Source organism: Ammospiza nelsoni, chromosome 3, assembly GCF_027579445.1.
Source record: "Ammospiza nelsoni isolate bAmmNel1 chromosome 3, bAmmNel1.pri, whole genome shotgun sequence".
Lineage (NCBI taxonomy): Eukaryota > Metazoa > Chordata > Aves > Passeriformes > Passerellidae > Ammospiza > Ammospiza nelsoni.
This window is the reverse complement of record NC_080635.1, coordinates 19,488,037-19,631,747: the sequence shown is the minus strand read 5'-3', so window position 1 is coordinate 19,631,747 and position 143,711 is coordinate 19,488,037. Positions and strand designations below refer to the sequence as shown.

At 41.0% G+C, this 143,711-nt stretch overlaps 3 protein-coding genes across 8 annotated transcripts; all 3 read left to right on the top strand.

The window, feature by feature from the left end:
- Positions 1–36,449: 36,449 nt before the first annotated feature.
- Positions 36,450–93,934, top strand: MARK1 (microtubule affinity regulating kinase 1). Of its 4 annotated transcripts, none has more exons than XM_059467736.1 (18): positions 36,451–36,707; positions 59,106–59,309; positions 59,877–59,930; positions 66,197–66,245; positions 67,357–67,422; positions 68,385–68,455; positions 69,433–69,489; positions 73,184–73,420; positions 73,510–73,629; positions 77,658–77,757; positions 78,377–78,489; positions 79,734–79,887; positions 80,937–81,130; positions 83,745–83,845; positions 85,974–86,132; positions 86,953–87,207; positions 89,714–89,758; positions 91,835–93,934. In XM_059467736.1, the coding sequence occupies exons 1-18, from the start codon at positions 36,657–36,659 to the stop codon at positions 92,187–92,189; spliced, it is 2,385 nt and encodes a 794-aa protein (XP_059323719.1). In that variant the 5' UTR covers positions 36,451–36,656; the 3' UTR covers positions 92,190–93,934. The 4 variants fall into 4 exon arrangements, with proteins under 4 accessions (XP_059323722.1, XP_059323719.1, XP_059323723.1 ...); XM_059467738.1 differs by having other exon boundaries at positions 36,453–36,707; positions 86,956–87,207; XM_059467739.1 differs by lacking the exon at positions 89,714–89,758 and having other exon boundaries at positions 36,450–36,707.
- A 2,338-nt stretch (positions 93,935–96,272) lies between these two features.
- C3H1orf115 (chromosome 3 C1orf115 homolog) lies at positions 96,273–100,083 on the top strand. Its single transcript, XM_059469509.1, has 2 exons — positions 96,273–97,044; positions 99,312–100,083. The coding sequence occupies exons 1-2, from the start codon at positions 96,745–96,747 to the stop codon at positions 99,429–99,431; spliced, it is 420 nt and encodes a 139-aa protein (XP_059325492.1). The 5' UTR covers positions 96,273–96,744; the 3' UTR covers positions 99,432–100,083.
- Positions 100,084–109,715: 9,632 nt separating this feature from the next.
- Positions 109,716–140,262, top strand: LOC132071654 (mitochondrial amidoxime reducing component 2-like). Of its 3 annotated transcripts, XR_009418164.1 has the most exons (9): positions 109,716–110,040; positions 110,171–110,344; positions 111,081–111,243; positions 112,712–112,852; positions 113,516–113,577; positions 113,666–113,737; positions 121,373–121,451; positions 122,168–122,280; positions 138,860–140,262. XR_009418164.1 is itself a non-coding variant. In XM_059469329.1 (8 exons), exons 1-8 carry the CDS (start codon positions 109,793–109,795, stop codon positions 122,216–122,218), a joined length of 990 nt encoding a protein of 329 aa, XP_059325312.1. In that variant the 5' UTR covers positions 109,717–109,792; the 3' UTR covers positions 122,219–122,309. The 3 variants fall into 3 exon arrangements, 2 of the variants coding, with proteins under 2 accessions (XP_059325312.1, XP_059325311.1); XM_059469329.1 differs by lacking the exon at positions 138,860–140,262 and having other exon boundaries at positions 109,717–110,040; positions 122,168–122,309; XM_059469328.1 differs by lacking the exons at positions 121,373–121,451; positions 122,168–122,280; positions 138,860–140,262 and adding an exon at positions 114,249–116,792 and having other exon boundaries at positions 109,778–110,040.
- Positions 140,263–143,711: the final 3,449 nt, after the last annotated feature.

The following is a 143,711-nucleotide window of genomic DNA, read 5'->3' as shown; positions in this document are numbered from 1 at the left end:
CAACTTACACATTAAGTCAATTTATTGATGTGCATCAAGTTTGACATATTACCTATGATTCACTAAGCCACAGTTAGAAGGACAAATCTGCTATTTATTCTGTAATCCCTTCAGCTGGAGATCAGACATCTGTTTGTTAAGCAATTTTTTACAGAAGCATGGAGAAGCCTTCCTGGCACCCATGTGGTTAAAATATATTCCCAACTAAATTTCCATTTTTATGGTAAAGTAATTTATCAACTTTCTCTGTGACTTCAAATACCTTTCAGTAGTCACTGACTACAAATATGCATCACACATGTCTTATTTCAGAGCTCTGTTTTGCCTGATTTATTGTGAAAGGCAAGGAAGGAATTACTGTAGCTACAGGCTTGAATAAAGTACAGCTTTGTTTCACTTAAATAGCTAGTAAAATGAGAGCTAAACTAAATATCAACTATATCTGAGATTCAATAGCTATTAACTTTGTTTTGTAAAAAAAAAGAAAAAGGCTGAGTACATTTACCTTTGGTCAATAGTTGGGTTTATCTCAATTTTTAATTTTATTTTTTTTTTAAGACAAGTGCCAACATTGCTGAGGTGAAGCTTGAGAACCTGTGTTTGGTCCCTGCTTGAAAGGCTGTTACAATAAACCATTAGCCTAGACTTAAATCTTAAATGATCAAACCTTCAGATGGCTTTTTAGGTATCTAACCAGTATCTACCAGTGCCACGATGGGAACAGAAGTCACAGTGAGTTCTCAAGCAGGCTCCCTGATCTCCTTGTCCCCAGGCTCTGGGGACAGCATCCTCTGCCCCTCTGGATGTGGTCAGAGAGGGGAGAAGGGCACTGCCAGCAGTAGCTGACTATAAGCTGTTTTAATTCCCTTGGAAACTGCATCCCTGGTGTTTGGAGGAAGAGCACTCCAAGGAGTGCAGCAACTGACTGTGGGGTCATGACCAACTGCAGGGACAGTCCCTGAGGTCAGGGGTTAATGTGAGCAGGGAGCTATTATAAAAAAAAACTGATCTCCACCATTTCAATTCAAGGCATGATCACGACATTCTGATTAACTAGTAATTACAGAACTGATGAAAGTACTATATCCTTTTGCCTTAGTGGTTTATGGGCTTTGGGAATTTTTTTAATTGGTTGTTTTCTTGTTGGTTTGGGTTTTTTCAGTTGTTTGGGGGTTTTTGTTGGTTCTTAGGTTTTGGGGTTTTTTTCCACTTAAGGTTTCATATAAATGATTTGCATGAGCTTTAAAATTCAAAGCTTAAGCTTTAAAAAGTATGTGGGTACTTATAAAAAAGGCCTTATGCATTAGCATATTTGCAGCAGAGCTATGACCACGACTAAAAAAATTCTGGCCAGATCCTCAAGAGGTTTTATGTCTGTGGAGCTACACCCATGTACATTGCTTTTGAGTAGAGACCAAAGAATTCAATGACTTCTGAAATTAATCTGGTAATGATACTGCAACCATATGAAATATAAACAAACAGCTCCCCTGCCAGGTGCTGTTTAATGTTGGAATGTTGTATCAGTCTCAGCAGAGGCCAAAGAATGAGTGAACTAAAACCTTATTCCTAAGTACCGGCTTGTAAATTCCAGGCTAAGAAGCACTAGAAGAGACAGAGAAACTTCAGCTTGAAAGAAATTATAACATGAGCTTTCAGAGTTCCCTCTCAGTTGGATGAAATCTTATCTGTGAACCAAGCACCTCACAGTGGAATTTAATTCACACACAGATGTGGAGAACACCAGGCAAGTCAGCTGGGTTGTTTTGTTTTTTGAGCCAAGACAAAGAAGCACCAATCCAGAAAACTGAAGACTTCCTGGAAATGGCTCTTTCCATTTTTTTGGCCCAATTTAACTCAGGGATGAAGCTGTGAAGTGTTTTATAAACTTATCTGAGAGCATGATGCAGGTTTCTACACACAATAATGCAGAACATCTTGTATAGTGCTCTACAAACAGTGACTTAGATCCTGGTCATGCACCAGCTATGTAAGCAAATGTGGCAGCAGCTCTATTTCAGCAATAGCTGGCACCAAGTTCATCTCAGCTTACAAAGAAAGGAATGTTGGCCAAGCCATCAGAAACAGAATTATTCCCCAGCCTATTTCAAGTCACAGCATCACGGAGTAGTTTGGATTAGATGGGACCTTTAAAAGTCATCCTGAAATGAGCAGGCACAGGCTCAAATAGAATAGGTTGCCCAGAGCCCTGTCGAGCCCAACCCTGAATGTGTCCAGGGCATCTACCACCTCTCTGGGCAACTTGTTCCAATGTTTTAGCACTCTCATTACAAAAAAATAAAAATTCCTCCTCATCGGGAATCTTGATCTCCCCCCCGCCCCAATTTAAAATTCTTACCTCCTGGGCTATGACAACAGGCCCCACTAAAAGGAGGTAAGAATTTTAAATTGGGGCGGGGGGGAGATCAAGATTCCCGATGAGGAGGAATTTTTATTTTTTTGTAATGAGAGTGCTAAAACATTGGAACAAGTTGCCCAGAGAGGTGGTAGATGCCCTGGACACATTCAGGGTTGGGCTCGACAGGGCTCTGGGCAACCTATTCTGAAAAACCACTCTGTATTTTATAATGGAAATCATCCAAATTTGGAGTCTTGAAGTCCAGAGTATTTATGTTCCTATCTGAGCTTGAGGAGCACAGCCTATCATTAATCTGTCATGCTTCTGTGCTCCACAAAATTTGCAAAGTCTCCTTTCCCACAGACAATACCTCCTACAGGCCCTATTTCCAGCTGCTCTCCTGATTTTATGACCAATTGACCCAGGACAACACAGCAGACATAGATTTTTAGTAACCAGCATCCCTCCTTCCATTTTTTTTCTTTAATGGTGGAGATGAGTGGTTTCAGAGGGAAATAGAATAAGTGGTCCAGTTCCACTTTCACCTCCACTTTGGAATATGGCACTCATCTCTTCCCCTGCTTCAGTTTTACACCTCTTCACTGTCATAGGGCCTTTTCCCCAAACTCCATGTCATCCACTAAGGTGTATGAGGAAGGCAGAAAGGGTGTGACCTTCTGTTTATAGTCAGCAGTGCTCCCAGGACAGTGCTATTGATGTTACAGAGGGAAGATTAAAACCCAGTGGTTAGTATTCAATGCAAATATTGACTGTATTTTCCATATGTGAAGTTACAATGGTTTGTATTTATGAATAAAACTGTATATGAGAACCTCAGAATGTTTTATTAAGATAAGAACACATTATTTTCTCAAACTGAAAGACAGAAAAGTGAGGACAGAAAATTCAAGAAAATCATAAAAAATTGAATTGTGTCCACTGTCACACCTAAATTCTTGGTTTCTGATTGTCTGTCCATTCCTTTCACAATTTGCATACATTGCATAGTATCAAATGAGAATTACTTAGTGATTAATATTCCATTTTAAACAACCCAGTCAACAGAAAACTCAGAAGCTCCCAAACTAGTAATTCCAGATCTATTTTCAAATACAACCATTGAAATATTTTGCCATAGCTACTTATTACTGATTTATGACTATTTGGTAATTTTTCACTAATTAATGCAACATTTTTTTGTTTTAAAAGATCTATTATGTAAATGCAGTATCAGTTAGACTTACTGCAACCAGAAATACTGGTAAGAATACAAATGTTCCTAAAATGGCATTATAAATACATAGTTTCTTTTCCCAGGCATTCTGCAGTGCATGTGTTGCAGGGTGTGAGGTTGGTGTTCCTCCCTTTACCCCTCGGTGGGGATGGCAGAATGACTTACTTGCTTTCTTATTGTTATTCTAAAAGACAATGGAAACATGGTAGATTGCTACATAAATAAAACTAAATTTCTAATCTTAAGAATTAGATATTTTCTTAAGTACAGTCAAGTTTGGAACATTACTTGGATTACTTGGAGCAGATTCTTAATGGGAGTGAGAAGCTTGGTGTTTGCATAATGTCCTCTGTACCAACTGTCTGGCTTCTTGAAAATGTGGTGGAATATTCATACTCCCCACCCTCTGGGAGTGATAGAGTTATTGTAGCCTTCTGACTAGTGTAAATTACAGCATCAGATCTGCATTCAAAGCCATTCACAGTGTTCTCACACTGTCTGTCACTGCTGGAATATCTGCTCGGTTCAGGATTCCCTGGCTCTACAGGAGCCTAAGGTGGACTCAGTGAAAATTTAACTCTCAGTGTGATGCTTTGATCATCTCACCAGTCTCTCCACTTCGTCATCCTTCCAATTACCTAACCAAAGCCAATGGGAGGGAGAAAATCTAGGATTTAGCATGCTAAGGAATTTATCATGACACTTGTTACAAAGCTATTGTTATGATACTTCCTAAATAGACAAAATAGTCTGGAACTAATGCTGAGACACTTCCTGCCTCATCCTTGGGATGTTTAGAAATAAGGGGAAGCCACGTCTCCTTGTCATTTCCATGGGAATGACCAAGCCAGCCACCATCCTGCCTGCCCAGGTCTGTGGCACCAGGCAAGGGAGTGCTGCGAGATGCAGAAGAGACTTTATGCTTTTGGCTGGATTTTCTGTTGCACTCAAACATGCAAATTGCTTATACCTAAGCAAAACAGGTAAAACCCCTGTACTTACGACTCATTGCCTGGCTTGATGCTTCCTTGGCTGCTTGTCCTCGTGCAATTGTTTGTGTCCCTGTGAGTTTGCTCATGGACCATTATGTACCACAATGTACCATTCTCAGGGAGCATGCTCTGTGAAAAAGCATGCTGAGAATGAGATTTGGGTTTGAAAGGGAACATTCACAGAACTTTGGGGATGGCTTATTAGACCCAGTTCCTAACTATGTGCAACCACCACCGAGGTTGTATAAATTCTGGAGTGTGTGCTCTAAAGGAATAATGCTGGGTATTGTAACACCAGATAATGTGCACCATCACAACACTGACTTAAAACTTGTCTTAGCACAGTGTAATATATGACTTGGAGCAGTCATTGAAAACTCTTTGTGAATTCTGTGGCAAAGGCTAATGTAAATAAAGGAAGATCAAAGTAAACTTTGAAGCAGGCATGGAACCTGACATAGCTTAGCAAGACCTACTGTACTTAGGCATAACCCATCAAACTGGAAATATTTCATTTTCAATTTCCTGTCCAAGATAGAAGCCTTTATGGGTTTTTTTAAATTATTATTTTTATTGTCCATTTTGGTTTTCACTGCCATTAAGTACAAGCTGTGCTGGCAACTTCTTTACAAGTTTTCCATAAACATATAGACTATATTTTCTTTTTATAAACACTGTTGAGAGTGCCTTATCATACAGCAGAACAGTGCAGTTTACCAGCTTCTCTACAGAATGCTGTCATTCCTGCCACCAAACCATGGTGCAGCAAAGAGCTGACTGAAGGCCCAAGAGAAGGTGGTGGGATGTAAATGAGTCAGCACACTCATCCCCTTTCATCCCTCCCTATTTCCATCTTTGTGTAGCACCTCTCTTGCAAGCTACAGTACTGCAAGCAGCTCTGCCAAGTCCCATTCTCCAGACCTGTCAGATATTCTCAGAAGGGGCTTATCTCGTGTTTCCAACCATATATGTCAACTCAGGCTCTTGAGGGAAGTAACACCTTTGAGTCTGACCCACACAGGTCTTCATAATTCTCAGTGTCCAGTGCTGGAGGCTCCACAGGACAATCTTACTGCCACTATGGCTATTCAATTTGGCTTGGGCTTTTTTCCTGCCTTTCAATCCATAGGGGAAGGTGAATGAGCATCCAGTGCAAGTGCCTACCATCCTTACACACAGTCCCACACCCGAAGGCACATTCCAGCCAGAGGGAATTCTCACCAACCCGTGCAGTGCAGCCGCTCCACCACTGGGCTATAGCAATGAGCTGGAGCGAAGGCAGTCAGCGCGGGGAGCTGCTGGAGGCGATTCTGAGCAGGCAACTCCAAACACTAACCCGGGTTTCTCCAGGGCCCTCCTGTATCGCATCCGACAGCGTAATGGGCACCTTTCATTGCTGCATGATAGACAAAATACAAGTGACTTTGATTTATTACTTATCAGGCTGTTAAAAATTACTTCTGATAATTTTCTCCTTTGCGCAGAGTTCTGGCTCCACTCTCCACCTCCTCTGACAGTGTGGAAGTGGCAGAGATGTCCTGCTCTGTCCAGTCCTGCAGTCCTTGAAGGACGTGGTGCTGGGGGAGTGGGCACGCCTGCCCTGGACTGAGCAAGATGATAAAAAGCAGTCTGGCAGCCACTTGCCTCCAGCTCTCCTGTCTGTGCTCCCAGCTGAAAGCAGAAGCCACAAGGTAACAGAAAACTCTTTTATGTTTCCAACACCTCACTCAGCTACAGCCAGCAACACACCTGGAAACGAAGACCCCAATTTGAATAGTTCCTGAGCATAACATGAGCACAACCACCACAAATAAAATGCTCTGGGTCTAAGTGATTCCCAGTAGATCAGCCATGGCCTACACACTGACATTTCCAAACAGACCTAGTCCCTTGGGGAGATTAAAGTAAATCCCACAGTATTTCATTCTAGCTATAATCCTAAATAACAACAAATCTGGATCTGCTGTATAATATTAAATAACTCCCCCTTACTTTTTGTCTTCCCTGTGTCAAAGAACATCATAAGCTTTGACAGTCAAGTGCTCAGAAATAAGGAAATACTAGAATGTCAGCTGTTCTGTTCCTACAGAAGAGTGGCCAGCCCCTAACATACTGTACCACTAGCTGGATTAATTGCATTACATGCTCTCTTCTAGAGAAAAAATACACCCAGCTGAGCAATCTCAGGGCTTGCACTCAAAATGCTGATTGCTGGGTCAGTGCTTTCATTATTAGGAGTTCATGGTGGGAACACAAACCACGAGAGCAGAGAGCTCTCGTGGTTTGTACAGCTCAGCAGAACACACAAACTGTTCAGTTGGAATGTATTTTATTAACATTGAGCATCCACTTCATGCACAGATAGTTCTGACATTGTAGGCACTTAAGTAACAATAAAGCCCCTGTTATCTAGTGTGGGGATTTTTTTTGGTATTAAAATGTTTTTCAAAGGCATCTCCCTTTGCAATGTGAGGTGTTTCTGTATCATCTCTCTGCCTTAAGGGATGTGGTCTGATTGGAATATCACTGCTCGTAGGAAACCAGGCTCTGGGGATGCAGCTGTGTTGCCAGAAAGTCTGCACACTATAGACAGAGCTTTCGTGCATTGCCAGTAAGCTGTGGCTGTGACTTTGTCCCCAGGGGGTCCCAGGAGGTTTTGAACTGTAGGTATATCTCTGTGCTGCCTAAAGAATGTGGTTGTGAATGTCCTTTTCTATAGGGATGAAAAGTTGTGGGTTGCTGATATATCAGTATGTGCTATAATAAAGCCTCTGCACAGAAGGTGTATACCTGTTTTCTGCTAGAGGTCTTCAGGCAATTCCAGAGCTGTTTGTCTCCGCAGAATTTGGGACATTCGCTGCTCTATTTGCCCTGGCATATCCACATGGTAATAGAGTTGTAGGTGTGATAAAGCATTTGTGCCAAATTACTCACTGTATCAGCATATGCACCATCTCTCTGAGGAGCTCAAGATGATTTGAAATTCCTAATTAAGCTTCCCACACTGGAGACAATGAAGGATTACTGTGCTCATTTTACAGACGTTGTTGCCATGTTCACTGGAAGGCCTGTGCGCTGCCTGCCAGGGGTGCACGTAAAATCCACTGCGCCCACGCTGGGTACCCAATTTGTCCTTTACCGTGACACTGAAATTGACAGCTGTCAAAACTAGCACAAGGAACACACCTTGGAGCTCAGGGCAAAGGGAGCTTAGCTGGCCTGTATACAGCAAACAGAGAAAATACTTAGTGCATTCATTTTCTTGCCTTCAGGAAGAGCAACTTTTGCCTCAAGGACAAACCCCAAGAGACTGCCCAGACTCTCACAGAGCCTGGGCAGTCTCAACACGCCTAAATATCAACTTCAGCTTGACTTTGTAGCACAATATAGCAGTCTGTACTTAGGCATGTCCCCAAAGGAAAGAATTATCCAGCAGGATACAGGGTTCAAACATATAGCAATTTTCCCATCTGAATCTTTATATCCGTGCCTGCTGTGTGTTTCCCCTTGAACAGTTAATCATCAATAGGGATGAGTCTACACAACACTTTCTTTCCCAACTAAAAATAAACAAAAGATTCTGAATCGAGACAGACGTATAACAGACTAAAATTTTCAGAAGATTGCAAGGATTCCACTTAAATTGTTCAGTCACTACAGTTCTACCTTATTTTATCCTCAGCATGAGAAGAAATACTGATTGTCACATTCAGTAGTAACACAAAGCTGGCTATATTTTTCTCTGAATACTCAAACAATAGATATATATAAATGTGTTCACTCAGGAAAGGCATCTGATCATATATCCAGATGAAAAAACAGGCCCCATATACTCATCTGGATTCAGGAATAAACTCAGCACCTCAAGCTCATCGCTAATGGAAAGAATGACACACACAGACATGACTTCATGGTCTTAAGGCCTTGAAAATGTACATCCAAAATGTATATTGTAGCAATATACATTTTATCACTTTTGGAAGCTGCTAAAAATGAAAGAGCCAAATGATTGAAGCAGTGTAGACTATCTTCAGGGAAAAGGTGTTTTGTGCCAGTAAGTAAAAGACATTACCTTTGGCTCATGAATCTGCATTTTCTTTTGGCCATACATTCAAATTTGACTCATGCAGACCCTACAAAAACACAAGAGAAGCAGAGGATGTCACTTGCTTCCTTAGATTCAAACCCCACATTTTATAAACTATATTAAAGCTTATAGAAAACAGGGGTTTCTACCTGGCTTTGTTCCCTTGTAATAGAGAAAAATGGCCCTGGAATTGTGTGAATATGGCAAGAAGTTTTTGCAAAAATATTTTGCAATTTGAATGTTTAACTGAACATGCTCCAGACACAGCTACTGAGCCTGTACCTGTGCTGAACTTGACAAGCTGGAGAAGCCCAGGAGGCAAGCTGTGAAGGAAAAGTGAGCAATGGCTTTTGCACCACTCGAAGCTGAGCAGGGCCTCTCCTCGGTTTCCACCACCAAAGGTCGAGATTACCCTGTGTCCCACTGATTTGCTTTTCTTTGAATGTGTTTCTGCCCATTTTGTATTTCCACTTTGTAATGACTCCAGTAAAATAATTGCCTGGTCATGGTGTGTGGTAATAATAGTGTTGTAAGGATTTGTCAAAGGTTTGGTTTTTGAAACTGCTCCCCTGACAATTTACATTGCAAAGGTATTTCCAAGAGCTGCCTTCCTCCTGTCAGAGAGCAGAGCAGCACCTCGTGAGCTGTGTGTGAAGGCAGCTTGAGATGGCAGGTGCAAACATCCCAGTGAGCTGTGCACACTCCTGATCGAGCACAGACACTGGTTCAGCCCAGTGCAGGGGACCTCCAGCTACTTCAACAAGCTTGGCTATTTCCACCTCCCTGGCCCTAGCTGGGAAAGCTGGCACTGGTCCCAAGGCTATCCCAGCTCTCTCCTGAGGCTGCTGTGGGTGACCTGCTGCTTGGGCTGACAGCCAGGATAACTGGTGAGGGCCAGATTGCAATGCTTTTCCCTCAGGCAACAACCAGTCAACCCAGAGTAAAACAGGTGAGAAGCTTGGGGCTGGGCTGGGGATGATTGGGGTATTGGGTTGTTTTTTGTTTTTGTTTTTTTTTTGACTCATAGAATAGGCTAGAATCTCTAAAAAGGGACAAGGACATGTTATGAAGCAGGAGAGACTGCAGCGCTTGTAGGGTATGCCCAGAAAAACCCTATTCCAGGTCACCCAAGGGATGTGGTAAGGAATAATGTGGGAGAGGATGGGGGAGGAAATATCTTGGAGGATCCTGTGTGTCTTTGAGATAGAGAATGCCACCATGTGATGGCCAGAGAAGCTTGGTCTTGCTCCTGCTTCCCAGACCTGCTGCCCCATCTGCTCCAGCAGTTTCCAAGCACTGCCAGTGCCACATTGGTTTTCACAGCTGCCTTGGTGGTAGGTGAATCCCTCTCTTAGGAATATTTGCTATCAGCTACAATGTGATGTGCTGCCAATGCCTTTCCTTTCAGCAATTCCTCCAGGAGTCAGCAAATGGCAAATTTTCAATAATTTCTATTATAGCAACACCTGAAGAGAAATTCACAGAAGAAAAATGAGGTATTTTCTGTGCTGATCACTTGCTTCCTGCCAGAGTTCAAAGCTGCCAGATTTTTATTCTCAGCATGAAAACAATTACCGAAAGAATGAGGGTGACACAATTAACAAACATGAAACAATTAATAAACATTAAACAATTAATGAAGCTGTTAGAACTTCTCAAAAGAGGTGGCAGGAATCTTTCACTATGTGAAGTGCCAGTGAAAGGCATCACAGTGCATTGTCTAGCTCTATAAACTGGCAGGTGTATTCAGCCCTGGATTACACAGACTTACAGAAGGTGATAAAGGAAATTCAACCCTAGATAAACAAAATAAAGATGCAAATCTCTCAAAACCAAACTCGCTTTTGTGAGAAAAACCACCTATCACAACAGTAATCTCAGTCTTCCTCTCCTCCCCCTGTCCCAGGGAGGTGTCTGTGGCAAGACCTGGGGAGCTGCTCTGTTTCTGTGACACCCTCTTGCCTACAGATAAAGCTCACAGCTGACAACGCATCAGAATTTTATTTGCAATTTTCCATTGCATCACACCAGGCAACTACAAACACAATACCCAATGTTAGCTGAGCTGGTGTGACATGGGTTTTGTTCTAACTCAAAAGTGTGTCTAAACCTGTTCCATCAACACTTTTTGTCGGGTATGAGACATGCAATGATTAATGGAGAGAGACTTCACCGAGCAAAGCAGGGCCATTCCACGCCCTCATCCACGTATTACCAATTCCCACCTATAGAAAACATGTCTGGGCAAGACTCCACTGTATTTGCTAGGTGAGATGTTTTCTCAGGAAAATAATGAGATTATTCATCCAGAGATTAGGGAGCTTGATTTAACTTTCCCTTTGAAGGAGCAGACTCCTTAATGACACAGCGCTCTCCTGGCAATACCACACAGCTGTATTTCCCATGCTGGACTTAGACCAGACTTGGGCATACGGTTTATGCTAACTGTGTCATAACTCCTAAGAACTGTGTAAATTGGAGTCCTGGGCTTCTTTTATTTTTTTTTTCCTTAAATTGAATAATTAGGCATAATCACTGCTGCAGATGCTTCTTACCAGGGAATAAGCCATATGCTGTGGAAATGCTTCAGTATTACAGTTGTTTTTTATTGGTCTATTTGTTTCACTTTTTCAGTTTTACTGAAGTAGTTCAAGCATTTTCATATGGACAAAAGTTTTAGGATTTGATGGCTAGTTCACTGAAGCTACTATTTCACATTTATAAATTCTGGTTTAGACATTTGTAAACATTTATTTCCTGGATGCCATCAGTTATCTCAGCCCAAACTCTAGCAGGGAGATATTTTTATAGTGAGAATGTAGCTTTTTTCACTATATGTTTTTATTATGACAATTCTCTGTGTGTCCTTGCCCAACTCCTCACTTGGGGGCATTTCTGTGTAAGTGGTTGAAGTCCAAGCACAAAAAGCAGGGCAGTATGCTTTTAGTTGGAATTTTACAGAAACAAGCACATATTTGTTAGGTATTTTCCTCCCCTTAATTTTCTATAATTTGTGATTTTGTTTAGCTTTGTGTTTTTTTGAGAATTGTTACTAGAGAACAGCAAATTAATAAAATGCACTGTGGTTTGAAGCAGATTGACTGCCAACTAGATTTTTAAAAAAGGCTGTAATAAATCAGTGAGTCATCTGACATTCACAGGAAAAATGTGGGATGTGCAATAGGAAGGGAAAGTATAGAATGGAAAGGGTTGCTGCCCTGTTCTCCTGCTGTGCCTGTGTTACTGACTGCTGGACATTGGATCCTAACCAGCACGGCCATATCAGAAAGAACCTGCCTCACAAGCACTTCGCAGGAACAAGGGCAAGAGTTGAGCTCATGCCTTGCATCGAGGGAATCGCCAGAAAGAAAAGGTCAAGAAAGAAAAAAAAATACAAATTATCTCTGGATATTTTTAAGCACGGGATAGGTTGATAGAGGGCAGAAAACCTTTCAGAAAGCCAAATGAAAGTCATTAGTGTCTGGGACTGTGGGGAGATTGTAGGGCAGGAAGAAAAAATGTATTTTGTATTAATTACACTGCAGACTTTTTCCCTTGGGTTCTCTCCCAGTTGGAGTATTAATGCTTTGTAGTTAATTAGCTCTTCCTTCCTTCAAAACGATTTTGTGATATTAATTAGTATAGTATTGTGAACCAATTAATCCTGCCAATTGGCTTGAGGTATTGCACAAATGGTTAAAAACAAACGGCAACTAAAACCCACACATTATTAATCAAAGTTTTTTTTAACTTGAATTGAACTGCTCAGCCCTATAACACAGAGATTCCAGGATCTCTGCATGTAGGAAATTTTAGGCAGACACACTAAAGGCCCTATAGAAATGCAGGTTCCAAGTCTGAGATGCTATCCCAGGTAAAACCGTAAGTCCTAACCCAAGAGGACTTTTCAATTCATACTTAGCTGTGAAGGTGTGAACAGTCTAACAGAAATTTAAAAATTTTTAAAGAATTTGAAAGAACTAAGTGGTGCATTAAAACCCCAGTGGAGCTGGTCCCCATTGTCAGGATTCATTTCAGGGAGAGTTTCAGAGGTGGGGAGCTGCAGCATGAAGACCAGTTACAGCAGCAATTGCCAAAATACTTTGACATTTTTGAAGCCAAGCTGCAGAGGACATTGTAAATCTCTTTAGAGAAGATGTGAGAGACAGTCAAGGAGGAGGAAGGGTTGCTTTTGAGACGAGCAGTAATTTAATGTCTTGTAAAGGGTCATCAGTGAAATACAGTGAGTACTGAGACTGAGTTTAGACAGCACTTGTTCTGAGCTATACTCATGGTATAACACATTGGCACCTCTCATGAGCTGCTATTTTATTCCCCAGAATTCCACATTTCTTTAAAAGAAATAGAGAAAGGTTGGAAAAAAAGTGGATACAAATAAAAATGCATACAGGCAGGGTGGAGATCAGAGCGAAGCTTGGAACTCAGCCACAGGGAGGTCAGAGGAGTTAAATCATCATGAATATCAACATTTTAACTGCTGGTTTGCTTGTGTAGGGGCTGGATGCATGGACTGGGCACACCCTGCAATCACACCCCCAGCTGATGAGGAACAAAAGATCTCCAGCAGCTTTTGACCAGGCGCACACAGTGGCAAAGCTCTGCTTTTTATAACAAAATCCAGGAGAGAGGGGTAGCTGGAGCCATGGCATCAGCACATTTTCATCACACAAAAGAGGTGGGACAGGGTCACAAATCTACCCTCTCACTGCAATTTGTCATCTCATAGAAATGTGCTTTGGGGTTTTTTTTTCCTTACTGTAAAAATGAGACCATTCCTTCAAGACCTACCAAAGTTCCCAGATCAGATGTATTCGATATATGATGCAGAAGCATAATTCTCCCTTCCTAAGTCTTCCTTCCTCCCAGATGAGCATAAGCCAGGAAAAAATTGTGGGAATTACTTGGATGGGTCAGTTCCAAGTGGAATTTTATTTGGAAGAAAAGCACGACTCTCACAGAATACCAGCAGCATTATTTCTTTATTATTAGACAATAAATGATAATGCATTGCATCCCAGCTTTAACAGAGAAGCTTCACAGTCATATCATAAACAGGAACATTAGGAGTTTTATCATCTTGTTCCAGGTAATCATCTTGTTCCATATAATTATTTAGCTTTTGCTTCTTGGATGAAGTAATCTTTGAAAATCTGCTCATATTTAATTAGGCACATTCCCTACTGACTGCCACAGGCATCTCCTGTGCAGGTGTAGTCTTGAAGCCGTAAATTCATTTTCAGGAGTGATTCCAGGAAGGAGCTGCTCAGGGTGGAATCTGCAGCAGAAACCTTCTTGTGCATTCGAACTTACCATGTAAGAGAAGAAGACAACCTGCTCTGAGGCTCACTTCTGAGCAAGGAACAAACTGAGCAATCAGATTCGGTCAGGGGTAGGTTTTCTTATTATTGTTTTGTGCTCAGTGCTTGGAAACCTTGCTCTTAGCTTCCTTGAAGTTACCTGGAGTTTGGATGTACTCAGAATCATGCAAAAGTAGGTTCTAATTAACTGATCCAAAGGCAGGACATCGAATGGCTGGGATGGGCTTTGTGTTCCCACTGACTGAGGGATAAATATTGTGATTGCGCATGCACATTCCTACCCTGTCCTCAGCCTGTGATCCCAAGCTCCACGTGATCCCAAGCTTTAATGCCAATGAAAAGCACTAAAGCTGACAGCAGCGTATGGCCACTCCCAGCACTTCAGTCTGCTTCATGACTGGCTGGGGATTTCTCTTTAGGCAAAAAAAATAATGGCAGCTCTGATTGTTGTGGAAAGAAGAAGCTGGGAAAATAAATGAAAGGGGAGAAAAAAATGGGGCTTCAGTATATTCCACAGTAAACCAATCAGTGTCTGAGCACCTCTGTTACACTACAGGGCACAATCAAAACAGGTTGATGGTGCCATAACCTCGTGACTAGCAACAGCAAATAATGAAAGTTTCTATCCTTCTTTCCTTTGCAAACCACAACTGTGTCGACCTGTCTGGGACACAACAATTGTACAAGCTTAGAACATCTCCACTAGAAAGCAAAAAAAGATATGTGCTGAGATCTACTAGCTCTGAGGATCCAGCAGCCTCCTGCATTCAGTGAAATGAGGGACTGGAGAGAAAAAAGTAATAAAGATACTCTCTTGAGGCTGGACCCCTTGAAGAAGTCCTGATGGCAATGGAAGTGTCCCCACATGGGACACCATCTTGAGGAATTTCCAATTTGTTGCCCCAATACAACTGCACATAGTCTGGAGCACCCATACCTACATTTTAGGAAAAGTTCAGTGTTTAACTCTCCTGCCTGATCTTGACACGATGTCTGACTCAGAGAAAGTAATAACCATCTGCTGAGAAATTGAAATAATTTTTTAAAAGGAAAGCTGGGACTTTCAAAAGAGCGGATGGGGTGTTTGCATCAGACCAGAAACTTCAGAGAAACAAAACAAACAAAAAAATACACTTTTTTACTGCTCAGTGTATCTGTTAAGTTTTTTAAAATAGATCTCTCTAGTCTGATCTCAGAGTTTCACATGATGTTTAGGAAATCAGTTTCTGCCTTTCTCTCCTGGTGCAGCTTCTATAGGAGCACAAATTTCCCCTGACATTGGCCCATCCATTTCCCTTTCCAGTGTTACACAATGTGCTTTGGGTAGTGGCAAATTCAGCTCTAATCTTTTCATCTCCAGAAGCTGATTTTCTTTAGGTGCTGTAAGAAGAGACTTTGGGGATCCTCTGGAAGGGACAGACTGGTAAGTCCAATCCTGCACTGTGTTCACAGTTAGAACAAATAGCCTGAGGTAAAGGGAATCCTCCTCTGCTTCAGAAGGTTTATTCCCCTGGCCCCAGGCCATAGTAATAAAGAAGTCCTTTGAAATTATTCCCCAGTCCATGATAACCTTTGTAAATCCCACATCAGGAGAGGATTTGGCAGAGTTATAGCTGCTGATGTTGCCATTATTTTTTCTTTGTCCATCATCCAAAGCATATATGCGTTGCAGAAGACACTGAGTTTTTTCTTGAGTGCCTGTGCCTGGACAGGGAAAAGCTAAGGGTCTCTGTCTCCTCTATGCTCTCTTTTCTCCATGCTGCTGTGCTGGGCTCTGGTAAGGTAAAAGCCAGCCTTGATGTGATAGTGTCATAATCATTATTAGTCTTGGATGATATCCCGATGTGACATCAAACTCACTAGAAACATACAATAAGTCATTATGAGGATTAAAATGAACTTAAGCTTTTGCTTGCTGTCAATATGTATTGCCTACCTAATAGCACCTGAAACTGAGGAGTCTCTGTCAGTCAGAGCCCATTTTTCATTTTCATGGAAGGAATTTCACAGAGGCAAGTCCATCAGTTTTAGAATAGGTGCTCTTGGTTTGACGAGTACAAAAAAAGAATGAGAATCAATCTCCTACTCTTAGTATTTTAACCTTCTGCTTGGCTACCCACCATCATTCCATATCCCTGCTGTAAAGACATGGATGCTGGTGTGATTTCTGGATATTTTTAAACAGGACCCTACAGAAGAGATTTTTTTGGGGGGAATCGATAGCTCTGTGCCTGCAGTCAGCGCTACTGAGGGTTCATCATGCCCTACTCTGCTTTTTCCATGTGTTGTCTTTGATGGGCATCTGAGAGTCTTCAAGCACTTCCAAAGCCTCAAAGTGGCCTGGTGTGATGGGCCAGCATCCCAGTTCACAGGGGATTACATATTCACTCTGCCAATGTTTAAGCTTCTGGCTTGGCACATAGGAGCCTTAGGCTCCTTATAGAGTCAGTTAAATCCCCTGCCACCTAAATTAGGTATTCTGAATTATCACAAGAGATTAAAAACCTGACTTTCAAGCATGGCTTCTAATTTGGGAATATGCCATTCCTGGTTGCTCTGGGAGCACCTTGACCTTGATTAACACATGGCAAAAACTGCAGGTCCCACTGACTTCTCATTGAGCTAGAGGCATTAAAGGCCAGACCTCCAACCGGACAAGCAAAACCAAAGACAACAAAAATCAAAAGCCAGTTTGGAAAGCAAGCTTTATAGCTCTGTGCCAAAGGAGGACTGGAATAACTTTCAGGGGATTGCTTCCCTACATTTTGAGTCCAAACGCAATACCTTAACCACAGTCTATCCTTTACTCTTAATTATAGAAGTTACAGAAAAGTCTAGAAGCTACAGGTCAAGCCAAAGGGTTTCTTTTGGGTTTTTAAAGGAAAATAATTTATGAGAAGGTACTGGCTCTTTAAAGATGGGAAAAATAATTTACTGGGAAGTGGAGGCTATGTTTTACTCATGATCTGCTTTGTTTACTCAGAACACAAGGAAAACAGGGCTCAGAGAATAAAATGCCACATAACTGCAGTCATCAATAGTACTGGACCCATAGGCCATGGGTCTGAGCCCATAGGCTCAGAAATGAGCCCTAACTAAAATGCAGATGAAGCACCATAAAAAGTGAGAAACAAAAGGCTGTTATATGCTCAGACAAAGTTAAGAGAAATGGTCCTTCTTTGTTGTTGTTCTGCTCTGTCTGTGTTACTTTATTCCCAGACTATGCTACGTAAAACAAAAACAAAACCAGTGGGGAAATCTGAAGCTGCAGCCAGAATTACTCGATAGTGTAGAAACAAAAGTATTTTCAAAAGACTTCTACAAATCCTCAGTAAGTCCCTATATCTTAGGCAATCTGCAGCTGACTGACTGAATGATAAAAATGCAAACTTTCATATTTGGGGTCAAAGGTAAAGATGTCTCCAAATGAGCCTCAAGTTTGCTTGTGAGTCAGGTCCAATTTTCTTAATCTGTGCTTCCTGACCAAGCAGGAAATTACAGAGGTTTCATACAAATCTATGAACAGAAGATTTCACAAGCCCCAAATCAGCAGGTTTCTTCTTTCTATTTTTAAGGGTATCTGTTCGAAAGAAATACTTTTAGACGGAGTTGTTCTTTCCCTCTCTCTCTTGCCCTCTCTATGATGTTGAAAGTCATCCTAAGCAGACTAAACCTCTAAAAAATATTGCCTTTGCTTTCCTTTCACCTCCTGTCATCTGGATTGTCAGTTCTAAGTCTTCACTATTTTTGCATGAGCATCTGCTGGCATCCTGTAAGATGTGTGTCACTAAGTCTCAGGAGCTGGTTGAAATCACCAGGAGGTGGTGAAGTGAAGGGAAAGACACTTAGTGCTGGATAGCTTTGGAACAGAGATTTCCTTCTTCCAGCACATTAATCAATTTAAAATGCAAACATCCAAGTGCTTTCTAGGAGAATATATGGATGGAAACACAGAGCTATCATTTCCTGACTCCTTGTAAGCCACCACTGGTGAGTGAATGATGTCATGTCATCAAAGGATGCAGGGTAAACCCAGACACCTTCTTTATGCTGCGGCTACATCTGGGCCTGGATTGGGGCAAAATGTTAGAAAGCACATTTTGGGCATACACAAATCAAAAACTATCTTTTAAAGTTTGGTTTTTGTTTCTATGTGGCAGGTCATTTTCAGCTGTTATTCTGTGAGCAGCACAGTAACCTGTCCTGCATACTCACCTTTAGGCAAATTTGGACTTTCTGAAGAAAGCTGTGCTGCTTGTGTCTGTCAACACTTGTTGGTGCAACTTTTTAATTAAAAACTGACAAGACCAAGAAGACTGACTGTGCAGTTGTCAGTGATTGATTTACAAGAAGTTTCTTGAAAGATCCCTTTATGAGCAGAGGTTCTTTGTTATTCAAACCAAAGAGGAGCATGCAGGCCATGGACATGTTCTTGGAATCTGAGAAGGCTTTTGTCATGACTGAGTGAGAGTATTCATTTGAAGTTCTTAGGAAATTTGGCACGAGAGGTCCCATTTAAAATCAATCCATTTTCTCAGCCTTGGGGGCACAAAGTGAGACATAGAGGAGAAATCTGACATCATCCAGTTATCTGACAAATCAGATGACTGGTAGAGTTGTTGTTCTAACAAAACATTGGGATGGGCAAATGATTCACCACACTATCCAGGGAATGATCTGTGTGGACTCTCTGGAATGTGAAGTCAGCCAGTGTCATATTTGAAAGACTAATATGTTGCTCACCTCTATCAGTAACTGCTTATATTTGTCTTAATTTCTTAGGTTGCATCCTGCAATGGTGCAAAGGAGCAAAGCTTAATTGTGTAATGATGTCTGAAATCAATTTTTAGACATAAAATGAAAATCAGTAGAATAGCAAGCAGACGTAGCATGCAAGGTTTCTAAGGTTACTGTCAGGAGCAACTTAGCAAAAGAAAGGCACTTAAAACCACATTCTCCATATCTCTGCTTCCTACAGCTTACTGCAGCTTGAGGGCTCAAACACAGGCCATGGTCCCTGCCATGTCATGCCATGCAGTTCTGTGCTGTGTGTTGGCAAGCTGAGCTTAGTGCTGGGACTTGCCAAGGTTCCCAGGCTAGGCTTAGATTAGGAGCCAGAAGGTTCGGGGTCAGCACGTCATATGAGGCTAGTTTTGGGGTCTATGAAGACCCCAGGCTGGTACATTATGCGTGAACTTGCTACCACTCAAAATTTTAGAGAGGAGTAGATACCTGCACTGTGTGCTTTTTCTGAGAGAGGAAGTTTCACTGGCGCTCATACAGACCTTTGCAGTCTCCCCCAGAAGAAGCCCCAGAATGCAGACACCTTTAGAGAACACTTTCAAGACAAATATGGAATAAGAAACACACCACACTGGCTCCCCTACCAAAGCAAAGCTGTAGAGTTCCAGGTGAATTAATTAGCAAAGGACTAACTGGACCACCTTATTGCAGGTATTGCAGGCAGAGGCTCTGAATGTTCCACGGTGGTTGTGTATTTGCAAAGTGCCCAAGGCTGCAGCACAGGCACTGAAGACAACCAAACAAACAGCATAAACCCCTCTGCAAGCTCCTTTGATCCTGTGTATGAATTAGGATTCAGTCAGGAGATTTATGAAAGCAGCCAGTGCTGCACAAACCAGCAGGGCTGAAAATTGCACAAGAACCCAGCACGGAGAGGAATACTGAAGAACCCACTGGGCCACTGTTGTGACAAAGTCCTTTCTCTTGCACAGGACTCTGACAAAGCTCTTTCTGATGCCTGAGGCTGTAATACCCTCCTGTGCAAACAGAACTGGATACAGTGGGACTGCCAACCTCCCAGCTGATGTGCTCTATTTATATGTGACACCACAGCCCCCCACCACCCCCCAGCTAATTTCCTCCTGTCTTGCCATGCTTCAGAGCATCTCATGATTGCTACATGAAGACTGACAGCAAGCAGAAGCAATTTGGATTACACTCTGCTGCCTCACCTAGACTCCAGAGCATGAACTGGAATGGGGCAGTGTTGAGGGAGCAGTTTTGCTTCATTTAGCATGGGGACTGATTTTAAGAAAGTTTAACTTGAAACACTTTCCTCTTTTCTAAAATCTGTTTTAGTCTTTCTGATTCCACAACTCCCCTGAAGCAGTAAGTAGTGCACACAGACAGAATGACCAGCATGTACTTCAAAAAGAAAAAGGAGCAAGAGAGGGATCTGTTCCAGCAACTTCTGGACCTAATCCAAGAGAAGGCCCTAAAGCATTTCCTGAAGAATCCTCAGAGGACTGAAATGGAGCTCATTGCCCTGGAAAGAGCCCTGACACAGGCATTGCAGGGAGGAATGTCATGAACTTCCTTTGTGATTGGCTCTAATAACTGCACCCTGGAGAAGTGCACTCTGGAGAAGATACACATTCGGGGGTGATTTGGAGGGGCATCCCACAGCACGCAGTGTGCAACCCCACCACCAGAAGATGGGTGAGAACAAAGGCATTGCTTTCACTGATCATTCTCAAGTTGTGGTGTGTGCTTTGCAGATCCCTAGCACTTTTCCAGTGGAGGTCCTGATTTGTATCCAGTTACCTTCCAGTCTCCTTGCTCTGTTGCTTACCTGCCTCATTACCGAAAGGTCAGTTCACGAGGGGCTTGCTCTTCAGGAAACAATGTGATCCCTCTGGTTTTGCATTTATTTTCTGTTATTGCTTATCACAAAATAAACTTATTCTGATGCCACATAGCTGCCAATTTCATTGGAGTACCATCTGTTGAAAGCACAATATCCTTCCATGCTGTTAACTCCAAGTGTGAGTAAATGCAAAGATATATTCTTGGTTACAGGACATTCCCCCAACTATTTTCTGGTCTCCAAATGGGAGCATAATGCCTCCCTGATCCTGTGTCCCTGACCACATAAGGCAGCCTGCCAGTGCATCCTCTTTGGCTTACACATGTCCAGAGGATCTCTTGACCTCCTGATCCCCACAGGCCTCCAGCATCTTTCTCATACACTCACAAATGTGCAAAAGCCATCAGACACTTAGCATGAAAAACTGACAATGCTAAGAACCATCAGCTTTTACACAGGGCATTGCTACGGAGTTCAGCTATTCTGGAGAATATTCTAAGCACTCTGCATACCCATAGTTCAGAATTAGACAACTGTTTTCTTCTGTACAATTAACATGATGAAAGGTTTTGGAAAGCAGAGAAGCATCAGGCAAGGTGTTTTTTCCTATTATGGTATGAAGCTCTGAACTGACATATGTCAAAATCCACTCAGAGTAACCATTCTCACTGGTGATGTCCTTGCATGAAGGGCATGAAAGGAATTTCAGTTTGCATAAATTACCTCTACACCAAAGCAGGAACCTGTGACTCAGGCCATGTGATTTAATTTTGTGTGGTCATCATATTTTTTATGCTATTGTAAGTAAGCAAAGCATTAATGTGTCAGCTGGTGCAGATACCTGAGAAAGCCCATTTGTCAGAAGGGACCTTTTCTAAATTGTTTGAAATGCAGTGCAACTAATAAACCCCTTTGCATTGCTGTGTCCTATTAAGTGATACAGCAGCATGACAAAAATCACAAATGCCTGAGGCACAGCAACCTCCGCAGATGAACAGTCATTGCAAAACTGGATCTGGAGAGAAGCTCTATGTGTGAACCTGATGCTGATGCAGACAGGAGTGGAACCTCTGGCAACAGAGGCTGGTGGTCCCAGGATGGCATCTGCTCCCTGATGCACCCACCACTGCACCCAAAGTGCTGCTGCACTGATTAGACCTGTCTCAGATTAATGCTCTGCTGAAGTACTCATCCAGTTTCCTCATCATCATCAATACCCAAGAAGAAGCAGGGATGTTGATTTCCAAGTGCTCTGTACTTTGTGGTGGCCATCCCAAGGTGTACTGCCAGAGAAACCACCAGGTGCAAAATGAAGGGGCAGAGCATCACAAGAGGGGCTGTCTTCCCAAAATACCACACGACCCTATCAGACAAGGTCATAGCTACATCAACACAGCAGTCAACAAGGAGGGTACCACAAACCAGCATGGCTTGGTGTATTTAATGCCACACAGTTTGATGATGTTCTGGCAAACAAAGCAACAAAGGACAATATCTATGTGTGAACTCACTGCTGTCATAGAAAATAATACAATGTTAGTTCTGCAGAGGGGATCTCTCTGCTTTATGTGCCTCCAGAGGGGATTCTGAGCCAGCCAGCAGCTCTCCTGCAAATCCTCCTCCCATCAGAAAGAGCTGTGTGAATGCACAGGCAACATGCATTAGAACACAGCCCATGGAAACAGCTCAGAAGCCATTTGGCTGAGGTCCATCCTCGAGTCAGCTGAACATCTGCAGGGATGCTGGGCTCCTCACTGCAGGCATTGTCTCTGGGCTGACAGCAGCACAGCTGTGAGAAAGCACGCTGAGGAGCCTTGGCAGAACCCTTCACTCAGTGCAAAATATTGGTGTAACATGCTATGTTTTGAGTAACTATAGGAGCTATGATTAAAACCCTATAAATGTGATGATGTTCTCCCGGTGCCGGAGGCTCACAGAGCCATCAGCTTATCAGATATGAATGCAAGAGACCAGATCATACTCAAGAAATTTTTCATGTTTTCTCAGTATAAGCTGCCTTAAAAAAAAAAAAAAAAGAAAAGAAAAAAAAAAAAGAAAAACAGTGAGAGAAAGAAAATGAAAAGGAAATTCCTGAATGAAGGCAAGAAATTCATACCATAGATGGCTAGGAATATTTGAGGAAGATGTCCTGATTATAGAGAAAAAAAAAAGTAGAATATTATAGCTAAACAGATGATTATTGCTAATTTGTTCTGACAAACACTTTTAGCATGTCTTGTCTGATGGTGTCCAGTACTTCTCAGGCACTAAAAAGAACTGATGTAGAGACAATTAAAATAAATGGAATCTGTTTTGTGACTCCATTGGGAACTGGAATTTAAGTGCCAGATAGCTATCAGCATTTTATGCTTATTTACTTCCTAGGGGTCTTTCTGCCTCTTAGATTTGAAGATCATACCCCTTGGCTGGATCACAGAACTGCAGACAGGCAGGCAGGGAAACATTTATAAATATGTAGCGAGGGAAATTGATAGATCCAGTAAACTAAAAGCACGACAAGCATGCACATGAATAAATATGATAAAATTACTGTATGATCAGAACCAGAGGTGTTGTTAGATGTTTTTTTTCTGTAGTTGACCTCTAAAATACAAGGGATGAAAATCTTGCCCCACTAAAACCAGTGAGATTTGTGCCATTGACTTCAAGACAGCTAGGATTTTACCCCATTTAATGAGCTATGGAAACCAAGCCAAAAGAATCCCAAGTGTTCCTTGAACTCTGATGAACTGGAAATCCAGTTTCAAACTGCACAGCCCATGTTCAGCTCTGTATGTAACAGATGCAAAGCAGAGGCTGTCATCTTCAGAATTACATCTGCAGTGGAGCTAGTCCCACAGACAATTTTGTGAAAAAAGAAAACCAAACCCCCCAAAAATCTGTTTTTCATGTTGGTCTATCTACTGCAGCTGTGTTCCAGTCAATGTGCCTCTCCAGTCCAGGATTTTTCCTCCTTTCTCTTGAAGTAAAGCATTTGGTGCATGAAAAGCTATTGATAAAATTTTGCCTGTTAATGTCCCAAACTAAACAGGTGGATTATTACTAACAAAATGGAAAATATTCTTTATGACTCTATTTAGAAGATAACCAGGTTCATTATCACTTTATGGCATATGGTAATTATTTATGGCATATGGGAGTTCCCCACAGAAAATTTTCCCATATCCAAGTCCCTGTTCAACAGAAGAAAGATTCCTCTGTTGGTGATTTGGTAACACAGAACAACTTGGGTTTAAAGATCACATTTACAATAGGCCATGTGTGGCTTTATCTGCCAGGGTAGTAGCTCATTGTACATGAAGAAAAGGGTGCATTGCCTCATTGGCAATATACAATAAATTATTGACAGAAAGAGTATGTGCCCAGTGGCTGCAAATTCCTTTCTAGAGGGATCCTGGAAGGACCTTAGTTTCTAGAGGCAAATCCCCAAGTGCAATAGTGAATAGGCTGTTTCCACTGTCCTCTCCCTGTCCTATCATGAATGTGTCCTCTCATGGCCACATTTGTTGGATATTGATCTCAGTGGACTTAGAACTCAAAGAGCTGAGAGTGGCACGGTGACAGTGTCATGAGGAAAGGAGAAAAATATGCTGCAATCAGAAACTAATATTGGATTTGGGGGCTTGCCTTGCTCTATTTCCTCCCCCCGCCTCCTGTACGAGAGAGTTTTTATGTCTCCCCTGAGCAGACATTAGCGGCATAGAGAATATCTGCCTCAGAGCATCCGATGTGTGGAAAAATAAGCCAGAGCTGGCCCTGAGGGTGTTTGAGGTGATGTGAGGTGGCTGCCCACTGCACAGGCTTGTCCATCTTTCTAAGTGACTAACTGCAGAACTGACAGCACAAGGAACAGTCTGAAATCAGGGATGCATCCTGGATGCATTTCCTGATTGACAATGTTGATAAATACAGGCAGCCAGGGAGGAGAAGACTTGCAGAAGGCTCCTCACCTGTTTTGCTGAGTGAAGTTAGGAACCCTTGTTATAGTCAGGTAGTCAGGCCTCAACAGCAGCATCCTGAAAACCCGAAAAGTAACGTCTCCATTATATACATAATATATTCTAAGACAGCTATCCACACACTGTTGGCCATTAGGAGCATGAGATTATGAATATCCTTTCCTACATGTACAAGATCAGAGACAGCAACTTCCATCTAAATGCCAGTCCTGTAGGTTTTTAGCAGCTGGATGTTTCTGTTTAGCCTTTCTCTATATTTTATTAAAATCACTGTGGTAAAAGAGCCCAGTGAAATTTATATTCTGTACTATACAGCTTGAAAAATATTTTGCAAGCAGGAAAATACAAGTGAGATTTTAATGGAAGCAAAAAGCTGTATCCTGGATACAGTATGGTCCATTTACCTGTATCAAGGAGAAATGTCACACTGCAATGTGTGTGTGTTACTATGAGATAACACATGCCTTCTGGGAATTAGGAAATATTTCACCTTGCTTGAGCCTTCATCAGAGCGGCAGGAATTATCTCATGGTAATAAGTAACCCAAAATGTCTAATTCTTGCAAGAAAATGGTAAAGAGAAAACAAACAATTACTTCATTGTTATGAAAGATCATATTCTTTCCCACTGACAAAAAAGTTAGTGATTGAAGATGCCTTGGAAATGCATCTGAACTATCTATATGCATCTACCTAATGAACCTATGGGTCTGCAGTTTATTATGCATATAGGTATAATATATGTAGGGATAGACACCATTTTCGGATGTACATAGAATTTGAAAAAGACCTTTATGCCTATACTTAATAAATTCTTCACATATGTTTAACTTTACACCTGTCTAATGTGATGATACTCCTTAATTGGAATTTAGACTTGCTTTGAACATGTGGCACTATTACACCTTTCTAAATGATCTAAATGCTAATGCTACAGGATGAAGATGGAGCTTTTAATACAAGGATTTATGTACAGCTTCATAACTCAGTTTTAGAAACATCTAACTATATTCAATTTTGAAAATAACTGTGTGCATATCTAAAAGTATTATTTTTATAGCAATTAGTTTTCAATAAACTTTTGAAAGAAGCAGCTGCAGTTTAGAGAAGAATACCTTTTGTCCCTAAAATTTATTGTTTTATAGGTATTGAAGCTTCACTTAATTACAGTTAACTGCAAGATTATAAAGCACTTCTCTGTATACTTAACTTCTGAGGTTACTGCAGATATACACACCTGAAATCTGCCACAGACAGGCAGGCACATGGTTGTTTCTTTATTTTCATCATCTCTGGGCAAAACTCTACCACTCTCAGCCTCGGGTTCTTCAGGAATTTGCCAAAACCTCCGCCCCTCAAAAAAAAGAAAAAAAAATAAAAAGAAGAAAAGAAAAAGGTAAGGGAGGATGTTAATATTTGACTTTAGGATTAGAAGGGGTTTATGTTAATTATTGATATGTCTCCTGTAATGTATATGACATGTCCCTGGAGACTGATGAGATAGCTACAGAATATTAGCGACCTTTCCCTAGACTAACGTTAAGCAAAATATTAACAACAAAGATTGCATTCCTTTAGCCTTATTATTGGGGAGACATCAAAGAACAAAATTTGTAGCTCCACAAACACGGGCCTCAAGACACATTCCTCATACCAAGGTGAGGTATGAGGCCCTGCTCATTCATTTGCAGAATCTACTGTTCAGTGCTCATTATTATTTGATACATGACCAATACCAACATATTGCAGCCAATGGCTCGTTCATGAACTATGCATTAGGACAACTGCTAAGACCAGCTGCCTGAAGCTTGGCCTGGTTTGCTAGATGGCACTGTTTCTGACCCCTGTCCGCGCAGCTCTCTAACCCATAGGAGGATTTCAGCATGGTTAATTCATGCAGTTTATGAACTAGATGAACACTTCACAAATATTTGCAAAACTTTCTTGCTACCTAGATATGATTGCAAGGGAAATTCTGTTTATCAGCATTGTCAGAAGAAGCAAAACTCCATTTTAATTTAATTTGGAGGACCCAAAAATGTGAGAAAAGGGAGAGAAGCATGAGTTAACTCATAAAAATATGGCTCCACATAAAGAAATTAGCCAGGGTAACAGACTACATGTGAGATTACTTTTTGGGGATCTGTACCTACTGTGGACTTTCTGGATAGACTAATTTATTCTTTCTGTGCTTCTATAGCCATTGGTATGAAGGGCACAAGATTACCCAAGAATTCCAAGATAGATGGGTAAAAGTGAATTTTGTAGTTATACTGAACAAGTCTGAAGGGAGGAAGATTGGTAAGATCCGTGAAATAGAAATGAAGATAGGAAGAGTAATAATTTGGTTTTTTCCCCTCTCCCAAAAACAGTAGCTCTCTCCTTTCCACTGAGAAGCAGCAGTCCCACCTTCTCTCCTGCATCTCACAGGCTGCTGGGAATAGAGGGGAAGAAGATTGACATAGTGGTATGGACATGCTGCAGGAAAATCAAGAGCAAGGGTGAAGAGAAGGATGGGATGGGATGGGATGGGATGGGATGGGATGGGATGGGATGGGATGGGATGGGATGGGATGGGATGGGATGGGATGGGATGGGATGGGATGGGATGGGATGGGGAAGGCTTGGAGAGCTACTGCTAGGTGGTGGTGCCAGCAGCTGTGCCATCAGGAGGTAGGGCTCAGGTACTCAGGCTAGGGCAGCCCATGCTGGCTGTACCATTCCTGAAGACTGCCACCCTCCCAGGGATGCCAGCTGCTGAGACCCTACTCCAAAGCTTTCCAATTGCAGGGGATATGAGGACTGTAATGAGAAAGATGCTCAGGTGCCATGATAAAACAAGTTTTATAATTAACAGAGATAGAAATATCACAGAATCATAGAATGGTTTGGGTTGGAAGGGACTTCAAAGATCATGTCATTCCAACCCCCTACAGTGGGCAGGGACACTTTCCACTAGACCAGGTTGCCCAGGGCCCCATCCAACCTCACCTTGCCAGTACCCCATGAACCTCACAGTCAAGAATTTCTTCCTAATATCTCATCTAAACCTACTCTCTGTCAGTTTGAAGCTATTCCCCCTTGTCCTATCACTACACACTCTTGTGAAAAGTCCTTCTTCAACTTTCTTACAGGCCCCTTTAGGTACTGGAAGGTGCTCTAAGGTGTCCTTCTCTTCTCCAAGCTGAACAAGCTCAATTCCCAGCCCTTTTGTCTTGTCAAGGAATTCCAATTTCCATTGGTGGCATTGATTTAGATCTGTCTTAAGTGTCCAAATCTGTATATTTCTGTAGTCATTCATTGGTAGTTTTCTTATTGCTGTCACAATAAATTACTCTACACTGAGTATGTGATTGTTAAATATTAGTTAATTTTGTTGTATCATCTTTCCTAAATTGAACAATATTTTATTAGTTCTGTCTCTTGATATTCCATTCTCACCCTGCTATTTACTATGCTCATTTATTGCTTAATTTGAATTTTAGTCTGCTCTGTCATTTGTCCTCCACATTTCAGCATGCTATGTACTGGTAATAATAATAACCAAGATCCATATTCTGAGCTTATTAATGGAAGAATAAATTTGAAACTTCTGTGTAGGCTTCACCAGAGGTCTAGAGAGCTTACAAGCACCATGATCTTTACACTGAAATTGCACATATATGCATTGTTTTTGGTGCAGATCATATTGTAACATCAAGGCTTTTGTATGAAGCCTAAATTCATTAACCTCGTGATTTCTCTCAGAGTACTAAAACAAATGAGTCTTACAAAGAGTGAGTAGCACTTGTAATTAGTAACACAATTACAACAAGAGTGGAATCTATCACCATGCACTATTTTAATATAATTACTAAGCATTAGCATTTGCTTTGGCCCACAAGATGAGTCACTGTCTGCATGAATGATGATGGGGACCAGCTTGTCTGCTGGTATATACTGGGATAGCCCCAGCAGGGTCACCAGAGAGGAGCTGTCTTACAGCCCTGGGGATTGTGGCTCTGGCAGCTCCACCACGAGCCTCACTGGGAGTCAAATCCAGTCTCTAGCACATTTTCTATAGGAGGTAAATAAAATTAATAGCTAACTAGGAATGAAAATGAGGGAAAGAAAAATTACTTGCGCAAATAAGTGGTTCCCTCTCAGTGATTCAAGTTTACTGTACATGCTCAAAACAAATCTTTGCAATTACATTTTTCTTGGGGGAAGGGAGGTGTTTTTTTTTTTCTGAACTCCTACACCCTGGTTAAAAGCGTAAAGCAGGCTGAGTTGTGCAAGGCTGCATTGAGACTGATTAGACAGGAAAGTGCACTGTGACACTCCCATCCGTGTGAAAGAAGAACGAAGCAGCTCCTAAAGTCCGTCCTTGCCGGAACCTGATCTTTCTCCCACTTGTTCATGTCAGCAGTCCTGACACAGGAGCAGGAGGTGCATCCAGTTCTTACTCAGCAACAACTGCTATGGAAATCAGAGGGAAGGGTGTGGGCCCAGCTGTTTTTTATCCATCAGGATTTGAACTACTGCAAGTTCTGTTCTAGTAAAAGCTCAATAAAAAGCTGTCCAGAAGATCTTAAGATTTGTTCCAGTGAATTTTTATACACTTCTTCAGGGTAAATAGTGGGAATACAGGAGCAGTGCCAAAAGTAAGGCTTGAGACATAAATCTAAACTGAAGAATTTATATACACACACACACACACATACATATAATTAGTTTTGCAACGGAAATAAACTTTGTCGTTGCCAAAGACAGACTTGCAAACCATACTGGAAAGTGTTCTTTGATCCTAGTGAGGTCTTCTGTCTAATACTTCATTGCAAACACATCGGACCCACACAAAAAATGCAACTGTTCTAAGCAAACCATTAGCTTACTGAACTTGTTGCCAGATATTTTACTTAGATTTTTAGTAGTCCTAAAAGATGCTGGACTTCAGTGTTTCAGCTAAATGTCCTTAATTCACTTTACATCACTATCAACAACACTGAGTTATGAATATCCCAGAATAAAGTCTGGCATTTTCTTCCATCCCTGTAAGCACTGGCACCATCACAGAGCATTTTTGCTAACTTTAAACTAAGCTGATGAGTTACAGAGGGGAACAACTTTCCATGTAACAGCAGAGGGGCAGATAGGAATGACTGGCCATGATTAACTCCTGACAGATTTGAACAGTGACCTAGATACCAGAAGCAGCCCAGCACCTAACAACATGAAATAGAAACAAAATCCATAACCTTTATTAAATATAGTGTTGCATTTCATCCCACTGCAGAGACATCATTACCATGCTGTGGGCAAAGATGAAAATAGGAAGCCTGATACTATGCATTTATATAATGCATAATAATGCTTAGCAGACATAGAGCACTGTTCATTCTCAAAACACAATAATTTAAACCTCAATAAAACTGAAGTAGAGCAGTGTGTTTCTTCTTTTTACTTTTTTAATCATTATTTTTCCCCTAAAACCTATTGAATAAGTGCATCATATCAAGGAACATCATATCTATGGCTAAATTCTGATCAAATCACTTTGGTGAAACTACTAATTATCTTTGAAGCCAATGGAAAACTTCCAGCAATATAACCAAAATCAGAATCTGGATCCTATTTGTACATGCCATAAAGCTGAATTATTATTGGATAGCTTGGTACATCTAAAAATAACCCCTTTGGTTTATTTTTATCTCAATTTGGAAATCAGGTTCACATTGTTTCATACTTCTCTGGCTAACCTAAAAATTAGAATCTGACAACGTGCTTATTTTCTGGTTTGCTGTGTTCTCCTATCTGTTTCCAGACACCCTCCTTTCCCAGCTGGAAAGCAAGATGATGTGGTTTTTCAAGGGGATGGTTCTGGTGGCAGACTAAGGCCCTGTATAGCCAGTTACCCCACCTAAGGAGTGGCCAGGTAATTCAGAGTAAGGTTCCCTTCCCTCTCCCTGCACCTGACTTTGGGGTGCTGCTTTTGTGCAGAGATTGATTCAATTAAAAGTGAACCCCTGTCATTCTCATCTGGTTGTTTTACTTCCTTCTTGGGATCTTTAAAGAAGATTTCTAGAATCTGTCCTCTTTTAAATCCATGGCTGAAGCTATTGCAGTCAAAGTTACTGCCAGCTCTGTCTCAGCAGCTGTTACAGGAGGCCCAGATGGCCTTCCTATGCTCCTGATAACCTTGGAGAAGGTGAGGTGGATCTCAGCTTAGCCTTCAGTCCACTGTAAGACATGGTCAGGACAACTCATGGCAGTCAGCAGCTGTTGACCATTTTGTTCCATATGCAAATTCTGGGAGGGAAAAAATTTACTTTCACTTGTGGAAGTAATGAATTCATTTGAACAGGCCATTGTGGTTGAACTGTTAAGAAGTTCAGGAATGCCTGTGTCAGTTCTTTCCTTCCAACATTTTATTCTATCCTGTCATTTTGTCAGTTAAGGCTATTCTGCCAGTTCAGTGCAGTCAGCAGAAAACAAAACAAGGCGACTGCTTTTTTGGGGGGGAGTGGAGGAGGAGCTAGGGGAAAAAAGTACCACACAACCCAAATCATTTAAAGCCTCTAAAGTGGTAGAGTGACTCAATAAAAAATGAAACCTAGCACACTCAACAAGGTATTTTAACCAAATAAGGTATTACAAAAATAAGTAAAAAAATACTCACACAGAGAGACATACACAGACACACTAAATGCTGTATCAGGGGTTTAGCTCAAATATTTTTCTTCTTGGTCACCCTAAAATGGTCAGAGGAAAGACTTCAGACTGACCCCATGCTCCCTGGGGATTACATAGAGTCTTTGCCACAGAGACCTTCCTTTTACAGAATCATTGGATCAACTCATAACAAATCCTGCAGTTGTCCCTGGATCAAAAGCTGTTCTTCCTTGGATCAGAATATGCAATACTGCTGCAGGATAGCTCTGCACCTTTCTGCATCAAGGAGTTCTTGCTGTGCTACTGTAGAATACATCTTTGGAAAAATTAGATCCTGACAGGGATAGCAGCTCCATTTAGTACAGAGTTTCTGTTTCCACAGAAACCACGCCACTGAAGTCTGCAGAGGGCAGATGTGGAGTGAGAACATCTGTGATCACTTAGGTTAATTGCCTTTCCCAACTCTTCCCCCACTTCTGGTCTCTGGTGGCCCTCTGAAGATCAATGGCAGATCACCAGGCGGCTTGTTGCAGGCTTTCTGCCATCCTGCCCCATCTCCTGGGGTTATCCAAAGCTGGGTTTAAAACTGTATCCAGAGGGTCCCTGAGGACTACTTCTAGTGTGTCTGCTGTCTCCTTTGTCCCTGGTTTTCTCTCTGCTGCTGGACAGACCATTTAGACCCTCTCCTCAGATCTACAGCTTACCAACAGTTCAGTAAGCTTCCCAGCTCAAATGTAGAGATGCATTGTTTTATTTGACAGCTCTGATACAACTATGATAGGACTTATGAAGATTTAAATAGTTATTTTACTCTTTAACATGCTTTCATAACAAATAAATATTTTCAGATAAAAGGAATGCCAAGATATTGCATATTCATTACAGATACTTCCAACATACTACATGGTTTTCATTATTACTCTCTGATAGTCTTTTCTAAGAATGTTAATGTTTCCCAAAAATGTAAAAAAGATGTTGTCAGTGCCGATGCATGAAAATTATTCAAGCATTACCTCCTCTGCCAAGATACTAATCTAAATTCAAGCTACAAAAAAAAAAAGGAAAGAAAAAATATGAAACTTTTTTTAAAAGTAAGTTTGAAACCACTACTAAAAGCCACAACAGACAAAAGATGCTGCAGCAAAAGAAAACAAGAGGTGAAATTCACAGAGTTGTCATTGCCCCAGGTTTCACTGTGGTTCTACCTTAATGCTATGGTGGCTTGCTGGTTTCCTTTTGAAACTCTTCAGATGTGGGAAGAAGTTGGCTGTATGGCTGAAGAGACTGGGGGCATCAAAAGAAAGGTGAGATATCAAAGCTGAAGGAAACAATCAGAACTAGCTATTTTTAGCTATGGTTATTAAGAGACAGGACAGAGATCTTTAACATAGTGGGACCTTCTGGTTTTTTAGGTCATCAGAGACATACCCGGGGACAGAGCAATCGCCTTTACAAGCTTCTTCAGACCACCAGCAACCCACATGTTTAAGAGATAAATTCTCTTCTCTGGACTAGATTTTCTGATACCATTTTAGAGGCCTTGGGGATGCGCAAGAAATTTCTGCAACAACAAAGCTGTGCTGTGATTTTATTATCTTTCTCCCAGATGTCCAGGCTAATCAGTGACAAATGCTGCTTTTATTTACTGCTTTCATATAAAGTTCTTACACGCTTATTCTTAGGGCAGTTCTTTGGAATGGCATTGAAACAATAAAAACTTCAGTTGCCCAGAAAAAGTGAAGACACAAAGTTAACTACTAAATTTCAGTACAACTGACCTTGAGACAAATTCTGGTCTGTTAAATGTATTTAACATTTTGGGGAGGTTTTTTGCACATACATGATAAGAGTATTCCCAAAAGGTATGGCTTGCTATTAACAAAAAAAAACCAAAAACAACCTCATTTGTTTGCAGGTTTAAAGTATTAGGACAAATTATAAGTTACTTAACTTTCCACTAAGATTGTACTTCCTAATGATTCTTACAGCAAAATCAGAATCTTGAATGTAACTATTAACATATTTACAAAGTCCACATATATTCAGAGTACATGTCATTTTTTTCCAGTGTCCCTTATGAAAGTAAACAATCCATGGAGCCCTATACCTGTAGTTTGTAATGACCTCAGGATTCCTTAATGCTATTGCATCCTTACTGCATGCAGCTAGAAGTACTTTATTCTTTCATATTTGCCAGGTCTTTCATTTAGTTTTCCACACTACAGCAGATGTCCTGGTGTAATGAAAGGCAATAAAGAACATGATTTTCCTCTGTTATATTCACATCTCAGTGGTCACCTGTTCCCATGTTATTTCTGAACCTCTCACTCTTTTGCTGTTGAGAACTGAATTTGAAAATTGTGGGAAAAGATTTCATTCAAGCCAATGCCTGAAATCATTACTACAGTAGTGGATGGGATTTGGGTCCAGGTAAGGTGGTGGAATATCCATGTTTTCAGTGCCAAAATTGAAGTCACTCACTAAATATACATCATTCCTGCTGGGCACTAAGCAGGACTCAATGCTACTTGAAGCAGCAATAACTTTTGGCATATTTTAGTTGCAGGTCTCAGACAGTTTGAAGCCTTCTCCTTCTGGGCTATTTTTGTGCTCAGCCTTTCTCCTGCTTTGTCTCTTTAGAGAGTGACTGAGTTATGACAGGACCATCTCTGTGGTCACCATCTCTTCAGTCATTGTCCCTGCATTTTCCCATCTGGGGGAAACATGAAGCCTAAAGTAATAACACAACAAAATTAAACAGTGCTATTAAATGAATGACTGACCTTGGTAACATGAAAGAAGATGACAACAGTGACAACCATGGGCAAAACAACTGCAAAGCAGATCTTCAGATAACAAGAATTACTACATCATTACACTTTTAATTTCTGATTAAATTTTCCTATGAAATACTGACCAAAGCTTATTCAAATTGTAAGGCAGGAAGTCTCTCTAAGCTTTGCCTTAGTTAGTGGTGCCATTAAACACATTTACAAGACATTGGAGCTTACACTTCTTTCTTCCCTGACCACAGGTGCATACCCAAATCCATACCAGGATGGGTTTGCATCAGTGGGAGTTTTGACCAAGTAAGGATTGCAGAGTCAGGCCCCACACAGAGCCCTAGACATAGTCTTGTTCGTACTTGGGATAAAAGTGAGTGCATTTTGATGAGCTAAGCAACTAAACTGGGTTAATATCCAGTTTGTCAACAAACCTGTTTGGGCATGCTGGCTAGACCATGGCTGCTTAGCTCGAATTAACCCAATCTTGGATTATTTTGTTCCCAGTAAAATGAAGGACCCTAAAATTTCCTTTGCAGTTGGTTGTTCCAGCTATGTGAGGAGACAGCTAGGAATTCACAGAAGCCCTTGCCAGGGTTTGGGAGGCTTTGGTCCGTGGATGAGCTGGGAACATCTATAATTTCCAGACTGACAAATCATGCATGCTCAGAGCAACACAATGCTGAATGTGCAAAGAATGAGTCCAGTTACACTGCTCCTACAACATGGAGCAGTTCTCTGCCTGTACCTGCATCAGCTGTTTTCCCAAATATGTGGAAATCTCCACTGTGGACTGACCAATGCTGAGGAGCTGGGGGTACCTCTTGAATGACACCATAATATAGCCAGAATTAAACATATGCTACTAGTATGTTGACCTATACATAGAGATGCATATATATGTGTTATTTATAAGTCATGTATAACAGTCAGTGCTCTTTCATGAGCACATAAGAGCTTCCTGAAGATAGATACACAACTCATGAAGTGCCTTCCCAAGTGTTTTCCTAAGGAAGGTTTTCCAGAACAAGGATTGTGTTTACAGAATTTATGAAGATGTTTACAGCCTCAGCTACACAAATTTGTCAAAATATTGCAATGGAACTTCAGACCCACTATTTTGCTTCTGGTGCAGAGGAAGTTGGGGGATTTCTTGCATTTTTTTTTTTTTTTTAGAATTTGGTGAAGGGTTTGGCTGGTTTTCCAGCAAAAGCTGCTGTTGTGTAAACATTTGTAACTTCTCAAAGACAAAAATGCATGTATGGTTCTAGTTTTAAGCACATGAGGTCATTGGTTAAGTGTTCAAGGACTGTGAGCTGGTCAGACATGAGCGGAAGGATGCACTGCACGGTCTTGTTGATCCCATTTCAGCTTCAAGTGGGTAAAGGAGGCTGGCAGGCTGGCTGAGGTGCACAAATAACAGGGTTTTACAAGCCTCCAGAGAAAGCATGAATTGCAGACTTGAAGCTGTGCTAGAGGCAGAAGGGCTGCCCCACTGCCCTTCCTCATAATGCTGGTTACCAGAGAGAAAGGAGAGCCAAGGAGGAACAGCTGCTAGCAACCCATTAGCCAATATCAGCCGCCCCAGGTCTCGAAGGTCTCTGTCCCACAGTCCACCCGCAGGGTGTCTGGGGCTCCCCAGACACCGACTCGGCGAGCCGCGTTGCCGTCTCTCGGAGGCCCCTCCATCCTGCCAGGCCGAGGGACACGCCCGGTGCCGCGGCGGGCCCTGGCTCCGAGCACGGGCCACACGCCCTCCCCTCGGCGGGGCATCACACCTGCCCCACAGCAGCACAGGCCTCACCGAGTTGGAAGGGACCCACAAGGACCATCGAGTCCCACTCCTGGCTCTGCACACGGCAGTCCTAAGAACCACACCATGTGCCTAAAAGTGCTGTCCTAAAGCTTTGTAACGCTCTCAGGCTGGTGCTGTGACCACTTCCCTGGGGAGCTCATTCCAGTGCCCGTTTCCTGATATCCAACATACACCTCCCCTGTCTGAGCTTCAGGCCATTCTCTCGGGTGCTGTCACTGGTCACCACAGAGAAGAGATTAGTCCTGCCTCTTGTTGACTATGAGATCCCACTTCACTTCAGCCCAGGGCGCGCTTCCGCCCGGCCCCCACCCAGGCTGAGCCCGTCACGGATCCGCGGCCACCCCGGCGCTGGAGCCACAGCACCGCCCGCCCGCGCTTGCCGCGCCCGCCCGTACCGCCCGGCGCTTCCTGCGGCGGGGCCGGCGGGGCGGGGGCGGGCAGGGGGAGGAGGCGGAGGAGGGGAGAAGCGGGGACGGGAGCGAGGCGGAGTTGGTACCGCCGCCGGATGCTGTGAGGAGGCGCCGCGGCCCCCCTGCGCTGCTGGTCGCTCACCTGAGCGGGCAGGAGGGCGGAGAAGGAGGAGGAGCCGGCGGCCGAGCTGCGCGGAGCCCGGCGGCGGCGAGGCGGGCGGAGGGGCAGCCAGGCGGTCGGGCGAGGCGATGGCGCCGGGTGCGTAGCGGGCAGGAGGCCCCGCGTCCCGCCGTGTGCGCCCGGCTGCCGGCGGGGGTGGCCGGTGGGCTTTGCCGAGGCCTAGGAGCGGCCTCTCCCCTCGGAGCGCCGGGCGCGGCTCCGCCGCGGCCCGCACGATGTCCACCCGCACGCCGCTGCCCACCGTCAATGAGCGGGATACGGAGAACGTGAGTGTCGCGCCGGGACCCTTCTCCCTCTCTGGCTTCCTTCGCCTCTCCCCGGTACCCGGTGGCGGCCCGGCCCTTCGTGCCGCCCAGGCCGAGTGCCCCAGGGGCGGGCGGGCCGCGGCCGTGCCGAGCGCCGGGCCAGCGCCGCCGCCTGCCCGCGTCCCAGGTTCCTCCATGCGGCGCTGCCGGGGCGGGTCCGGCCCGCCGCGCTCCACGTCGCCCCAGCCCGCCCGCGGCGCCGGGCCTCCCGCGGGGACCCCTCCAGCAGCCCCTTCCAGCCCTGTTGGGCCGGGCCGGGCCGGGTTGGGCCGGGCTGCGCTGCCCTTATATGTCCTCGGCTGTCGGCGCACACGGGCTGCTGGCTGCGGGCCCCCGCCGGCGAGAGGCCTGTAGCCCCTGCGGGCGGCAGCCGGGGTGCCCCGCCTTAGGGCGGCCCCCACACACGGCACCTCCGCGCCTGCCTTGGGATTGCCACTTGTGGGCTGTCTGACAGCCTGGCCCTTGGCCTTGCCTTTCCTTTTGGGGTTCAGCGTTACTTGCTCTTTGTTCGGTTTGCCACCTCCAAGACGGTCCTTGGTGTTGTATTCCTTCCTCTGCTTTGCTTTGTGTTGCCTCTGAGGGGAGGCTGTGGTCGTGTCCTTGGTTCTTCCCGAGTTCATTGTATCTTCCTTTGTGCTCAGTTTAAATATTTTTGCGGTCCTCTCTGCTCCGCCCGGACTCGATGGAGTGGTGTTCTCTGCTGTAGTGATTATTTCATAGAAAATAATCAGAATTGGCCATGATGGACAGTGTACCTGAGGAATGCTGGACCATGTCTGGTCCTGTCCATCAGTGGTGACTTCATAGGTGGTAGTGTGGGAGTTGTGAAATTTTCCTCTTGGGCGAGGGGACTAGTATTAAAAGCACTATTGTTTGAAATATGTATACTTAATTACCTTTTGGGGGGGTGGCAGAAAGGAGGGGGAAAAGGAGTCATAGGAAGTATAACACATGCAGTCATACCCACCTTTGATTTGTGTGGAAGGTGATGGGTAAGAAACGAAGGAAGATGGCCTAGTGGGGTGAAATGGGTTGAAGAAGGTGTTTGTTTGTAGTGCATCAATCTATTCTATAGATATTCTGGCTAGTAGCGGGAGCTCCTAAGGTTTCTTACAGTACCAGCCCAAGCAGTAGTGCCTCCTGAATAGGTTACTGACTGATACGAAATGAAAAGTGAATGTAAGAAGATGATTTGGAAGACAAAGGTAACAGAAAGAGATAATATAGCTAGAGAAGTGAAACCCAAGTGTAGTGAATTATTATAATGAGCTTTTAGTATCAGTCAATCAGTGGAAGTTTAATTGATAGAGCAATATCAGACTTATTACTAGTAAAGCAAATAGATGTGTTTGGTCTCTCCTTACTCTTCATGGACTGATGGGTTCTGTGTTATTCTAAGAACAAAAGCAAGTCCTTGGGATGAAAATTTTGATTTAATTAAATGATAAAGTCCAGGTTTGTGTGATACATGTTACTCCTGAGTCTCTATTTCAAATGTATATAGGAATATAGATGACAGGAAAGGATAAGAAGTATTTATGCATATATCCAGTAGTACAGTCCATAAGACTTGCAAGATTTACACAAGGCAAATGGAAATATTTTCAAATATCATCATCTTTTATGGAATGAAAACTTCAAAGTGTTGGTCATTAATTTAGCAAATATTATGCTACTCGTGAGTGCTCAGTTTTGAAACCTAAGGAATACTAAGTGTTAGGTTTTTATTGTAATTTTGGAGAGTACATTGGGCATCTGAAGCACCTAGGTTTGTACAGAGTATCAAAATACTTAAAGTTGCACATTTGCTTCTGCAAACCTTGGTGTAAGTATGAAACCTTATACTAAGGAGTATAATCTTCTAGCCAGATAAACGCCAAAGATCTGTGCAGGTGTAAGTTCCCCAGTCTGCACAGAGTCACTCCAGTGCTGTCATTAGTGGGCGTCCGCAGGATTTTGGAGCAGAGACCTTGAGCTCTGCCTGTTGGACAGCCAGTGGTGTCTCTTACGTCAGACCTTTGGCTAAAGTGGCAAATGTAGGATGGAGGAGGAGTAGGTGGTCCGTTGCTGACTTCCTGATCAGCAACATTCCTTGATTTAAAATGGATTCTGTGAGGGTGAGGTGAGACTCTTAAATTACTTTTAATGTGCTTCCTTCTGCTGATAAACTCTAATGGACTGGGGAACTGTTTATGCTGGTGGCTCATGATGGACAAAATCAAGCTAGCAAGCTCTGAGTAACTGAGGTGGTGAGAAGTTGTAACTAAAAGGAGAAGTAATTGGGAAGAGTGAGGAATTAAGGAGCTGGTAAAACGTCCATCTTTGTAGTGCATATTTCCAGTTCTCTGGTATGTATATTAGCAAAGCTCTCCTGAACAGCTCATGGTGATCTTCAGGAGAGGCTCTTCTCTTCCACCTGGTGCTTGTGGCCATCTCGAAGTGTTGCTTCATTGTGTGACTCCCAAGGGGCAGACTGGGGTTCTGTGTGCAGGGAGAGCTGATTGATGTTTCTGAGTGCAGCCCTATGTGTGTGTCCAGCTGTGCTCTGCACATGGGGTGAGGTTGTTGCATGAAATCATGGGCAGCTACCCTGCCACCACCACCCCCTCTCTCTTGGCAGCTGCTTTAGGTACTTTGAAAGAGAAAACAAATAAAATTTTAATGTGTGCTTTTCTCAGTGAGTGAGCAAGCATTTGTGTTATCATTTGAAAAAAGAAATTATAATACTGGATATAGCACCTATACATTGCTTGAGGAATTACAGGAGTTCCTGGTAGGATGGCTGAAAAACTTGCTTGTTTCCATAATGCTTTTTGCCTCTTGTCCCAGAGTGCCCTTTGAAAATATTTTAGAAGGGATAAGATCAGGCAGCATATTACTTTATCAAGTCTTATCAGAAAGCTGGAGTGAAAAGAACAGGAACCGGCAGCAAGGGACTGGCAACAGGTGGAGGGAGCCAGGGCCTGGGAAGCATCAGTGTGTATGTAACTGATAGGCCTGCCCTGTGGAGCTTTGCACTCCTTTTCTTTGCCTCTTTTGCTATTCCTGACATCTCCTAGTGCTATGCTTAGTTTCCCTAGCATATGTCCGTAAATACTTTTCACTGGAATTGTTATTTCTCGTTCATGAAAGCTGTGTTTAAGGAAGCAAAGTAGATTATGATTATCAAACACTTATTGTTACTAACAGTTTATTTGGAATCTTAGGGAAATTATTGGGTGGAGGGAGTACTGTATTTTCATGTGTATTACTGGATTTATTTTTTCAAGTGAGGGGTAAGCAGTATGCAAAATAATATTTTTCCCTATGATTTGATTTTGTACATGTAACTATTTACAGGCTCCTCTTGATACACTACCTGTCACAGTCTACAAAAAATGTATCACTGCATTCAAGCAATTGCACTTGGAGTTAGTTTGGGTGAACTGAGATTCCCATCTCTGCTGTTGATGGAAAAAGAGAAGGACAGGAATCAAAAGTTTTGAGCTAGAGTATCTCTTCTGTTTTCATTGAGTTGGTATTAATTGAGGAAAGAAGGGCTTTTATGGTTTTCCCTTCATAATATGTTGCCTTGTATTGTGTCATTTAATTGAGGAACAGTTTTCCTGAATCAAGGCAAAAGAGAGGAAATACAAAGGTAATATGTTCTCTTAGATGTTTTTGGAAAGCTGTGTTTAAGAAAAGACTCGGAGATTCAACAGTTGGCTCTATACTACTTGCTGTATATTACTTTAAGTTAATAAGAATGAGAATGCTGAAAGCAGTTTGCTTTTTCTGTCATAAGGACCTCTTAATCTGACATAAGAATACTTTTTTTCCTTGTATAGTAAGTGTAATTTAATCTTTTGGAGGTATTACTGCTATGTGTGAAGGTATTGCTGTTTACTTGTGCTGTGGTTTCACCTCTCTAGCTAAGTTTTAAGGTATTATTTTGTTTTGGTTTTTTTTTCAAATACCTCGAAGTTGTTTAATTCTGCTGGAGCAATCTGGCATGTTTACAGTGGAAGAAGAAATGAATAAGGCAGGACTGCTGGATGATAACTCTGGCCAGAGTCATGGTGCAGTGTGGGAATTGTGGTTTGTTTTACCTAGGCAGTGCTGTGTGAGAATGATTGAGATGTCATGGCAGGGGAAGTTTTAAGAAGCATAAGCCAGTGACATATGACCATGTGATTTGCTTCATTATCATACAAATAATTATAACTTTGACACATTCACACCCGTTTGTGGGTTAGCTACCGGACAGTGACATCTCAGATGCCAGCTCAAGGGGTGTGGTTAAGGATGCCCTTCTGACAGGGGAGCCTACGAGACAGCTGCATTTTAAAGAGGAAAGAAGTTGAAGAGGGCAAGAGATAAGAGGATAGAATGAAATGGTCAAGTTGGGATGATAATGATTATACCATGTTTAATTTCTTTCTGGTGGTTTTTTTTCCTTTCTGGATTTGCTTTTGCACAATAAGAACACATGGTTTTGATTTGGACAGAGGGGGCGTGGGAGAAAGTATCTGACAAGAATTCTTTCCTCCAGTGCCTTAAGCAGAAGAATGGCCTAATTTCCAAGCCTTATGGGTTCAAGAGTACAGCTGTATCTTTCTTATCCACAGGAGATGGACTTGAGCAAAGCGAAGAATGCCTGAGATTTTTCCTTAAGAGTTTATTTTCCTTGATCATAAATACACCATTAGGTTCTATGTTTGTGGAAACGGTAAGAAGAGAGTATGTCCTCCTAATCTTGTTTTGAAGGTTCTCGTGTTTTCTCTTTGCAGATGTTCTCTTGTTGTTATTTTGCTTCACATATGGGCTGAGCTCCTGTGTTGTGGGGGGAAAACGTGCTGAGCTAGAGCCTATGCATGGAGAGAGCAAGGTTTGTTTGGAAGTTAACGTTCTATGTGGATCAGAGAGAATAATGAGACAGGCAATACGTGTGGTTACTTTAATTTTCTTCATGTAAAGAGGAAAATTTTGGTACAAAGCACTGAAAATGTTCATGATTCAGTGTTCTTTTTAAGCATCGTGAATGAGTATACAGTGTTAAGGTTCAGAGAGAGTTAATGCAGTTTGCTTGTAGTACTTGTTTCATTTCATACTTCATGGGGTTTTGAGGTTCATAGGTAAACATAAAGTTGGATTGTTTGTGGTTGATGTTCTGAAAACTACTTACATGGTCAGTGGACTTAAACACTGAACTAGAACAAGGAGAATATGTTCTAGGAAACCTGACCAGCGGGGTCTTTTCCATTGTGTATTTCTGATCCTATGGACTTACTGTTTATATTAAGAGAGATTTAAATGTTTTTTTTATATCTGCATTTTAAATGTTTCAATCATCATTAAACACAGGAGATTTTTTCCCCATGATACCTGATTACATTTGCAAACTAATGTTTCTGCTATAAGTGTGTTAAGTTTCTACCGTCACAATTGCTGTTGCTCAGCAGAGCAATGTCCTGCCAGCTTTCAATTGTTATCAGTAGTTTAAACACAGAAAAGATAGTGACTAAATTTTTAAGTGCAGATCCTGTGATTTCTCTAAAATTATATTCTCAATTAGTGGTTTGTAGTTGTACTTGTAGAGTATTTCTTGTTCTCAGAATTTAGATAGACCAGACTGTACTATCTAACTGATGCTTGAGAGAACTTTAAACAGTGTTCCAGTACAGCAGATTCATTAAGAAACTATCCAGTAAGGAGATGATTTTACAGTTAATGTGGAGCTAAAAAACCATAGTGTGTCTGAAGCCCAAAGACAGGCTTCTTACAGATTGGCCTACTCATGGCTTGAGAGCTTGAGCAAACTTTTCATATATTGCAAATCAGAGAGAAAGCTTTTTATCACTTCTTTTCAGATTTTATCTTTTAGTAACTTCAGCCTGTCCTTTATTTTAAAATACATGTTTACAGTCTGTGCTGCCCTCCAGGTTAAACATACTACTTATAAGCTGCTGCCGACAGTGACAAGTTTCAAATTCAGCTTATTAATGTTGTGGTCATGACACCATCTATTTTTTTGTTGTTGTTGTTGGAAACACAATGCTTGCTTTTTGTGGTCGGGTTTGTTGTTGTGTTTTTTTTAATCTTTCTGGAATTTCAGAATAGGCAAAAAATTTTTGTTAGGATTTCACAATTTTTTTCTGGCTCTTGGTTCTTGAATGTTTACTGTGCTCTAGACAGTGGTAAATTAGGAAGAAATGTTTTCCACAGTTGACTGTTTGTGAAAACCGCCATGAAAACAGGAAAGTTTCATCAAAATATTCACATTGTTCAGTGTAATGAATATAATGCATCTCAATCTGAGTTTTAATAAGAAGCTCTTTCTCCACATCAGCTAGCAAGCCTGGTTAATTGTTAGCATTTCTCTGCTTCTTTCACATTGTCAATTAGCTTTTCTTTGGTGTGTTCTCCATGCTCAGTGCTAAACCGAGCTTTAAATTGGGCCAGTTGTATTTCACATAAGAATGAATCATCTTGGTTTTTCTGTGAATAACTTAGTAAAATAGCAAAATCAAAGACTTGTTGAGGTCTCAGGGTCACTTTGAGACTTCATAGCTGTATGTGATGATTCAGCTTAGATTGCTTTGGTGAGCATCCTAGTGAATCTAAGGTTAAAAATTCCAAGATGGTAAGATGGCCCTTGTTTTTAAAGTACATTTCCCTGTGACTATTTCAACCTTTATTTCCTAAGTAGTGACCAATCATGCTGTAGCTATTGCAGGAAAATAGTTGAAGGCAAGAGCATTTGAAACCACACTCTGTGCTTGTCATAATCCTGCTTCTTTTTGATCTGGGATGGCAGTTGAAAAAAAAGTTTGTTTGGTTGGTTTTGGTGGTGGGGTTTGGTTTGTTGGGGTTTTTTTTGGTTTTGTTTTTTTTTTTTTAACATAAGCATTTTTTTTCAGGGATTTCTTTTTTTGTATGCTTTCAAAGAAAACAGCAACTTCTGCTGAGAGACATATATTCACAGCTGTAGGAGGGTGCTTGCACAGTTAAATTCAGCTGGGCTGCAGTTAATCTTAAAAGTAATGAGCCAGACATGCTCATGGAACACTTCCACAGCTTAGTGTCTAATGATTGATCAGTAGTTGTATTTATGTGAAACCCTAAAGCACAGGTTTTTTGGGCATCTCTGTCAAGTGAAAGATCATTGTTATGCTACAATTCTCCGTCAGATCAGGACAGCTGATGAACAGTCACTTCACATTGCTTAGATCCTTGTGGAAAGCAGGCTGTCTTGCTGGAGTGAATGTGTTTGTGGGCTTTCAAGCTCTTCTGTTTCGCTGTTGCATATGGTTTCAGGAAAAAGTAATTTTCCTTTTTTTATCTTGCTGTTCCTCTGCTTGTGGGACACCTTAGGTATAGGCTGTGATGTGAGAATGAGAAGTGGTCTGCACTCCACTTGTTTGGTTGGAAGGCATGTACTGTACCATTAAGATGACTTTTGTAGAGAATCCTTCATGGCTGTTCAAGATTTAAGTGTTCAGTACCAGTGGCTTCTGTCCATTTGTGTGTAAACTATTTCAGTTAGCAATGTTTTATAAAAGTGTGTGCTTGTTACAGAGACCTAAATATAAAATACAGCAACACAATGTGTTGTGAAGATAAGGGTTCTTTTTCTTCACATTTGCCTTCTTCAGAAAGAGGACTGTTACAGTAAGCTTTAGCCAGAGTAATTGTTTATATGTCCAAGATTTATACCCAACCTAAAAGAGCATTGAATGGCCACACACTGATATGTGTATCACAGCCATAATGATTTCTGAGGTAAGAGTTGTTGCACATAATGGAGTTTTACTGAGGTCACAATGAATCAGGTTTGTGACTTAGAGCAGCCTCTGCCTTGTTCACTGTGGCCCTACTGAAGTGCTAGAAAGAGGCAGAATAATTATCCTGGTTTTTGTTTAAACACCTCTAGAATTCACAAAAGTAGCAGAGTTTTAATCAAAGTAGAGAATGATGTCTGAACTTAATGTGTGTTTCAAGTGATCAGTCATAAGGAGTTTTGTCCAACTGAGTTGCAGAATGGTATTTTAAACACGTACAGTTGTGATATGTTGACTAATAAGACAGAACTTTACTTCACCTCTGATGAAAGCACTTGTGTAGAACATCAGTGTTCATGTAGCTGAACATATAGAGTTACTGGATAGCCCATGGCAGTCTTTTGCAAAAGCAGATAATGATAATATTACTGGTGACAAAGTCTAATTGCTTTTGTATTATAAAGTAAAGTAGTGCATGATAACTTTTAAAATCTTAAGCAGGCACAGAATTAGGCAAGGTTGTTAGAGAGAAGTGATATCTTTCATTAGACAGATGTGGCTGAAGAAAATAGATAAGGTTTGGATAGTAGCAGGGCTTGCTGGCAAGGCTCTTGCCTAAGGTGAGACTTGTGGTAAAACCTGTAGTGCCTTGCTGTGCTTCTGCAGGAGGCCCACACCTCACTCGGTGCAGTAAAACACACACCGCCTTGTAAGCAGAGGCTCAGCCTTAGTCACTGGGGAAGAGTACTATTTTAATCTCTCCTGGAGTCCTGCCTTCCCCACTGTTGGTTCTTATCTTTTTCAGCTTAACTCAATGCTCAAGAAGAAAGTAATAGAAAATTAAAGTAAAACATCTTTTACTTGTCTTCAAGCAGCCCTTTTTTTTCTGAAGGGAGAAGGCCGTTTATTTTTAATCTTAAGATTGTCACATAAATAATTTCTCTTATTTAGTCCCTCAAAAATGTGACCAATTTAATTTTAAACCTGGTGCTCATCTATAACTTGCCATCACATCAGCTTTGTCCTTACACATCCAAAATTTGTCTTTGCAAGATTCGAACTGACTCTGTTGATTAATTTGCTGGCCATTAAATCCCTGCAATTTGCTATAATCTCACACTCTGGCTCCCCCCACCCCCCTTGTTTTCTCCCCTATTTTGCTTACTAATGTGCTTTGTGCTGGAACTTGGCATACTCATTGCCAGCTTCCTTATGCTTCTCACTCTTTCTGGGACCTTCTCCAGTTTTGCTCATTTAATGACATAAGCAAACCCAATACAAAGCTTTATAAAAGCCATGTAGTTGTAGTGCCTGTTTATCCTTCAAGTAATACCCTTCTGTAGGAATCTCAAGGAGCATTTTAATGGGTATAATTTGAATTGTAAAGCTAAAGGCAATGAGTACATTTTTTGCTGTTGGTGGACTGGGAAGACCTGTTTCTGTGTTGGGGCTCTTTTAAATATTAGCAAAAATGATTATTACAACTTGAAATATTCATCAGTTAGACCATATTTTCCTCATTCCACCTTTCCTTCCCTCTACCCTGCTAAAGTTACTGGGCTGGGCTTTCTTCTCTCAGGTAACAGCAGAGAGTAACCAAAGCTTCATAGTGATTACTTACACAGGACATACAATTTTATCATGTTCTCCTAGAGATTCTCTCCCTACACTCAGATACGTGAGGAATTTTTAATGGGTGAGAGTTGAGGAGCTGGAGAAGGGGAGGGTAGGGTGTACTGCAGGCTGTGTAGCAGCAGTGTAAATTACTTGTGCTTAAACAGTAAATATCTGAAATTCCTTTTGAGAGTGCATGCTTGGCTTCAGTCATATGTATCTTTCTACTTAGATGTTTGTCTTCGCTTAAAAGAAGTAGAGGCATAGCTCAGAAATTCAGAGAATCTTATGTGTTAAGAGGAGTCTTGTTTTTGCCATGGAAATTACCTTAGTCTATAAAATGCTACATTGAGCTCTTAGAGAGGATATGGTCGTTTTCCACAAATGGATTACATGTGTAATGTATTTACTCATATCTTGTTCCAGATAATATTATTGATTGGAGGTAATAGAATTCTTTAAAGCATTTGGGGTTTTATTTAGTAATTTTTTTCCAACAGTAATCTGATTTTCTTCCCCTTGCCATTGTAGTAGGGACAGTCTACTGGTTAAAAAAAATCAAAGAATGTCTTTACTTGTTGGAGGACTAAAATAGTATTTTTTCTTCAAGATCAGACTCCCAAAGGAATAGCATTTTTAATCATTCAATGCAATGAAATGGATATGGAAAATATTAATAATACTGTTCTGAGTAGTCTTTAGCAGACATATGTATGGGTAATAGCTTTTCAAATTTGTTTTTCTTCATTTGATATTAAATGAAAAAGACTGGCTGCTTTTTAGACTTCTTTCTTCCAGTGATAGTCATAAGATGCACATGAACAAAGAAAATTTATGAAAGCCTTTTACAGTGTAACTCTTGCTCCATCTGCTGCAGAATCCAGTGAAATCTTATCCTCAAACCTGGTATGAGCAATGAGGGTTGAGCTAATATAGATGCTAGAATTAGTCAGTGGAAGACATTATTGTTATCAGAGAATGTATGCCTCCAACAGTGTTTGTAGTCAGGCTAAGGGAAATCTAATCCCACAGCCTATGCAAAGTAGACTGATAAAATTGCATTTAAGGGTCCCTTTTAGGAAAGATATTTGTGCTCATCCAGTGATTGAAGTATGCTGAGGTATAGCACTCATATAAAAGTCAAGTTCAGTGTTTCCTAAATAGTACAAGATAACATTATTATTGCTGCTGCTATTATTACTGTTGTTATTATTAGTTTTTTGTGTGACCTTTTGCAAAACTTTGTATTTTGGTATTGTGTACAAACCATTTCTTTGTTACTCATTAAATTAATTTCCTAGTGGTGTGTAACATTAAGTTTCCCTAGAATTATTTTCAAGTGAGAGGCGTCAAGCCTTCTGGAGTGATGTAGAACAGACAAAGTGGACTCCTGTATCCATCTGTTTGTTTTCATTACATTCAGGAAATAATTTCTAACCTGAAGAAGCTGAATTAAATACAGCACTTGAGTATTGGATTGGAATTACAATCAAGTGAAGTGTTAATGGTGCATCAGCCATTTTCCTAATATTGTCTTGATTTAATTGAAGATTAAACTCAGCAAGTCATGGACAGAGGAACAGAAGAAAGCAGACGGAGGACTGTCAAGTTTATGGCCTGGGGTTATACACACACACATATATGTTGGAATTAAGTATACCTCCAGATGTCTTCCTGCTGTTTCTCCAAAACTATACCTGATTTCAGGTCACCTGTTGTGTCATAGGATGGTAATAGAAAATGAAAAGAGAAAAATATTGTTGAAAAGAGAAAAATATTGTCTTAACACAATAGTTGTCATCCCCAGAGGCTGGGAGCATTCTAGTTGGTTTGGTAAATTTAAAGAAAAAATAAGAATTCCCAGTGAGCCTGTGATAATTCAGGGATTGCAGTGCTCCATAAAGGGATATGTGATCATCTTTTCTCCCATGCTGTGGCTTTCCTCATCTTCTAATTGGCGAGGAGCATTCTGGCAGTGTGGGTGGGAAAAGGATCTTTGGCACATTGGTGGTGGAAGAGAGAACAAAACATTGCTGGTGGCTCATCCTAAGACCTGAAAAAATTCAGTTGTGTCCATTTCAAATCTGCTTAGAGATGATTTTCCTTTAAGGTTTGGGGACAGATTCCCAGTTTCCACTAGGGAGGTTTGTATAATCCCTGCCACCTGTGACATTGCCCTCAGGTCCCCATGACTTCCTCTGCTTTTATGACTTTCCCTTCCATGGGACTGAATCAAATTAGTTCCTGTTTTAATATGAGACAGCATCTGATTTGGTAAGGCACTTCAGCTGGGAATTCCTAGGCATGCTGCTCTTGTATTATTCAAACTGGTTTGAGGTCCACCTCAGGACAGAATTGAGAGCTGCCCCTGCTAATGGTGGGCTTGGAGGCTGCTGTTGCTGCTCCTGGTAATTTGATGTCTCACCATTTAGATGAAGGAGTCTGAAAGGCCCAGTTTTTACAGCCTGCAGGCTGCACTCCTGTGTAAAGCCCATAGCTGGGGATCTGGGGTTCCTCACCCACAGATTGTCAAGGACTCTAGAGAAGGTCATACATCTTTTTTCTTACTGTTGGATTGGCTGCTTATTTTAATGACTGTATTCATTTTGAAGACATACTAAATTTATTCAAACCTCTAATCACAGATTATCTGACTTGTTTTATTAAGATTTACCTATATATGTGTGTGCATTATTTCTTCCACATTTTCCTAGCTTGTTATTTTAGTGGTCTGGGTAAATGCAGTATCTGCTGGTTTTAGTATTTTCTTTGCATCCTGTGATTTTTTTTTTTTCTTTTACTTCCTTAGCCAAATTATGTTACATGGTCTGTTAAATTTGTTTTGTTCATTCCTTTTCTTGTGCTTGGTTTTTAGATCTCAGTTACACTCACGTGTGATTTCTGTCCATGGTTTGAATTCAGCACATTGACATCTATGTGCTGTATGTGTGTGCTTCTCAGTATTCATTAGCTACTGTATCACTGCGTCTTTCAGTGTAAAACAGCTAAAGAAGTGTGTTCTTTTTTTCTAGTTCTTTTACATACTTTGCAAAATCTTTGAGGAATATTGCTGCTGTTTGCTTTTCTCCATATATCAATTTAGCTTCCTAGTTGCATGTATTTCTGGAATGCTACATTGCAGTTTGTGATCATGAATAATTGAAGCCCAAAGGTTAAAACAGGGTGGTTGCATGACTTTAGGAACAAGGGGCACTGTGGAAGTTGTCATCTGAGCTCTGTGAGAAATACACTCTTTGATCATAAGACAGGTCCAAGGGCCAGATGCTGTTTGGACAGCTTAAAGTTAAGCATAAATCTGTGCAAGGCTGTAAATATATTTGCTAAATTGAAATGTGGTATAGCATTATCCAGATAAAGGTAAATAATTACTACCACTCAACTGAGGATATTTTATTTGATCTGTTAATTAACACTTGAATGAAAAACAGAGAGCACTCAGCAAAAGACACTCTTCATTTTGCTGTTTGTTTTGAGCTCACCATGTCTGAGCCAGTTGACTTGGATACATTGTCTTGTCTTAATCTTGCTCTGCTGTAAAACATAGTTGGTCTTCTGAAAGCATAAACTAAGTTGAATGGTGTCCTTATAACTTTATCTGTATCTCCCATCATGCTCTGCTAGCCTGTTCTCGGGAGACAAAACTCTTGTAACTGAATGCTGCTTGAGTGCAGGCTTGCTGTGCAGGTGCTTCCTCCTCTTAGGAAGGTGTTCTGGTTTTCCTGTGAGAAGGTATGTGTTACTCCTCAGAGTCAGCCTTGTGCTTATGAAAAAAAAAATGTCTGCAGAATGCTGGGTCTGATGAGATTCTGGCTTAAATATGAAACTATGTCTCCTTGATAGATGAGGTCCATTGGATCCTCTGCAGCTCAGTCTTCTGAGGCAAGACTTGTTACTGACACCAGAAGTCCTTGGCTGCAGGGTGGTGGACCAGCACATGTTATCAGGCCTTGGAGATGGAGCAACTAAACTGGTCTGCTCTAGTGCAAGAAGCCATGAAAGTGCTCTTCAGGTCAGGAATGATTCCCTGCCCTCCCTTGAAGGCTCTGTGGAAGGGCTTGAGATAAGCCTTGTTAATCCGCTGTAGATCTATGCTTTCTATTCCCCTCTTCTGTCTAGGCAACAAGTTGATCTTGAGAATTACTTCTATTTACATTTATTTTGAATGTACGGTATTGTATGAAGGGAATTGTTAAGATCCCTGAAAGGACAATGTCAAGAGAAAATGGGAAAATCATGCTGAACATTGGGTAATGGCATTTGAAACGGAGCTTGATGTGATCCTCAAACATTCCACGTAGAAGCCCCCATTGCCAGCTCCATGCTGCTAGCAGCCCTGCTCCCAAAACTTGAAGGCTGCGGCATTATAGGAGTCACAGGCCTGGTAAACCCAACATCAAACAATCTCCACCAGCCTTTCATTACTTTAGCCCTGTGAGGAGCGCTGATAACCAGCGCTGTCTGCCTACACCAAATCATCCTGCATTGCCTGGGATGGTTTCTTTTCTAGGACATGTGTGCATCAATTAGTGTGTACTGCTATCAGGTTGGATATTTTAATTGGGCATCTCTTCACTTTTGAGAAGCTGGCTTTACTTCAGAAAGTTAGTAAGACCTTGAGGTAAGATAGTCAAAATGAGATGATGATCTGTCTTGATGAATTTGTCATTGGATCTACTGGATGAATCCAGTAGTGGGTATATGAAGACTTTAGAAATAGTGTCCAGCTTGCTGGAGCAGGAACTTTTTTGTGTAGTAAAATGCTGGGATGCTGCTTTGCCACTCATGTCATCCCTAAAGGGGAGCTTCTTGAGCTTACATTGTGTGCTTTCTGAGGGTAAACAACAGCAGTAAGCAAGCCTTGTTTATGGGATTGTTTTTGTTGGTTTGAGGCTTTTTGTGTTTTGGGGGATTTTTGTTGTGTTGGTTTTGGCTCTTTTCTGAGTCCTTGTGTGTTTTAACTTTGTTGTGGAATTGGAATAAGTATGTCCTAGCTAAAGTTTCACTACTGGTGTCAATTTGCCTTTGGATTATCAAGAAAAGTAGTGTGATCAATTTTCTTTTCCATGTTCCTGTCCTGATAGCGCAGTTCCACAACAGTTTAACATAGAGCTGATGTGATCCTGTCTTCCCAGTGCTGGGTGGTGCCTTTTGTCCTTGTGCCTGTGCTGCTGCTGGGGCGGTGTCAGGGCGTGCCTGTGCTCAGCTGGAGGTGACCCTGGCAACAGAATTGCGAGGGTTTCTCTGTCTCGGCTGCCTGTTCTGTCCTGTGTCCCGCTGCCCCAGCAGTAGTGAGGTTGTAGGTGCGTGTGTGGGCATGGCAGCAGTGTTGGATCAGCTTCAGCAGCCATCGTGCCACATGGGGACTCATGCAGAGTTGTTGTAGGTATGCAGTGGATAAGGGAAAAATGCCCATTTCATAAACTTTGAGAGGAAGAATGAGTTGCAGTTAGAGCTTGGTCCCAATTAGCTGTTGTATCCTTTCCTTCTGTAGGAAAACCTTAGCTGACCCAGAAGAGCGCTTGTTTGATCCTGAGTGTCAGACATGCTTCACACTCTAATCTGGGCGCTCTTTTGTGAGTAAACCTTGCCTTCTGCTGCTGTTTTCCTCGTCTGGAGGCAAGCCTCAGGTTTCAGGATTGCAGTCTCTAGACTGTAGAAACAGCCCTTTCTTCTCAGTTTTGAAGCTGGATATTAAAGCATTTTCTGCTTCTTGAGCCCTGCAAATGTTTGAGGAGCTCCAAGTGCTTGACATGATCCTGAACTGTAGGTTGTTTCATGTCTCCCTTCTTTTGCCTTTCATCAGGGCGATTGAAAAATGACCTGGCTGCATCATTTCTAAGTGCAATGAAAACTCCTGCCAGTTTCCTTTGCCGGAAGTTTCGCTTTCTGGGTGTGTTCCTGTTCTTGTTTGGTTGGGTCAATTAACAACCAGCATTTGCACTTAGTTTTCGTTTCACAGGGGATTTTTCAGTAAACTGTGGGTGCTGTGGCATTCAGAATCAGTAGTGCCCTGCAGCTGCCTGTGCCTCCAAGTGCTGGCAGGATGTCCTGGGGGAGACGGGAATGCTCACTGGGAACTCTCTGCTGGCAGGTTTGAAGATCTCATGAAATAAGTCAAAAAAGACTGGTATGATGAACTGTTCACCTCCTGAGGAAAGGGTAATGGCTGGCAGGAAATGTTGAAAGAACTCTTGTCTGTGAAGGACTGTGTTTAGATGTGTCCAGAAGGATGCAGGAATAGTTTTGTTCCTTCCTTCCTGTAAGTGCTTTCCTTCAAAAAAACAGTTTTGTGTTAGGTTTCATGGGTGAGGGACGTTTAACATTTTATTTTAACAAGATAGGAAATGTTTTATTCTCTTGCTTGATAGGGCACATAGTAATTTTTAGTACTGTACCAAATAACAAAAATGAGTAAACAAGAGGATTTTACAAAAACTTTACAGTTTTCCTCCCCCTCATGTTGGTTCCACCTATGGTTTTGCTGCAGCAGCTTTTAGCTGGCTTGTCTCAGTTTTCATGGGGCTACAGGGAGGGTTTCATTTTGTCCTGGCAATTAATGGAGATGATATGGGCTGGCTGTCCTGAATTAGCCCTGGAAAATCTTGTTTGTGTGTTTGGGATGAGTCAGGAAGGAAAGTGCCAGGTTGAAATAACTGTGCCAATTCTGAGTGAAATAGAACAAAGGCGGGAAGGTCCTGTTCTGCTGCACCTGCATGCCTGGCCAGGCTGAGGGCTTCAGGCCTAGGGAGAGAAGGAAACATGTGAGCTGAGTTCAGGTTACAAGACCTGATTTCATGCTATGGTAGTATTTGTTTTTCTGAAATGCTTTCATCTTGGGGATGACCAGAACATTTCAAAGGGTTTTTATCTATCAAATAAAAAGGATCTGTAAATTCATGTGATAATGAATTCCACCCTTCTATATGATGTTCCTGCAGCGTTTTTTAAAAAAAGGGAATGAGCATACTGTATCATGCACAAGATTAATACAGGTTGGTGTAACCACATGAAAATGAGAATTATTCCAAAGATCCTTTAGTATGAACTTCTGAAATTCCTATTAGCTGTGTCTAGTTCTGCACTGGTAGATCATGGGATGTTTTCTTTCCTAGATTCCTTCAAGTATGGAGCTGTAAACATTGCATCCTTTGTAGCTTGAGGTGAAAAAACCAATTCTGTCTCAAAGTTGGCAAACTTATCTCTGTATGTCTCACATAGATTCACATATGTTGAGCACTTAAAAGACAAACAACAAAACCCCAAAAAAAAACCACCAAAAAAACTTCCATGGGGTTTAGTTACCATAGTATCAAGCACAGATTAAGATTTACTCAATGCTCAGCATAAATTTACCTCTCACCTGTGCACATGTCTGCTTTTGGGAAGGGAACACTATTTGTCTATTGGCTTTGGGGGATTTTATTTCACCTTGTGGTAGAAATGTTTTCCTGTTACCATTGAAGTTGGTTTTGTGAGATACACAGTAGTAGAACTGGGAAGAAAAAGGAAGAGATGCGAAAATAAAATGAGGAAGTTATTTTGTTTATTTTGTCTCTTGGTGCTGTATAGTTTGGAGTTATTAAAGTTTTATACAATGTTTTTCAGAGTTGCAGCATCAATTAATGAAATGTTTGTGTATGATTGACTCAGGCCAGCTTTCTATAATTTTTTTTATCTTATAGCTGATAGGCTCAAGAAGATCATGCCTGGCATTTTAATGTATTTATATAAGTGATCTAAAGAGACAGATGTATGTGCACATGTTTGATTGTTTTCTTCTTGCACTTTTGGAAAGTGTGCAGGAGCAGGCACAGGAGATGGGTGCATTTTACGTTTTATCACCGTTTTGTCTGATTCTTTTGTCTGCCATACTGATCTTGGTATCTGATATACAAACTGTAACTACTTTTTTCCTCACTCTGCCATTGTTGCTTTGGTTTTTCTGAGCTTAGTCTTGCATATTATCCCCCTCTTTCAGTGGGGAAGGTTGGTTGCTTTGCATTTTGGTGATTTTTTTAAAGGAAAGCTTTTATCATGCATTCTCAATCTAGTATGCATTTAATTGCTGTTAAGAAACTTTAAAATCATGTGTACATACATTCAATCTTTTAAATTGGCCGTTCCAAAGCACTTCTCCGAATGTCTGAGGAGAAAAATTAGATAGTGCTCTATTAGAGCAGAGGTGCTTTAGGAATTGTAGTATGGTGTGATAGATATGTGTGGCAGGAGTAAGGTGTGGTTTTGTGCAGATGTGAGGCTTACCTGGAAGGGGAGGGAATCTCCATCTTCTTCTGCCCCTAAGTGGGGCATCAGGTACTATAATTGTGTGCAGTTTGCATCATACCTGTACCACCTGCTTGCTCTTGATACATGATGCAGAACAAGCTCATCTGAACATCCTGATGGTTTCTACTTTGAGGTTCACCAAGAGCTTTCAAAAAATTGGACTCTTTCAGTTCAGTTTGATGCTTCAGCAAAAATCTTTTTTGAGGTGGCTTGCTATAAGCTCCTAGGTCCTAAGGACTAGTGACAGAGGGCAACATGACAGCAGCTGGACATCCAGGACAGTATTTCACACCTTTGTTCCCTTTCCTTTCCTGGCACTGTATTTTAAGAAAAATTTAATTTTAATGTGTTTGTTTCTGGAGACTTTGTTTAATACTGACATAAACTGAATATATCAGGAGTCCTGTAATGTTGTAGTAGTAAAGGAATGTTTCCCCCTACAATATACATATATTAAGAGCAAAATTGTTGCAGATCAGAGCTATTTAGAAGACTATCTTCTCAACCGTTCAGATACTCTCTGTCTGGGCTAGTTATTTGGAAAAATTTGCATATTTGAAAAATATGACAGCTGTTATAAATGCTCACGTGTATGGCACATGCTTGGAAATGTTAGGAGTAATGAATATAAAAATTGGCTGCGAGATACTCATGTCCAGGACAGGAGAGAAAAACTGAGTGAGAAAAGTGTGATAATTTGACTTTTGTATGTAGAACTGTATGTGAGACTTTGCTTGCATGGGCTGGCTCTACCAAGGAATTTGCCTTGTGATAAATCAAGATGGGGAAAATTCAGGACTGAGAGGCTTGTTTAATCAAGTGAGGTGTGTTTGTAGGCAGATGGATGTGTGGAAATTACCCTCTTACTATGAAGGACTATAGAGGCCTTCAGTGTTTTTGATTGAGAAAGACTTTTTGAATTGGTGACTGGAATGGTTTGGGGGAATTTTTAAGACCAAGTTCTGGGAGCACTTAATATAGGTGATGTTGTAAGTTTGATTACGGTGTATAATCCCCGAGAATACCACTCCAGTGGCTAGTAAGTGGCTAAAGGATGCTGAATATGTAAAGTAGTGAAACCTACACATTGTACCTACTTGGTAGGGTTAGTTCTTCTGCACTTTCTTAATGATGATGTGGCCATAGGGTCATCTTGCTTTGGCAAAGTTACCATGGGTAAACAAAGAAAATTACAGCTTTGAGAAGCAATGGGTCAGATTAACTCTCTTGTGGTCTTACTGCCCTTGGCTTTCTGTAACGACCCTGGCTGAATATGTCAGAAGCAGACCTAGTATGGAGCAGTAAGTGTTAATCGAGCTCTCTTCAGTTGCAATTTAAAATTGAATGTTAGAAATACTTTTTCGGGATTCCTGAAAAGGTGCATTTTGTGTTGCATGAGTTTTCTTGTTTTAAAGTACCTGACTAATGTGCAAAATACCTAAATACTCTAATAAACTGTTTCAGCTCTAAGCTTGTTACTACTTCACCCTATTTATTTTTGTTTAAAATTGCATTTTATTTTAAGAAACATCTAATTTTGTGTTTATTTCTAGAGACTTGATTTTACACTGCCATAAATTATGAATATATTGAGTCATGTTTATGGTGTACTAGTAAGGTAGTGTTTCCCACTACGTTTTATATACATACAGATATATATATGTGTGTGTGTATATATATGTATATATATATATATAGAATCAGGGTATCTAGTGAAGTAACAGAATCTCTAATTGAAATCCTGTGTGGAAAATCCAGCTTGTTGACTGGAATTGTTTTTGGATGACAGTGAACTTGCAAGGAGAGTATTGGTTTTTACGGTCCCCTTGTTTCCAGCACCTGAAAAATTTCTCAGAATTCAGAAATTGGTCTACTGAAATGGCTTTTTAAATAGCCACATAGTAGCTGATGCATAATGAATGAATGTATTGTAACAGACCAGAAGAATCTGAAAACTATGTAGCCTGCCCTTCAAGACAGTGTGGATGTTGCATACTTCTGTGAAATTCAGCTTTAGTGTATTTTGGAAATAATCTCTGAGATACTGTTACTTGACCTTGATTTTAATTTTTTTTTTTGGCGTCTTAATCTTTTGTTTCAATTTCACTGAATGTTGATTTCTAGAAGTTAAGTTTCTACTTTAAATTCCTCTTTACCTTCCAACAATAGCGAGCTGTTGCTGTGCAGAAAAGAGGCCTGTTACAAGAATAATTTGTGTTCTTGAATTTCATTTAGTGCTGTTCAAATTCAGAAATTGTATATATTTAGTTATTTGTGGCTCACAAACCAGGAAATTTGACCTTTATGCATGATTTCTGTCATCCTTGGGCATAGCTGGAGAGAATGGTTGGTTGACTCTCAAGAGAATCTGTTTGAGAAGGAATAATTAGGAACCATCCAGAGTGGCTTAGTTTTCTGTCACAAAAAGACCAAAATCCAGAATCATCATGACCATGAACTTTGTTACTCTTTTTTCCTCTTCAGGTTTGGTACTCTTATACTGTCATTTTGGTTAAACAATGCTTTCCCTGTTCAGTGTGCATTGAAATGATCTATTCTGTGAAGGCATCTTCTTGTTTGCCCATGGCTTTGGTTAAGTCTATCCAACTGTTTCTTGAAGAGATCCCTTCAGGTATCTGCTGGGAGTAGTCTAATCCTGTGAAGCATATGAATGGCAATTGATGTCAGGGTTACTAATGATTCTGGTAGGCATTGTATTTCCTGTAGTGAAGATCTAATTTGGTGAGTAAAGAGGCTTGAAGACTTCTAAAACTTGTTTGTGTAGCACAGTGCTGTAGCCCGGGCTGGGGTTCTGAGTACAGCTGAAGTATTTGTTGTTAGCACCACACACATACTGATTTTGCAGGGTGTATTTTTAGGGGAGACTTTTTTAGGGCTGTGGTTTATCACATGTGGGGCTGGTGTCCAGTGCTGAAAGAATGTTTCAAAGCCTTTTTTGCCTGGACCTGCCCTTCTGATCTTCTTCTTCAAAATCCACAAAAAGTATTTTAATGATGTGCTTCTAAAGAATAAATACTATTACTAGTGTGTTATTTCACAGCTGAATAAATTTCTCTGATATACAGAATCTAAACATGCGTGGCTTGCTTGATTCTCCAGTAATTTGGAAAACAGTTTAGCAGTGGGAGTACAGTAGTATTTTGCAGAAGGACTCATGCGAAGAAAAGACAAACAAAATTATATTTAGGGCTGTTCTCTTGGCTATAGTGAATAATTAATAATGCTGGAGGTGATGTAAGCAGGGTTGTGCTACATTTGGGAAGAACATTCTGGTTGTGGTATTCTCCTTGTTTTTTCCGGTTGTGTTGCAGCTGTTTGCTACTTTTCCCAATTCCACTACTGCTTATGTCCTGAAATAATCTTGCCTGGTTCAGTGGGACTGCCTGTCACCCTGAGTGTTTACAGGAGGGGATTGACTAATGCAGACTGAAGCTGGAAGTACTTTTTTAAATTCTGGTTGTAAATGAAAATAATTCCATAAGGAATGATGGATGAGATCAGCACAGCCCACCAGTAGGTTGGGTATTGGGAGAAGCAGTAAAACTCCAGCTACCCTCAGACTACTTTCAGCTTAAGGTCATGGATCTAGGAACAGGCTTGTTAGTGCTCTGTACAAAGATGCCCACTTTTTAATTGAGGCAATCAGTGATGGGAAAATATTCAGGTAATATTCAGGTGTCTGTTGATGCTTTATGCTTAGCTGGGAGTAATCATGCCTTTCTGCTACAGAACTAAAAAACTGCTCTAGGAAGACATTCTTTCTACCTCCAGTATTTACCAGCTTTCAAAGTCTGTAACTTAAAAAATTGGAAGCTAAATTTTACCTGTTAAACATTTGTACCCATCTGCCACTCTTAGAAAGTATTTGAAATACTGAAACACTTAGCACTCCTTTGACATTTTTCATTACTTTGGTTTCTCCTTGGAACAATTCCAAGCCCCATCTGTAACTTGCCCCTTATATACTTGGAAGTTAGAGTACAGAAGCAGATTTCAGTGACTAACATTTAATGTGGGATGATGTGTTGGCATGCATTAAAAATAACTTCCTTTTAGTTCTGCAGACTTTTGAGGTTTAAAATATTTTATGCAATCTCACGGAGTTTTAAAAAATGGTTATTTTTAAATAAAGATGTAGATAGTTTGATACTTGAACAAGAACTTAAAAAGATGCAAACATGTTTGGGGAATGAAGTTTACTTGAAAAAAAAAAGTCATTTCATTTGACTGAAGAAAGTTAACAAAAAAAGAGTGAAACCTTATTTCCAAATATGCCGAGGTACAAATATATTTTGCATAGTGTATTTTTGAAAGACTAAATTTGATTATAATTAGACAGATTTATCTGCAACATAGAGCTATACTGTGTGGTTTGGCATGTTTAAAGAGTCTTCAATGGATTGTAGATTACTGCCTAGGTATCTAGTTTTGCTTTTAGAGCTGGTAAAATCTTTCTGCAGACTTTTTTATGAGACATGTATTGAACTCTGCCCAAAGGTAGCATTTTCTCCTTAGACTGCCATCCAGAGTTATCAGTTATATTGTAGAAGTTAAATAAATTACTCCCCTTTACATCTTTTTATACTTGTGGTCTATTCTGTTTCAATTGTCTAAAATTCAAGTAGCTAAATTCCCAACTATTTTGTCTGCCTTGCAGCACACCTCTGTGGATGGATACACTGAACCACACATTCAGCCTATCAAGTCAAGCAGCAGACAAAACATCCCCCGATGTAGGAACTCCATAACATCCACAAATGAGGAGCATCCTCACATTGGAAATTATCGCTTACTGAAAACAATAGGAAAAGGAAATTTTGCCAAAGTGAAGCTGGCAAGACATGTGCTTACTGGGAGAGAGGTAAGCCTTGAAAAAGAAAGACTGACAGTCTGATTTGTTTTCTTTGGCTATCTCTATAATAAGTGTTTCTTCTAGAGGATGTTTCAGCATATTGAAGAAGTTACCGGACATGCCTGAATTACCACCTACCCACCTACCCACCCGCCCCCTTTTTAAAATGTACCTTCTTGGTGGAAGGATCAAAATGTTTGTTCTGCATCAAACGGTATTTTGGGGCGGGGATGGTGTCCGTTCATCCCCAAGCATTTCTAAAACTGAAGGCAGATTTCATTGATATTGGTGATCTGTTAATAGGTAAATCTGATGTTTAGAGGGCCTGGACAAGGTAATGTTGTTCAGTCCAAATACAGACAGATGTATAAAACTAATTCCTTGGTGGCAAAGTTCCAAGCTCCTGCTGGTAAATCTTAATAGGTTTGAGAATTTTGCTTGATGAAATGTGTAGAAGTAGACACACATGCTTGTTTTAGAGGTGTATCTATGCTCTTGTTCACAGAGGTGCAGCATGTTTTTGTTCAAAACTTCTTCTAAGTTTAGTAATACATAGCTGTTTGTTTTTTTCCCCAGGTTGCTGTGAAAATAATAGATAAAACCCAGCTAAATCCTACTAGCCTGCAAAAGGTAAGAATAGACCATAACATCTGAAATTCTGTAAACAGTTGAGCCATGATCCTTTATTTACTTGACAGAAATATTTGATCCCCTTATCTTGCTAAACAACATTTTTGTGTGTGACCTTGGGAGAGCGTAGTCTCTCTGCTATAATGTGCACATTCATTTGTCTGGGGGCAGTGGCTCCATGTGGTTCCTATCTGAGCTTTGTTGTTTTGCTCTTCCTTCCTCCTCTAGCTTTCCTCTTTGCCAACAGTAACATTTCTTTCCAATTAGGTATACAAACTGTTTGTCTACATGCTAAACCAAGATTTAATGCTGTGAAGGATGGTATTCTTGGATTTTTTCTTTAATGTACTAATTGGTTTTTTTTGTGGACTTAAGAATACCAACTTCTGTTGCTTTAATGGGCTTTTCTACGTTTGTCTTCATAGTCTTTCAACTTTAATGAAATATTTGCTGAACTCAGGGGACCTGTGGCAATTATTTTTTGTGCACAGAATTGACAAAATGAGTGAATATAATCAAAACAGTGTTGTTTATGCCTGTAGATAGAAATTCAGAAGTCTTTCATAGTCATTGTGATCAAGGTTTTATCAAAACCCTGGGGATTCTAGTTTGCTTTGGATTTTTACTACTTAACTCTGTGTATGTTTTGTTGTGGCTAAAGCACAGAAATGTTGTATTGTCCTACTGGAGGATGCCCATTATAAAATTTTGGGGTATTTTTTGTTTACAAATACTAGACTGCTGTTTGTTGCTGTAGAAATGGGAGAAGGCCAGGGCTTATTGCTGTTCTTTTATCTCTGGCTGCTGCTACAATTTATTTTATTGTGTAACTTTGGTTATGGGGAGTTGTAAACAGTTTTCCTTTAATTTCTTTCTTTCTTTTGTCTCTTTTATACTTTATTTGCTTTAATGTCACCTTTGTAGTACTTGAGTGTGAGTTCCTCTGGATTTTTTTAAATTCAACCTGCTGTGCAGTCCATGCAGAGGCTTTGCTATTAAGTCCTATATCCTTTATTAAGCAAATCTTTGTTAATATTTGAGCTAGAGAAGAGAGACCCACAGGGGCAGTGTGTGACAGAGCACATTGTGGAAATCCTGTGCTGCTCACATAGCTTATTTCCTAGCTAGCTTGCTGTTCACACTTTAGGGCTGGGTTTGTCTCATAGTTGAGCAATGAGAAGCTAAAATATGTTAAAACTTTCTAGAAAACTAAGTGAGAAAAACTCAGCTTTGGGAGAATAGTTTTAATGTTAAGTTGTATTTCATACAAAAATACTCAATAATAATTCAATAATCTATTCCAAGTATAAATAAGACTTCCATAGCATACAAAAGATGCTGTCATGCTGCACAGATAGTACATAAAGTACTCATGCAACAGGACATTGGTGCTGTTATTTGGTTTTTTTTAGTGGGAAGCTGGCAACAAGACAAACAGTGTTAGGTACTCTTAGAAGCTGCTTGTAGTAGAACTAAGGATAGACATTTAAATTTAGTGATCTAACTGGAATTTCACCCTTCAGTAACTTGTAAATATATTGATGCATCTTCTGCTCACACTGAAAAACTGGGTAATTTGTTGGGATCATGTTTTCATTTGTAAAATACTGATTATGGTTTTCAGAAAAAATAATCTTTGTTTTGAAGTGTTATATGTCTTTAGCTGTGACTGAGTGAATGAATACTGGTTGCCCGAAAAAGTAAACACAATTTTTCACAGTCACTGAAGCAATTGTAAATGCAAGGCAAATAAGGATGAGAGGGTGGTTCATTAGCATGGTTAAGATAATTTCTGTTAGTGTTTTAGTGGGTCATTTGTGGATTGTTAGTCAAATAATAAAATTTCTTGTTCTGTTCTATGAAATCAGTCACTCTTTTCTTTCTTTCTGCGCTGAGCCATTACATTTTGTTTGTCATTCTCTTTGTACTATTTAGTATGTCTGCAATGTGAAGTTTTATAATTTTGTCATCAGTCTTATGCTGTACAAAGGGCTGAGTAGTTGGTTTTTTTCTTCAGGAGGCAGTGCTGGGAGTGGGAAGGAGTGATAGTAGTATTGTGTTGATAGGAACATACTTATCTAATGAAGGTTTATAGAGGATACTGGAGTATGTTACTGGCACAAAAATACCACTCCTGAGTTTGAACCCATCTAAATTCTCATGGTTGAGAGGATGGTCTCTAGAATGTCAAAGCTGATAAGTTTTGCATTTCAGCAAAACTTTCAGATCTTCAGTCACCACTGATGATTATTAATCAAACAAGACAAATTTCTGGTTATTTTGGGTGTAGGGTCATTTACAAAACCATCCCCTTCCCATTCACCAAAGTATGAAGGATACTGGGTGCAAGTCAGTTTTGCTACAGTACTTGCTACTGACCTAATTAAGTGAAATGAGTCATCATGTCTTCACATGCACCATTCTGTTTTGTAAAGAGAAATATTTGAGCACATACTTCACTTGCTGGAAGTGTTATACAAGCTGGGTCTGTAGTTAGTCACAGGTGTAAAAGCAAAGAGTGTTTAGTTTCTTCCTAGCTGCTCACCAGTGATTTTCATGCCCTGTTGTATGCACAGGGTATTCCAGACAGAGTTATTTTAGTTTGTGTCATGGCCTAACATTTGATGGCTTGAGTTAGCTGACGTTGTGAATTTTTAATTTAGCTTTCTTGTCCATGCAATGTGATAGCTTATGTTAATGTCTTAACTTACATTGTATTTCTTGCTCCAGGACCTCTATGTTTTTAAACAGAAATCCTATGTTGAATTAAGGGTCCTGCCTTTCTACTTTGTTTTCAGTTTGTTCAGTATATGCTTACCACAGTACTTAGTGAGCATCTGTTTAGAGTAGAGCTGGCTTTATTGACTTGCGATCTTGATAGTAACTTACTGTACTGACTTAGCTCTTTCCACTGTCACTGTTGTAATTTGTTTCCAAATGTAAGTATTTGGGTTTTGTCATAACACAAGTTTGTATCAAAATAGCTGGTCTATTTTTCATGTCTGCTACATTGAAAATTTTGTCTTCTACTGGCTTCACCAGGGGTGTTTCTGAAACGGCATTCTGTTGCTCTTCTGCAAACTGCTAGTCGAGCAGAAGGTGCCCTTTTTTTTCCATTAATAGGTTTAATTAGGAAATGGCTATTTCAGATATAACCCTTCTAGGGGTCAGCAAGCTTTTTATTCTTTAAACATGTTTGGAGCCTCTAACTTAAGTTCCTTCTGTTGCTGAGAAAAGCAGAACAGAAGTAAAGTAATGTGGAAGATTAGGAACAATTTCAATGTGTTACCTATTGAGAGTCGTGCTCCTTTTGCCACATCCTTTCTCAGTAACAGTTTAGAAAGTTGAGCAGCTTTCAAGCATGTTTCTCAAAGAAGACAGAGCCTTGGTTAACTGAATATTTTCAGTTTGTAGTAACTTTACAAAGTAAATCTTAAACATAGGTATCAATCTGACAGCAAGTAGAAATGTTTTTAATGGTGTGGCAGATCTTTGCTTTCTGCAGTTTGTGCCTTGAAAAATTAAGCTGGAAATATGGGAAACAATTTTTCAAGTGTTGTTGCTTTTTCCTAACTATAAATTTTAGAAACCGAGTACAGTGCTGGCTATCTCTTTTTATAAGTGAAGCTTTTGAGGCTGAAGCACCTTTCCAACAAGGAGATGCTTGTTCAACAGCTTTTTTTGAATGGTAGCGTTTTTTAAGAATGAAGAGTGGTCCTATGAATATGTTGTGGGGTGATGAGAGATGAGTCAGGGAGATAAGTCACTTATACCTTCTGAGAGAGGAGGACACTGCTGCTCAGGAAAATACAGGTGTGTCAGAATTCTGAAAAAGCTATTTTTCATCCGTACAATAGATCATAATCCTGCAGCAGATTGCCTTGTCTTCAGAGAAGAAACATCACTGTTCTGTCCTGATTTTTGCAAGTTTAACCAACTTGGCTTTGTAGGAAATAATTGTGCTCTTTTTGCTTAAATACCTCTATATGCCAAGAGGTATATCCTGAATGTTATTGAGGGGTGTAGTGGCTATTTTTCAGAGATGTTTGTATTTGTAAATACATGGTTATTGGCATTGTAGGTGTTAATGACCAGTGTGCTTCTGCATGGGGAAAGTGTGGGGGAGGAGATTAATGTCAAAGTAATGCTTCATGGAATGCAGAGTTGCAATATAAGATCATGTCCTTGAATACTGTTAAGGCTTTTATTCAGAAATATTTGTGGAACAAAATTTCTTTTCGCTGTAAAATCAATTTGAATCTTGAACCAATTAGAGTCTTAAACCAATTAGTAAACTTCTAAATCCTCTGAGAATATTGAATAGAATAATGTGTGTCATTTTTTTTTCAATTCCCATGTACTTTACATTCAATATAAAAATGTGGAGGTTGAAATTATTTTCTATAGAAGTCTCAGTTTAATCCATTTTATGAAGGCTCGCTGCTGTACCTCTTTTACCAGCATTAAATTATGATATATACCTCATAGACCAGTCTTAAGTTATGAAATGTCTTTCCAGTCTTTAGGGGAGGAACTGATTTTCCACATACCTGCTTAGAAGCTCTACTGATGCTGTACCACCCCTTGGATTAGATTTGTTAGCTTCTGACTAGTTTATTTTGATTTAGCTGAGAAATTTATTCTTGTGCGACAAGTTCCAGTACTTAAAAAAACAACAAATTCACAGTGAACATCCTGGTGTGGTGTTTTTCCTTAACAATGGCTGATTTTATGAGGAAAACAAATTTGCTGAAGTTAATTCTGGTGCATGATATTACATACCCTTGTTTTATGTTTTGGATGTAAGCAAACCGTGTCTGTTCATATTTGCTCAGAGAAATGCTTTTGTAGTCTTTGCTTCCCTCTGAAATTGTCTTAATGGCAGTTATAAGGCAAATGCATAGTAACTAGCGTGAAATACTCGAATAATGCAAGTATACATCTGTAATATTATTACTTGTGCTGTAGCAAAAGTACATGATCAAAAGCTGAGAGTCAATAAGATGTTGCTCTGTAGTCTTAACTTGTAGAATAAATGCAGAATTTTAGAAACATAAAATACCCTGAAGTGCTACTCTTTAGGGAGCTGTTCAGTCTCTGCCTTGCAGCACTGTACCCTTTTGCAGTGGTTGCATCTGATCAAATGGGACTCATTTTGAAAATGGAGAGAGTGAGATGTCTCTGCAGCATGAGAGAAGCAAAACAGCAGCAACACACTTAATGTGTTGAGCCCAGTTTTTCTCTAAGGAGGACTATAAGATGTTTCCAAAATGTCTAAGCATTACACTGAAGAGTGAGCATTTCTTAATTTATTTCAGCATCCTGAGTTAGCCCAATAAGGGACCAAAGAGTGTGCAGCACATTAAATAGGGGCTATGCTGTTGAATTAAACAGTGCAAACCTATCAGTGTTGCCAACTTCAAGTACATGGCACCAAACTACATAGGCATTTTTTATTTCTTTTATTTGCCTTCTTTCCTTTGAGCCCCTTGGTTAATCTTGACGCACCTCTAATTAATAAAGCCATGAATGGTAGAAATTTGAGACCAATAACCTCTTGTTTCTGTTTAAAAAAAATTGGTGTGAAGTGTATAAACTAAGGGCTTTAAGTTTGTCCAGTTGTTTATAATTATGTGTTTCAGTGTCATACAGCAGACTTTCAGCAATGATAAATCTTCAGGACTTGCAGGGGGGGAGAGGGGGCATCACTGCTGCTTGTGACCAGTGTAAAATTTGGTAGTTGTGGGGAAAGCAAACTTGCCTGCTTCACCTCTGTGGATCAGCAGGACTTGGAGGACGTCAGAATTCCTGGTAGCTTATTCCATGTGAACATCTGTATGTGACTTCTATCTAGAGCTGCACCTTGTACTTACACCTATGGTTTCGATGTGTTCAGGGTAGTTGGCTGAGCTTGCCAGTCACCAAAGAAATCAGAGAAAGAGAGTGTGACTACTTGTGTGAATAATCTGTGGGGTTTGGTCAATGTGGAACTTCAGAAAGAGCTGTGCAACTTAGTGTGTCTTTTTGCATAATGCTTAAAAATTAGCTTGGCTTTGGTATGTAGATATTTGAGGTCGTTATATTTATTTTAATGCATAAGATGTAGATTATATTTTCTGGAGTTCACTGCACTACATTTTTCTGTGTTTTATGTTAATGCTACTTTCTATGGCCTTTTCTGTCTTCTTGCCATTTAAAATTGCATATCTTGTGTAATTTTTCCCTAATAAACACATTCTAAGGAAATTGTCCTGCTTCCTTGACAGTTGTTTCGAGAAGTACGAATAATGAAGATTCTGAATCATCCCAATATTGGTAGGAGCCCTGCATTTCTGCTGCCTTTTTTTCTATTATACTTGTTTACATTTTACTCTATTTGGCTGTATTTGAATGTACTTCTGTTAAACTTTTTCTGGAGCTAATAGGGACAGTAAGCATCCCGTAAATGCTTCATTGTCTCCCTTCTTTTATTGACTCTGCTTGCATCAAGAATTTTGCTCAGAGAGGTAAACTGCTCAGTCCAGGAAAGCCTTACACAGAGTAGATTTGAGCTCTCCAATCTATCAAGTACCCCAATTCCCCTCTTCTATTGAAATTATTATTGAGACCCAAAAGAATGAGTTTCTTAGGTGAGAGTAGCAGAACTCCATTAGTTCAGTCTAGGAAAGACTCCTGCTGACTGATATTTCCAGAAAATTAGAATTACCAAGTATGTAATTTTCCCTTTCTGCTTTAGTTCTTTCACCTACCCCACAGCTTCAGGGCCCTACTTTGTGATGACAATTCTTCTGGCTGAGGAGGGCTGGACAGTCTTGTTCCAGAGACAGTTAATGGTCTTGAATTGGCCAGAGGGCTTGTTGCATACAAGGTATGGATGAGGTGTACAAGTTATTACATGCTAGGCACTCCCTTCTCATCCCTTAAATTGTTTGTTGCTTTTCAGCATTCATAGCTTCTGTCGTTTTTGCTTTTCTTGGGGGTGGTGGTGGGGGTGTGTTTGTTTTAAATGAGTGGTTATATTGCAATCTGAGGAAAGTCAAACTTAACATTTCTGGTATCCACTTGGTTTTTAGTTGGTCAGAATTTTGTATTTCTGACTGTGAGCAGTTTGCTAGCAAAACAGGGAGGTTTGTATGATCTTAAATGAAGTCTGTGTCAAATGAAACTAATTTCAGCATGAACTCGTTTGTACGCATAAACTTCTGAGAAAATTGTGAATTAATATGCTTTATTATCAACTGTGATTTAGAAATTAATTTTTGGTCTTTTTCCCTCTCAAAAGAATGCTTACCTAAAGGATATAAAGTTTCTGTATGATTTAGTGTTATCACTGGCCATAAATTATACTCATTCCATGAGTATAATTATTTGTTTGTGCTGTGCTTTTACTCTTGGCTGCAATCTCTCTCATTCATTTTTCTTGCAGTAAAATTATTTGAAGTTATTGAGACTGAAAAGACGTTGTATTTGGTAATGGAATATGCCAGTGGGGGTAAGTAGATTCTGAAATGTGCGTTAAGGATAAACTGAAATGCAAGTTGCATGCCTAGAAACGCTTTAAGGATTTAATGGGTTATTTCAATCTGGCCTTCAAAGCAGTCCCAGCAGACCTCTCAGGGCAGGATTTCTTGATTCTGTTAAGCAACCTCTTAGGTTTGTGCTCAAGGGTAGTTCTCATTCTGAGGCTCTTGCTGCAGTATCAGGAGATAATCTGGCACAGATTCTGACAAAAACTCTCCACTCGTATTTATCAGCTATATTTAGGCAAGCACTGGTGCCTCATTTTATCTTGCAAATGTGTGCCAGAGCTCTTGAAGAGGCAGGTCCGGTGATGGGAATCAGTAACACAGGAAGGGGAACCAGCAGGCTCATAGTGAGAGGGGTAATGAGTGCCTGCTTGAGAAGCTGCTTAGCATCTGAATGGGAAATGTCTGAATGTAGGAAGAGAATCCAGCACAGTGCCAGTGACCAGCTAGGAAAGGCTGCTGTGAGACAGTGCAAAGATGAGGATCTGAAAGGCATTTGAACAGCTTTATTAGGAAAAGAATGAGAGGGAATAAACAGAAATCATATAAATAGCATTAAGTGATGCCACTAGAGATGTGCAAAACAAATGTGGTGCATAAGTTGCCTAATTCCCAATGTGTCTTACTCATGATGTGACTGTTTTTCATGATTGATTGTTTGTTTCACAGTGATTAAGTAAATTTATGTTAAAAATTGAAGTCCTAGTATGAAGGGTTCCTTCATACTACTTAGTTTTTACTTCTTAGTTATTATTTGTCTGAATGAAATCCAGTACAAAAAGTCAGAACGAATTTTTCTTGGTTGCGTCTATTTGCTTTCCCCTCAAGAAGGGGAGCACCATGGAGTGTGTGTTATTTTCAAGCATGTTTTGATTATGTGTGATAGTACAAAAAATTAATACTGATGTTTTGTCCTTGTCATGCTCAGGAGAAGTGTTTGACTACCTAGTTGCACATGGAAGAATGAAAGAGAAAGAGGCTCGTTCAAAATTCAGGCAGGTATGAAATTAGTGTCCATTCTTTTTTGTTGTTTCTTTTTATGTTGCTTTCAGATAGACATGAGTGTGAGCAAACTTCTTTTACTTAACAAAAATTTTTTTATAATGTTTATTAAAGCTGCAGTGGAAAAAAATCCCAGAAGAGAAAAATATCTGCTTCTTATATACTGTCTAAAGATAGTAAAATTGTTTTACATTTTCTTTTAGTCAGTTTTCCTAAGAGTCACTTTTTTTATTGTGACTCACTTGAGGTTTAAATCCTTTTCTGAATATTTTAGAATTTTACAGCTGTTCTATCTAGAGATGTTGATACGATGACAGGTACTGCTGTGTAATGTGACTGTTTCGTATGAAGGCTATTCTGTAATAGGCTTTTATATTCTTATTACAGACTTTCTCATCTTAATCCTTTTCTTACTCTGGTTTTAGTGATTGTTTTGGAAAAGCTTTAATCAGATAAATATATCAAGTTTGGTGTTTTTCAGAATTAAGTTATGTAATTAACATTTAAAGAAACTGCTCTTTCTATTTCTGACTTGGGTTATGTTGTATATGTGAAAGACATGAAAATGTCAAATGAGTTGTTCTGCTAGGGATGAATTGCAAAGATACGCAGTTGATATTTTAGAAGATAAATTCTGAGCTGATGTATCTGGCTACTGTCTTGAAGGGTGGATTAATTTCCTTTCAATAGTTATTGCCATTGGGTGATTTGCATTTTAAAAATATTGTTCTCCAGTTACCTTGAATGGTATGTATAAAACTTTTTGGTATGAAAATGAGCTGCTTATAGGGACTTTCTGGTTTTACTATCTAAGCCTTAATGAAAGAAACTTAGATGAATATTTTTTAAGATAAACACTTTATTCATTTCTTACGTTCTAATGAATCATATCAGGAAGCAAAATTACTAAATTATATGCAAAAACATAAGTGAAGTTGAAATAAAATATTTCACTGATCATCTTGGTGTTTCAGATTGTATCTGCTGTACAGTATTGTCATCAAAAATGCATAGTTCATCGTGATCTTAAGGTAGGTTGTTACTTCTTTTATTTTTGCTGCCTATTATACAGACTTAATTTCATTCTGTGTATTAGTCCTTGCCACTGCCTATGAATACCTCAAACATGTGAATGAAGGAACTCTATCACTTGTATTTCATTCTCAATTTCCTGAAGCGCAAAAATAATGTAGCTTGCCTCTTGGGACAGGGAAGAGACAAGAATAGAACGTGTGTTACTTTCATTCCAGTTTTGGCTTTAAGAAAAAGACATACTCTCCAGAGAATTATACCTGCTGTGATGCTGGTATCTACACAGTGAAGCTGCAGAAGATCAATTGATACCAGCCATCACTACTTATTTAAAATATTTCCAGTTAAGTTGTATTGCAAGGATATATAAAACACTCTTTCCTCAGTGATTTATAAGAAATACATTAAGTTTTTAATCTCTTTGAGCTTCTGGTGTGCATTCTAGTGTTTAATTTGGACAGGAAAATCAATAAAAGGTAAACAGAAATTAGTTGTGGGGGGTTTTTTTAATATATGTTTTCATTTATGTATCTGTGTAAGCCACCAGACCATATGAAGAGTTAAGCAAATTCAGGTACAACCTAAGCCTTGCCTGAGGTTGTCTTCATGTCAAGTTTAGGTATCATGAGACTTGGACATCATCCTCACCCACTTAAAAGCTGTCTTGTGCTATTGCTTTGATGTCTTTGAAAATTTAGAATCAACACCAGTGTTTTCTTTGTTTCTTACTAATGTATCTGGATACTTGTGAAAAGCTAAGGTTGAAAAATTCCTAAGGGTTTTTCTTCACCAGTATCTTTTGTCTTATCTTATAATGCACTGCAGCACACTTTCAGTCTCATTTCTACAAATCTGTTCCCTGATACCTGCAAATCTCCCAGCTCCTGCATGTGCACATGAGGATGGATAACAACTAAATACATCCATTTCTGCTGAGTTGTCCCTGCCCCAGGAGTGTTGGCATCTGATGGTGGAGGTGCCTGCCCAGCACTCTGAAGTCGGAGTGCAAGGAAGAAAAAAAGAATTGGATCTTGCCGAAATCTTGATTTAAAAAAATTCCTCTGTATCTTGCCTGATGGTTTGGAGCCTGTCAATGTTTTGTCAAGCTCCCTGGAGATTACTGCAGCCACTTCCATTGAACTTTGCCGAAGGGACCTCTTGGGCAGCCAGCACAAGCCCTTCCCTAGTTCTCTAGGTTGGCTGGGAGTAGGGAGCCAGCCATTTCCTCATGCTTATCTAGCTCTGGCTCCCTCAGCCCCGCTGTGTGACTGAATCTTGCCTCATTAACCCCTGCAGTTACTCAGCATCCCGTGTCTTGCACTTTCTCCCAGAGCCCCTTAGAGCCTCCACCTCTCTTCCATTTCTTAGTTCCATAGCCCACACAGCTCACAGGCCGTGCTCTCAAGCCTATGCTAAACAGCTTTGCAGTATTCACACAGGAACTACATGCAACAAGGAGTCTGCTGCTGATCTCTTTCCTATTTGCAAGGCAGCCAGGCAGGCTCCAAAATAACTTTTATTTTATTTTTTTCTCTGTCTTCTCTTGGCTGGACTTACGCTAGACTCATTTGAAAAGTTCAGAGTAAAGTGTGATTGAGAGCCAGTCAGACTAGCTGATGAAAAATATATTTTCCAGAGGAAAAAAGGCTAAATGTGTGGCTTTGAGGAGGTGTTTCTGCTTCATCTCTTCTTTCCAAGTGATATGACATCTCTGTCTCATTTAAAACTCTTCTCATGGAGCTGTGGAGAAGGAAAAGCAACTTTAAAGTGGTGTCTGCCTTCTCATCTGCTTCTGTTGACTCTCTAGGATATTAGCACTTTGAGCAATTGATATTGCAGCACAACAAGACAGAGATCTTGCACCACTTTGGATATTTTTGATAAGACTTTTTGGTTTTAATAACTGGGTAAACTCTATTATTTACAAGTTTTTTCAGACTAAACTGGAGAGATGTGGAAGAAAATATGTGAGTTTGTCCAGGCTATTCTGGTTGAAAAATTGTCTCCTTTTTACTTCGTAATTATAAACAATTTGTTTTGAGAGGGCTGTAACCAGTTCCAGTTTTGCTCATCCTGTGATGTACAGAACTTACCTTTTCAGGTCCTAGTTTTTGCTCTGAACATGTAATCAAAAAGAGCATCGTCTTTCTATTTGGCATATTAAAAAGATCTTTTGGTGTTTTTGTTTGAAGTAAGGAACCTGTAAGCGTGGGGCACTTGGGTAGCAGAGTACCGTTGAACTAGGAGGACAATTGTAATCACAGAGCAGCTGCACTGACAGTACTGTTTTCACCACAAGGAAAATGAAGTCTTTGTGAAGTAGTGTAGAAAGCTGTCAGCTCTGGAAAACAGCTCTGTGAGTCTGTCTGCTGGAACCAGCTGGGATTACATGTCATGAATTGGAAAAATAAAATATTTTCCAGGATAGAGTTTGTAAAAATGGGCTGTATTTTACTCCTGATAAAGGCTAAATTCTGTTGTGCAGCTATTGGTTTGATATACTGGTAGTTAATAGTCTGCTGTTCTGTTCACAGAGTGTAAGTGAAATTATTAGAAATAAGCTCAAACAAACCCAGACAAAATCATGTTTACCCTTTTAATCAAATCTGCTGACAATTAGATTGCTGCTTCTCTGATTGTGAGCCAAAACATTTTTGTATTTTCTGGGCTCAGTTCTGAGCACAGCATCTGATGAGAGATGTCTCTTTGCTGTGTAGCTATTGTTTGGCAATAAGGTGAACCCTCTAGTCTGGTTAACATCTGGCCTCCTGTTGAAAAAGTATGATTTGTGCTCTGCTTGGTGCTGTCTTGTGTTGCTGACACCCAGTTAGATAAATAAACATTACCCAGTTCTGCTGCACTCCTTGCACAGCAGTCTTGCATTTTGAAATCAATATATTCCCCCAATAATGTATTAGTATTTCTGTAACTTCACCCTTTTAGTCTTTTTACCTACTGTGATGCTAAATATAAGATACTGTTTACTAACTCTGCAGGTACCTGTACACTTGCATCTGTGTATGTATGGTGCATTGCATTCACAATTGCTGCACAGGCATTAATCTTAGATGTATAGAATATGTTCTGTGTGAAAAGAATTAAATACTTGAGTCCTGACACCCTGGTGTGGCTGTTGCTGAAGCAAGCACTAATAATAAGAAGGAGAGGATTTTTTTGTACAGAATGCTAAAGTACAGCGTGTAGCTTGAAGTGTTTCATCTTACAAGCAGAAGGTATCTTTTTCTTAAGTCTTAAATTCCTTCTAACATTTACTCTGCCATAATGGTAGATGATGTCTAGGATTCGGTTTACTCTCCTTGGCATCAGAAATTGGCATGAACCTGTCAAAAGCTTCAGCTGCTATTCTGAGATGTCTAGATACTTCACTCTAAAGCTGAACTAAGTTATTTCTTCCAGAATATAAAATGTTCATAGTTGATTGACCAGCTGACCTTTAATTTTGTTTAGCTGCTTTTAATAGTTATATTTTCATGAGTAAACATTCCTGATTTTCAGTCTTTGTAATATGTATGGGGCATTAGTTTCTTTTATTCTGCAAGAAAGAGGCAGATGGTGAACTGTTTTAGAGAAAACATTTTTGTATTTATTGATAAATTATATATTGCACTATATATATATATTTACTTAATCTGATATAAAAATTGTCCTCTTTCTCTTTTATTTTCCTCTTAGGCAGAAAACCTTCTACTTGATTCAGATATGAACATTAAAATTGCAGACTTTGGGTTTAGTAACGAGTTCACAGTTGGTAATAAACTGGACACGTTTTGTGGCAGCCCGCCTTATGCTGCTCCTGAACTTTTCCAAGGAAAGAAATACGATGGCCCTGAAGTGGATGTGTGGAGCCTTGGGGTGATTTTGTATACACTAGTGAGCGGATCACTGCCATTTGATGGTCAGAATCTAAAGGTACAGTTACAGTATGAATGCTTGGCTTCTGCTGGCTTTAAATTTTCTATGTCATTAGGAGCTCATCTTTAAAAACTCTGATTTTACAGGAACTGAGGGAGCGCGTGCTGAGGGGGAAGTACCGCATTCCATTCTATATGTCCACAGACTGTGAAAATCTACTGAAGAAGCTACTAGTATTGAATCCAATAAAACGAGGCAGCTTGGAAGTAAGTAATTTTGTCTTGGAAAAAGGGGACTCAAGAATAAAATACATACAGCAGTTGCTTGAGAATTCTTAATTTTTCAGGAGAGATACTTTTTTCTTGTTTTAAGGGCCCAAAAATCTTGTTAAAACAAAAGAGGCGATGTTCCAGAAACAGTGCAGCTTGAAAATAGAAAGTGTTAATCAATGAAAACCTAACCTTAATTGCAGCTGATTAACAACTAAAATAAGAGCATTTCAAAGTGCGAACTGTTCCCACTTGTTTCAGTCAGATAATGGAGCTAGTTCAAAATCTGTAGAAAGCAGGACAAGATTGTAAATATCTTCCATAAATATATATATATATATATATATATATATATTAAAAAAAAACAAGACTAGCAACCAGCAGCAGGCAATACCATTAGCTTTTTCATGACTTCTTAAAAAGGCTAGGTGGAAGAAGAATTAATTATGGAAAAGAGTCTGGAGTTTGTTCTAGTGCTGTAATACATGTAAACACTACAAATTCTGTGAATGGTAAGCTAATGATGGCTAGTTATTTCTGTTTGAGCCTTTCTTCTCCCTCTTCTGGTAGTTTTCTTTCTGAGTAGCTGGAAATTTTATATATACAATAATTCCTGCTGTGTCCCTCAGGTAAAATCTGTTTTGAGGATTCCTAATGAGTTATGACTGTAGTTGTTAGTAAATTAGGTTTTCTTTTCATGTGATTCGGAAAAGATCTGTGCACAACTTGTAAGTTGTGTAAAAGCTTCCGTGTTTTTTAAGGGGCTGTTTTGTTCAAGATTGATGTCTTGGATAATACTTGATGCATGGGTGATATTTAACAAATAATAGGTGTGGAGTTCACTTCAAAAGCTGCCTGGTTCTATTGTATGAATTCTTAACCAGAGAGGGATTTTTAAAATAACATCCATTTACCATAGAGATGAAAGTAGAGCAGAAGATAAATAGAATACTTTTAAAATAGTATTGGCATGAGTTAATCACTAGTGACTTTTGTTTCATCTTTCTACACTTGTGCAGCAATGGATGTGTTCCAGAGAATAAATCCCATTTAAGCAGCTTTTTGTTTGTAGTGGCATGACTTACACTTCCTGGCATGGAGGCTACCTGTGCAAGGAAGAATGCACTCACTGAGCTCTGTCTGCATGCAACTCATTCTGAGCTGATGCTGGTTTATGGCTTTTTATAAATAGTTTTAAGTTGAATAAATCTCTATTAAAGAGACTAGTGAATGATGGCGTCTGCTTTACTGATATGTGCTCATTATGTTCTGTGATTACTGTCTAAAGAACATAATGGTAAGAGTGTAGTCACTTCAAAGATCACAGTTTACATATGTCATATTTAGGTTTTAGGGAAATAGTTTTTTCTTTTATTGGATTTTCCTCTGGATTTTCAGCAGTTTCTCTTCAAATCTATTTTCACTTTCATTCTAGGTATTGTAGTGTTACCCAGTTTTTGTAAAATTCCTTCCTGGCCCTGGAGAAAGGTGTTGGATAGCAGCCTCACTGAAGGGATAAGGCAGTCAGATTGTGTGGAATAGAGAAAGTAAATGTTATGTGTGACCAAGGTCTTGAGCCAGTCCCAAAATACTGATATCAGGCATTGATCAGTATGCTAACCTGAGGGGTAGAGAGGCGTCACAACCATTTTTGTCAAAGGAATATTCCTGAAATCACATTTGCTGAATTAAAAATTGTGGCATGTGGTTTGGAAAGAAATTTCTGTCTGAACACTTCTAAAAATACATGTTTAGAATGAAAGTATAAATGCTTTGGAAGCTTCTACAAGTGGAAAAATAATGTCATCTTAGGTGGGGGGGATTTTTTTTGTGCTTTGCCTTCTGAATATTTGCTCAATCCAAGCCGTACAGCTTCTCAATTCCCATGCATGATTTTAGCATACCATCCAAAAGGATGTTTGTCAGTGCCATCAGCATCAAAGCTGAGATCCAGAGGACCAGCACCATATGGGTTAGGTATAGCACTTGTCCTCTGGTAAGGACCAGGCAAATCTTTATTAAAATGCTTCCTCTCAACTTTTTCATGGTTGCACCTGAGAAGAAACATTTTCAAAATAAGAGAATGTTGTTATAAACCAGTAAATCTTCCCAGGAAGAGATGGGAAAAATATACTGTCATAAAATACTTCTTAACTGTCAGGTTTTCAACAAATTCCTCTTTCCCTCTGCGCCAGTCATGAATTCTTTTGCATAGTGTTGCTCTGAAATTTCTCCAGAGCAGATTTATGCTTACAGAGTATAATAAAGCAAAATAATTTTGACACAGACGGGACTTGAGCCCGACCAGATTTTTATTAGGTAGTTTTCCTGGAAACTGAGAGAAAACTCATCAATAATATCTAATTGGTTGAAATTTAGTTTGGATTGATGTTTAAGAAGTACAGTTTGAGTCAGATTTCTAAATACCCTCACCAAGGCTGCTACTCATTAATCAGCTGACTGAAAGCCCAGCAGAACTTACACAAATGTAGTATTGATCCTGGAATTGGATTGTTTGTGTCGCTTCAGAATGCTTAATTGTAAGAGCCTGTTGAAGAGTTGTACAATAACTCAGTGTGCCTCTGAGATCATGTATTTAAAAGGCAGAAGCTAGCAGAAATGTAGATGGAAACAGAAAGCAGATTACATAGAACTCTAGATCCACCTACTGAGGAGACATGAAAAACTGTTAGTGGGAATTTCCAGGCTTGCTGGTTCATTCAAGAAGGATAAAGAAAAGGGAGGTAGAATTTGAGCAGTGGTTTCTATCATCCACTTCATCGTGCTTAAACTTCAGATTTATTTAACAGTATCTTTACAAAATTATGATTGCAGAGAGTGCATAGTACGCTTTGGGGAGTCTCTTCTGTTCCTGCAAGACTACAAATACATAACCCAAGTCTGTTGTCAAGTAGACTTATGCTCTATATGTCAGAAATACAGTATAGCAGTATGTGTTCACCATCCCTCCCTCTTTATCCCCTCAAAAGCCAAAAAATCAGTTCCATTATAGAAAAAATCTTTAGGTGTTATTGTCAGCAAAATGTTAATTGGCACAAAGTTCTGTATTGTTCTTGTAAGGGTACAAATTACAGGGTCTGTAATTTGACAGCAGCACTACATACAAAGAATTTGGTTATATCAATGGAAAATTGAGTCTTCGGCTCTTTGTGAGAAATAACTTAATTTAGTGTTTGTGAGGCAGATTTGGAGCCTGTGGGAAACTTGACTTGCTGGCATTTGTTTTGTTCTTGTGTCCATGTAGTGAGCAGTATTAGCATCTGCCCCTGAAGAGACACGCGTGCCAGTTGCTGTAGGAGGAAAAATTATTTTAGCTGTTTGAAGATGAATATGCTCTTAAAGGAAAAATTGTGATGGTTAGGGATTTTGGGCAATCAATCTTGAAGGCCTACAAACAGATCCAGGCCACAGCAGAAGGAAATTTTCCGAAGAAGGCAGGAGAAACTTTTGAAGTAAATAACTGCATGTTATAGCGTTAAGAGGCATTTGTCCCTCCAGCCAAACATATTTAGGTCAAGTGCAGTGAACAGATCCATAGGAAAAAATGACCAGTTGGCATCGTGATCTTGAAACTAATGACTGTAGGAAGCATCAGCACTTTACTGAATTATACCTTAGTTTTTAAACACTTCCTTTGCTATTATTCAAAGGAGCTCTTTATCATGATAGAGCTGGTATTGCATTAGCATCTTAGGATGTTAACAAAGAAGAGCACATGGAAGCGATGGAACAAAATGAAGGATTCTGTTTTTCAGTGGTTTTTTCTGGTATTTTAGTCAGGGTGGTTGTATAGGGAATGGTAAATAGGAGGAATGAATTTATGGGAGCATAAGGATGTGGAAGATAAAAGAAAAATAAGACATGAGGAGAAAAGGTATGAGGGAAAGAGCAAGCAGCATTCAGATTATTGTGAACTTTAAATTGCTTTTCATCAGATAAGCTAGCACAAGTGTAATGGGGTATGGTAAAGAGCGTGTTGGCCTAAAGCTCTTTTATTTTCTTAGCAAATCATGAAGGATCGGTGGATGAATGTTGGCCATGAAGAAGAAGAACTAAAGCCATATACTGAGCCTGAACCAGATTTCAATGACAACAAAAGAATAGGTAAGACTTTCAGAAGAAGGGTGTTACATTTGGTGCACACAGGCAGTTTTATCTTGGAAGGCAAACTAAGCTCTTACAAACTTGACCTACAATCTCATCATACAAGTAAAATGCATTCTTTTTATTTAAATGAGAAATTCCATTACAATGGCCTCCTTATGACTACTTTTGTGACTTCACTGAGCTGACATGAATCTTGAAATTTAGTTTGAAGCACAGCAAAAGACAAATAAGACTACAGAATTTAACAGACTGAAAGAGGCAGATTTTCTTATGGAGGCAACACTTCTTGCCCACCATGGTTAGAGAAAGTAACTGTTTTGGCCCAGTAGCTATTCATAGTTTCTCTTTGCCAGTGCTTTATTTGTTGTTGAATAACATTGAATGTTTTATAAATTAGTTCAGAGTTGTGTAATGTAGTTGGGAGTTTTCAAGACAAAAATAAGAAGGAGAGGAGTTAGTAGCATTTTCTATTTTTGCACAGCAAGAAAACCTCACTGGGTTGATTTGAATCTTAGTTACTTGTAAATTTAAGGCTATTTTTCTGTTTTCACTGTTCTTAAGTTGTCAGTAAACCCAAACACATTCTGCTGATATATCTGGCTCTTTTTACTTTTAGACATTATGGTCACAATGGGCTTTTCAAGAGAAGAAATCCATGAATCTTTAGTAAACCAAAAGTATGATGAAGTCATGGCCACTTACCTGCTTCTAGGTAGAAAACCACCTGAAGTAAGTGCTGTTTACATTTTCTGGTTTGGCCTTTATATGTTGCTGGGTTGAATGCTGGTTTTTTTTTAATTATTTTGTAACTTTTTTTTCATTGTGATTGATAACTTATGAATGTCTTTCCCTTTTCATATCCTCTTGGATATCTTGCTAGTTCCGATATGAAGAAATAAATTAAATCCTCCAGTATGTTCATGTTTGCTTGTAAATGTGTTGAATTGTTTTTTTAAAAACCTGGCTGTTAATCTGAAGTGTCATGACTTTTAATTGCTGAGTTTTCTTCTTGTCGTGTATGTTTTCAGTTAAAATCTGAAATAGTTAATAACAATTATTTTTCTGGCTACCCAGATGTGACATCCTTTATTTCTCAGAAATATGCTCATCCTTTCTCACTCATATACTGTTTTATAATATATTGAATTATTCAGTAAGTTATTGCATTGTAGTAATTAATAGATTTGTGGCAGAAAATCTTGTGATTGTTTTGGAACTGGAATGATCTGTACATCTTTTAGACCACATGGATTTTTCAAGAAATCAAAGACCGAGGCTTTCTTTTTGAAGGAATTTTTTTCCCTGCTGCTTCGTTGGCCTTCCTTCAGTTCCAAGAAAGTGTGGATCTGATATGTGCATCCTTGAGTGCATTTTCTCACATTTCTGAGCCAGAATTCCCTTCTGATGGCAGAGCATGGAGGGAATTGGTCTAAAATAATTTTGGCTCAAATTGCTTGGAAGAGGGTATTTGTCTTTTCCTCTGCATTTACATAGAACTTAGGCTTCTTAAAGATGAACAAATCAGTGGCTGAGATACAGACTTTATAAAGATGTTTTGAAAGCCAGAAAGGATCCTTTAGTCAGTACTTGCTTTTTTAGTCCTTCTGACTCAGTCCGGTGCATTTTAAAATTGTTCTGGAGCTATGAATGCTCTTAGGATTAAAAATAAAATTTAAAAAGTCAGGGAAAACCACTCTATGGCTTTGGTTTTAAAATAGCACCATTTTTGTTTCTGTCATGATCCTTCTAATTTTGTTTTGAGCATTCATTAACTATGTAGGTTTAGCTGTGTGTTTTTAAAGCACATTAAACAGAGATGAAATTATAAAATTAAACTTGAAGAATATTCAATTCTGGATACAATGTTAAATTTTGTAAAGTGCCTTTGATTGGAACTTTTTGCTTTATAATGCTATAGAAGTACCAGTAGTGTTGAATTTTGTTTATGCTTTGAAAACCTGTTTTCCTTGTAGTTTGAAGCAGGTGATTCCTTGTCCAGCAGCAACTTGGGTCAGAGGTCTCGCCCCAGCAGTGACCTCAACAACAGCTCGGTGCAGTCCCCCGCTCACCTGAAGGTCCAGCGGAGCATCTCCACCAACCAGAAACAGCGTCGCTTCAGCGACCACGGTGCGGATGGCATTCCAACAAGTGAACTTACAGACACAGCTCAGTGGGAATGGGCAGGGTTTGTAAGCCTGGCAGGGCCCCCACTCTGTGCATTTGTTGTGCAGCTGATCGGGATGTGTGTCTGTATGAAGGTTTCCGCAGTAAATCTGGATCCGCGCACCTCACAGATTTAGTTCTTTGGACTTGTTACTTGGTTGACTCACTAAATGAGACACTGAGGGTGTTTTGTGCTTAGGAGCTAATGGCAGTTATTGCTCTGGATAACCCCAAGGGCAGCACACCAATTATTTTATCATGACATTTGGCTATGGGGCTGAATTGTTTGCTTCCAAGGAACAACAAATTTATTAAGTATTCAGGAAACATTTTCAGGTGAAAATTATTCTATCAAAAGAGAATACTTATTTGAAACATTAAATGAAAGATTATTTTTTCCCTTAGTTGTCAAATTGCTATAAACATTTCTAAAATGTTTTGCCCTTTTCTCTGCCTAATTTACATTACTGTTTCCTGCATTTTGTTAGCTGATATGATTTTATTTCAAAGGAATGTAAAAGTCTGCTGATGGAGGTGTTTTCCCAAAACATTTTAAAGAATGATGAGGGGAAAATAAGTGTGTTATTTTTCAAGTATAGACATGCTTGTAAACAAAGTAGGCCTAGGGTTTTCAGGGGAAAATAATATTTCATAGTATTTAGAAGAAAAGGTATACAGAAAAAAGTACTAAAATATTTGAAAAATATATTTTAATTCCTTTTTTCATAATCCTGTACAAATTGCATGGATTTAAAATGATAATTTAAATGCTCTTCTAGGTTTTACATATTGATGTGAAATAGGAAGTAATTCTGAACTGCAAATTGGAATTGAAGAGAGAGTAGGTAAAAAGATCACAGCTTGATTTAGTAGGTTGGTCTGTGTGCTGAGTTTGCCGTCTGAGTTGTTCAAATGCTTTTTTTGGACTCAGGGAATTATATTTAGGCTACTTTGGCCAAGAAAAATGCAGTGATTATTTTTAGGTATTTATTAATTCTATTTTTATTTGGCAGTTGGCCCCTCAATTCCTCCTGCTGTGTCATACACAAAAAGGTCTCAGGCAAACAGTGTGGAAAGTGAGCAGAAAGAGGACTGGGACAAGGATGTCTCACGCAAACACGGCAGCACTACAGTAGGATCCAAAGGAGAGATGGCTGCAAGTCCACTTGTGGGTCCAGAAAGAAAGAAGTCAAGTGCAGTTACCAGTGTGAGTTGGGTGTGCTTTTGGCTTGTTATATTTATTTTTCCCTATTTAAACAAAATGTGCAGCACAAGATTACTATAGACATAATGGGTACTGAATAAGCCACTAAGTCTATTTCTGGTAACTTTTACTGGCAGACAGAAATAGGCTACAGTAGACGCCTTTTAAAATAAACCTTTCCCTTCCCCCTCAACTTTACTTTTTCTAACACTAACATAACAGTAAACATGAGAATGTCTGCACTTGGGCAAACTTCAGTTTCTGTCAAGAAAAATACTGGATATTTAAGGAAAGAACATGAGAATGGAGCCAACATGGGGTACTCTTTTTCTGGTTTCTAATGTTTGTCTGTCTACAGAGGAAGTCAAGGGACTTCTGATTTAGGGATTTCATCTGATTAATCCTACATAATACCTCTCTTGAACTTTCTCTGTAAATTTGGTTGTTGGGTTCTCTAAAACCACCTGATTTTGAGCTTCAAAAATGGAGTGAGATGAGTTGGAACAACCCACTTGTTCCCTGGTGCATGTGCCTGCTAATGTGATTTACAACCTGGTTGTTGTATTAAGGAACTGAACTAAGAAATGAATAATTTCTTAATGCTTCTGTTACAATATTCTCAGTTCTGTAAACTGCTATCATATTACTGCCTCAAACACCTTTGTTCCAAATTGGAGAGTCTGTCTCTTCTACTGTGAAAGCATCTACTTGGCCTTTTGGTAATTCATGTGCAGTAGGATTGATGTTTAGGGTTCACAGTGAAAAAATTTAAACACTGCATGGTGTTTAAACAGCTACTTAGGAGCAGGAGTTCATGTGAGGAGAAAAAAATATGCATGAATCATGATTTAAGATTCAAGTATACTTTGTGCTATTAAGGAGACATGGTCTATTAAATACAAAAACTCTTGCCATCTTTTAGTACACTTGACTGGCAGCAGGAATTCTCATTGTCCTTTGAGATTTGGTGTGCTTCCATCTTGGATGTTCTGGAAAGATGATGTGCATTTCTATTAGGATTTTCTGAAAGCAAAATAAATGCTGAAGTTCATTTAACTCCTAATGTTCTGCAGGCTGTGTCTGCTATACATCTGCACGCACTTTAATTTTTTTTTTTTTTTTTTATTTTAAATAGGGTTGTTGTCTCTCCACCCCTGCAAAAATCTTTGAAATTATGGTTGTGTGGATTGCATGCAGGAACTTTGAGTCTTCTAAGATTAGATTTCATATCTGAGCTTTTCCAAAATGTCTTGCCCCAAAGCTGATTAGAGTAATGTGTGGTACAAGCTGATATGTCACAAGCATTTCTCTGCTTAGTGAGAACTAATTAAATGGAGTATCTTTGCTGTGAAGAATGAGAAATTTATTTACTTGCTAATGGCAACTTCAATATTTGTGCATTTTTAGCTCTGTTACTATACTGGGGACTTTGAAAGGCTTTGTGATGGGCATGATTAGGGAATATTGGTGTCTGATATTACAACAGTAGTTCAAGGTTGAACAGCTTACCCAGATAGTGAGTACTTTGTTTAAAACTCAAACATTTAAAGTGAAAAAAAACTAATGTGGATAGTTTAAACATACTTTTGTGTAACTTTGAGGGTAACGTGATGTTACCTTCAGAAAGGCAGAATTTCTTGAAAACATATTTATGACCATCAGTCATATTTGTGTGACTCAGGGGAGTTGACTTTCAGAAACAGTTATTGCAGTTGTTAATCTTCCTTACAGTTGGCTGTAAAGCAGTTTATTAAGTGATCTTTGTGGGTTCATATTAATGCTGAAAAGCTGCAGGTGAGAGAGACCTAAACATAGTAAATCTTGCAGAGTTTGTGATGTCCTACAGTACCTGAGTCTGGGCTATTTGAAATCATTTGCCAGCAGGTATCAGAATGTAATGTTGGCACAGCGCAACCTCCCCCACCCCAAATTCAGTATGTAGTGTATTGAAAATGAGAATTGTATGTCATGTACTAAAGCGAAGCCTTCAGTAGCTAACCTGTGCTTGGTCGGGATGGAAGAGTACGTTTGTGCTTATTTTAGGAAGTCTGTCCAAATTGAAATTAGCAACAGAAAAAAATACCATCAGTATTTTTGCAACAAGAAGTGTTTGTCATGTTATTTGCATCATAATTTCTGGGTTGACTGACATAGATTGATAGTATTTCCCTTTTCCTCTTGAAAGCTCTTTTGACGGGGGCAACAAACCAGAGTGCTTGTTGGAAAATTATGCTGTGCAGGAAAACCTTTCATTCAGCCATAGGTGTGTTCTCTAGGATCCCAGTTTATTTGATCCCAGGGACAAACAATACAGGAATACAGTATGTGGGAATTGCATAATAATACTTAGTAGTGTGTGTCAGCAAAATTACACTTCCTTGTGTTCTGTCAGTGTATTCTCAGTGGTGAAGTAATGAGATGGTGAATGAGCTGTTGGAAAAAACAGCTGATGATATAAGTGATTTGTGTTGACAGAGTGACTTAGTACATTTGAATGCATTAACAATATACATAAGTAGCTGGAACATTGTTTTGATTTGCTTCTTCCAATGCTTAGATTTTTGTCCAATATATATACAGTAGAAAGTATTTAACTTTAATCTTAATCCTCTTCTAGAATAATGTGTTTTCTGGCAGTGGAATGACAAGGAGGAACACTTATGTTTGTGAACGTTCTTCAGATCGCTATTCTGCAATACAGAATGGGAAGGACAACAGGTATTGTTCACCTTTCCTTGTTTATTAGTTTGGGTACAAGAACTGAATCACAATGTGAAATACATAAAGTCCGAGTGAATGTTTTTATCTTCCACTGCTGCTTCTTTGATTGCAATGAATTTTTAAGCTAAATGTGTCAGTCAGCCTTTGCTTCTTTTTATGGGCACATTAATTACTGAGGGTTGTCTTCCAACACAGGAGGAAGTAATTGTGCTAACAACTAATTGCTCAGTGGGCAGTTGTGCTGTGGAGAGCTTCAGATGGATCACTCTGACAGTGTAGCCTGATCCTTTTTAATTTCTCCCCTAACCACTCAAAAAGCTGAAATGGTTAAAATTTGTCAATTGCTTTCAAAAGAAGTTTTTGGCCTAAATAGTATTTTCATAGTGATGGTAACCAGTTTGTGTCTGTTTGTGGGATGACTATGAAGCTGAGTTTAGTATGTTTTGTTGAGTAGTATTGTGTTTAACGCTGCCAGTTAGTCTTTTTTTGAAAATCTTTTGTTCATCCTTAGTGTTATTTAACCCCTGTACTTGACTGAAAAATAAAATACTGGCTTTAATGGAGTGTAATAAAAACTGGATTTTTAAAATTGAGACTCAAATAACAGCTCTTACTCTGATGCTTTTCAAGCTATTCTAATAAAACAGTTACTGTAAAATGAATAAAAAACTCATAGCATGAAGTAGCATAATCTAGTGAACTAGTTTTCTTTTGTTTTCCATCATAATGTTTGAATTTTTTAATGATGCATAAAATTTTGGAAATAAGAAGTACAGGGTTGTTCATTTACAGTAAAATTATGAGCTGTGGAACATGTGAAAGACAACTATTTAATCAACACTTCAAATTAGTTTTCTGCTTTTTAATGTACTTCCTTAAGGCATTTTAATTTGAAATTATTGGACGGGTGCTTTCAAAAGTGTTTTCCCAAACACTTTTGGTTTTTTGTATATAGTTTCAAGTATTTGAACAAAGGTAGTAAAAATACTTCTCTGGAAAAAAAACCAAACAGATAACAGATATTTCTTAGATAGACCATTATAATATGTATTACAATGCTTTTCTGATCTGACAAAGGTATTTTTCTTTCAAGAGATTTAATACATAAAATACTGTCAAGAAAAGGGACTTTTCCCGAAGTTTTTCATTTTACAGTTGATTTTTTTATATAGTATTGAAAGATCCCTAATCCTTGTTCCTTTCATGTGTGCAGTGAATATTGTGCTCAGTTCTTGGAGCATATTCTGAAAACTTAAGAAGAATTTTCTTTTGAGTGATATTATTTGCCCTTCCTACAAGATGTTATTTTGCAGTTGAATTTGGATTTGGTGCAGCTGAATGTCTTGTGTCATCGAATTATTCATCTGAAGTCTGTACCTCTTTGCTATTGATATTTAGCTGTGGGACTCCAGTTGCTAATACATTATTAATGCAATTTCACTTATGCTTGTAGAGGCAAAGCTGTGTTTTGCCTTAATTCGTTTGACTTTTGTTTTAAAAATTAATGGCACAATACTTTCGCCACTACTTTCATCTTTCTTGCCACTTAAGGAAGGAAAAATGAAAGTACTGATAGAAGGAACTGTACATTGAAAGGGTTGACCCAGCCCAGCAGCATCTGGAGGACGCTGTCCAGAGGTAGACAATTTGGTCCTTTAAAAACCAGTCACTTCCAAGTGATAATGTGACAGCAGTTCCACTTGTTTCATGTTTTAGATGTTTGTTTTAACTACAAGTAAGAGTATTCACAAAAGGAAAATCTGTTTAATCAATCTTTGTGAATTTCTTTTTCAGTATTTTTTAATTATGTCCTGGTATTCATTGCAGTCTTTCTTCATTACTTTGAATAATGTGTGTGTAAGCTTTAATTGTGGGAGCAAAGAAAAGGCCTGACTTAACGTATATGGAGAATTCATTTATGGATTAACATAATTTTTTTTGAGTTTTGCATTCTTTACTTTAGCTGACTCAGGTGGCTTGGTTACCCAGTCTTCTGTTTAATTAAGCAGTACTGCTGAGTTCTAAAAGAATAAATTAGTTCTTTTCTCTCTTTTTTGTAAGGGGTTTTACACTAACCTTTCTTTTCCCATTTGTCCATCCCTGCTGCCTTGCTACCATGGAAAAGCCTGACAGAAATGTCTGCAAGCAGCACATCCTCTGCAGGCTCTGCAGTGGCCTCTGTCTCTACACGCCCTCGGCATCAAAAGTCTATGTCCGCCTCTGGTCACCCTATCAAAGTCACACTGCCAACCATCAAAGATGGTACTGAAGCTTACCGACCAAGGTAACAGATTGGTGGGCATTTCTTTTTTGCTGTGCACTTCAGAAGTGCTCTTGTTCAGTTTGTGACAGACATCAAAGTGTTTGTAATCCAGTCAAAACTGCCACATTGCGTTCTGGTTTTAAACAGGAGCTTGCTCGAGTATTGTGGGTATTAAATGATGGTTTAAACCTGATGTTGTGCAGGGCACATGTTTGTATACAGTTAAAGAAATTCCTTGACTGCCTCCCTCCAGAGACTTCTCAGAAACTTAAGTAGTTAAAAATTTGACTACTTTAGATGGGATTGTACAACATAGGCCACCATAAATTGAAATGAAATACTGGAATGTAGACATTTCTGATTTGTAGATTGCTAAACTCGTTGTTGTCTAAAAGCACCATGGTATAGTTGTTCTTTCTATTAACTGCCTGAATAGTTTTAGACACTTATTTCTGTCAGGTTATGATTTAAGAAATACCATGAAGTTTTTTGGGAGTGCATTAAGGGTATTAATGAACACATTTTTCCAGAAGAATGCTGGGGGCACCTTCAGATCTCGCTACACACTTTTTTAACTTTTTTCCTTTTGTCTTATTATCTGTGTATACTTTTTTCAAGTATATATACATAGTATATCTCAGCTCTAATACCTGAGATAGAAATAAGAGATATTTTCATTGTAAAATCAAACCAAGGATGAATCCTAAGAGCAAATGAGTAGCACATTCAGTTATTTAAAAGAATCAAGAGCAGGGTTTCTTTCCCATCTTTGTGAAACAGTTGTCATGTAGGAGGGCTTTTAGCCTGGTCTTTCTCGTTATTTATGCTTCTGTTTTCCCAGCAGTGCAACTCAGAGAGTGCCTGCTGCCTCCCCATCTGCTCATAGCATCAGCACCAGCACTCCAGACCGGAGCCGCTTTCCGCGGGGCAGCTCCAGCCGCAGCACGTTCCACGGGGAGCAGCTGCGGGAGCGGCGCAACGCCACCTACAACGGCCCGCCTGCCTCGCCCTCCCACGAGACCGGCGCCTTCGCGCACGCCAGGAGAGGGACGTCCACGGGCATCATCAGCAAGATCACCTCCAAGTTCGTTCGCAGGTTGGTACCTCGAGTTTCAGGAGAAAAAAGAATCACAAAAGCCCAGCCTGTAAGCAGGACTTTAATACAAAGTCTTTGACAATTTCCAGTTTAACTCTGAAATAAATATAAATTTAGTTAGAGTGCTGCTTTGTTTGTGTGTTCCTTCCAGAATCTGCCTTGTTTCACTTCTGTATATATATTGTAACCATTGTTTGACCAGCTCTTCTTCTTTACCTTAAAGGAACAAGAGAAGGCTGGTCAAAAGGGGCTTTTACCCCTGTTTCACAGCTGTGATACAATTAAAGTAAAATCAAATTCATTTAAATATTGAAAAGAGTGACTTCAAAATAAGTAATTATTTTACTTTTTTACTTTTAATTTTACTTTATTTACTTTTTTAATTGGATGCAGTTTGTTGCAAGGATGATATTTACAATCACTTAATTGCTGTGCATAAAAGGGGTACATGTTCACAAGTTATTTCAGGTAATTCTAAAATTTGTGAACAAATGAGAAGTTAGAAGCAGGCAGAAATCTGGAGGTGCAGAAACAATAGTATTTCAGTGTCATACAGCCTGTTTTATTATGTCAGCAGCTTCTTCAAATGTAAGTTCAGGTTTCTGAAAGAAGAAAACCCACACATCCTAGATCTGCATTCATTCCTGTGATGATGCGATCAGTAATAATCCTGTGAGGAGAGGTGCTGGGAAAGGTTTACAAATACATTGTTCAAGATCAAATGACTGTTGACTTAGCAATCATAAGAGCTTTTCCAAAAGGGGACGTAATTTTCATTTTGCCTCTTTCTACCAGTGATTTATCTATGAATTTCACCTGGTGAGCTGATAGTGCATCAGTGTGTGTCTAAGTAATACCTCCTATGAAGACCTAAAAAGAAAAAAAGTGTATGAATTATTTTCTTTTTCCAGAAACCTGAACATACAGGATTGTGATCTTCCATTATTGGTATCTCCAGCACTTATATAGTTGTAAGGAGAGAATTGTTCTCTGATTTTAAAGAGCAAAAAATTATTACAGTGAAGCTAGTCAACTGTTGTCAATGTAGATGTCTTAATAGGAAGAAAGGTATTTTCTGTTGAGTAACTAATCAACTTCAAGAGTACAGGCTGCTTTTTTGTGTTGTAGCTCCTTGTTTTTTGCAAGGAATGGTATCTTGACTTTGTTTTTAAGACTTAGATCAAAGAAATAATGTTTACATTATCTTAAAATAGTAAAATTATATTTTAAGTGATGTGTTTAGAATTAAGATACCCTAAATTTATGTATTTTAAATTTATTTTTATTATAGAAGATTTTATACAATTTCCTAGTATGCTTTTATAATGTTAAAAATATATTTTGTCATGGCCTTGCAGGATGTCTGTTTGTTTTGTTACTGGTGATGGTAGGGGTGTTTTTGTTGTTTTTTTTAAATTTTTTATTTTTAATTTGGGTTGTTTAAGACTTAGTGGCTGGGATTACCTGGGTGGAGGTCCAGGGGGTTATTTTTTTGCTGTTCTTGGAGTTAAATCACATAACTTCTGTATTGTTCAAGAAATAATGGTTTAAAACATATTTTTACTAGAATGTGTCATGAAAAACTTTTTTTACTAATTTTTGACAAGGGTAAATGCCTATTCTGGTAAGTATATAAAATAAATGCCTAATGAGAATGCTTAGTGAATAGGGTATTGAAGTATTTTGAATCAATGGTTTATGTCAAATGATACTTCCCTGATCTTAGTTACTAAAGTATTAGTGTCTTGAAAGTATTACATTAATCAGGTAATTGAAATTAGGAACTAAATATTGGTACAGCAGCACTAGGAACATACTTACGTGGCTTACACAATCTGGGAATTTATTTCAAGTTGCTTCACACTAAAAAGATGTAATATAAAACAGTTCCTTGCAAAGCACAGCTCTAATGCAACAAGTTGAAGATAACATTTAATCCCAAATTCTTCGGTAATCTCATTGAAGTCAGTGTAACAGCTGATTTGCCTAAAGTTAAGCAGATGTTGAAGTAACCTTCCTGAACTGGGCTGCAAACGTTTGGTCTCTCAAACTCTTAGGCACATCGTATTGTTAATTGCTTGAGTGTGCTTAAGTGTGGGCTTGTCTCAAAGTGCTTTCAGGGATACAAAAGGCCTGACCCGCAAGGGTGCAGAGTGGAGCCCCCTGGACCACCTTGACCAACTGCTCCTCGGTGCTTGCTGGAGTTACATGTGGCCATTGCTCTGTCTGCTGTAGGTTCAGAACAACATGTTAATTTTGACATCAATTGGGGAAAAAAAATTTAAACAATTACATGTCAGAGCCAGAAAAAAAACTAAGGTGTCATAAAGGGAAACTAAAATTACAGCTGTGGAAAAAATTCTTTTAAATAGTATTAGGCTTAACATTATTATACTGATTCTTTTTTTTTTCGTCAGTAGCTATTTAACATTGTTCTAGGTGTAGGTTTTCTTAACTTTTATTTTTCACCTTTATCATTGAATCTCAACCTTAACTTTGTTTTGAGGGATCCAAGTGAAGGCGAAGCCAGTGGCAGAACTGACACCTCAAGGTGAGGAGTCACTATTAATACTTCGCTCCTAGGTCTTTCAAATCAAGGGATTTCTTAAAGCCTTTTAAATCAGGATGTAAAAGAGAATAGTGTTTAAGTATTCTGTATTTCAAAAATGTTTTCTCTTTGGGGGGAGGGGGTCTTGTTGAGGTCCTTTTTATCCCTCATTTCTGCTTTCTTGCGAAGTATTTAATACAAAAATTTACGTAAGCGTATTCCTTTGAACAGTAAAACCCCCCTGTAGGAGTTTAACCAATCCTTTAGGCACTTAAAATCATGATTTGACTTACAAATATTTAATGTGTTTACTTTTGGTTTCAGTGGACAGTATAAATACTTTGTGTGTCTGTGTGTATATATGCATCTATTAAATTTTTATTATAGTTACATACTGTGCTCATTACTAAAGCTGCTGCTTGCCATAAGTAAACACCTTATAGTCCCTGAGAAACGAACGTTGCTTGATCTAAGAGATAAAGCAAGTGACATTCAGACAGAAGGGTTGGTGACTGCCAAATATTGAATTTCTGTGGCAACCACTGTACACAAATGTATAGATGCTTTTTAACAATAAAACATTCTTCATATGCTCATTTTCCAGTATATCTGCTATTTTGCCATGTTTCTGCTTTTGGTGTGCTTAAGCACAGTACATACCTCTTTATTTTTCTGCTTTGTAATGAACAGGCATTGTAGTTTGCATTCATTCTAAACTGGTCACATGCAGAAAGTATTGATTTCGTTTTCAAAACAGAAAGCCTCTATTAAAAATAAATAAAGAGTACTTTCTTACCCAGATACACTGTATATAATGCACAATGCATTTATCTAAGTTAGCCCTTTTCAATTCAGAGTCTCTTAGCTGTCAAATTCTTGGTTATGGAAAGGGAAAAGAGACTGAGTGTTCAAATTAAGTGTAAAGTTGCTTTCAGCTCTTGCTTTCATTCTCTAGCTTTCTCTGCTTTTTGTCATCCTACAGTGTCTGTTTTGGGCTAAAAAGTCATTTGAGATCTTATCCCTGCTCTATCTCTTAATATCAGTGTGGTTCTCTGGGGGTCACACAAAGTTGAATTAAAAATGCTTATTTTGACTCCTCTCTGAATAATGATGACAGTGTATAGACTTGAAATGAGAGCAGCACCTTTCCCCAGTGATGGATGGGGAGGCCTCAGCATCAGGAGCACCCTGGGGCAAGAGCAGATAACAGCTGACTGTGGAATTACTTTAAAATAATTAGTGCTGGTTCTCAAAATGTTTTCTGCAGTGGAACAAGTAATCTATTTGATAAGGTAGCATCAGACTAAGAGCATTAATTGGAAATTGCTCCCTTGCAATTTTGTCCTTTATCAAATAAAATAGTTTGTCTGTATTTGTAAAATACACATTGCTGTTTCTTACTTGTAAAAGCTGCTGGCCATGTACTCAAATGGTGACCAACAGGCTGTTCACAACCAAATTACAGTCCAAAATCTGCCTCATCAGTTAAAATAAAACATGTTATTATAAGGTCTTTTGACACAGAGAGAGGTCAAAAATCTAAACAAATGCAAAAGGGTTTGGGGGGGGGAGGCAGAATAGAAGGGAGGGAATTAATTAAAGACTTGTGAATTGCAGGGTGGGATTTCTTCCTCTGCTGCTTTTACCGTATGATTTCTGCTTCAGGATTGTGTCCCTCAACTTCAGTTTTGTTGGTGTATGGCATGCTCCAGATCATTAAATCAGCAGAACTTCAGTCATGCTTTTACATAGATTCCACTTTTTTTGGAGCAGTATGGAGTAACGTGTGTCTGCTGCAGTTCCCATTGCATATGTTGTCATCAGAACATTGTGGAGCAGGGGTTTCCAAACTTGCTTTGCTGCGTGCCACTACAGTGGCACAGTGCTGTGCTGAGCACACGCACGCAGCATGTGGGGCAGGGCTGTTCCAGCAGCGTTCATCCACTCTCTGAATTAGCCTTCCCTGACTCGTGGCATCTCAATGGCAGTTTAGAAACCCCTGTTCAAGAACTGTATTTCTCTTCTCTTTCTCAGCTACACTGCTCTGGTTTTGACTTTGCTCTGTGTCACTTGTTCCAGGAGTGTTTCTGGGGAGCCTAAGGACAGAGAGAAGGAGGATAGCAAAGATTCGAAGCCACGCTCCTTGCGCTTCACGTGGAGTATGAAGACCACAAGTTCTATGGACCCAAACGATATGATGAGAGAGATTCGGAAAGTGTTAGATGCCAATAACTGTGATTATGAACAAAAAGAGAGGTTTTTGCTCTTCTGTGTCCACGGTGATGCACGACAAGACAGCCTTGTTCAGTGGGAGATGGAAGTCTGCAAACTGCCACGATTGTCGCTCAATGGAGTTCGCTTCAAGAGAATATCTGGGACTTCTATTGCATTTAAGAACATTGCATCCAAGATAGCAAACGAGCTTAAGCTGTAAAGAGAACCTAAATTCTTTGGGATCAGGGAAGATTCATACATGATCTACACTTTGAATGTACTGGTTTCGCCTAATGTGATTGGCCTGTGAAACTCCCCATGTAGAAATTGCCCTTATTGCAATAAGGTTATACATAGTTATTCAGAATTGTAAAGTTAAATCCAGTATGACCTATATTAAATAACTGTAGCTAAAGAAGTTATGTTCACATGTACAGGTAAGTATATAGAGCATTCTGTTCATTTTATGTTCATAGAGTTGTATAATAAAAAGATGACTGCTTAAATTCAGATCTTGTATAGTTGTCTAGATTTCTGCACAGAAATGTATGTTTGATGCTTTGAGTTGGAAAAGTTCTTCCCTATCATTTACATTTTTGGTGGGTTTTATAAGTCTTACCTCTACCATGCATTTTTTAAAAAACTTGTGTCCTGAGTCAAATGCACAAACTAGTTTTCACAACTGTAGCATGACCATTTTTAATTATTTAAAAATAGTTCATGAGTTGAACCAAAAGTCGATGAGTAATTGGCTTTTGTTCTACATGAGACTGTTCCTGCTTATCTTTGGCTCTTATCTTTGTTAATGGATAGTGTTTAGTTGAAGAAAAGAGACAAATATGTTTACAGTGTTGGCACTTACAGTTTAGAAACTTTGTTCTGCCTTTGGCCACCTTGGAGCTGTGGGAGAACAGAAACCAGGTATAAGTGATTTCTGTCTGCAAATTCCAGTGCTTATTCCCATGGCCCATTAACAAATGTAGCACCAAAATAAAGTACCAGAATAATTTCATTTTAATATCTTGGTATAAAATATCACTTATTTGCTGCCTTCAGAATAATACAAATTCCATTTTATGGAACTCTATTAAGATTGGGACTGTTTAATAGCACAAGATAATCTGAAGTGTTGACCAACTGTGTAAGTTAGTAACACCACCTCAGGAATTAGCTTGGCTTTTGGAACATGTGCCCCCAAAGAATACATGCAATTCCACATAATATTTTACAGCTAAACATACATTGTTTATAATGATAAATTGTTGATTTATGCTTTTGTGGTTGTACAGTTTGTTCCCATGTAACCTGTTTGTGTTTAATATTTTACCAGATTTCTTGTATTTATTCCACATCATTATGCCTGTAATGTGCCGCTTTGTAATTAGGCACTTGCCTACAGAAAAGAAAAAAAAACAGCCCCACATTTTTTTTCCGTCATAATTAATGATTATAAACTATGTAAAACCACTAGTACTGGTACATTTTAATACTTGTTCTTTTGTACTGAATTAACCATAGAGGTTGGTTGTGCAATGTTATTTAATGTCGTAATTACTGTAATATCAACATATGGGCCCCATCTGCACACTCTTGTGAAGAATAGAAAGTTCATTAAGAAATCGTCACTTTAAAAAATAAAAATTAAAAAAAAAAAAAAGCTGTGGTAAACTCTGTAACCCTAAGTTAGAAAGCTGTAAGTGTAGTAAATGTGCCATTCTCTAATGGCTTCTTGACCAAGATGGACTTTACATACTGTACTGTGATGTAGCTTTCCTATGTAACAGTTATGTTCGGAAATGGACGTGTATTGTTGCCTTAGAAAAAGGGTGGTGTTTGGAAAGAAAGAACTGTAGCCCCTTTTCTTTTTTTTTTCATCTGATGTTCATTGAACCAAATCTGATGCAAGTCATCTTGATTCACTGGTGCACTCTATTAAAACTTACTTGAACAGTTCTCATACTAAAATACTTGTTGTTTGCCCTTTATAAAAGCACAGTCATTACTGCAGGTAGCAAAACAGTTTCAAGGTACAGAAGCTCCATCTTCAGCATGGTGTGAATTCTGAATTAGCATTGCACAGATTCAGTGGTCCTGCACTGTTCAGAAACTACTGGTGCTTTAGCATTGCTGAGAAATGGATGTCCAGGTTCTTTTACAGGAATTCACCAAAAATTGATCTGGGGAGGAGGAGGTTGTGTGTCTACTCAATTTACCCATAAAGGTCTATAAATGTTTGATTATTCTTAAAAATACACAACTGGAATGTAACTGTGATGCTAATCTAAGGTCACATGTGAACTTGGTCATGAAACAAAACCCTTTGCCTTTTCAGAAGGTTCAGTGGAAAAAAATATAGGTCATGCTGTGAGACAGTAGATTAAGTACTTAGGAGAGCTTCCCGCTTTACAGGCACTGTTTTTCCATGACTAACTTTGCCCTAGATTGCCACTGGTTTTCTCTGCGCCGTGTAACCAGAGATGTAGCAATGTTCCATAAAAGACACATAGCTTTTCCAGAGGACAGAGCTGACAAATTTTAATTCAGCTTTCCCATGAAACATGGCACTGCCAATTTAATGTTTATATTTCAAAGCAGCTTGCAAATTATGTTCTGTCCAGTGGCTGCCAGCAGTGTGAAAGTGCCCTGATTCCTAAACACTGTGCTCTCTTTTTGCCTTGCTGGAAGACGAGCTGTGACCCACCTCATGCTCTCCATAGCAAATACACCTGGAGCTTCCTCAAGGACACAGTCTGAGTGTAAAAGGTGTAGGTCCACGCAAGTGCAGCATTTGGCTTTCCAAATCTGCTGCCCCAGCAGGAGTAACACAGGAAGATCAGAGAAAGCAGTTCTGAGAAAGGTCTCATGTTTTATTGGCAAGCAGAGTCTTCTTAGTCTGGGATCAGTGAGATGGTGCCTACCCAACCTCAGTGTCTGGTTCTGGGCTCCCTCAACAGCTGCCTTATGCTGGACCTGTTTACTATCAGTTACTCCTTAGGTAAGAGTGGGATAAGCTGCATTTCAGTTCCAAATGTTCCCAACTTCCATGTGGGAGGGAACTGGTGTGGCATTTTATCAGCACAGCTTTAACTTTAGAAATACAAAAGTTTTTAAATGCCACATCAAACTTCCCAGCTTGAGGCAAGGATACGGGTGCCTCAAATCTCCAGGGACCTCATGAATTCAATTGTAATTTGTTGGCAGCATCTCTGGGAGTTATTTGGGATGGGTGGAGGGTGAGCAGTGAGGTTACTGCATGGTTCAGCTAGTCAGGGTTGGGAGGTTTTTTGCATTTCTTGCTTTGAGGTATATCAACATTTCCAAAACTAGTGCATCTCTTTTCACACAGTCCAGTTTAAAAATATTAAAATGTATATAAATCAGTGAAAATACAATAAACAATAATTCCTGGTCCACTGAATGAATGGCATTGCTGGGAACCAAGTGGGGTTATTATGCCATATGGTAGTGGATGATGCTAAAACTCCATGAACTGTTTAGACATGAGGTTTTGGTATCTGGTGTCATACACCTGAGGGTACCTTGGACCTATTCATCTCAGAACATGTTATGATTCCCCTGCCACCGTGCAAATGGAGACACTAAATCTCAGCTGAGAGATGTATTCTGTGAGGTTTTTGATAGTTGAGTTCTGGAAAGGGAAGCAAGCTTACAAGGTACAAACCAAGTCTGTGGGGAAAGGTCTGCCTCTCTTGGGAAGATAGGGAAAAATTATCTACCTCAGAGCTTGTCATTTATTGGGATAGAGCTCTTCTCCTGTAGTGACAGTCCTGAGACTTAGTTCACACCTTCCACCCTTCAGGGACACGCCCACCCTGTTCTTTACATAGTTCTTTCTGGAGCTGTGAAGGCGGTGAATCACCATCCTTGGGGCAGGTAAGAATGTGAAGTGCAGGATTTACTTTCTGAATGTTACACACACGTCTTGGGGAGATGCGGGTTCAAGGTTTTGTTTCTTAGACTTTTCTTACTAAAGGGGAAAGGTTTAGTCTGTCCCCTTGTTGCATCTGCCTGTCCAAACCTCCATATGCATATCAAATCTTGATAAATACACCAACTGGTTTAATAAATTGTATCTATCCTCCCTGTACAATTATGTGTTTCTTGATGTGCCCTAGCAGAGGAACACCGCTTAGCAGAGGCAGCTGTTAGACTGCAGCACCCCAGCCGCGGAGGTGGGGCTATCACAGCCTCCCCCAGCATCTGGGCAAAGGCACTGAGAAACTTCATCACTTTCGCCTTGCCCAGGGGCATTCGAACGCAGCCCAGGACGCAGAAGAGGCTGTTCATCCGTGGCTTTAGTAGGAACACCTATAACTGAGGGATGTCCAAGGAGCTTGGCCTTTTTCTCTGACGAGGGAAGAGCGTTACCTGCCGTGGGCCGGGGCCGTGCGTGCGGTGCCACGGAAGGATCTTCCGAGGGTCTCGCCGGCCCTCGCAGAGCCGCGGCCGAAGCAGCCCGGGCGCGGTGCGGGGCTGTGCCGCCCCGACAGCGCTCGCCTGTCCCCGCTGAGCTGACGAACTCCAATCGCGGGCTCAGCGGCGGCTCCCGGCTCCCCGCACCGGAGCGGCGGAAGGGCCGGGGTCCGCAGCCGGGGCACCGCCAGCCCACGCCCGCCTGCCCCGGGCCGGGGCGCCTCTTCCCGCGGCCGGCCCGCCCCGGGGAGAGGGCAGCGGCCGCCTCCGGCCACACCTGTGGCGCAGCGGCGGAGGAAGCGCCCGAGGTCGGCGCAGACGGGTCGGCGCCCGAAGGCACCATGACGGTGGGTGCGCGGCTGGGCGCCAAGGTGAGGGGCAGATTCTCCCGCCGCGGGGCCGGCGACGACCAGGTGTCCATCCTGCCCGGCGAGGAGGAGGAGGCGGCGGCGGCGGGGGCCGGGGGCAGCGCGGGGGCCCCGCGGCCGGCGGCGCTGCAGCAGGAGGAGGAGGAGGAGGAGGAGGGCGCCGGGTGCAGGAAGGTGCGCTTCGCCGTCCTGCCCGGCTCCTACGAGCCGCTGCGCCCGCCGCGGGCTCCCGGCAAGCGGCCCTACGGGAAGCGCCTGAAGAAGTACGGAAAGGTGAGGACACAGCGCGCCCTGGACGGCCGGAGCGGGGCCCCTCGGCACGGGGACCCCGGCACGGGGCCTGCGGTACCGGCAGTTCCACGGGGCTCTCGGAATGCCCCTTGTCCCGCAGGCGGTTCGGAGCCAGCGCCTGCTCTGGACCTGCTCGGGAAGGAGCCGGGGCTGCTGGGGCGGGGGAGCGGACGCCGACCGTCTCCTGGATCAAAGAACACAAAATCTGTCTGTTCGAAGTGAAAATGACACTAAGCTGATCCATGTGACGGGGACGGGTGCTGTCTCGCTTGGTTCTGCGTTCCTCGGCGTCATAATTTTAAAACTATTTCTTGAAACTTCCAGTTAATTGGCCTGCATTTTTTGCCTTCTACTGAAGTGCCCGAAAGAAATGGTCAAAAGCCCTGCAGGACATTCCTTGGCCAAGGTGACCCTTTGAAATCACTGCTGTGATTTACAGGGGGGAAAAAAGCAGTTTGTTCTTCATCTGTAACAACAATTTTGGATCAAAGTTGTTCTTTTGCTTTCCTGTGTGGGAAATCACAAGTCCTACAGTCTGGTGGTTTGGTTTTCCTCCCACCGGAAGATGGGTGCCTTTGGTTACAAAACTGCCATGTGGAAGAATTCTATTGTTTTCTCTTGTTCATGTCACTTAAGTACACCTCAGGTATGTCTTGGATGTTCGTAGCAAAAAATAGTTTCTGTGTTATCAGGAGAAACCTGTCTGTTGTCAGGAATCCTTTCCTGCTGCTGACATTACAGATGTCAGCATGAGATATGATTTTCTACTTCATTCTATTAAAAACCCCATTATTTTTGGTAAAGATATGCTTGCTATGTCTGACATGCAGAAAATGCCATTAAGCCTGGCAAAGTTACATTTGAAATTCAGTTTACAGATGTCAACATTGTCAGGAACTGCCTCTCAAATCCTACTGTTTCATAAAGAAATTACCAGAATATTTCATTCTTTCATGAATAATTTGATTCTTTGAGTTCCCAGCGCTGTGTTTTCCAGGTCCCATGCAGTAGGAAGCTGTCTCAAGCCTGTAGGCCTGATCTGTACAGTGCAGTCTTGTGAGAATGGTTGCAGCAGGTCATGACTTTGCTGGTGGTGCTGTTGCTGTTGGCTTTTAATGGTGTTTAGAGCACAGGCCAGTTCTTGGGCACTGTGTTGATCAGATGACATTCCCACAGGGAAGGGTTGCCAGTTTGGCTCTGGCACAAAGAACAGCCCAACAAAGAACAGGTGAGGTCTGGGTGAGTGAAGGGCAGGAAGGGGGAAAGAAGACTCCAGCGTGACATAGTGAGGCAGGGGCAGATGTGGGAAGGGAAGGCCCTGCATCTCCTCCTCCAGCCTCAGGATCTGCCCCCAGGCTCCAGCCACCTTTTTATTTTGGCATCTTAACTCGTTTTGAGTAAGTCTCCATGGGAGTAAAACCAGCAAAGTTTAACCTGTTTTTGCATCATGACAGTTGAAGGTTTTTATGTGCTAGAACCTCTGTAATCCAACTTTAAGAAATCATAAGAATATAATAGATATTGACTGGATTTCACTGATTTAAAAATACTTACTCAGATTTGTTTTTTTCCATGTTATAAGAGGTCATTTTAATCTAGTCCTACGTAACCATAAGGAGTTACTAACAATTAATTTTGATCTTCCTCCAAATCTGACTACATTGTATTTATTCCCCAGTTGAGAGCAGCCACATGAGCAAAAACTATCAAAAATGAAAATTAGATTAAGGTTTTCAGTTAAATAATCCATGGCAAGTTTATTTCTAGTGCAGTATGTAGGTGACTTCCTGAATGTGTACTGATGTGGACCAAAACTTTCTTATTTTGACAAAAAGCAGTGACATTTCCTTAAAAATATTCTCAGTGATTACTGCCCTCTTGTTTACCCTCAGTGATGAGGCACATTATGAACTTCTAGGATTGCTAACATAGTTAGAACATGTAATGTGGGAATTATGTACTTCTAGAAACTAGGGTGAATTTAAACTAATTTTATTCTTGAACAGAATCACATGTAAAAGCCTGGCTTCCTGTGGAGGCTGCATCCGTTCAGTTTAACTATACCCTGTGGGTGTGTAGGCCTATGTAAAAATAGATAGTAAAATGTTTTTCCACCCTTCAGCCCTTGTTAGCTATGGGAGGATTTCATTTTCTGGGGCTGTGACACTGGCTGTTGGAATGATTTTATGTGAAGGTATTTTCTTTCACCTTGTCTTTTTTTTATCCCTTTTTCTCATCTCTCTCCCCAGAATGTCGGGAAGGTTCTGCAGAAGGGTTGTCACTACTTGGTGGTTGGCCTGCAAGGATTAGCAGCAGCCTATTCTGCTCCCTTTGGAGTGTCAGCACACGTGGCATCCTTCGTCCGCTAGCGCAGCTCCCTGTGCCCCACGGGAGAGGACACAAGGCCATTGCTGCCTTCTCAGGATTAAATTTGAGACTTGGATCTGAAAAACCTCTTGGACCAACACCCCTGAGCCTGCACCAGGCCCTTCCCAAGACTGAGTGCTCTTCTCTGAAAAAAATGCTGGTGCTTTGTAAAATCAGATCAAGTCAAAGAAGTATAAGGATGAGAAAATAATCTTTGAATAATTGAACTGAAGTTTGTTTTCAGGCTTGAGTTGGTTTTCCAGAGCTTCCTGCTGTGTGGAAGGGAGCCAAGGATGGATGGAAAAGCAAGTAGATGAGGGAGAGAGAAATGAAGGACAACAGAGGATGGCAGAGCTGCTGGAGAGGTGGAGATGAGTTTGAATAGTGAGAGAAATTGTCAGAGCAGTGGAGGGAACAGATAGCAGAGAATTAGGAAAAGATAGTCTTTGGTTTTCTGAGATTCTGAGTTTGTTGTAGTTTTTCACCTGAGAGGGTTAAGATTATGAGTGTACTTAAAAATATACTTGGACATAAATGGAATGTGGCCTGAGACACGGAGACCTTTGCTACACCATGGTTGTGCATTTCAAACGCTGGACATAACAAGCCTTTAAATAATCATGAGAAAGATGTAAAAATACAGAAAGAAAACAAGGTGTGTATTTGTGATTTTGGGGCATTAAAAGCTCACTGTGATTAACATTTTAAACTTTTCCTCTGCTACTATGAAATCTGCATGTATTTTTTTACTGGGAGTGGAGTTTATATGTGATATACTTGATTCTGGAAGCTGAGCATTTTACACCTAATTCTGTGGTGTTCACCAGGGCAAAAACAAATGTTTGCCAGCTGCATCTGAGAAAAAAAATATACATACAGCATTTGGTATAAGAATGTACAGGTGTGATGTATGAGAATGGGGCCAAATAACCTGCCAGCTCCATCATCATTTCTGCACCTGGAAGCTGTAAGCAGAGGATGTCAATACCAGATAGCTCAGCTCAGTGCTGCAGATGCAGCAGCTTCCATGTCAGACCTCCAGGGACATAAACTATATATTGATGACACAGGAACAAGGTGGGTTATGTGCCTTGAAAATTTTGTGGGTTTTTTTTTTTTTTGTTTGTTTGTTTCTGTCAGTCTTTTGTGGTGGTCGTAACTGACTTCCCTGCTAGCACTTTCTCTGTGTATTATGTATCTTTCTAGTTTTGATGGTGTTTTTGTAATCAAGGAGTTGACTTAACTGGAAAAAAATGCTGTTCACTTGCTTTCTTTGCCTTTTCAGAACAAAGGAGTTTGTATGTCTTGGCAAACCACACTGTATTTCTTTTAAATGTAGCAAATGAATCAGATGGAGGGGGGAGGGGGCGGGGTGTTATGCTCTTTTCTAACTGGACTGTAAATAAAAGCCATGAGATCCATGTCTGTTTTTACCTACACTCCTAAGTAAGCTCACAAAAGAAGAGTTTCTCAGCAGCAACCCAGCCAGCGAGGGGAAGCTGCAGTGTAAACTTCCCCACGTTGCTTTGCCTGTGGCCTCAGGGCCCTGGTAGGACATGATTGTAGCCCAGACCGTGTGGAAATGCTCAGGAACAGCAAGGTGTGGAGATGAGGCTGCAGAGGATCTAAGGCTGCAGAAGCTGGGGTAGAAACAGCCACAAAGGGATTTTGCTCATTGATTTCATACCTTCAGTTGTTTCTCTTGAGCTTTTTTGTGGGGACAGACTGTAGGAATCAAATATCCTCTGAACAGAGAGACATAGCTGTGCCAGGATTTTCCTGGGAAGCTGTGAGAAGCTGTGGGAAACTTAGAGAAAACAATTATTATCTCTCTTTCTGTAACCATTGTTTATAGATACAATTATCCAGAGTGTGCTATTCATAATTCACCAATGGTGTGAGAGGTTTTTACTTTGAGACCAATCAAGTCTCACCTTGGCAAGCCACATTACAAAAGGACCTGCTACTTTCATTAAGCTGGCCTTCAGCCTTCTGATTCCCCTTCTGAAGGATGGAGTCCTTCATTCCGTCTCTGCCTCGACAGCGTCAGACAGACCTGTCCCTCTTGTCTGCCCCACCAGCATGCCATAGGGCTGTTATAATGCAATAAGAACAAGGCTGTCCTAACACCCACATGCCACACCAGCCTGCAGAGTTTAACTTTACATTTTGTTACACCCCTCCATGTTTTACAGTGCTCTTACAGCATAAATCATTAGACCTTTTTTCAAACTACTTAAGCCATGTAGGAAGAGATTTGTGTCTCCATTTTTCTGTGTGGAGTGAGTGTCCCATCTATTTGTCTCTATGTCCCCTGACTAGTAAGGCTGCTCCCTCATTGCAACACACAGAGTCCAGCCTGTTCAGACTTTCCACAAAGGTAAACATGAACCTTAGTTCCTGAACTGCTCAGCACAGTGGACTTTTACCTGCTGACATCCAGTCTCTGCTCACCTGGTGGAACTTTAAGGGAATAACCTGGTTGCTATCCATACAGAACCTGAATGACATGTCCATGGTTCTTCTGTGTGAGCCTGAGAAAAGAAAAGCCTCAGGCATATTGGTGAGTCAGCTTTGGCTGGCCAATGTTTCTAAAATAGACCAAAAACTAAGAAAGAGGATAAAGAAAGAAAAAGTAAGTGAGTAACCTGTGCTGCTGCAATAAACCAGCTAATGATTCATTTTCCTCCCTCGAACTGATGGTTCTCATTGAGGTTTCCAATCAGTGCTCTTTATCAGTTCTCCTTGAGCAGTAATTCACTCCTCAGCTCCTGAAGGGAATTTGTGAGGCCAAGCCTTGGCCTCAGGGTTTGCTACTCTCTTCATTAGGCCAGCTCACAAAGCGGTGTCTAGAAAATCTGAATCCAGAGGGTGAGGTTCATTTTTCAGCTGGGTGGATGGCAGAGGCTGTACTGCCTGTCAGTCATGGCAGCATCTCTGTTGGGCCAGGTCTGGCTTGGCTATGGTGCAAACCGGTGGAACAGGGCAGGTCCTGCAGCTCTGTGGCTGAATGTTGTCTCAGTGACATGAGAGATGAAATGTTTCTTGGCCCCCTCAACATCAACTGGCAGGTCAGCTGCTCCGCCAGAAAAATAGGCTGCCTCCACCTGAAGTAGAGCTGCCGTGCTGAAAGTCTGCATGTGAGATGAAGGAGAACAAGACGATGGTGATGGGGAGGAGGCTGGGATTGGTGAGGAACCTGGGTTCCCAGCCCTGGCAGGTGCCAAGCCATGAGGGCAGTGTGGGACTGAATCTTGGCTTTGTCACAGGGGTTGTGTATTCTTGGCAAAGTGTTCCTTGGAGAAGCCACCCCAGCAGGGACAGCTTTCAACCCACAGGCTCTCTTATTAAAGCAGGCTTGTCTGCAGCTGAACTCCTGGTGCCTCTGAGGAACAAAATAGATGTTTGACTTGCTCATAAACAATGTGAGATGTGGTGGATACCATGGTGAGTACATGAGGAAGATTTGATTTGATGTTTGAGCTGGACAAAATATGTTCCTCCCTTCAGCCCCTTGCATGAAACCTCTACCCATGGCTTCATTTGCCAGGTTTGTCTCCAGTGGTGTGCTGCTGTCCTATCTGGTTCTCTTCAGATTCCCATACACCTTTCACTGTGCTTTATGAAAAATGGCAGGATAAATAGGTTTGGGAAGGTGAATACATGCAAGAGTGGCAAGAAATACGTAGTGAACTTGTCCATGCTTTTCTTAGCAACAAACTCCACTAACCAGACAGCCTGGCAAGTCACTTTTACTTTAAATTCCTGCCTATTCCTGGTGAGTGCCCAATGAGTCACAGGAGCAGAAAAAAAGCATATTTCTGCTGGTTTTGCCAGAGTATTTAATTACTCCTCTGGCTTACTGTAGGCTCTGAGGAAATAGCAGAGGACTCAGGGCTATTGTCCTTTGTCCTGTAACATTTGCAGCAAGGAAGCACTCTTGCACAGCATGCTGTGGAAGTGCAGTGACTGAGGAGAGTTGTACAGCACTTTGAGATCTTTGCCCCTCCCAGGTCATGGATCACTTCAGGGATTAATGTCCTTTCTGATCTCTGCCTGTCTGTAAGACCGGGAAAGGGGAAGGTTTTGTTTTGGGGTGCAGTAAAACCAATTGTCTCTCTTTCTCTATCCTAAGTGCCTTGTTAGCTGAACACTGGCCTCTTCTGAGACAAAACTGATCCTAAAATATGCACAAAGTTGCTGCAGTTACCTGTACAGAGTGTGCTTTGGAAATCCTTGTTTCTTCAAGGAAAAGTAGAGAGCCTGAAGAACTTGTAGATTAATGGAGACAATTAAATTAAGAGAAGATAAAGGAATAAAATCCTTCCCTTTTTTCTCCTTTTAGAAAGCAGTATTAGGGTGCCAGGCCTGTTTTGGGGTGAAGTCTAGACCAGGCTCAGAGAGGGCAGTGCACTTTTCTGAATCCTGCAACGTGCACGAAGAGAGATGCAGGGCTCTGGACTTGTTCACCTGGAGGAGGGAAGACTTAGGAGAAACTTGACAACAGCTTTTCAATACATAAGAAAGGGTTTCCAACATGATGGAGCCAGGCTCCTTACTGAAGTCTGCAGCCAGACAGCAAGAGGTCATGGTCATAAATCGAAACTGTGCAGTTGTCAGCCAGAAACAAGTCAGGGAAGCAACCCAGTGCGAATGCAGCATTCACCCAGCTGTGAGCGGGATGCTGGAGGAGAGACCTCCTGGGCTTCTTCCAGTCTGGATGAGGTTGTGAGTGGGATTCTGCCATGGTTACCAAAAAGCTTTTAATTTACCTACTGTATGGAAATGTCTGAGCTCCTCACCCTCGCTAGAAGCACTGACGCGAGGAATAAAGCTTTGCTCCTGGTAACAAGAAGCGGCTGGCGAGGGTGGCAGCGCTGCCTGAGGAGCAGCTCAGCTTCCACCACTACTTCCACTTCCCTGTGTTCTGCTGGCTGAAAGCCTGTTGTCCTTTACTGCCATCTCCTGGGAAAAAAGCTCACAGATTTCCAGCCTCGTCAGCCTGGCCCGTTGTTCTGCCTCAGGGATTTCCTGCCTTTCCCTAGGCTGGCCTCCCTGTTTGTCCAGAGCCATCCTCAGGATGTGGGGTCTCAGCAGTGTAACCTCCACCTCTGTACACCAGTGTTTCTTACCCAGTGGAATCCTGAGCCTTCTCTGTCCAAGTGTTTCAAATGTAAAGCCATAGGAACATTGTTCTTGTCTCGGGGTTTTTTTTCCCTTCAACACATAAAAATGTATTGTACTTTGCCCCGAAGTTCTTGCTGCTTCTCAAAAAGATTCCTTAAGGAAGATTCACTGAAGGCGAGGGAATGAGCCACGGCCACTTATTGTTTCTAAATTTCATCTTTTTCTGAGATGAGGAATTTTGAAGTGCAGGTTGGCAGACTGGAATGAGACATCCCCCTCCCCCCAGGAGTGCCTTGGACCCCAGCTCCAGCAAACCACAAGTAGTTGCCTCCTCATGCTTTCTGTATTCCTGTTTCTGCTTCCTGTAAAGGACTCCTTGCTCCTTCCTTTCCTGGGACACTGAACTAGCATCAGATTGTTTTTTCAGCTGTGCCTGAATTAGGGTGGGGACTTTCCTGTCCTTGGTGAATCCCATCCTGCCCCGTGATGGCTGATAAACCAGAGCTGCAGAAGTGTTAATATTTGTGCTGCAGAACAAATGCCCTGCTGCCCTCAAATTCTCTCCTTTGGTCCTTACCTGCGCTCCCAGGTGACACAGCTCTACCCTGACTCCTCAGACACCTGTAGCTGCTGATGGATGTTATATTCAGATGGAAAATAGCATTTACAGAACACTGGGAGAACTCATAATGTCAACAGCCTCTGTTAATACTGGGCCAAACATTTGCCAGGAAAAACAATCTCTGTGCTGTCCTGATGCATTTAGAGAGACTGTAGTTTGGCTTTTGACTGGAAGAAAAAGAGAATTTTCAATTCATCTTCCTATAAGTCTGGAGTTACAGCTGATAGCTACCAAAGTAGCCGATCAACCCACCCGGGTTTTAGGTATAAATAATTCTCCGTAGAGGAAAAACCTCATCAAAATGAGAGATCCTTTTATTTCTTTCCTCTGGCTCCATTAAAAGGCATCTATTATTAATGACTCTACTTATAACTCTACCATCACCAATTACTCACCTGAGATTTTTCCACACATGAATTTCAATGAGCTCATTTCTAGTGCATGATTCACTGAACTTTGATATCCTGCAAGATTTTAAGAGGAAACAGCAATGCTTTTATCCTCCCCTCCTCTCTGTGAAGATATTTTTGAAATTATTGTCTGTTATAAGTTTGGAAAAAGGATATAAAGAATATAATTTGTGTGTGTGTGAGTATAATGTGATTTTTATCATATCGTGTTGAAATCAGCATACTTTGAGACATTATCCCCTCATCCCTGCCTTTTGCTGAATTATCAGAGAGTCACTGAAAAAACAATTGCCATAGCCCTGATGTGTGCATTTAATTCCTTTACTGAGACAAGCCCAGGCTACATTTAGCTCTATCCTAACACAATGACATCTAATTGAAGCCAGTATTTTGCTGTCTTTGTCACTGTTTTTTCCATAAGGTCCATCCTAATCTCTCCCCTCAATGTGGTAATATATACCTTTTGCAAAGTACAGCACTGTGTACATAATGAAGACCTAGAAGATCCACAGCTGCTGGTCTTTTTTGTAGTGAAAACAAATAAAATTGTTCCACTCTTTCTTCACCATTTATCTTAGTCCTCTGATTGAGCTGCTGCTACAAGAGTGTCTAGGTTTGTCTCTAGAATTATCTCGAATTGCCCACTACATCTGAAGGCATATATGCCTTTTACATTCTCCATAAAATTTTTTTCTACCTGAATATTTGTCCTCTGCTACTGAGTTAACACCATGCTTTTTAAAGATATGTCAGCATCATCACTTTCCTGACTGAGGGAGCCCAGCCCCAGTTTGCTGCAAGATTGACACTGTGAATTTTTCATATGATCAGACACATTTTAAGGAAACCTGAAACAAGATCCTGGTGCAGAGAATTTCAACACAACTGTCCTGAACTTCGATGATGTTATCAGCAATTGAAAACATGGTCATTTGCTTTTAAGGGCAGGAATACTGTGCCTGCTCTGGCTACAACAAACACAGCTCTGTCACACAACAGGCTCTGTTTGGATTACAACAAAACCAGTACCTATTTTGTCTGAGTGGCTCTATTCACACTGCTTAACAAGGCAAGGAGCTGATGGCTCCTAGGTAAGAACCAGTGTGCCTGAGATGGAGGATGAAACAAACCTGCTGGCCAGACTGTTTGGGAGATACCTGGTGCATGGGGGAAGAGGGCTTTCCTCAAAGCCTGCAGACTCAGACCTGAAACATTTAGCCACAATTGTGCTGTCCACAGCTATTTCTGATTTTATGATCTGTGTTTCAAAGCAGAAGAGAGATTATACAGATGCAGCTGCCTTCTGTTATTTCCTTAAGCTCCTTCTCACCATACTCTTCAAGAAGAGTTAGGGCTGAATGTAACAGAAGGGCTGGTCTAAATAAAATCTCTCTGAGCTCCTTAGGTCAGTATATCTAGGGAATGAAAACTTAAGGTCCTTCTTGGATTTTGAAATTTTTTTCTCTAAATTAACACTGGAATGTTAGCCAAAGTGAGTTATTTCTGAATTCAGTTAACAAGTCCTTTGAACTAAAAGAACTGCTTATTTACATTGCTGTACTGCCCATAATGTGCAGCTAGGAAAGAGATGTAGCTTCTCACAACCATCAAGGTCTGTACTTCTCCAAATTCTCATGCTGGTAGAGTATATACATGCTTCAGACCTATTTTCTCTGGCACCCAGACGAAGCAAGCAAGCAGTAAATCACCCAATTTTTTTCAGAAAAAATTCTCTCAAAATTCTGTTAAATTCTGTTATTTTGATGCCTCACACACAGAAGTTCAGAGAGCAAAATCATTCTGCACTTTGTAGGTTGCGCAGTGGAGAATACTGTGCTCAAGAAACCACAGGAGTTAGTTCTTCATTTTTGCCTTAAGCTTGTGAAAATAAGCATTAATGTTTGTCAGGAGTGGCCAGCATAAATAGTAGTTTGTTTGTTTTTTTCATTTATTTCATGTGATACATTGCTTTCCTAGTTAAATTCTAAAACCAGTTTTTGTTTTTCTCTCTTTAGTATTTTGTTAGTATGTTTTGGTTCCTGCTTGCAAACACTGCTTATCAGACATTAGACAGTTGCTGCAGTTTTGTTGAACATTTGCTAACACATAAGATGCCTGGTTCCCCTTATAGCATTTTTCTGCTCATGTGGGTGCAGATGCAGATTAGACCTCTGTGTGAATTCAATTAAATTCAACAAAATATAGACTTCATGTTAAGTCAGAAGATTTAATGGTTACCAAAGAGTGCATGGGCTCTCAGCCCGCTCAGCAGGGTTGGTTCCCCTCTTGTGTCTGTGGAGGAGTCAGAAAAGCAATCATAAGTAATTATTTTTGACTCAGTGGGTCAATGATTTGAAGATGGTGGGGCAGGTCTGGTTTTACCAGACCAAGCAGTTTAACACCTATGATTTACCTGGAGTAATGTGGGGATCCCAGGCATGTGGAAGACAGGGTGTCCCAGTAAAGTAGCATAAGATGGGCTTTCAAGTGACATGGAAGGTGAGCAGGCAGCAGGCTTTCTCTGCACATCCCCCACACAATCCAACAGCAGCACAAGGCTCTGCTGATCAATACTTAATTTCCAGAACTGAGCTTGTTCAGGGGGCAAACTCAAAATAAACACAAGTTCTGTTTATCTTTAATGTTTTGGTGTACTTGTAGAAGGAGAAAGGTCCCAAAACCCATGACTGGAATCAGGGCATGGTTTGAACAGCAAAGTGGTGAACAACAGGGCAAAGGCTCTCTTGTCTTTTTGTCTTTGTCCCTCCTTCTTGTCTTTTCACAAAGCTAATGTGACCAGGGACCTTTATCCCAACATCAATTAGAAACATGTGAATAACAAGGTGCAACTACCCAAAATGGCTGGGAGACCACAAAAGTAATTCAGAGCATCCTGATGAGGAATGTACACATTACTCCCTTCTGTACCACCCCTATTCAGGTGGTCTGCTGGTGTCCCAGCACTGCTACCTGCCCAGCACCCCTCATCTGAAAGAAGCAGGCAAAGTCATCTGCAACAAAACCAGGTTTAATTCCCTTCTCTGTGCTCAGGCAGCTGTCTGTCTCTTTGCACTATTTGTGTCATGATTTCCTGCCCACAGTCATATCCTGGTCCTTTTAATAAAGGACTCCTCTGTGGACTCCCTTCTTGCCCATGAGGAAAATCAGATTTTGGGGGGTCACACCAATAGGGAGAGATCTGCTGTCACTGCCTTTGCTTCTGACATCCATCACATTGTCTTCATCCACCAGCAGGTTTTCACAAATCCCAACATACTTCTTACAATCTGTGGTGATTCCCACTCACAGGAACATTTTCTGATCCTGGTCATGATCAAGTGATTCTTGAGGTCAGTGTGAGGAACTCTCCTGGCTTGATTGCTCACACGGACCCATTATCAAAAAGGTTCATAACAGCCTCACCTTCAACATCCCTCTCCACCAGGATGCTGCTGATGGCGTATTTCCATTGTGGCTGGGCTGTCTGGATCTCCCCAGAAATGCCCAACACTGAGCTTCCCCATCTTCTGTATTCTGGGACGTTGCTCTCAGCAGACTTATCATAAAAATTTCAGTTTGTGAGTTTGGCCATCAGATCCCAAAGCTCTTGCTTTGCCTGTGAGAACAGACCTGTGGCAACAGTGCCATTTGTCACTCCAGCCCGTATTTGATGTCATATTTGCCTTGCAGCTGGGTAGCCCACAAAGCAACTTCCCTGAGACCCTGCCAACAAGCAGCAAGCTCTCGGAAGGGCTCTCAGGAGTTTGGTACCAGGCAGCTGCGGCGTGCAGATGTCGCAAGGCGGCCGGACAGCACTGGACACCCCATTTGCTGCCCTCCACGCCTTCATCCACCTGTTCTCCTCTTCCCCGAGACAAAGCCAACGCGAATTTGACGCACTTGTGCATTCCCACACAGACCACGCTTCCTGTAGCGCTGCTTTCACTACAAGCCCGCGCATCAGACGGACACATCATTCCCCGGTACTTTGCCAAGCCGGACGCTCAGCCGTGTATTTTCCCGCTGCACCGCCCCCTTTCTCGCACCGAAGGTCGCGGCTCCGCGCTGCGCCCGGCCTGCAGCAGCGCCGGGGCGGGTGGCAGGCCCCGAAGGCCGGCCGGGGCGGCGAGGGGCGGTGTGAGGGGGCCGGGCTGTGCCGCTCCCGCCCACGGCCGCTCCGGGCGCGCAGCGGGGCCCAGTCGCCATGAGCGGCCTGTGGAGCGCGGCGGGCCCGGCGCGGCAGGGCTGGCTCTGGGGGGCGGCGGCGCTGCTGGCCCTGGGCGCCCTGCTCGGGGCCTGGCGCTGGGCCGGCCCGCGCCGCCGCCGCCGCCTGCAGCGGGTCGGGACGGTGCTCCGGCTCTTCGTGTACCCGGTGAAGTCGTGCCGGGGGGTGTCGGTGCGGCGGGCGCAGGTGACGCCGATGGGGCTGCGCAGCGGGGAGCTGCGGGACAGGTAGGCCGGCTGGGGCCTGGAGCCTCGCGTGGCTCCGCGGCTGTCGGGTGTTTGTTTCCCTGAGGGCCTGGGAAGGAGCACCTGCCCGACATTAACGCTGTTGGGCGCCTTTGTGCCCCGTCCCCCGCAGGTTCTGGCTCGTGATCAGGGAGGACGGGCACATGGTGACAGCTCGCCAGGAGCCGCGCCTCGTCCTTATCTCTGCCACCTGTGAAAACGGGCACTTGGTCTTGGAGGCCGGGGACATGGAGAAGATAAGGGTGCCTGTAAAGCTCTCCAAGAAAAATCCCGTCCGCAACTGCAGGTACTGAAGGAGGATTTTTCTTTCCCCCTTCCCTCTCTCTCAATGCTGTCTTTCGCATGTGCTTTTCTTTTCAGGTTTTTGCTAGGAAAATGTTTCTTGCATAAACTTGTTTGTATTCTACTGGCAGTGGCTTTTTGACCCCCATGGACTTTGTTTCCAGTAGAAATCTTTAACCTCCTTTAAGATACTGAGCTATTTTGTATGTGAAGTCTGAGCTGAAGAGTCTCACTCATCTCTGGCTAAAGTTTGACAGCACTAAAACCTGAAGGAAAGTTTCCTTAACAGTTAGGAACACTTAATTAATGACATGTGTACATATCAGTTGTGGTAAGTAATCGCATAATTTCAAACTATCGTTCATTTTCTGAAATTAGTTACCTCTCAGTTATTTCTCAGTAGAAATCATTTGGTGCAGCAGTCTCATGCAAATGCAAGTGCAGGCCCCTTTTCCCTCAAAGTAGGGGGAGCAGGTAGGTTACTGTCACTGATGGGGCAGTCAGCTCTGGGCACATTAACGCTGTTTCAGAGCTCACTCTTTCACCAGCTGGTATTGTCTGGTCATGTGTATGTTCTTTAGCTTTCAAAACACCGCGGCCACAAGGAGGTTGCCCTTTGGGAATTATTCATTTTCTTTATATTGCTACCACTATTAAAACATGGTTTTTACCTTTGAATAAGAAGCTTCACTGAACCGTGATGTTTCCAGCTAACTTGCTGATATGTTGTGACTCTCCAGGGTGTTTGGACAGGATATCCAAGGCAGAGACTGTGGTGATGAAGTTGCTCAATGGCTCACCACCTTCCTGAACTCCGAGCCCTGTCGACTGGTGCACTTTGAGCCCTCCATGGTGCCAAGAAAGTCAAAAGACACAATAGCTCTTTTCCGAAACACAGATGAGGTAAATAAACACTCTTTCTCAGAAGTATGTCCTTTTAACCTTTTCCGAAACACAGATGAGGTAAATAAACACTCTTTCTCAGAAGTATGTCCTTTTAACCATTTCCACCCACCCACCAGAAACTGCCCATTTTATCTTGGTGATTGAACCCAGTTTAGCAAGGTGTGTAGTTGTGTAATAAAACCATGTGAGTATTCTTTTCAGTAAAGAGGTGACTTCCTTAATTTTTACTTCAAATTGGTTTTAAACTATTGACCATTCACAGCTAAAGAGTCTGAAACTGATACTTGAAGAGGAACTATTACATTGCAGAATACAATACCCTTCTGTGTCTCAGTGAATAGAAAAAAGTTACATCTTTAAAGATGTTTTGATGGTGCAATCTGTGTTGCATAGAAAGATTACACTCCCTATCTCTTGTTAAGTCTGGGAGTATACTGATACAAGTTGTGTTACTTTGTATTTTGTTCAAAGGAATGATGTTTAAACAGGCTGGTTACAGTTGTGGCCCTAGGAATTAAAATTAAAAGGAAGTTTCAGAGGTTTTGCCTCTTTCTGTGGAAGAGGCTTGAAGGTATGTTATTAAAGAAATGTCATGGAAAGGTATGGAAAGGAGATGCTGTGCTCAGACATCCTTATATCATTTTAGCCACTGCTGCCCTTCTTTTTTTCTTGACAATTCTCTCAGGTGAAGATACTTTGAATTGTATCAAATGTAAGGTTTTTAAACAAATTAAAATTGTGAGTACCTTGCTTTAGCGATGTTATTATTTGTAGGGCATGCTTGTTGCTGCTCAAAGAGAAGAAGGTATATTCAATTATAGACCTCTGTAGATATGCATTTGTTATGTAAGGGCACTGAGACCAATACAGACACAATGTTTCAGCAATAGGGACGTCAGATTAGGAGGGCTGATGTTCCGTAACCATAGCAAGAAAGAAAAGGCAGAATTTTTGGATAGGTATTTCAATGCTCATCATCTTGTGGTTGAAAGGCACTTACAAAAATGGAGCAAGACTAATGTAAGAGAAAGGCAGGAGAGTTATATACTAAAATTGTTACCAAAATGTCTTTTTTTTTAATGCTCCCACCTCTGTGGAACTCCACTTCTTGGAGGTTTAGAGGTTTTTAAATACTGTTCATTTACCTTATTTGCTTATATGGCCCTCCCACTGCCCAGGCATCCTAGACTGATTAATGGACAGCTGTAATTGAGTATGGGCTGTTCTGGATGTAGAACTCCCTCTGGTGTTGTGATAAGGCAGTTTGAGCACACAAAAATTGCCATGGTGACTGAAATAGGGAAGAGCCTGTTGTTTTCCTTGTTAACCTACTTTCAGGAAAATCAAAACTTGAACAGAGCAGCCTAAAAGGCCACTGGTTCCAGTATCTGTCTTTTGCTGTGCACTGACTTTTCTCCCATACTCTTACAGCAACCTTAGGATTTGGTGGTGTTTGTTTCTGTAGGTCGCATATCCTGACTGCAGTCCAGTCTTGATCATCTCTGAAGCTTCAATGGATGATCTAAATACCAGGCTGGAAAAGAAAGCTAAGATACAGAACTTCAGGCCAAATATTTTTGTAACAGACTGCAGTGCTTTTGAGGAGGTAAAATAACTGTCTTAAATGTCTTTTTGAAGGCTTGCTTTTGTTTCTTTGTAACTCAGTTGCTTTGTGTGCCAACAAGGGTGAGGAAAGCTCATATGTGATTTTTACAACTGAGTTCCAGAGAGATAAAGCTTCAGCTCACATCAGTGCATGTGAAACATTTTGGAGGTCACAGATCTATGAATGATTATTTCTCAAAATGAAAAAGTTCCTAAAGCCGGAATAGATTTTTATCTCCCAGGAGGATTTGCAATAGAAAGCTTGTGTAGATGACGAGCAAAAACTTACTTCCCCTAAAAATTTCCTTTCTGCAAAACTGTAGATTTACCAGAGGCCACAGACCAGATTATCACCCATACAGCAAGAACAGCAAGAACAAATTGCTTTAGGCTCGGTGCTTCAGACAACCGTATGTTGGAGAACAGGATTCATTACTTGTGTGTCTCCCTTTTCGGATAGAATCATTAGTGTGTCCTGAATTGGATAGATGCAATGACAGTAGGGTTTTCTTTATAGTACTGTAGTGTAACTATGCATATTTTGAAGGTGCTAGTAAAGGTGTCATCTGGAATGGTGCACCTTTTTGTGAATGACTATGCCATTTCTGGAAAAGTAATTGCATGTGCTTGTGTCTAATATGTGCCTAATGTTTACTTCCCTCAGGACACCTGGGAGGATATTCTTATTGGTGATGTGGAAATGAAAGGGACCGTGTGTTGTGGCAGGTAAACATTGGAGACTTTTATTTTACATAGGAACAAAGAGGTTTATGATAAGAAACCCTGACTGATTTGGCACTGTTTGTCATTGCAGGTGTATTTTAACAACTGTTAATCCAGACACTGGAGTCATTGACAGGAAGGAGCCCTTGGAAACATTGAAAAGGTTATAAAAATACCACTGTTTCTTAGACTGTGGGAGAGGATTTAGGCTAGACCCTGACAAATGTGAGACTAGTGTTTTAAAGGTGGTTTGAAGTGTGTGTGGGACATAATAATGCAGTGTGAAGGTCTGTATATTGGCTTCCAGTCTACTTCTTGCAATTCTGTGTGGTAAGAAAATTCAGGATGTTCCCTTCTTTCTTGCAAACTCCATATTCCCTATCTCTGTTATATCTGCTACAGTGAAAGCTTGGGGTAGCAGGTATTTAAGGTATCTAAAGATCTAACTTTGCTTCTTTGACTTTTCTTTATAAAAATATTTTTGTATATATTAAACATGAAGGTCTGAATACAGTCAGGCTTTTTCTCCTCCATATGACCTGCCTGGGTCTTTTTAGCCTAATATGATGAGCAAGGCAAGGCATCATTATTTGCATATCCTCTCTTTCATCACGGATATTTTGATGTGCAGTTTTTGTTAGCACTTATTCTAAAGAAGGGCTTTCTCTTTGCAGTTACCGCTTATGTGACCCATCTGAGAAACACATTTACAAAACCAGCCCTCTCTTTGGGAAATACTTTGCTGTTGACAAAACTGGAACAATTCAAATTGGAGACCCTGTGTACAAGATGGTCTGGGAATGAAGGAGTCTTTGATCAGAAGATGCTTTTTCACTTTGATATGCAGATTTTTTTTCCATGTACACAGTGGCCAGCATAACTTTTTCTTCTTCCTTGCAATATTTTTTGTGCTTTTTAAGGTGCAGGAGGTTCTTTGACACTGTGAAGTGCCAGTCATTTCAGATCACATAATCTTCTGGCATACCTGTAGTAACCACATCTTTAGATCTTTAGTTTTCCTGGAGGCTGTGGTAGAAGAAACTGATCCATAACAGACTTCACAGCACTACTGCATATCACACCTCCTAAAATTTTGTGTCAACCATAATATTGGAATCCAAATTTGTGTGCAAGAGTTTGCATCACATGTTAGATACATTTAGTGCCTATAAAGAACCACAAAAACAGTCATGCCAAGCACAAACTGTATTTGTCTTTACAGACAGAGCTGCCTTTACAAGTGATCATGAAGTGCAGATGGCAGGGCTCTGCTTCCCTCATTTGGTCCTAATCATCTCGCCCTATGTCCAGAGGTAGTTTTTAGCAGTGTTTCTTTCCTTGCAGTTGTTTCCTGAAGATTGCTGCTGTCTCTTGAGATTGGAGCAATATCAGAAAGATTGTGAACTGACTAAATAGTCAGGTGTAGAGGTGGAGGTGCCAGGTAATGATGTGTAAGGCTGTGGGCTTGTTTAGTTTGTGACCTCGGCTTGACAGTTTGAATTGTCAATTTTTTATGCTGTGAGCAATACAGTAACACTGAGGCTGTAGAGTAGTGATGCATTTGCTAACATAACAGTAGAATTTCCAGTTTGACTAAAAGAACTGGATGTTCACTATGTCAGAGACTTCATGGGCATTGGAGGGGAAGAAAAGCCTAAGGGAATGATCTGATGTTGAGCCTGCCCTGTTCAAGCTGCTGTCCAGGCCAATACTGTAGGGCTCATGCACAGCTCCTCTCTGGCTCAGTGAATCCCTTTATGTAGACAGTTAGGCTGCTAAGCAGATGTTTGGGAAGCTGCAGTTTGAGCATGTTAACATCCTTACTGGTTCTGCATTTAAATCTCTGGTTGTCCCCCAGTCCAGCTCCAATATAACCAAAATGTCAGCTGTTTGTAGGAAGCTGACAATTATATTTTCTGCTGCATAAAACAAATAAGGGAGAAAACTAGTTGAATTACATCAATGTTATCTTTAAATTGTGACATTCTTTAAATGTTACATGATTTTTTTTTAAAGTAGCCTCCAGGCCAAAAGCCAGCCATCTTTCAAATGCTTGTCTGCTTGTTTCTTGTTTATGGATTACTAAATTTGAAAAGTGTTACCCTAGCCTAAAAGAAGAAGCAAAGTAATTGTGAAGAAGGACTAATATGATCCTATCTGATGTTTAGATTCTTAATTTTCTGTTGTAAGTATGAAAAGGGAATTTCAGTGCATGTTCACAACTCAGACCTGTAAAATGAAGAGCGATTGAGCTTTGAGAAAGTGCAGGTTGGATGTATGTGGTAAGGCTGAAGCAGTCATGTTGAGGATGTAGTTTTCTATTTGTGAACTCAGAGTTGTTCTGAATGCCATTTTGTTGGCAGGGGTGCTCTGTAAGTATTAAGTTTTCCTGGGACAGACAAGTGCCCAGTTTAAAGTGCATGTTGCATATTTGTGTATTGTTATGCCTGATGCAGCAGCCAGTGGGAAGGAGTGAAAGAAAAATCTTTTAAAAAGAAAAAGAATTCCGAGGTTCACTCTTAAAAAGCACATGTTGGAAGTTCTTAGTGTTAGAAGCTGAAAGCTTGTGGAATTCCTAATGGTATCATTAAGCACAGGCAGCATGCTGGCCTGCCAAAGCAATTAGTTAAGAGTGTGTCTGTTCGTTAAGTCACAGAAGCAGAAGGAAAAAGAGCTGATTTTTTTGCTTCTGGCCAAACATATTTTTTCCACTGCTGTTCTAGTGGCACATCTTTTACATAACACAAATCATGGTGTAGATCCCATTGCCCCTCATTAGGCTGCTGTTGATTGGGCTGATTTGGAAATGGGGCTGTCTTTGGAAGAAGAAACTGCCATCTGCATCCCTGTTTGGGAGAGGCCATAGATCTAAACTCCTGATTTACTCCTGTTAAGCCTCTTAGCAGAAAATGGCTGGAATCCTAAAACTGGTCTGCGTGGGGGGGTGACACTCAAATCAATTGTATGGCCATTTTGTAAGGCTGAGAGCATGAGCTAGAACATTGCACTGTAAATATCCTCGTATGACTGTTGATTTGCTGTAACTGTAGGAATTGTGTTTGATTTTCTTTAAGTAATTTAGAAAATTGACTGAAAATGTGTCAATTATGAGCCACTGTTTTTTAAATTGTGTACTTAAACAATTGTTAATTTTTTAACTCTAGAAGAAGAAAACAAAAGTATAAACTTCTAATGAATTCAGCTTTCTTAAGGAGTAACATTTGTTTGTGAATATTTTTTGTTTTCTGCTTCAGCATTTAATTTTGACTATTGTTAGCAGGATCTCATAGTTATTACTGACTATTGTCTTTTTTAATCCTACCTCTGAATTCAGAAATATATGCAGTTAACCAGAGGATATGTGTAAGAGAGCAGAACCATTAGATACAAATAGTCATCATCTCAGTTTTGCATCCCTTATGATCCTAGATAAGTGTGCTGGTTTTGCATTAATTGATATTTGGTAAGGAGGGAAGAAAAAAAAGAAGATGTTTATAGACTTGACTTTTTTTTTTCTAGGGACGTATTAAAATAGGGGAAAATGTTTAAAAGTATGAGAGTTTACTCAAGTCAGTCCATGTCATATCTCAGAGTATAATACCAAAAACTTTTTATTACATCATTTATTGTACCAATAGTTCTTGCAGAGGACTATGTACAAGAATGACAGTTGTTAAAAGCAGAAATTTCTAGGTTGCTTAAGATCTGTGGTGGGTACATTTTCATCCAAGAAAACCTGAGAAAGATCTGCTTCTGCTTTCTGAGGAGAAAAACAGCCTTCCAAAGGCATCACTCTGCTGCTCTGTAAGAAGACAAGAGATTTACAAATCTTGCCTCTACAAATGGCAAAAATTTCAAAAAGGGCTGCCACAGGGTGTTCATTTCTGGTCTATCCTAGCACCTTAAATTGCCTTTTTGTCTTTTAAGATCCATCAGAAATTCCCTGTGCTAGGTAGCTGCAGGGCTGAGGACTACACATACAAAGTCTGTTTTTTTTGGGGTAGAAGATTCTAAAAAGTGATGCAGGCATAAAGCCTACATGTGTATCAGCCTTCAGCTGGAAGAGAAATATTATATTTTACATAATCTTCATTGCGTTAATGTTAACAATCTCAACTTAGAATGTCACTGTTACTAGTAATTCTTTGCATTTTATCTGAAGAAATTGGTAAATTCGGTAAGGGTTTCACACACTGGGCATTTTCTGTAAGAAATCTGCTTACTCCTCATGACCAGAGAACAGGAGTGGTTGGATGGGGAAAAGAAATAAGCAAGGCTTAGATGTGTAGAGGGTGTATGTTAGGGCTGGGGCTGCTCAAGGTGGGACTGTCAACAAAGGCAAGGTGCTGGGTGCTTCCATGTTCTCCAGGTGTTTGTGTGCAGATGGACTGAGAATGAGCCCTGGTTGTGGAATAGCATCAATACCCAGTATTCAACAATCACCTGGCCTGAGGAATGCCATTCTCCCCAGTGGGCCACAGCTCATCACATCGGCTTCTGGAAATCACAGAGAGGGTCAGGCTGGAAGGGAGCACAGTGAGTCATCGGGTCACCCCAGAGCACAGGGCACAGGATTGTGTCCAGATGGTTCATGAATATCCTCAGGGAAGGAGACTCCACAGCCTCACTGGGCAATCTGTTGCAGTGCATGGTCACCTGCACACTAAAGAAGTTCTTCATATTCAGGGGGAACTTCTGTGCATCAGTTGCTGCCTATTGCCTCTTGTCCTATTGCTTGGCACCACCAAGAAGAGCCTGGATCCTTCTTCTTGATACCCACTTTTGGGTACTTATAGACCCTGATAAAATCAAACCACAAGTAATTGTAGCCTGAGCTAAACATCAGGTAGAGACTATCTTCCACCTGTGCAGAACAAGGACATGGAGCAGCTGGTGGTACATCACAGTCAAGAGTTTGGGTGGGAACCTCTCATTTTTGCCCTTTGTCCTTTGATTGTTATGTGTGAGACACCTAGGCTGGTTGAAATTCCCCTGTCCTCCAGGAGCAGTATTGTAGAGAATTGTATCTTCTCTAGGGCACAAAATTGTTCTGACAGCTTATCACTGCTTGTTTAACAGCTGAGTGTTCTCACTTTCTGTAGTCACTAGATAATAAGCACAGTGAAACAATTATTGTGCTTCACTGATGTGCTAACCCTCACAGCCTCTTTACTGTTGAGTTCCAAAAACCAGCTTCATTCACTGTTAATTGAGGCTTGTCTTCAAGAGATTATGTAGGATGACAATTCCTCAGTCATAGCAGCCACAATTACTTATAGTAAGTCATGGACAGTTATTTTTAGCAGACCTACCTAAATCCCTTTGGTATAAGTTAAAAGTGGCAGCTAAATCTGTCAATTTTTTCAAGATTTCACACATAGACATGTAAAACTAAAAAAAATTAAAACAGATGGGTAAGAATGCAGTCTTCTCTGTCTGCAGAAAGCAAAGAAATAGACATTAAGTTTAGACTTGGAAAATACTTGCTTGATTTCTTCACATAGCTTGGGCCACTGGGTCAACTTCCTGATTCCTTTGAAAACTTGCTATTTTTGGTAAAAGATCAAAAGTCGCAGTGATAGTTGGACTGCAAGAATATTGTGGTAGAGATAAAGAGTACCAGCAATGTCCTGGATTCTTTCAAACGTAGAGACGTCACTCCCTGAAAGCTCCGTTGCACTGTGTTTACAGTTGTGCAGTTTGGTGGTCCCTATTCACTCTCCATTTCTTGAATTTATTTAACATAAAGCAGAATATTGTCTTTGTTGTTACCTCAAGGAACAGGTAACATGAAGTTTAATTTCCTGCAGTTGTCCTTTATTTCTATTTAATACAGCCGTCCAATGATAGTTTTCCACATCCTGGGCTGTGTAACTTTTAGCAGAATTAAATCTCCCAATTCATGTTCCTGTGCTCAGAAATGTGAGTCACAAACATCCTAATTAGGGGGTGCAGGTTACTGTGTAATTAATCCTTGAAGACAACCAGCAAGACAATTGGATCCATCACTCTAAACTTAGTTGCAAAAAGTCTGCAAAAATAAATCGATATTTTTTATGGAATTCTGAAAGTATCTTCTCAGCTCTGAAAGTGGTTTTAAGGAAAGGTTGAGTTTACTTGACATGGAAAGGCACACACGGGAGTCCTTCAAAAGCCGATTAAAATAAGAGGAGCTCTTGGGCACTGGATCTGAAGGAGCAGAAGGTCTGAGCTGCACCGTGCTTGCAGACAACCCAGTGTATTGCTGCTCTCTAGTTGAAGAAACTGTGCTGAGCTGTGCTACTGCAACACCTGTCCAAGTGGTCAGCTGGGGTCTCCATCAGAGAGACTCTTCGTCTTAAGCAGAGTGGCACTGTTGGCTGTGCACTCTTAGAGGACCTGTTCTGGGAGCAACTGTGCTCCAGGTAGCTGCTGGGCCTTATCAGCACCTGGGAGGATGCTGAGAGCAGATAAAATTTAAACAGCTTGCTGGGAGTTCTGTTGCACTGCTGATAACCTGGCTGAGTTTATCACCTGGGCTCAGGTTGGTCTTGTGGAATCTCTCTTGGAAAGTAGTGACAGGAGTGCTGGCATCAGTGATGTGCAGCCATGAAGGGGTAAGTGACATACATACTTATTTTAAGATTCCCAAGAGCAAAATCTATCTGATTTCTTTAGTTTGAACATGCAGCTGGAGCTGAGGGAAGTCAGGCAGTGCAGCAGACAATGGAAAGCTGCTAAAATTAAAAAAAAAATAGTGTGCTTTTCCCTTTTTTAAATCTGTACAAAACACAGAATGATTTGGGTTAGAGGGGACTTAAAAGATGATCTAGTTCCAACCCCCTTCCATGGGCAGGGACACCTTCCACTAGACCAGGTTACTCAAATCCACATCCAACCTGGTCTTGAACACTTCCCAGCATGGGACATCCACAGCTCTGAGCATCCTGTGCCAGTGCCTCACCACCTTCACAGTAAGTATTGTACTTACCAGCTGTAGAGAAGCTGGAGCTATGGACAGCATGACTAGGTAGTCTCCTTGCATGGGGAGCAGAAGAGATTAGCTCCTGCACCTATGGAGTTTAGGGTGTGTCTGAAGCCTTAGTTAACTTTGCCTGACCACAAAAGTCACTGCATTTAAGGCTTTTTTTTTTTAATCTTCTTTTCAAAAGAAAATTTTCACCTTATTTGCACAGTTATGTTAAAATATTAATTTAATTTAAAACAAACACAAAAATACTCCCTCCCCCCATAAAGAACCTCCAAACCCTGAAAGTAAAAATTCTATCTTTTTTCTGCTGTTTTTTATGAAAAAGATTCCTGATAACACAGCTTCAACCAGTGGAGAAGTCACATCTGACTTCTGATCAAAAAGGGAGTTCTTCATTTAATGCATATAGTCATTATGAAGTCCTCTGCCAGCATCTCTTTAGTAAAAATGCATTTTCCTAAAAAGCCCTGTCAGGTTTAGCATCCTTACAAGAGCCTTGGAACACCAATGCTTGTCTTGTGTTCTGCTGACCTTCCATCAACCCTAAAATAGCTGTTCCTACCCCACTGAACTTTCTATGTACAGAAAGACATTTGGTACCAGCTACATTTGAAGAAAATAAACTATATTTAAAGCTATTAGTCAGTATCACAGATAGTTCCTGCCCTCCCCCATCCCCCTGGGATTGTTTGCCCTTTTAAATGGAGTATGTTTGGATAGAGTACGTGTGCCTTGCATGCCTGTTCTGAAGGGGCCTCCCACAGATCCTATTTAACATATCCTCTGTTAATTAAAGGGGAGGCCAGTGTATTTTATCTGTTCATCTAGGTGGAGCTGTCAAAGTGGATTTGGAGCTGGATTTAAAGACCATTTAAAATTTGTAAATTTGGTGGATATATGCCTGCAGGTGAGTCTGAAAGCAACCACACTTTTACCAACTTCATTTAGCCCTTTTAAAAAATAAAATTTGATTGTCCATTATTTAAAATAGACTTCATATAATGTTTTTGGCTTTATTTAGGGTTTATGTTTATTAGTGGAAAGTCAATGTTCAGACTGCATGTTCTCCCAAAAACTGCAAAATCTTGAAATTCACCACAAAAAAAAACATGCAACCCAAATGTGGTTTTGAAAAAAGCAATCCAATTCCTTCTGTCCTCTCTCTCTTTTTTAATTGGGTAATTCAATATGGATGTTTTTCTTTCCATCTTAAACCCATGAAGTAGTCAGCAGTTTGTGGAGTATGTATCTATGTGTATATATGCATGCATATTTATTTATTGTTGAATGTCTAAGAAATCAACCGTGGTTTCAAAATGGTTGGTTTTCATTTATACTCAAATACTTTGTTTTGTCACATTCCCCAAGGTTGCCCCAAACGAATGTCTGAAGTCATCTCAGAGTTAGCAACATAATCAATTCTAACCAGTTTGTTTCCATTCCTGATTGCTTACTTTTTCCCATGAGAAAATCTTTTTGGGATAGCATGTTTAACTTGTGGAAGGGAATGGAAGTTCCATTCCTGCAAAATATGAAGGTTCCCTGACTTGCTATTCTTGTTTCATACTCACCACAACCTATTATAGATGCTTGCATGGATTTTTCTGTTTTCTTTCCTGGCAGGTTTCCACTATAAAAATGGAGGCATTACTTTTGGTACATCCTCTGGACTAAAAGTCTCCTGGCATCAGTGAAATAAAGCAGGAAGGTACACAGTGTCCCAGCTCTAGATGAAGGTGTGATAATTGCCTTTGAAGATTTAAAAGTTGATTGATTTGTTGTTGGGGTTTTGGTTTTGTGTTTTTTTTTTTTTTTTGTCTTTTTTCTTTCCATTATTTTTCTTGGCTTAGTTTTCTTACTCCTTTCCTCATCTGTGTTTAATGACTGGTTAATGACCTGGTGTAAGGCACCTTAAAGGAAGTTTCTTCTAAGTGTTCAGCCTCAGTGCTTCCTGCTCCACTTTTAATCCCTCAGTGTCATACATGTCTTAGTGCCTTTGTGCATCTCTTAGTGCCTTTGAGTGCTCAGTCTCCTTTTCTGCAAGTTGAACATCTTTCCTAGACCTTTCAGTGACTCTTAGTCCAATTGACCATGTGGCCATTCAGGGTGTAGTGCAGCCAGATGGGAAGGGGATGTTGGGTTTTCACTGGGACTCTGCTCACCTTAATGTGTGGTGAGGTCAGGGAAAGGAAAGGGAGAACAACTATCATAATTCCATTAAAATGGAAAATAGTTTGGGCTTTTTGTTTGCCAAAGCCCAGTGAAAAATGGGTTCCTACTAGATAAGGGCAAGTTCTACTGGGAGCATAGAAACCTCACGGTTCCTCCTGGAGTTCTGTTTTACCCCAGTATGTCAGGCAGGTTTTTGGAGAGTGTATGGTCATAAATGGGGTCCCTTCTTGAAAATGCCAACCCCTGGTGCCTGGTGGGCTGTACTGTATCAAAGGGCTGTGCACCTTGGAGGTGTCCCAATGGCACTTGGGGGGATACTGTGCACAGAGGTGACAAGCTGACCCAGCAGCCTCCCACTGCTCCAATGTGTGCACATCTCTACACCCTGGTAAAAGAGGCCTCCACATGCTGGATGGTGCCACGTGGCGTACCCAGTGGAACTGGAGAGCAGCTTTGTGTGTGCCAATGACCAGCTGCAGCCTGCTTTAGCTTTTGCTGTGACCCTTCTGTTGAGGGCTGGCTGCTGGCCTTCTCTGGAAAATAATGTTACTTATTTTGGTTTTGAAGCTCCAGTAAATCTGTCGCTGTCTTTTGCACTGTACTGGGACGTGGGGTTTTCCAGTTAGTTGTGCCTGTACTGTCACAGAAACTTTGGATTAATGCATCACCTGCATGCCAAATATCTACCTTTTGAAGATGATATACTGAGAAATAAAGAAAGATGCAAAATAAATTTGGGATATAGGATGCCCCAGGCTGATTTGGTTAGAGTGAATTTATTTATGTCTAATCCCATTGGTTTTAGAAGTTCTGCGTTCAGTCTTCACCCCATAAAGAAATTAGAAGTCTTGGCACTCATCAGTGCCAAGAAATAAGTAACTGACCAAGATTCTCTCTTCAGACCTGTCCCAAGTGAAATTTTGTGCCTAATTTTGTTTTGTTTGTCTCATTTGCATATGTGACTGGAACCAGTCCCTGCTAGTGGTATGGCTGAATAGCAGGGAGCCTTACACAAATTGCATGGAATAAGCTCACGTCAGGCAGGGGCACAAGGGTGACATGAAGGTTTGACATACATCAGCTTCTTGAAAACACTGTGTATGCTGTCAGTCACTGAGAAGGAATAACTATGCTAAACAAAACCTTTCAAGCTGTTCTTCTCTGCTTTAAGATGCTCTGGTAAATTCTGCAACAGGGTCTAAACAAGTTGTCCCAGAAAAGAAATCTCTGGGAAGCTTTTGAGGTGGCATTGTGGTTTAGGAATGATACTCCTCAATTCAGTGCCCTCATCCCAAACCACACAGTGCTGTCTCTCACTCCCCATTTACCCTTTAGTTTTGGCCAAAATTAGGTATTTTTAACAACATTATTTTAATGTCCTTTTGATGGATCAGAACAAATGGAAGAAAGCACTCTTCATGTATTACAAAAATGTACAAGAGGTACATTTCCACTACCTTTTGGAAGAGCACTGGGGATATCCCTCATCTGAGCACTGGACTGCTATGATTCAGCCCAAGGAGCCTGCTTCACATTGATGCTCAACACTGCTGCACCAGCTCTGTGCAAAGGAGGTGACACCCGTGGGTGGTGGAGGGCACCAAGAATCTCCAAACCCTCTTTCACAAGTTTGTGAAAACATGATTGAATATTGTTTCTGCAGCCAACAGGAGCAGGAAACCACTTCTGAATTAGAGCCAGAAGTCACTTATAAAATACTTCTTTGGCCACCTGGTGCAGGGCTTGCAGCACCTCAGGTATGTTAATTCACCTGGTTCCTTACAAACCCCAAGGGAGATGGATAATCATCCTCTCTTTCTTGGAGAAAGCAGAGTGAAACATGAGAGGTAAAATGCTTTGATGACAGTCAGACCCTGGCAGCATTTTGCAGTTAGAAAGTGCTGGCTCCTGGAGGGCTGCCAGCCATTTCTCAGAGACAGGCAGAGTCTGTGTGTGCTGTGCAGGGCATGTGCAGTGAGCTGGCAGCATCCAGGAGCCTTTGGTGTGCCAGCAGGCAGGCTGCACATTAGCTGGGTCTGGAAGCCCGTGGTGGTGCAGGCCAAGGAACTTTGAACCAGCTAGCAGGACTTTGCCAGGTTGAATCCATAATGGAGGTAACACATGAATCCTGCTTGAGAGCTATCTCTGCTTGCTGCTCCACTGTGCTGTGAGGAGCTTGGGTTGGTGCTTACAGGGGTGATTGTTTGTCTTGTCCTTTGCTTTTTGGGTACAGAGCCTTTAGTTCCTCTTCCCTTGCAGTACAGGGGGTAGTTGTCTCCCTTTCTGAAGCAAAGCCTGGTGATAACCATGTGTTACCACCACAGATAGTCAGTGTTGATCCACAGTCGCAGTGGTGGCAAAACTGCATTTCATTCCTATGAGGGGAAGGGCAAAAGGCTCACTGAGGATTTAATGTTGCCCGCTGGAACAGAAACCAGAATGGCTTCTCTGCAGGGCATCCTGTCTCGCTAGCTTTTCTGCTGCCCAAACAGTCTGCCCTCATAAACAGATAGGATTTAAGAGTCATGAATGTATGGTAGCCCTCAGTTTGTGTATAGCTGAGCAGCTGGCTTGTTCAGGTTAGGCATTAGGAAAACCTTTCTGGGTGATAAAGGGAGAATAATAAAATCATTAATGTTTGAAAAAAATCTCTGAGATTGAGTCCAACCTGTGACCAAACACCACCTTGTCAAGTAGACTATGGTATCAAGCGCCACATCCAGTTATTTCTTGAATGTCTCCAGGGACAGTGACTCCACCACTTCCCTGGATAATTCATTCCAGTGTTTAACAACCCTTTCTGTGAAGAAGTCCTTCCTAATGTCCAACCTGAACCTCCCCTGGCACAGCTTGAGGCCATTTCCTCGTGTCTTGTCACTTGTTACCTGGGAGAAGAGACCAGCCCCCACTTGGCTACAACCTCCTTTCAGGAAGTTGTAGAGAGCAATGAGGTCACCCCTGACTCTCCTTCTCAAGAGAAAGAGAAGGTGGACAAGGCTGTACAGACATCAGGAGAGGCTTTGCTGATGAAGATTTTTAGGAACAAGTTGGACAAACCTTGTGTAATAGAGTAGTGATTTCTGCCTTAGAGGAGAGATTTAAATTGAATGGTTAATCTCAGTCTTTTCCACCCCCTTGTTGTGTTTTGGTGGTGGATTTTTGGTTGGTTGAGGTTTTTTTGGGTATGGGTTTTGGGTTTTTTTTTTGTTGTTGTTGTTGTTTTTTGGTTTTTTGTTTTTTTTGTATTGCTACTTTACTTTGTAAATTCTTTCTAGAAGTGTAAGTACAGAAAAGTGTTCTGATCATTTTAGCCTGGGTTCAGGCACTTGCATAATAGATATGGTATTTTAAATCATTTACAACAAATGTTAATTCCTGCCTGTTGTGCAGTAGATAACTTTGGATAGAAAAAATAGGTAGGCTAAAGAAATTTAGATTGTTTTTGAATTCTCCCTGCACCTTCTGGGAAAAGCAACAACAAAAAAAGTAAATAAAATCTAGATTGTATGCAATATGTGGGCACATTGACAAGCTGAATTGGCCTCACATGTCCAGTGAGGACAACAAACCTGTGTGGCTTCTCTTCAGTTATTATTTATACTTGTCAAAGCTCACAGTGCAATATGGTGTATTTTTACCCCCAATTTCCACTGAAAAGTGCTTTTAGGGTGGCTTATTTTGTCCTTTTTTTGATTACTGACATGTTCCACATTTCAGTAGCTCTTGTTTGAATACACATAGCCTTAATCACTGGCCTTTTTTAAATTTATCTCCTTTAAACTGTGAAAGTTAAGGATTTGTAAGCCCTAAAAATCCATATATCCAGCATCTCCAAAGCCTAGAGCTGAAACTGAAAAATCATTTCTCCTGAGTAAGGTGAGTAGGATTTGACTTGAGATCTCAGTGTGCTACAGATGATCTTCGTCTTTTCCTTCTTTTCCTTCCTTTTTTTTTTTTTTTTTTTTTGTCTGAGCTGATGAGCCTGATAAATTTACCACACAGGAGCATCCCTGTTTGTGTTACTATGTTATTTATGTTATTTATATAGAAAAATGCAGCACTGGAAACAGCACTTGTGCTGTGAGACCTGTTCCAGCTGAAGTCTGCATCCAAGAAGTCCTGATTATAGTCTGCTGCCATGTACCTACTCACTAAGATGGCTGTAAGATTGAGAATTCTGTCTATAAAGGGCCTCAATGCAACTGAACCCAACTTTCTACTTTTGATCATCTAAAAAAACTCATAAGCTTCTTCCAGATAAAAGAATTCATCATGACCTCTAGTCTGTCTTAGGACTGTGCATGAACTTTAGGCTCCCATAGTCACAACAAACTGTAGGTTTCCAGGGAAGGGAATCATTAATTTGAAAGACTGACATCCGTTGCATCCCGAAGGACAGATCCAGCTGAGGATCCTTCACTCATGCCTGAAGGAGCTTTGCATTTGGCAGCACAGTGTCCTAAATCTGTGCTAGCTCTACAGTTGTCAGCAAACTGTTCTCCAACTCCTATGCTTTTCCAGATGTTTAAGAAGTAAAGCTGTATTTTACTCTTACTGTCAGCTGTTTGAGAATGCTGCTGCTTTTTAAATAAATACAAAAGTTAGGATCTTAAATCATAGATAAAGTATAAATACTGTTTAAACCCACATTTGAATAGAGTTTCTGTTGCTCACCTGTCAGGGCTCTGTTGCTATTACTGGAGCTCAGATCACCCCTGGCTGAATGTTTCAGGGAACTTTGCTCCCCTTGCTGTTTAGGTGATTTGGTAATACTGGAAAATGCAATTCTTTTGGCTGGAATCTTAAGAAAGCTTCTTTCTCTCTCACTCACTCCCATACCCCTTCTGAGCTGTGTTTTGCATCATGTTGACCTCTGGAAAAATATTACTCATGCAGAGGTTCTGTGACTGGCCAAACTTTATTTATTCTTTCCTCTCATGCCACCAAGTGATATATTAATGTTTGATCCTCAGGTTTTCTTACAATGTATGCTTACTCTGTCTAATAGAGCATCAGTCCTGAAATTATTGTCAATTATATTTTAGACCATATGTTTTATCTGGTTGGCAGAGTAAGGAAACAGAAGGAATGTGACAGGGAAGGCAGTTTTTGTTTACTGTACTTTCTTTAATAGACCAATGTAACTAGAACGCTGTTAGATTAGATGAGAGGGATGGGATGGTTTTGCTTTCTTCTCTGTGCAATTATAGCTTGGACAGTGACCTGAAAAACTTTTATCAAGCAGAAGGAATGCTGTAAAACAGCTGTTGCAAATCACCTAGCCATGAGCACCATTATCTGTATTGGGATAGTCTTCATTCATTTGCTTTCCTCACCACCTGTCTGCTTTCCCTTTGTTACTCTGTCCTTGTGAATTTACTTTGTGTTTACTCAGCAGTGTTCATGAGGTGGTTTCTTGCCCTGGCTCTCTTTCCTAATAACACTCATTATTTGCTTTCTTAACCTATTAGAATTGTATAGAAATAATATTGTCCTGTCATTTTTACCATTGAAAATTAATTAATATATGGCATCAGTTTTCCAAAGAACTTCATAAAATGGTATACTATTTGAAAACAGGACTGTAACTCAGATATTCAGATTCTCATTTTTCATAGTCTCACTTTTTATACTTTTTAGACTTTGTAATGACAGCTTCATTCTTTGATCTGAATAAGCAGCTCAGACCTTGTGCAAATGAATAGTGTTTCTAATAAGTGTTTGTATTTACAATGTATTTCATGTATAAGAGCTCCAACCAACTGAAATGCTGAAAAGTTTGTTTAAATGAGATTTTTTTTAATGGTGTCTAGTTATGCATGATTTAAGGTTATGGACTTTCATTTCAGTCAGCTCCTGGTCTTTATATTGTATGTGTCCTGTATAACTCCATCCTCCAATTCATGTGTGCAGCCACAAAAAAAAATCCAGACAAAGCAAAACAATTCTGAGACAAGAGTAACACACTTAAAAGAAAAGATGATTAAAGGTATGGCTATCAAAGGCAACAATTACCAGATTCCTTCTATGCAGGTTTTTGTATTAGATAGTTAAGTATCTTGAAAGGTCTGTGATAATAGAGATAGTTGTATGTGGGATCTCAGCACCTCAGGATGGAGGTGCAGAGAGGCCGAGACCACCCTTGGGGGGCTCGGGAGTCCTGGAATGCTGCCAGAAGTGTCTGGTGGCAGGGCTTTGATCCTACACAGGAGACGAGACCTGTATGAGGACTGGGAGGAATTCACTGGGTGTATGGTGAAGGGATAAGTTAGTTAGAGTGTAAAACACAGGGTTTAGGATTTCGGTACAGGGGGGTCTAAAGAAGTAAGATGGAGGAATTGGGGCGTGTCCTGTTCTTCTTCTTCTTCTTCTTGGCCTCCATCTTCTATGGTGATGGTGGCACTTTGGGATTGGTTATTACTAGAAGTGCACCGGTTAATAAGGGTAGAAGGTATTGGGGAAAAATTATAAATATTGTACACGTAACTTCGGGTATAAAGATAAGTGACCGCCCCGGGGGCTTGCAGTGTGCTCATGGCTGGCTTGCTGTGCAGACCTCTGTTGGGCTGAAAGAAAATCTTTTAGATAAACAATTAATAAACACCGAGACCGAGAAAAGATCAGAAGTCACTCCTCGTCCTTTGAAGCGTCGGCTCTTCAAGGCCATCCCTGGGCCTTTCCAGGCCACCTAAACAGCCTAAACAGCACAGAAAACCGACAGTTGTATTGGAAGAGTGGTAGTGCACATTGTATCTATCTCTTTTCTTACTGTAGCTGCATGATGGGAACTAGGATTTCCCTAAATTCTCCTGAATTTCCTCTTTGCATTGTCTAATGCAGAAAAGCCAATTCTCTCATTTGCTCTATGTTTTGGTAATGGTTATCTCTTCATTTATCTGTTAGTGAAAGTAGACAGGGAGTATTTTAGGTGCAGGCACCTATAGCTCACAGGACTGGCATAGTCATTTAGAGGAGAGTGGTGGGGTGAAATGTATGAGACTTTTGTTTAGACAGGGATTCTGTTCCTAGCTCTGCCTAACGTGACCCTGCTCAACTTTCCTGAGCCTTCTGTATTTTATCTCTGACATGGGTGGACTGATACTTGCTTTCCTCATAAAGCTGGAAGATGGAACTGTGCTTGGTAATTATCTATCTGAAGTGTCAGCATCATTAGGCATGATCAGGGGAAGAAGTAAAATCAGGACTCTTGGGTCTCCTCCAAGCTTTCTCTGGTTGGCAAGGCACTCCAGCTATCCCAGCTGTTCTTCCTGTAAGCGCCAGTTTTACTCAGCTGTTCTTATAAATGATGGAGGAGGGACAGTGGGTTTAAGAAAAATGCATGGGATGGGTAGGTAAAATCTCTAGAAATGCTAAAAAAATGTATGAAAAGTGACACCCTTCTTTCTTCTGCAAGTGGATCTCACAGCAGTGCCACACCACCTCTTAAATCCTGATGGACTCTCTTCTTGCCAAAATCTGAATTATTTCTACAAACCCCAGAAATATTACAGGCTTTTTAAAGAATCATGGGATCATTTATCTTGAAAAAGGTATTTAAGACCGAGTCCAGTCATAAGTTACACTGTTAAAACTGTCATTTTTACTGCCCTTGATTCTAGAAGTAGATGCAGGCCAATGTAAAGGGTGATGTTTCTCCTAAAAGATGCACACATTTTTTGCATTTACTCTGGAAAAGAGCACTGAATTAAACTGAGGCTGACTGATCAAGATAAATACCAAAAGTTCAAAGGAGGAATTTTTTTATTTACTGGCAATTTAGAAAAAAACAAAATCTCCAATTCCATAGTTGCTTTTTTTTTTTATCACAGATAGCAAGCATCTTGAGAATTCACCCTGAACACAATGGGAATGTCAGCATGAAGGATATTACTATTTCAGGTCTTTTTCAGTTTGTCTTAATCCAAAATATTCACAGAGTTAAGATGTAATTTGGTGGAAATATACATGGAGTCCCATGTATAAACTGCAGAAATGCAGTCTGCATTTATCCTAAGCTTTAGTGTTCCTCATTGGTTTTAGCATGTAGGAGAAACTGTAAAAAAAACCCAAATTAACAAACCCAAGCAACATTTTTGTCCCTCTCAGATTAGCTCTTTTTATGAGCTTGCTTTGAATTTCATGGCACTGTGTGTATGTCCATATTTTCTCATTTCCTTTTGTGTGGCAGTTTCCCCTGGTTTGGATGGGTCTTTCATGCCAAAAAAGGCAAAACCAGCATAGATTAAAGAGAGTTGAAGGTGTGATATTTAAACTCCTTTAAATCATAATCCTTTGTTGTTGATTGTTTTTTCAATCTAACAGCTTTGTTAGGGTCTAGGGTAAACAATCACTAAGAAATGAGAAAAATATAATTCAATCAGAACAGATTATTTGCATGCATTATTACCACAAAGATATGTATATGTATCCTCAATATGCCATGCACAGGAAAGCTTACTTGGGATTTCATGTACTGCATTTGGAGCAAGAGCTCAATTTTGATTGCTTGAAGGTCCTCTTTCCTGCCCTGTCTTACACCTTATCATCCATCCAGACATGGGTCTCTGATATTTTGGCACCTGCTGGATCTCAGGTTGAACCCAGTTAATTAACTAATATGTTGTTGTTTATTTCAATAAAAATACCAGATTACTTACAAAGAAATTAGGCAATTTTCACCCTCTGAGCACAGCCTCGTGGGACAGGCAAGGACAGCTGTAAAGTTCTTCTTTTTTAAGAAGTTCTGGTTAATGTCAGCTGAGAAAGCTCTCAGTAAACAAATGAATAATTGATTGCTCAGCTTTCACATAGCTACTGCGTTTCTGGGCTCACATGACTCATTTGTGAAACATTCCTGTCGTCCTAATGCCATAACATTGGAGAAATGATGATTGTTTCTTGGAGGATTCTTCTGTGGACATAGTTGCCAAGACCAAAGCTGTAATGGTTTGTTATTATGACCTTTGTTATTCCATTAGGCTCAATAGCTTTAAAAAAATGATGTGTGCATACTTTAGGAAAGTTTTTACCCTTTACATTGACCTGACATCATAGTTTATGCTACAAAATGTATTAATGACAAAGTAGTGTTTTCATGTCAGGAGGACAAATTTTAACAACTATAATCTGCCCTTAGTCATCATAAATACAAATGTATTGTTAAAACAGACCTTGTTAATGCAGCCAAGACAAATGTTAGGCCATATTTCAAATGAATTTGAAGCACTAGTCTATACACTCCACAATTTTTTTTTTTTGTGTGTCTTCAAATACATTATTGTCAAAGCACTGTTAACATGGTTTTCCAGGGGGTATTGTAGAGCAGTAATGGCCCATCAGATGCAAACAATCTAGGCTGTTTTTTCTTGATTACTTGAAGATGTGTAAATGTCTTTGAGGATATGGAAGGGCATAGGGAGCATTCAATTAATATTGTTTTGATGGTTTTTTCAATACTAGAAAAATCAGCTGTAAAAAACCTTGTGATCTGACAGTAATTGCAAATTGGCATGTACAGTAAAGAGTTTAATTTATAATAATTCTATACATTATAATTAACTGAAGTACACCCTATCCAGTACCCACTGCTGTGATAGGTTTGCTGTTGCTGTAGAACCTCGAGACTAATACAGTGACCACAAGTGCTCTGTTCTGGTTTTGCTTCCATATATTAATTAACTTAATGTAAGAAGGTTGGCTTTGTTCCTTGGGTTACACCATTTCTTGGACTCGTAGGTCTCTCAGGGCAGAATGGAACTCTAGAAGAAGCTGCAAAGCAGAAAGTCTCCTTGTTTTCTTCCAGCTCCCTTTCATAATTCCTAGCTGGTGTTTGAATAGCTGCATAGACCTGCCCTGAGAGGTTCCAAGGAAATGTATAAGAAACAATTGGCCTTTGTTTTTCCAATGCCTTTGTGGACAACTGCCTGTCACTGTACTCTGACACCAGCATGCTACCAACATCATGGAAACTTCCCTCATGCAGACTTTGCTGTCGGGCTTTCATGCAGAGAAAGGAAACAGTGAACTTTCAAAACTCTTCCATAGATTTGCAAGGAAGCAGAATTGAGTCAAATTTGGTTATGTGTGGGTTCAGATAAAGGGAAGTTGCTCCACACTGCTTCAGTTTACAGGAGAAATGCATCAGAAGGTCTCCCCCCTTTTTAACTCTTGTTAACAGTGGTACTGGAGAAATGTTCTTTCACTCAAAATGACGCTGCACTAAGGCAAGTTTGCAAATATCTGTCCTATTTACATAGTAAACTGAGGAACAGATATTTATTTACTGCTACAAAAAGTGATGAAGAATTTTTGATGTCAGGGAGCAAGAAGAGACTTAGCATAGCATGTCTCTGCAAGATGGAAACATCCATTGCATATTAGCCTATGCATATGGATAAGTACATATTTAAAGATTCAGCTCTCTGGTTTTAGACCTAAATCCTTATGGAAAATGGTATGTGTCTTAGGAATCTTGGATGCAAAATTATCATGCTTCTGCTCAGTGCTGTTTAACTGCTGAATTAATCAAGTGCAATTGCTTAAGGCCCTGGAGGGAAGGATGTAATAAATCCTGGGAATATTTGTTCTGGTTTATGACTGGGAGAAACTGCGTAACATTAAATCAGATGTTATAAACATTTGCAATGGCACATTTTCCTTACTCGGGGCATTGTGGCATGAATCTTGAGAAACTAGAGAGGGTATGTCCTGAGAACTGGATGCACTTATTCTAATTTTTTAGAGCTGACAGCATTGCTTTGCGCGGGGCTGGAAGGGACCGGCTACTGAGGAGCTGCACGTTGTGCATCCCACGCTTTCGGGTAGGGGGCAGTCGGGTACCACACACGGAGCTGGGAGCCCAGCTCCAGGCTGAGCCTGCGGCCCCGGCCTTTCGATGGAGAGCATCCCCCATCCCCTGATAAACGTTCCTGAGGTGGAGAAAAAGAGAGATGCATTCACGTACCCAGACTCTGATATTGCTAGGGAGTTGGACGATTTGCTGAGAGGACATGGAGCATCTTTGCACTGGGAGCAGGAGCTGCAGAGACATGCAACAACAGTTGAAAAAACTGTCCTGGCTGAAATAGGAATCTTCTTAAGTTTAAAATGGAGCTGCCTTGAGCTATTTTCTTCCCTGCAGTGGGGGACAGTCCCAGTACACTGAGCAGAGTGTGCTGTTCTCATGCACAGCATGTCCTGCCCATGGGACATCGATTACTGGAAGCAAAGCAAGGAGGCAGAGCTTCTTTCCCTGGAAAAGATAAATGCCTGCCATTCCAGCAAAAGAAGCTTTGTCTCACTTTAGGATACAACATCCTGAGGCATTTGTGGGTTTTTTTCCATCTAAATTATAAGTACCTGAACAGGGTGGTTGTACCATGCTTGTTCACTGAATGCTTTGTTCTGAATCCTTCAGAGCTGCTTAGAACCTTTGGAAGGTCTAAGTGGTGTCAGCCTGGATAAGGAGCCAAAGCTGGACTCCACTTGTGCCAGGGAATGAAGGATGAGCTGAAGTTTCTGGGTTTGAGCCCTGACGAAAAGTCAGCCCTGCTCTTTGTTCTAGCCAGGGATGGGTGAGAAGCTGCTGCTTCTGCCTCTTGTGCACCAGCCTTCCCCTGCAGGAGCTGGTTGGTGATTTGCTAGGTGAAGCAGTTGGAGGGATTGTGATTCCTGCATCATCCCAGTACTTTGTGGCCCTAGACTGGGCATAAGAGCTGGGCTATTCCACAGGGAATAATAAGCCCCTGTGGTATCAGGTCTTCTTCTTGCTCAGGCATTTGAGAGCCTCTGGGTGATGGGAGGATGCAGCTGCTTGAGTTGCTCAAAAGGGTCTCTTGGGAAATTACTCCAGAAGCTGCACAGCAGAATTGGAGCTTTTGGAGTTGTTCAGCTGGTTCAAAGGAAGGCAGAAGACAAAAAGCAACCCAGGAGCAAATGTCTGCTGCCAAGGCTGAGCATCTAGTGTTCATTCATCCCCTTGGACTGTAAAAACCCAGCAGGGGCCCAGTGAGACCACCTTGCTTGCACCAGTATTAAATCTGGTCCCATGTCACTCAGCTTCTGTGGGCTTCTCAGACCTTCCCAGCTGTTGTTGTTATATTTCTAAAGTCCCATACCTCCTTGGTGGTTTCTTATGGCTGCAGATCTTCACAGCACAAACTCCTTCTTCTGCATATTGCTCCTTCAAGGCTCTCCCTGACTCACCAACCCACCCCCTTTTATCCCAGTTTTCCTCACTAGCCACAGCTGCAGCCCAATGAAGGACAACCAGGACTTACCGGGGGCAAGGCCTATATACAGATATTCAAGTACAATACAGATATTTTACTAGGACTCTAAGGCCACCTATACTATACCCAGCAGAACCTGCACAGCCACTGGGCAGCGCATCGCAGACAAATCAGAACCTGCTTTAAGAGTGCAGCTGAAAGCATAAAGGATGCAGGATGGACCTGTGTCTGCAGAGGGGGCTGAGGGTCTTCTGCTTCACATTTTGCAGTGGCTGCCCTGTAAAGCACATCCCCAGAGCTGTGCAGGGCAGGAGCCACCTGCCACAGCAGCCTTGCAGACACCCTGAGCAGCTGCCTGCTTCCCAGCTGGTGTTGGGAGTCTCTTTAGGAAAGTCCTCCCTGCTGAGGGACTTTTACTCATCCAAGGGATATTTTTGTCATTTTCCATTGAGTTGATGAAAGCACAACTTGTGAGAATCAGAACATGCTTGGGCAGTTTGGGACCTTCCCCTCTCTGGGTGCAGTGACTGGGTAGGAGGTGCAATGGTGGAATGCCTCAGGGTTTGCCTGTCATGGCCTTAAATCCAAACAAATTCCCAGCTGTGATGCTGGCAGTGCTGGGGATGTTGCTGGGGCTGGTGCCCATGAGCACAGTGCCTCCATTTCTCTGCTCCCTGGCTTCTGCCCTTCTCATGCCAATGTACCACACCTGTGCCTCTGTCCCAGCAGCCCAACGTCATATCAGCTTTGTTTGCAACAGCTGTAGAGAGCAGCAAGGCCACACCATGAAATATGACCAATTTTTGTCAGAACAATTTCCTGGGAAGCTTTTTTCTTTCTTTTCTGTTCTTTTTGTTTTTCTCTTTCCTTAACATAACTTTAGGTTTTAAGAGGGGAAGGAAAATAATAGTGTAGAGAAAATAGATTAGTGGGGTAGATTACTGGAACAAAGGGGCATTCAATGAAATTAGAAGGTGGTAAATTCAGACCAGAGGAAGTTTTTTTATATGAGGTGGTTCCAGGCTAAGGATCTCATTGCCTCTGGAGGCAGCAAATGCCAGCTGTGTGGTAGGCTTTGAAAGGGCTGAAATTTGGATGGGTAGCAGGAATGCTGAGAGTTACCGAAGTCAGGAGAGGGTGCATGGTGTTAATTGGGTAGAAATACTAAGCTTTCAGGCAAAAGATGACCTCCGTTTATCACAAGCTAGAATCTGCAGTGGAACAGGTTATTTCAGTGCTTGGTGGGACTCCAGAAGCAGACCTGAACATCCCCAGCACAAAACAGTGATGCAGAGAAGCTCATTCAGGGAGCCTGCGGCAGCACCAGATTATGACCTCAGAATATGCCACAGAGCCTTCCTCTCACAGGCTTAGGCTTTCAGAGCTTTTCATGTGAGCAGAGCTTGGACACAGACACTCTGGACTTGTTTCTAGTAAGAAATTGTGAATGTCAAGAAACTTGGGTTTTATTCCTCTGCTTCAATGCTGTTGTAAAAATAAATGTCTTTAGAGATATTAATAAAAGTTAATGGAAGTCTTGAATAGAGCTTTTTTCCCCCTCCTACCTACCTAATAAAATGTATTGCTTTTTCTCCCAAGTATTTTTATATTAGCAGGCAGTGGCTGCTGCTGGAGGAGGGCTGTTCTAGTGCTATAAAATGACTCCAGATGGAGACCCTCTTGCTGTTCACTGGCTTCAGGCTCAAGCAAAGCTGAAACATAATGCTTGTCCTGATGGTCACCATCCTCAGCCAGGAAATACGGGAATCTGGCTCAGGGAACAGTGGTGATCTCCCCATACAATGTCTGATTTATTGGATGTCTGCTAAAACAATAGTTTTGGAATAATTTTTAGATTTTCTTTAAGAAAAGGAAGAAAATTAATTAAATGGGACTGATGCTCTAGGCTTGACAGGCATAGCACAGAAATCAGTCCCCACAGATCTGGCATTAACAGTCATGCTGAATCCAGTGCTCATGGCAGATCATTTTTCCATCTGCTTGGGAAAGTCATGGCAGCTCTCTTCCCAACAGCTCACACAGGGATGAAGCCAAAGCTTCTTACTGGCAGGCTAAGCCAGCAAGAGCTGTGGGTGCCCACCACCATCAGGACCAAATGCTATAAAAAAGAATTAAAAATAGAACACTTGTGTGATGCTTACTGTGCAGGGAAGGAAAAAAAACTCTTTTTTTTTCCAGTGGGCAGAGGTACATCACTGCTGTGGGGGCATTGAGGTGACAGGCTGAGCAAATCCAGGGTGAGCTTGGTTCTGCTCAGGACATCTCTGCAGAGCACCTGGTATCCAGACATGCTGCTGCAGCAGCAGGAGGGCATGCAGTCTGGAAAGATTATACCACTGCTAGAATATGCAGCAGCAGTAGTGGCATAAGGATTTTCTGTGCCTTAGTGCTGAAATGCTTCAGGATTTATCTATCAAGCTCTGAAATCCAAGCAAAGAAAATCCTGGCTCTGGTGAAGCACTGAACAGATGCTCCCTCTTGTTCCTTCTGGTATGAAAGAGGCAAAAGAAATTATCTATTAGCTTATCTAAGCTAAAATGTATAGTAAGAATCTTTGCATCATGGCCCCCTTTTGTTCTTGCAGAGAACACACCCTTTCTCACCTATAAGAAATAGGTGCACATTTCAAGTTTTCTTTGGCAATGGCTTGCACTAAGCTAAACTTTTATTCCCTTTCTCTGTAGTCTGCCAGGTTTTCTGCTCTTTTCTAAGTGACCCACACTCTAACAGCTTGTCCTGGCTGCTGTGCTATTGTTCCACACACATGTGCTATCACCGCTATTGCTGCTGGGCTGTTTGTCTTTTGATTGCAAGTGGCTCGAAGATTAAGCCTCAATGAGCCCTGTGACTTTCTCATGGGTTTTCCTCTCCTCCAGCAGCTCAGCCTGGCAGGTGACTTTGCCATTGTTGTGCTGTCTGGGGCTACCTACGCACGTAGGAAGTTCACAGGGGAGATTTTCTGCGTTTTCCTTTCCTTGCATGGATCCGTAAACACTCTGTCAAAACCAAGCGCTTGACTTTTCTGTTGTCCTCACGGCAGCACGCTGAGGGTCAGCTGTACACCATGGTTTTCCCCAAGAAACTTGGAGATTTCAAGGAGGGAAATTATAATCCATTGTTGGATACTGGTTCAGTTGGGTTTCCTTCTCCACTGAAAACAGCCGACAGGAAAGTGGTTACAGGAGCAGATGCGACTTGTGACGTAAATGTTAGTTCTGGCCCTTTTGTGCCTTTTTTTTTTTTTTATTAATCCAATAGGGCGATTCCAAAGCAAGTCAGCTGGTACGTGAGACACATGGGCCTATGGTGGTCATTTCAAGCTTTTCCTTGGCTCAGTCAGATCCAGGGACAATTTTCAATACCTTAGCAACCATTTTTTAAAATAAAATTAGCAAGTAAGAGGAATTTTTGGAGCAACTTCAATATGTGTATCCTGTATAATTGCCTTCATGAATCCCACTGCTCTGTCCACTGACTGATGTCTCTGTTGTGAGCAAGGTATTGAAGTGTTGCTTATAATTCCTTTGTAGTAATAAATCTGTGTTTTCCAGCTTATATTTCTTCTCAAGACAAGTTAAATCCATAGCCTGAAATCTGGAAATAAATCTGGCTTTAACTATTTAGGTCTTTTAAATCACCTCATTTTTAAGGACATCACATAATTTCTGCTGTATCATATGAAGCTGTTACAGAGTGTTTGTAATCATTCTAGATGCTCGCTTGTCTGGGTGTTTTGTGAGGATAAGCCCAGTGGGCCATCAAGTTTGATCTCCCCCTGGGTCCATAGTAAGGCCAGCAATCTGGCTATTGGCACACCAGTCCCTTGGCCCAAGCCCCTTCCCTGAGCAGCCTGGTGTCCAAATCATCCTAGAGCTGTGAATTGTCTCCCCAGACAGCTGCAGCTCAAGAGCTTGTGTCTCCCTGCACCAAAAGCTGGATGTGTCCTTGAGCTTCCTTGATGCCAGCGCAGCAGTGCCTTGGTGCTGTCCTTGAGCTACGTGCCAGCCTTGGAGTCCCAAAGGGAGTGGTAACTACTGGAGCCCTGGCAGTCAGACCCTGAGATTGCTCATCGCTTTGTGCACAGGAGCTTAATGCTTCTCAAACTCGCCTGGCATTGTCTGCCCAGAGCTCATGTGTCAGCTGGAAACTGGACACACAGGCTGTTACTGACTGGTGGCAGAGCCAGGCACACATCTGGTACACAGCTAGTTCAGTGGGTACACATCTGGGGGCACAGGACATGTCTGCTGCTCGCCTTGCTGCTGCCCAGCACTGCAGAGGCCCCTCTCCCTGTGCACAGCGCTGAGCGCTGCAGCTGTGCGGAGACAGCACGAGCAGTGGTGGACATTATGCCTGCTCATGAAGGAGGGCACTGTGAAGCTGAATTTGCTCCATACCCTTCACTGGCAAGGGTTTTGCTTTCGTGTTCTGTAGGGGTGTCAGAGGAAGGGAAGTTGGCAGCCACAGCTGGCAGGAGTGGCCACCAGCAGGCTGCAGCTCCAAGTGGCACCTGTTAATGCAAGGGCTGACTCTGTCTCACATTAAGTTATTCACACGCTCATATTTCTGGCCAGAGAAAACTCTTCCAAAATGTGCCCTGCCTCATTAGCAGTCCCCACCCAGTGACCTCCTTTCAACTTCTCCAAGCTTCCCAGCACCTCGCCACAGGGACCCGTCAGGGACACAATAGCTCCAGCCTGTTTATTTCATTTCACTTTTCCTCTTCTCTTGGCCAGCAGCCAGCAGAGATGTCCTTTGCAAAGATAATAGTTTCAACTTAATCATTCACCTCTTATGTGTCTAAAAGGAGTTAAGGAGACTGGAAGTTTCCAAGAAAAATAAATGAACTGAACTCTTTTGAGGGGGCCTCTTAAAGGCTGTTTTATTGATTTAAAAAAAAAATTTAAAAAGCAAAGAAGCAAGCTGTTCCTGCACCTCACCCTTGCCCTATTTTTTTAAAAATGCATGTTTAAATTTGGAGGCACAGTCATGAATAGGAGGATTATGAAGTGTTTCTCTTAGTGAAGATATTTGTGTTTAGAGAGATGCTTTCAGTGTGATATTCTAGTTGTTTTCATTCTGGGAGTTGTAAAGCTGGATCTGGATCTCAGAGGACTCCTTCCTCAGCCTGCATGTGGATGACAGGCAAAAACTTACCCATCTATTAGGTTTTGGTTGGTTGGTTATTTGGTTTTTTTGAGGGGATTGTAATTCTGGGTGGTTCATTCTTCCACCTGGCATGGGTGAGGGACAGTGATTAAAACCCATCTCTTTCCCACTGGAATATCCTGTCCATGAAGCTGTTGAGAAAATACATGTCCTTGGGAACTGTTGATAAAAATAAAATGTTTTCCTTTGACAACATTTAACAAAGGCTCTTTTTTTTTTTTTAATTGAAAACCTGAAAAATTGAATGGTTTTGATAAAGAAGTTCACTTGTAGTGGGAGGTGGATTAAGACACTAGCAGTAAGTCTGAACCTGAGGAATGAGCTCCTAAATCATACAACTTTGGGGGAATCCATATTTTCGTGTAACCCTCAAACTAAAAGCTATGCTATGGTGGAGCCTAAACCATAAGAAGAACCAAATGCCATCTGGAAAGTCTGGAGGGACCAACAGGCTGCCCTGAGCTCAGGCTGCTTTCCCTTGGCTCTCTGGGATGGGGCTGTGAGTTGTGATTCTGTGATTCTATGATTCTTTTTGTGGTTTTTCTACCTTCAAAGAAGCCTCTTTCCAGAAAAGAGTGAAGTATCTGAATCCATTCATCCTTTCCCATGGTTCTAGCTCCATCCTCTGAGCAAAGTGACTGCGTGGCGCTCTAGCTCTCTGTTGTGGTGCTGCCTTTTGCTCATGCTTGAGTATGTGCATGTGTATGTACTTAACACCCTCTCCCTGCAGCTGTGGAGGGTCTCTGCCTGATCCCACCTTTGGAAAACAGGTTTCCTTGTGAGTACAGATTGTAGGACTCATGTAAGTGTCAATAAAATAGTGGGCAAGGGAATAAAGTTTTAACTGTCATTCACTATTCATAAAAATTCCTGCAGTGCAGACAGCCATTTTCCAGACTTTGACAACTAGGGGGAGAGTTGTCCTGTCAGGCAGAGTGAGATTTCCAGTTCTTCTTTTCAGCAAATGAAGGGCTGAATTTAGCAAGCTTGTAGTGAGATGGAAACAAAACATCCGTTCTTCTCCCCCTCTTTTTCCCTTTCCCCCTGGGCATGCAGCACCCTCCTCCTTAGAGAACACAGACGTGTTAATTTTCATGGGGTTGTGATGAAGCTCTGGGCTGGCCGTGTGTTTCCCTCCCCCCTCACTGAGCACTCCAGTAACCACACATTACCCAAGCCCAGTGCTTTCTGCATGACTCAGTTTTTTTTTAAGAACTAGAATCCAATGGACATTTTCTTCGCTGATACCGCTGGGACTAGAGGTCTTTTTTTTCCCACCAACCTTAAAAACATGCTGATATACTGGAATTTTTTTTTCCTTTGCAATATTTTGTTGTTATTAAAACAGCACCAAGTCCCACAGCACCAAAGGATGAGACCTCTTGCTCTTTTCTCCCTTCCTCAACAGCTAATTTAAAAAAAAAAAAAAAATTTTATTAGACATAAAAGAAAACACTGAGGGATGCTTGGACCATCCTTGATGGTTGGACTGAGCTGAGGGCGCTGGCAGTGCAGGAGGGAGACATGGCACAGGTTGCAGCACCCTGGGGTGCAAACAAGAGAAGGGAAACAGCTGCCATTCTGGCAATGGATCAGGCTGCAAAAAACCAGCACTTTTCTTAGACCTGTGGCATCCAGCTGAGCCTGGGCATGAGTCAACCAATGCCAGGTGAAGAGCAGAAAATGCCTTTGTGAAGGCAAAGGTAATGACAACCTGCAGTCGCTCCATCATGCAGGGTCCAGGTCCTAAGAGTTCCCACTCAAAGCTCTCTGAAGGCAAGGAAAGAGGTTTTGGAAAGACTGGCGCCAGCTTTGGTTGCAACATAATGTGGCACAGATAACTGGCATGCTCTTCTGTGCTGGAATCGCAGATTTGTGGTGCGTGTCTGGGTAGATCTGTGTTTCTGCCAGCTCGGCGGAGGGAAGGCCCGGTGATCTTCCCCGGGAAGCACAAGCAACATGTGGAGCCAATGTGTGATTCCTCATGTGAATCCCAAGGAGTTCAAATGGACATGTTTGGGGCCACGGTCCCCATCTGACGTTGCCTGCCTGATGTGATCATTCAAGCCTGAATTCCTTCAATTGACAGCCATGCTATTTCCAGTCTCTTAGTCAGCATATACCACTCTGCTTCCCAGTCTGATGAGACCTGGATTTTCCCACACTCCTCCTTAAATGGAAACACATTGTTCATCTTCATTTTATTTATTTATTTGGTACAAAAAAACAAGATACTGCTATAACTTTGAAGTGCTAGCTTCTACAATGTTTGGTTCCTTTTTGGAGCAATGGGTTTTCCTAAAAGCCGCTCTCAGCAAGATCCTTATCAAACTTTCCTTAACGGGAGACAATGAACATTTCACAGCATGAAGATAAAAAAAATTAAAAGGTTGGTGAGAGGACAAATGCACTAAGTGAAGAGATAGCCAAGGTGAAGATGAGATCCCCCAGCCTTGTAAACACAGATTATTTTCTGTCTGACTACAGTTTCCAGACATTTCACTCATTGAGTCAGTTCCAGAGTTAATTGAGGGGTGAAAATGGGGACCTGTGCAATGTCTGGACACTTCCATTTGGAGCCCATGAACTCCACACTGATGTGCCCAAATACCAAGAACCTCACTTCTAGTAGTTGCCAGGGGTGACAATTATGAGGGGATTTGGCAGGGAGAGGTGACTCTGCAAGCCACCAGGGGTGGCTTTCCTCAACAGGTCACACTGGGACCAGTTTGTTCCCTACTGGGCTGCAAAACCAGAGTCTGACCTGTGTGGTGGCACTTGGAGCTGTAGGGAGAGAAAGCTCCTGCAGGACAGAAACCTCCTCCTCCTCCAGCTGCCAAGCCTTGTGGGGAAGGGGCAACATCTCCCACAGCCTACCCAAAACCTCTCCTGTGTCAGATCGATGCCAAAGGATGCTCTGGGCAGGGACAACCTGGGGTCAGCTTCAGACCTCTCCTAAAAATGTCAATGCCACTGGACAGCTGGTGTGGGAGATGAGCAAGCACAAAAATGGATCATCCTAGCCCAGCTTCTGTCAAATCTGAACAGCACCTGCCAGCTCAGCTCCACAAGAGCCTCCATGGGGGCAGGCCCTGCAGGTGGCCAATGCCCCGGGTCAAGGCAGGGGTCTGGGAGTTGGTTTTGCTGGGGACAGTCACTGCTGAGCTCTGGCTGAGTCCGAGCAGCTCCATGCAGGTGGGTGGCAGCTCTGTGTAGAGGAAATGTGTCGGCTGGCATCTGCCGTGGTTTCTTTTCTTTTTAGCCCAATTGTATTTTTAATTATTTGTCAGATGGTTTTGAGCCAAGACTATGCAATCAGTCAATGTTTGTTGGTTAAAACAGAAGTAAACACTAGGTTATATAAACAAAGGAGTGCTCTGGTTTATTGCCCAGGGATAACACCGGCATTGTTGCGTGGATCTTCATCTGAAGGCTTTGAAGATTTCTTGCTCTATTTATTTTTCTAAAGATGGATAACTTTGTTCTATTTGCACAGCTTATAAGGGCTTGAATAGACAACGGGTAAAGTGCTGCAAAGGTGGGTCTGGCTCTGAAGGGGCCCGGCAGGAAAATGT

What these genes read in the sequence shown, in the direction of transcription:
- MARK1 (XM_059467736.1), top strand. Translation starts at nt 36,657, where the DNA reads ATGTCCACCCGCACGCCGCTGCCCACCGTCAATGAGCGGGATACGGAG. An exon ending in ATCCTACTAGCCTGCAAAAG is followed by an intron (nt 59,931 to 66,196) that starts GTAAGAATAGAC and finishes CTTCCTTGACAG; the next exon opens with TTGTTTCGAGAAGTACGAAT. An exon ending in TAGGTAGAAAACCACCTGAA is followed by an intron (nt 78,490 to 79,733) that starts GTAAGTGCTGTT and finishes TTTTCCTTGTAG; the next exon opens with TTTGAAGCAGGTGATTCCTT.
- C3H1orf115 (XM_059469509.1), top strand. Translation starts at nt 96,745, where the DNA reads ATGACGGTGGGTGCGCGGCTGGGCGCCAAGGTGAGGGGCAGATTCTCC. An exon ending in GCCTGAAGAAGTACGGAAAG is followed by an intron (nt 97,045 to 99,311) that starts GTGAGGACACAG and finishes CTCTCTCCCCAG; the next exon opens with AATGTCGGGAAGGTTCTGCA.
- LOC132071654 (XM_059469329.1), top strand. Translation starts at nt 109,793, where the DNA reads ATGAGCGGCCTGTGGAGCGCGGCGGGCCCGGCGCGGCAGGGCTGGCTC. An exon ending in AATCCCGTCCGCAACTGCAG is followed by an intron (nt 110,345 to 111,080) that starts GTACTGAAGGAG and finishes GTGACTCTCCAG; the next exon opens with GGTGTTTGGACAGGATATCC. An exon ending in TGGTGGATATATGCCTGCAG is followed by an intron (nt 121,452 to 122,167) that starts GTGAGTCTGAAA and finishes CTTTCCTGGCAG; the next exon opens with GTTTCCACTATAAAAATGGA.